The sequence below is a fragment of the Manis pentadactyla genome, chromosome 3 (assembly GCF_030020395.1).
Source record: "Manis pentadactyla isolate mManPen7 chromosome 3, mManPen7.hap1, whole genome shotgun sequence".
Classification (NCBI taxonomy): Eukaryota; Metazoa; Chordata; class Mammalia; order Pholidota; family Manidae; genus Manis; species Manis pentadactyla.
This window is the reverse complement of record NC_080021.1, coordinates 63491654-63635832: the sequence shown is the minus strand read 5'-3', so window position 1 is coordinate 63635832 and position 144179 is coordinate 63491654. Positions and strand designations below refer to the sequence as shown.

General features: G+C 37.2%; 1 protein-coding gene across 2 annotated transcripts; it reads right to left on the bottom strand.

Annotated features, from left to right (window-relative positions):
* Nucleotides 1-41214: 41214 nt before the first annotated feature.
* Nucleotides 41215-103086, bottom strand: UBE2W (ubiquitin conjugating enzyme E2 W). Of its 2 annotated transcripts, XM_036887525.2 has the most exons (7): nucleotides 102954-102997; nucleotides 88355-88447; nucleotides 70727-70818; nucleotides 65609-65711; nucleotides 58129-58284; nucleotides 54535-54610; nucleotides 41215-46635 (listed from the first exon to the last, which is right to left on the bottom strand). In XM_036887525.2, exons 3-7 carry the CDS (start codon nucleotides 70765-70767, stop codon nucleotides 46622-46624), a joined length of 390 nt encoding a protein of 129 aa, XP_036743420.1. In that variant the 5' UTR covers nucleotides 70768-70818; nucleotides 88355-88447; nucleotides 102954-102997; the 3' UTR covers nucleotides 41215-46621. The 2 variants fall into 2 exon arrangements, with proteins under 2 accessions (XP_036743420.1, XP_036743419.1); XM_036887524.2 differs by lacking the exon at nucleotides 88355-88447 and having other exon boundaries at nucleotides 102954-103086.
* Nucleotides 103087-144179: the final 41093 nt, after the last annotated feature.

The window sequence follows — 144179 nt, the reverse complement described above, 5'->3', positions numbered from 1 at the left end:
TTGTGCATTAGACATTTATGCATCCTTTGAAATAGAATTCACATGCATTGAGGCCTAATGCATTTAATTTACCCCTGAAAAGTAAATTAACTTATTTAATATCTGTTATCAACCTCTTATAGTCTATTATAAGAAGAACCTTCAAATTTCCCAGTAGAAACATTCCTCAATAGAACATATAATTGATGGTAAGATACAGGTTTATGGTGACTTTGTTAACAAAATGCCAGAGAATACATTTTTTTTTGAGAGGGCATCTTTCATATTTATTGATCAAATGGTTGTTAACAACAATAAAATTCTGTATAGGGGACTCAAGGCACAATCATTTATCAACCCCAAGCCTAATTCTCAACAGTCTCCAATCTTCTGAAGCATAACGAACAAGTTCTTACATGGTGAACAAGTTCTTACATAGTGAATAAGTTCTTACATGGTGAACAGTGCAAGGGCAGTCATCACAGAAACTTTCGGTTTTGATCACGCATCATGAACTATAAACAATCAAGTCAGATATGATTATTCGTTTGATTTTTATACTTGATTTATATGTGAATCCCACATTTCTCCCTTATTATTATTATTATTATTATTAATAAAATGCTGAAATGGTAGGTAGATGTAAGATAAAGGTAGAAAACATAATTTAGTGCTGTAAGAGGGCAAATGTAGATGATCAGGTCTGTGCCTATAGACTAAGTATTAATCCAAGCTAGACCAGGGCAATAAAACATCCACGTATGCAGAAGATTTCTCTCAGAACGGGGGGGTGAGGTTCTAAGCCTCACCTCTGTTGATCCCCAATTTCTCACCTGATGGCCCCCCTGCGACTGTGCCTGTCTTAGGTTGTTCCTCCCTTGAGGAATCTTACCCGTCTCTGGCTAACCAGTCATCTTCCGGGGCCATACAGGGAAATGTGAAGTTGGTAAGTGAGAGAGAAGCAATATTGTTTGAAAAGGTTAGCTTCTTACTTCTTTGCAGATTTATGTCCTGTGGCTTCTTTGCCCAGCATTTGTCTTGAGGTATCTTTACCACTTGGAAGAATTATGATACTCGGTAATTTTCTATATGAAGCACGAATTCTACTAAAGGGTTGTAATTAGGAAGGAAGAAGAAAAGCTATAGAAGTAGCAGGCGGAAGAAAACATGGGAAGATTGATTATTTCTTTGACATATCTTCTTGTAGAGTAACTTCAGCATGTATAGGTTTTAAACTACTAATTAAAATGCGTACACACATGAACATAATATGAATACAGCTACATAACAAAAGCAGACCTACAATTACTAGCTATATCCAGTGAAACCAAGAAAACCAGTTAGGTACCCTAGGCATTTGTGAAAACTTATCAATGATATGACGGATATTGTCTAACTGAATTTGAATAGCTTGAGAAAAATCAGAAATATTAAAACAACATATCCTGGGAACTGTTCACATCCCATATGTTCTTTTAACAGTAGATAGTCTATAGTCGCACGATTTTGGAGCACTGCAACTTGCACTTCTCCTAATTCCTGGTTGAGTTCCGACAGTATACACCCAGTCAAATTTGTTGTTTTACTGTATGCACAGGCCAGCTTAGATATCTCCTTCCTCATTCCAATGGCAAGTCCAGGAACAGGTGGGATGACTGCAGCTACAACTGCAACAGTGCCAGGATCTTTGTTGAAGTTTTTTGATGACCATCTTCTGGAATGACTCTTCCAGAGGATGTTGATGTTGGAAGTTCTTCTTCATATCGTATCTTAATTCGTTTTCTGGGTAGCCAAATTAGGCTTTGATCCTCTGTATAAACACAAACAAACCCTTTGCCCACACTTTGATATGACCTTTATATTATTGTGAAGAACCTATTGGATACCTACCACTTCAGCATTTTATTAAAAATAATAATAATAAAGAGAGAAATGTGGTATCCACATATAAATCAAGTATAAAAACCAAATGAGTATTCATATTTGAACTGACTGTTTAGAGTTCATAATGCATGAGCAAAACCGAAAGTTTCTGTGATGACTGCCCTTGTACTGTTCACTATGTAACTTATTCACTATGTAACTTATTCACTATGTAAGAATTTGTTTTCCATGTAAGAACTTGTTTGTTATGCCTCAGAAGATTGGAGACTGATGAAAATTAGGCTTGGGGTGGATTAATGATTGTGCATTGAGCACTGACTCCCCTATACAGAATTGTATTGTTGTTAACAACCATTTGATCAATAAATATGAGAGATGCCCTCACCAAAAAAAAAAAAAAAAAAAAAAAAGAGTGTCTTGTAGTTTTCAGCGTATAGGTCTTTCACTTCTTTGGTTAGTTTTATTCCTAGGTATTTTATTCTTTTTGATGCAATTGTGAATGGAGTTGTTTTCCTGATTTCTCTTTCTATTGATTCATAGTTAGTGAATAGGAAAGCCACAGATTTCTGTGCGTTAATTTTGTATACTGCAACTTTGCTGTGTTCCGATATCAGTTCTAGTAGTTTTGGAGTGGAGTCTTTAGGTTTTTATGTACAATATCATGTCATCTGCAAATAGTGACAGTTTGACTTCTTCTTTACCAATCTGGATTCCTTGTATTTCTTTGTTTTGTCTAATTTCTGGGGTTAGGACCTCCAGTACTATGTTAAATAACAGTGGGGAGAGTGGGCATCCCTGTCTTGTTCCCAATCTGAGAGGAAAAGCTTTCAGCTTCTTGCTGTTCAGTATGATGTTGGCTGTGGGTTTATCATATATGGCCTTTATTATGTTGAGGTACTTGACCTCTATACCCACTTTGTTGAGAGTTTTTATCATGAATGGATGTTGAATTTTGTCAAATGCTTTTTCAGCATCTATGGAGATGATCATGTGGTTTTTTTCTTTCTTTTTGTTGAGGTGGTAGATGATGTTGATGGATTTTTGAATGTTGTACCATCCTTGCATCCCTGGGATGAATCCCACTTGGTCATGGTGTATGATCCTTTTGATATATTTTTGAATTCGGTTTGCTAATATTTTATTGAGCATTTTTGCATCTACATTCATCAGGGATATTGGTCTGTAATTTTCTTTTTTGGTGGGGTCTTTGCCTGGTTTTGGTATTAGGGTGATGTTGGCTTCATAGAATGAGTTAGGGAGTATTCCCTCCTCTTCTATTTTTTGGAAAACTTTAAGGAGAATAGGTATTATGTCTTCTCTCTCTCTCTGATAAAATTCCTAGGTAAATCCATCTGGCCCAGGGGTTTTGTTCTTGGGTAGTTTTTTGATTGCAGTTTCAATTTCTTTGCTTGTAATTGGTTTGTTTAACTTTTGTATTTCCTCCTTGGTCAGTCTTGGAAGGTTGTATTTTTCTAGGAAGTTATCCATTTCTTCTAGGTTTTACAGCTTGTTAGCATATAGGTTTTTATAGTAGGCTTTAATAATTCTTTGTATTTCTGTGGAGTCTGTCGTGATTTTTCCATTCTCATTTCTGATTCTGTTGATGTGTGTTGATTCTCTTTTTCTCTTAATAAGTTTGGCTAGAGGCTTATCTATTTTATTTTCTCAAAACCAGCTCTTGGTTTCATTGATTTTTTTCTATTGTTTTATTCTTCTCAATTTTGTTTATTTCTTCTCTGATCTTTATTATGTCCCTCCTTCTGTTGACTTTAGGCCTCATTTGTTCTTCTTTTTCCAGTTTCAATAATTGTGATGTTAGACTATTCATTTGGGATTGTTCTTCCTTCTTTAAGTGTGCCTGGATCGCTATATACTTTCCTCTTAAGACTGCTTTTGCTGTGTCACACAGAAATTGGGGCTTTGTTTTGTTGTTGTCATTTGTTTCCATACATTCCTTGATCTCTATTTTAATTTGTTCATTGATCCATTGATTACTTACAAGCATGTTGTTAAACCTCCATGTGTTTGTGAGCCTTTTTGTTTTCTTTGTAGAATTTATTTCTAGTTTCATACCTTTGTGGTCTGAAAAGTTGGTAGGTAGAATTTCAATCTTTTGGAATTTACTGAGGCTCTTTTTGTCAGCTAGTATGTGGTCTATTATGGAGAATGTTCCATGTGCACTTGAGAAGAATGTATATCCTGTTGCTTTTGGATGTAGAGTTCTATAGATGTCTATTAGGTCCATCTGTTCTAGTGTGTTGTTCAGTGTGTCCGTGTCCTTACTTATTTTCTTCCCAGTGGATCTATCCTTTGGGGTGAGTGGCATGTTAAAGTCTCCTAAAATGAATGCATTGCATTCTATTTCCCCCTTTAGTTGTGTTAGTATTTGTTTCACGTATGCTGGTGCTCCTGTGTTGGGTGCATATATATTTAGAATGGTTATATCCTCTTGTTGGACTGAGCCCTTTATCAGTATGTAATGTCCTTCTTTATCTCTTGTTACTTTCTTTGTTTTGAAGTCTATTTTGTCTGATACTAGTACTGCAGCCCCTGCTTTCTTCTCTCTGTTGTTTGCTTGAAATGTTTTTCCATCCCTTGACTTTTAGTCTGTGCATGTCTTTGGTTTTGAGGTGTTTCTTGTAAGCAGCACATAGATGGGTCTTGCTTTTTTATCCATTCTGTTACTCTGTGTCTTTTGATTGGTGCATTCAGTCCATTTACATTTAGGGTGACTACTGAAAGATATGTACTTATTGCCATTGCAGCCTTTAGATTCGTGATTACCAAAGGTTCAAGGTTAGCTTCTTTAGTATCTTATTGCCTAAGTTAGGTAACTTATTGAGGTGTTATATACACTGTCTGGAGATTCTTTTCTTCTCTCCCTTCTTATTCCTCCTCCTGCATTCTTTATATGTTGGTTGTTTTATTCTGTGGTCTTTCGTGTTTCCTTTAACTGCTTTTACCGGGTAGTTCATTTTATTTTTTGCCTTTAGTTAGTATTTGGTTGGTCTGCTTTCTTTGCTGTGATTTTATTTTCTCTGGTGACATCTGTTTAGTCTTAGGAGTGCTCCCGTCTAGAACAGTCCCTCTAAAATACCCTGTAAAGGTGGTTTGTCGGAGGCAAATTCCCTCAACTTTTGCTTGTCTGGGAATTTTTTAATCCCACCATCATATTTAAATGATAATCGTGCTGGATACAGTATCCTTGGTTCAAGGTCCTTCTGTTTCATTGCATTAAATATATCATGCCATTCTCTTCTGGTCTATAAGGTTTCTGTTGAGAAGTCTGATGATAGCCTGGTGGGTTTTCCTTTATAAGTGACCTTTTTCTCTCTAGCTGCCCTTAAAACTCTTTCCTTGTCCTTGATCTTTGCCATTTTAATTATGTGTCTTGGTGTTGTCCTCCTTGGGTCCTTTCTGTTGGGAGTTCTGTGTATTTCGGTGGTCTATTCGATTATTTCCTCCCCCAGTTTGGGGAAGTTCTCAGCAATTATTTCTTCAAAGACACTTTCTAGCCCTTTTTCTCTCTGTTCTTCTTCTGGTACCCCTGTAATGTGGATATTGTTCCTTTTGGATTGGTCACACAGTTCTCTTAATATTGTTTCATTCCTAGAGATCCTTTTTTCTCTCTCTGCATCAGCTTCTATGCATTCCTGTTCTCTGGTTTGTATTTCATCAATGGCCTCTTGCATCTTATCCATTCTGCTTATAAATCCTTCCAGAGTTTGTTTCACTTCTGTAATCTCCTTCTGGACGTCTGTAATCTCCCTCCAGACTTCATCCCTTAGCTCTTGTGTATTTCTCTGCATCTCCGTCAGCATGTTTATGATTTTTATTTTGAATTCTTTTTCAGGAAGACTGGTTAGGTCTGTCTCCTTCTCAGGTGTTGTCTCTGTTATCTTTGTGTGCCTGAAAATTTTGTCTTTTCATGCAATAGAGATAGTTTGCAGAGCTGGCACGAGTGACGGCTGGAAGAACTTACCTTCTTTTTGGTTTGTGGCCTTCCTCTCCTGGGAGAACAGCGACCTCCAGTGGCTTGTGCTGTGCAGCTGCGTGCAGAAAGGGCTTCTGATTCTTGCCCAGCTGCTATGGAGTTTATCGCAGCTGTTGCTGTGGGCATGGCCTGCCTTGGACTGCTACTCTGATATGGTGGAGCCATGTTGGAGGTGGAATGGCCGGGAGGCTATTTATATCCGTGAGGGGCCTCCGTGCTCCCTGCTGCCCAGGGGGTTAGAGTGTCCAGAGTTCCCCAGATTCCCTGCTGGTGGACTAATTGTCCGAGGACCCTTCCATCTGGCTGTGGGGTCCCTTTCCCTTTAAGACTTCCAAAAAGCACTCGCTTTTCTTTGTCCCCAGGGTGCTGGCTGCAGGGACCCGCTCACAGGTCTTACTGTCCTGTTTCCCTATTATCCAGGATCCCACGCATGCACTGTGTCTGCGCTCTGGTGCGGATGGCTAGGGCTGGCTATTTAGCAGTCCTGGGCTCCCTCTCCCTCCCCATTCTGACTCCTCCCGCCTGGACCTGTGGTGTGGGGTGCTCGGTTCCCGCCGGGCCGGGGCTTGTATCTTACCCCCTTTGCAAGGCACTGGGTTCTCGCAGATGTGGATGTGGTCTGAATGTTGTCCTGTGTCTTCTGGTCTCTCTTTTAGGAAGAGTTGTCTTTGTTGTATTTTCAAAAATATATGTGGTTTTGGGAGGAGATTTCCGCTGCTCTACTCATGCCGCCATCTTGGCTCCCAGAGAATAGATTTTATTCTCTATAATGTTGAGTATGTCGAGTCCCAACAAATAAAAGGAAAAACATCAGCTTTCCATTACCATTCAAACATCCCTTAGTGAATATTAATTTTCTTTCAAATAGTGAAAAAAATGCACACAGAAGGTACAAAAAGCATAAGGGAAATGTGGGAATGTGGGAAATTTGGGACTGTAAATTGGTGCAGCCACTATGGAAAAGAGAATGGAAGTTCCTCAAAAAATTAAAAATAGGACTACTATCTGATCCAGCAAATCCACTTCTGGGCATATATCCACAGGAATTTAAAAAGATGTCTGCATCCCCACACTCACTGCAATATTAATTACAATAGCCAAGACATGGAAGCAACTTAGGTGTCCCATCACTGGATGAATGGATAACACACATACACATGCACACACACAAACATGGAATATTATTCAACCATAAAAAAAGAATGATATCTTACCATTTGAGACAGCATGATGGACCTTGAGGACATTATGCTAAGTGAAATAACTCAGAGAAAGATAGATAGATACCAAGAGAGTAGATCTTAAAAGTTCTCATCACAAGAAAAGAATTTGTAACTGTGTGTGGTGATGGATTAAGTAGACTTATTGTGTTGATCATTCTGCAATACATACAAATATTGAATCATATGAACACATCTGAAACTAATAGTGTTATCTATCAATTATAAATCAATACAGTGATATATATCTCAAACAAACAAAAAGCATAGGCATAAGCCACTGCAATCTAGAATCAGGACTGTCTCCAGCTGTTTCCCTAATGTGTCCTTTCCCACTTCCCAGATGATTTACATTTATATGTAACCTCACAGGTTAGAATATTTTAGATAAATACATGCACAAATTCAGATCTATTATCTGCTATCTTATCAACAGAAAATCCTATCATGCATGTTAGTTCCCCAATCCCATTCTCACTGTGCTGAGAAACTGTTCCCCTATTACATGTGGTCCTGATGGGGCTGTGCACTCCTGCCACAGGGGCAGTCAAGAGATCCAGGCCTGCCAAAGGTCCCCAAACTCCACCTCAGTGATGATTGAGGGGTGCTGCAGACATAAGATCCGAAAAGGAACAAGCAAATTCTGCTCTAAGATGGCTGTGCATACACTGGGAAAGAGATGCTTGTCTTCTTGGAGTTGCTAGGCTGGGAAGGACTAGTTGTCAGTGAGCTCCATGTCCACCACTGGAGAGAATTTGCCTGTAGAATAAAGCCAAGCAGAAGTGGGACAGGGGAGGAGAGCCTGGCTACCCTCTTTGAGCTTGCCTCCAGATATTGTACTATCTGGAAGTCAGTATAGCCTCTAGATTCTCCAGTTTCATGAACCAATAAATACAGTTTAGCTTAAGTTAGTTTTACTTGCAAACAAAAAATAGCCCTAATACAAGGCCCAGGTCCAGCTTGAAATACCAAGGAACAGGAAGGATGTTTTTGAACATTAGAAACAGTCCAACCTTAAATTTCTTGTTGATGACTGGAGGAATTTGTCAATGCCCCCCATACAATTCTGTCAACTAAAATTCCATTATTTATCCTAAATAGGAATTATATTTCCTCTTAATTTTTAGCTATTGGTTTAAGTTATTTCCCCTTTCTGCAAGAGAATTAAAATGTGTACATTTCACTGTATTTCCCTTACTGTATTCCCCCCAAGTACTTACACTCCTGATACTGAGTTATAGCTAAAAATCACTTTGCCTTATATCTTCCTGGACTGAGGTTTGAAAGAGAAATGACATTGCCCATAATTTAATAAATTTGGAAGTGAGTTAAAACAGTCATCTTCAAATCTGGCTCTGTGTCAGAATCATCCGGGGCAGCTTTATTCCCCTAAAGCATGAATTCTGGCTCCACTCCATATCTTACTGGAAAGAGACTGAGTTGAATTGATTTTATGCTCACCAATGCTACGTTGAACAAAGTCATAATTTTTTCTTAAAGAGACAGAGATATAAAACATTCTCTCTCTACTTTCTGTCACTGGCAGGCACATAGGAGCTCATAAAAGTGCCTCTTCAGTTGTGTGAAAAAAGGAAACAATTTGGCCAAAGTTGAGCTAAAGGTGTAATTTCTGGAACATAATGAGAATAATGGGAAATTCTGTTTGAACTTAAGTTCAAAACTTTTGTTAAAATCATTCATTTAGCAAACATTTACCGAATTCTTGACTGAGAGAAGGCAACAAGTCAGCAAATGGGTATAAAGAAGTAAAAGGAAGTAATTTTTACTTTAAGCTCAAAGTCAAGTAAATTTCCATGACTTAAGTCAAATTTCCAGGAGAATGGTTATTTTTGTTCCTGTTTAGCTGTATGCATTGACACTCAGTTCTTCTTATAAGTTCTACAGAAAGCAATGTTCTCCAAAAACTCTCTTCTGGTATAGATACTATATTCATGTCCAGGAATTCTCACTAAAGAATTTTAGAGTGACCTCTTGGATTAGGGCCATGGTCCCAGGACCTATGTGTTCCTCCTATTGGAGACAAAGCCCCATATAGAGGTCTCTGACTCAAGGGATTACATATCCTGGAAGATGGCACACATCTTTGCAGACCATTGCCTCCAAACTGACACCGCTTTCTCTCCAGAAGGGTAGCCTAATGTATTCTCAGGACAATTCTATCTGGATGGTGCAAGTAGTATAGCCAGTTGATGCCAGGTCATGGATCCACTTCCGAACTTCCCTTGCTGTGAAGTGGGCCTCCTGGTCAGATACTATGTTGTATGGAATCCATGCCTGTGGACCAGGCATTCCGTATGACCCCAGGTAGTGATGCTGGCCAGTGGACTTGGATGGCAGAAAAGGTAACCAACACCCAGAGTATGTGCTTTCCAGTGAGAACAAATTGCTTGCCCTTTGTTTGCTAGGGCTGCAGTAAAAAGGACCACAAACTGGGTAGCTTAAACAACAGCAATTTATTATTTCACAGCTCTGAAGCCTGGAAGTCTGAGACAGAGGTGTCTGCAGGGTTGGTTCCTTCTGAGGCTGGGGGAGGATCTGGTCCAAGCCCCTTTCCTGGGCTGGTAGATGGCCATCTTCATGTTCCCATGCTTCGGCTTCCTTCTTTGTGTTTGTGTGTCCAAATTTCCCCCTTTTACAAGGATATCAGTCATGTTGAATCAGAACTTAACCCAACGACCAAATTTTAAATTGATTACTTCTGTAAAGACCCTATCTCCACATCGGGCCACATTCTGAGATTTTGGGGGTTTGGACTTCAACATATGAATTTGGAAGGGACACAATTCAACCCTTTACACTCATCCAGAATAAAAGGGTTTCAATATAGTCATTTTTCCACAAATTGGATTGTTAGGTACTAAAGATACACACACACACACACACACACACACACATACACACACACACACACACACATATAAATATAAATAGAATGCTTATTTACTTCTATATTGTAGAGCTTTGTTCTGTAGTGCAATTCAGTTACTTGGAAAGAGTTTGATCCTGTTGAGACTTGCCTTTTAAGCTTTTTGATGTGGGCCTAGAGCAGTGTTTTATTTTAATTTTTCCTCACTACTTAAGTGATGCTCTTCTGCGTATTCCACCTATGTCCCATGAATTACATGATTTCCCACTCGGACCGGTGGGAACGCAAAGTCCTTCCAGCTTTTTGTGCTCTCAGCGAACTGCTCCTTTTGATGGTTCTTCGCCCAGCCCCAGTCTCTTCATATGCTGAAGACTTGCTTGCTGCCATCTGTGGGTCCCTGGAGCTCCCTCCCTACAATGGTCTCTACTCTCTATTATTTGTACCTAAGAATTCTAGTTACCCTGGGCCTCCTTTGACTTCCAGCTTTGTCTCAACTCAGGAAGATAGTTGGCCCCCACCTGGTTCCCTCTCCCTACGCAGCAGCTTGGAAACACTATCCAGGCAGGAAGCTGTGGTGACTGTGAGGCTTACATTTGCTTCTGTTCTTTCAGGGACAATTATCCCTCTTGGACTGACAGCAAATGTTTTGGAAAGTGTTATTTCATATATTTCATCTGGCTTTTTAGTTTCTTTCATCTCCATTTGTTATTTAAATTAGTCCTTGTTACTTCACTTTGGTTAGATAGTGAAGTTTGTAATTTTTTTTTTAATATCGTACTGTGACAAGGTGGTGGGGGGCAGTATCAGAGGCTTCCCCTTGGCCTCATCTAATATAATAGCTGTTAGACCCCACCTCCAGGCAGACTCAGTGTAAGATTTACTTCAACTGCCAAATATGTCAATCCCAGTTACACATTCCAGGTATGGGGGAGGAGCCACAGAATGAGGTCACAGACCCAGAGGGCCCCCTGTAAACTGCAAGTTGCCAAGAACCCTGGCTCCTCCATTTGTCACCTCTCTGACAAATCTGTCCTCTTTAGGGGAGCTATGACGACATTTCAGATCTCCTGTGTTCAAGAGCCCTAGAAATATCTAGGTATTCTCCTTTCCTCACGGTACAGCCATCTAAATAAAGAATGTTATGTTTATTTATTCCCCTTTGGGGAAGAGCTGGGGGAATCATCATAGTATATACTTGCCATGGTATGATTCCCACTTGTCCAACACTACATGGAATGGTTGTCTTTTTTTCCCTACATATATGTAGAACAATTACAGTATTGTACATAGCAGTAATAGTAGTGTAACTCCACTCAGGTTCCTGGACCCGATACCAGTGTGTGTAAGTATGTGGGAGGGGGTATTCCAGCACACACTAACACCAAGCAATTCTCTAACACCAGTAGGTATTCTCCTCTAGTGAACAAGACTGCCCTCCACCCCCCCCCCCCAGATGCTGGTTGCAAGCCCCAGGCAGTTACCTTTGTTTCTGACCTACCAGCTACAGACTGGGGGATCCAACAACCTCCCCCTTGGGTTGGATGAATTTCCAGCTCTCAGAACTCAGGAAAACACTTAAGTTTACTAGTTTAATAAAGGATACCATAAAAGATACAAGTTAACAGCCAGATGAAGAGAGACATAGGCAAGATGCCAAATAAAGGAGCTTCTGTCCTCATGGTGCTTGGGGCCTGGCTTGGTGGCACATGGAGGCATGCTGGTTCCCAAAGCAGAGAGGCTCTCACCGACCAAGAAGCAGGATCCAAAGGAGCAGAACAGGAAGTGGGGCGGGGAGAGAGAGAGAGAGAGAGAGAGCTCTTCTCTGGGGTTTTTGTGAGAGCTTCATTGCATAGTTATGAATGACTAAATTATTGGCCATTGGCTGACCCAGCCTCCGGCCCCTGCCCTTGGGTGGGGTCTAACGATCACTGATTAACATGACAAAACAACCCTTTCACCTTTAAGGCTCTGCAGTGTTTTCAGGAACTGTGGATGAAGACCAAATATACCTGGGAAATACATATTTGGTCATATGACCAAATATGTATTTCTTGCAACTCATTATATCACATATGGTATTGCAGGGTTCTTCCTCCCGGGGACTGGACCACCTCAAACAGTCAATGAGTCCTGGGTCTAAATATTGTTTCTTGACTGGAAACATTGCAAGGTTCATGTTATTTTATTGAGCTGACCACTCTCAGTCTCCTGTTCAACCATTCTTCCATTTGCTTATTTATTTTCAACAAATAAAAATTCTATATATTTAAGGTATACAACATGATGTTTTGATACATGTATACATTATGAAATGATTATCACAACCAAACTAATTAATATATGCATCACCTCTCATAGTTACCATTTGTGTGGGTGTGGTGTGGTAACAACACTTGGGATCCACTCTTGCAAATTTCAAGCACACAATACATTAATTATAGTTACCATGCTGTACATTGTCTACTCTTGCTTTCTTTTAATTATATATACTGAGCAGTACCCTCATTAGTTGCTTCTGTTTTGCCCCTTGGGATTGCTTTCCAACCTTCTCCAGAACTCTCTGCAACGCAAGCCCTCAGGTGTAAATCAAGTCCATCCAGTTATTGTAATAATTAAAACCTCTGGCTTCTAGCAGTAATGCACCATCACCTGTTTTATGTTGTTTTGTGGCTCCCTCAACCCCATTGCTAATAATGATCCAAATTTTGGAACGACCCCTCCTATGGCCAGCCCTAGCCAACAGAGGAGAGCCACCCCTGAACTTCTTAATGGCTTATCTCACTAGCACCTTGCGGTTGATGGTGATCAGTTGTCCTATGGGCCCTCTCATGGAATATAATCCTGTAGGGAGTCTTCTGACCTCACATAACATCCACTCCAGCATGCTCACTTGCTTGAGCTTTCTATTTTCTTTCTTCACCATACTCTATAGCAATGCAGACATTTCAGCTTAGCTTGGTTGAGCAGCCTCCAGATTTCTAGGATCCTTGGTAGGGAGTTTGCACCATGCCCTGGGAGACTTGCCAGGGTGTTGAATCCCATAGCCCAGGGGAATGTCTTCAAAGAATGAAATTCTCCCTTATCCAGTGTCATGCTCCAGCTCTCTTGTTCAAAATCCAGCCCCATAGATACTCCCCAGCTCTTGGAGGTATATGTTGGATTTCTGCAGCCTCTTTGGGAGTACAGTTCTTTTCTTGGGGAGTGATATCAGCAACATGGCGAAATAAGATGTCCTTTGTTCATGTCGCAAACTTAACAAAAATTTGGCATCTATCCACAGGCAAAAATGAGAGGTTGCTGCAAAGGGGCCTGGGAGGGATCTTGCCTACCTGTGCTTCAGAAAATAGGCATACAGATTTCAGTACCACTTGTGGACCCTTCAGTGTCCTGTGAATTGGCCTCAACCATGGTTTGGGAACCCCTAGAGAACACTGACTTAGTAACCCATGGATGAGAACTTCTGTGGAAGTCCTGCTTCCTAATGAAGTTCCAGCACACCATTGGAGCAAAAAAGGATAAGTCTGAATACAGTGGAAAGGGTAAGAGGAACAGTTTGACTTTACCTGCATCACCCTTCCCCAAAGGTGGCACAGCTCAGAGCCACCTGAGATATCTGCCTATGGTGTTTTCTGTGGGGGAAAGTGAGAGCGTGTGAGTGAATGCCTGACTTCTCCAGCTTTGTGGGATGCTGCCAAAAAGGCCGATTTCTCTCTCATTCCATTCACAGTACTGAACCATGAGCTACATGACTGGAGGGTAGGAAGAGTGGCAGACAGGGCTCTCAGAGGATATTAAAGGGACATGAATCGTACTGCATAGTGGACTCCATTAAGAAGCCTGACCATGAGCTGCTGGGGACACCTCACAATAATTTTCTAGTTATTGCAGACATGGAGATATGCAATTTACTAGACAAAAAATTCAAAACAGCTGTTTTAAAGAAGCTCAGTGAGCTACCAGAAAACACAGGAAGACAATTCAACAAAATTAGGAAAACTTTACAAGAAAAAAATGAAAATATTACAAAAATATAAAATCATAAAAAAAGAACTGAATAGAAATTCTGGAGCTGAAGAATACAGTGAAATAAATGAAAAGTACAATAAAGAGCATAAACAGTAGACTGGATCAAGCAGAAGAAAGTTAGAAGATAGGAACTTTGAAATTAGGCAGTCAGAGGGGAATAAAGAAAAAAATGAAAAAGAATGAAGAAAGCCTACATGATTTATAGAATACAAAAGAAAGAAACAATTTGTGAATTACTGGAATTCCAGAAGAAGAGGAGAGATATAATGGGTTAGAAAATTTATTTAAAGAAATAATGACTGTGAATTCCCCAAATCTGGGGAGAGATTTGTATATCAAGTTTATGAAATTATAGGACACGAAACTCAAGAAATTGTTTTCAAGACACATAATAATAAAACTGTCAAAAATAAAAGACAAAGAGAGAAGCTTAAAAAGCAGAAGAGAAAAAAATCTTGTAACTGACACATGACACCCGCCCTCTCGCCCTCCCCAGCCTTTAAGGCTATAAGCAGTTTTCTCAGCAGAAACCTTACAGGCCAGGAGAGACTGTAATGATATATTAAAAGTGCTGAAAGAAAAACTGCCAACCAAGAATATCCTTACAAGTTGTCCTTCAGAAGTGAAAGATAGTCATTCCCAGACAAATAAAATTCAGGAGGTTACCACCACTAGACTTGATTTACAAAATTGCTGAAGGTTCTTCAAGCTGAAATGAAAGGATACTAATTAGTAACATGAAGACATATGAAAATATACAATACATTGGTAAAGGTAAGAGATAGTCAAATTAAGAGTACTTCACACTATAATATGGTGGGTGGCATGTTAACCACTTAGCCCTAGGATAATGGTTAAAGGACCAGATTATTTATTTATTTTTATTAAGGTATAATTGATATACACTCTTATGAAGGCTTCACATGAAAAACATTGTGGTTACTACATTCACCCATATTATCAAGTCCCCCATACCCCATTGAAGTCACCGTCCACCAGAATAGTAAGACGCCACAGAGTCACTACTTGTCTTCTCTGTGCTATACTGCCTTCTCCATGACCCCCCAACATACCATGTGTACCAATCATAATACCCCTCAATCCCCTTCTCCCTCCCTCCCCACTCATCCTCTCCCACCTGTCCTCTTTGGTAACGACTAGTCCCTTCCTGGAGTCTGTAAGTCTGTTGCTGTTTTGTTCCTTCAGTTTTGCTTCGTATTCTCCACAAATGATGGAAATAATTTGGTACTTGTCTTTCTCTGCATGGCTTATTTCACTGAGCATAATACCCTCTAGCTCCTTCCATGTTGTTGCAAATGGTACAATTTGTTTTCTTCTCATGGCTGAATAGTATTCCATTGTGTATATGTACCACCTCTTCTTTATCCATTCATCTACTGAAGGACATTTAGGTTGCTTCCATATCTTGGGTATTGTAAATAGTGCTGCAATAAACATAGGGGTGTACATGTCTTTTTGAATCTGAGATCTTGTTTTTTTGGGGTAAATTTAAAGGACGACCAGATTATTAACAATAACTATAGCTACAATAATTTATTAAAGAATACAAAATATAAAAAAATAAATCCTGGGAATCACGGGAAGATGGCGGTGTGAGTAGTTCAGAGGAAATCTCCTCCCCAAAACATATATATTTAAGAAAATACAATAAATACAACTATTCATAAAAGAGACACCAGTGGATGCAGTACAACAGCCAGGATACATCTAGATCTGTGAGAACTCAGCATCACATGAAGGGGTAAGCTACAAGCCAAGGCCAGGCGGGACCTGAACGCTCCTACACCCCAAAACCTGGCGGGAAGAAAGGAGTTGGAACAGGGAGGGAGTGAAAGCCCAGGACTGCTAAACAACCAGCTCTAGAAATCCACACCTGGAACGCAGACACAAGGTGCACGGGTGCTGGATATTAGAGAAAAGGAAAAGCAAAACCTTTAGGCAGGTCCCCGCAACTGGTGCCCCTGAGACAAAAGAAAAGTGAGTGCTTTCTGCAAGTCTTAAAGAGACAGGGACCCCATAGCTGGAAGAAGTTGTCCCAGCAGCTGGGAATACCGGGAAAACTTGGGCGCCCTAAACTAAGGCAGTGCAGATCTGAAACCCCTCAAAGGACTAGGCAGCCTCCCAGTTCTTCCTCCAACTGGCACAGACCCTGACATACAGGCCCAGTAGGAGGAGAGTGGGAGTGTGCGCCGGGGGCGGAAGTGCTAGAAGGAACCGAGAGCAGCTCCGTGCGCCACAGGGCTAGCCCGCAGTGGCAAGACCGAACAGCCCAGGCGGGTTCAGGCGCACTGGCGACAGTGAAGCCAGAGCCCGGTAGAAGCCTGCGCGGAAAAGCCCCGCGTGCACCAGCAGTGGAGCCAGAGGGAGCAGGCGTGCTCCCAGGAGCCGACTGGAATCCCGGCCCAATGCACAGCTGCCCGGGCCAGACCCAAAGGCCGCTGCTGCCACACAGCTGCCCAGCATGGTTGCCAATTGCATGGAGGAGCACACCTGGCATGCCTGCCACTCCCCGCAGGGCTCCGCGCTGCTCTGACGGACACCCCGTCCACAGCAGCTTAGGAGATTAACCCAGTGGCTGCTCCAGGAGTGCAGGTAGCCATCACAGGCATCAGAGAAGGGCAAGGCATCCAGCAAGCAGGAAAGGACTTTCTTCTCTCAGCTGACACACACACAACCTGCCTACAGCCACTGCAGTCACCATGAAAAGGCAAAAAAATCTGGTCCAGCCCAAGTTAGTTACACCTGAGAAAGGATCTGCAGAGGCAGACCTAACCAGTCTCCCTGAAAAAGAATTCAAAATAAAAATCATAAACATGCTGACAGAGCTGCAGAGAAATACGCAAGAGCTAAGGGATGAAGTCAGGAGAGAGATTACAGATGTCCGGAGAGAGATTACAGAAGTGAAACACTCTGGAAGGATTTATAAGCAGAATGGATAAGATGCAAGAGGCCATTGATGGAATAGAAACCAGAGAACAGGAACGCATAGAAGCTGACATAGAGAGAGATAAAAGGATCTGCAGGAATGAAACAATATTAAGAGAACTGTGTGACCAATCCAAAAGGAACAATATCTGCATTATAGGGGTACCAGAGGAAGAAGAGAGAGAAAAAGGGATAGAAAGTGTCTTTGAAGAAATAATTGCTGAGAACTTCCCCAAACTGGGGGAGGAAATAGTTGCTCAGACTACAGAGGCAAACAGAACTCCCGAGAGACGGGATACAAAGAGGTCAACACCAAGACACATAACAATTAAAATGGCAAAGATCAAGGACAGAGACAGAGTATTAAAGGCAGCCAGAGAGAGTAAAAAGGTCACCTACAAAGGAAAACCCATCAGGCTATCATCAGACTTCTCAACAGAAACCTTACAGGCCAAAAGAGAATGGCATGATATATTTAATGCAATGAAACAGAAGGGCCTTGAACCAAGGATACTGTATCCAGCACGATTATCATTTAAATATGAAGGAGGGATTAAACAATTCCCAGACAAGCAAAAGTTGAGGGAACTTGCCTCCCACAAACCACCTCTACAGGGTATCTTAGAGGGACTGCTCTAGATGGGAGCACTCCTAAAAAGAGCACAGAACAAAACACCCAACATATGAAGAATGTTGGAGGAGGAAAAAGAAGGGAAAGAAATAATCATCAGACTGTGTTTATAACAGCTCAATAAGCGAGTGAGGTCAGACAGTAAGGTAGTAAATAAGCTAACCTTGAAACTGTGGTAACCACAAATCTAAAGCCTGCATTGGCAATAAGTACATATCTTTCAATAATCACCCTAAATGTAAATGGACTGATTGCACCAATCAAAAGACACAGAGTAATAGAATGGATAAAAAAGCAAGACCCATCTATATGCTGCTTACAAGAGACTCACCTCAAACCCAAAGACATGCACAGATTAAAAGTCAAGGGTTGGAGAAAGATATTTCATGCAAACAACAGGGAGAAAAAAGCAGGTGTTGCAATACTAGTATCAGACAAAATAGACTTCAAAATAAAGAAAGTAACAAGAGATAAAGAAGGACATTACATAATGATAAAGGGCTCAGTCCAACAAGAGGATATAACCATTAAAAACATATATGCACCCAATACAGGAGCACCGATATATGTGAAACAAATACTAACAGAATTAAAGGAGGAAATAGAATGCAATGCATTCATTATGGGAGACTTTAACACACCACTCACCCCAAAGGACAGATCCACCAGACAGAAAATAAGTAAGGACACAGAGGCACTGAACAACACACTAGAACAGATGGACCTAACAGACATCTATAGAACTCTACATCCAAAAGCAACAGGATACACATTCTTCTCAAGTGCACATGGAACATTCTCCAGAATAGAACACATACTAGGCCACAAAAAGAGCCTCAGCAAATTTCAAAAGATTGAAATCCTACCAACCAACTTCTCAGACCACAAAGGTATAAAACTAGAAATAAATTCTACAAAGAAAGCAAAAAGGCTCACAAACACATGGAGGCTTAACAACATGCTCCTAAATAATCAATGGATCAATAACCAAATTAAAATGGAGATCCAACAATATATGGAAACAAATGACAATAACACAAAGCCCCAACATCTGTGGGACACAGCAAAAGCAGTCTTAAGAGGAAAGTATATAGCAATCCAGGCATATTTAAAGAAGGGAGAACAATCCCAAATGAATAGTCTAATGTCACAATTATCGAAATTGGAAAAAGAAGAAAAAATGAGGCCTAAGGTCAGCAGACGGAGGGACATAATAAAGATCAGAGAAGAATAAAACAATAGAAAAAAATCAATGAAACCAAGAGCTGGTTCTTCGAGAAAATAAACAAAATAGATAAGCCTCTAGCCAGACTTATTAAGAGAAAAAGAGAGTCAACACACATCAACAGAATTAGAAACGAGAAAGGAAAAATCACGACAGACCCCACAGAAATACAAAGAATTATTAGAGAATACTATGAAAACCTATATGCTAACAAGCTGGAAAACCTAGGAGAAATGGACAAGTTCTTAGAAAAATACAACCTTCCAAGACTGACCCAGAAAGAAACAGAAAATCTAAACAGACCAACTACGAACAACGAAATTGAATCGGTAATCAAAAAACTACCCAAGAACAAAAGCCCCGGGCTGCCGGGAGCCATGCTACTCAAGCTGTGTAGCGAAGCTCAGGCTGGAAGAAGACCCCCATAAGGCAGGGGACTTCACAGCTGGCTCCCTATATTACCCACCTTGATTTTGTTATTCTCCATTATAGTATTGGCTTTGTTTTTGCTTGCATTGTTGCCAAAGACTAAGCTAACCTTTGCTAAGCAGCACGGAAAAGATGAGAACATAAACTTCCCAAAAGCTTTTCAGGACAGTGCTCCTGAAGAATAGAACATGCAGGGGCCAAATGGTGATTGTAGCATAAAGTACTGAAACCTGCTGTTAGTTAGTCAAACATTGACCACCCCATTTCCACTGAGAACGCCCCCCTTGTTTACAATGCTAGTGAAACTAGTGATGGAAAGTTTTCTGGAAATAGAGTTATGAGAGAATGTTGAATAGAATAACCCTGTTGACACTTAATTAATCATCTCATGTTTTCCTCCCTCTACTACTTCTATAGTTTGTTTTTCTTCTTTCCTAATTACGGCAATTTACCAGAATTTGTGCCTCATACGTGAAATTACCAAGTACCATAATTTTCCAGGAAGTAAACATACCTCAAAACAAGTGCTGCGCATAGAAGCCACGGAGCATAAATCTGCAAAGAAGTAAAAAACTAACATTTTCAAAGAACATTACTTCTCTCTCACTTGCCAGCTTTACATGTCCCTGTATGGCCCCGGAAGATGGCTGGTTAGCCAGAGACGGGTAAGATTCCTCAAGGGAGGAACAACCTAAGACAGGCACAGTCGCAGGGGGGCCATCAGGTGGGAAAAAGGGGGCCAACAGAGGTGAGGCTTAGAACCTCACCCCCCCAGTTTTGAGAGAAATCTTCTACACCTGTGGATGTTTTGTTGCCCTTGTTGAGCTTGGATTAAGACCTGGTCTGTAGCACAAACCTGATCATCTACACCTGCCTTCTTACAGTTCTAAATCATGCTTTCTATCTATATTTTCCATTTACCTACTACATTAACACTTTATTAGATTCACATATAAAGTATAAAAATCAAATGAATAATCATACATTATATTTGATGTGATTGTTTATAGTTTAAGGTTTGTAGTTAAAACAGAAACAGTTTCTATGATATGAATGCCCTTGCATTGTTCACCATGTAAGAACTTGTTTAGTCCCTGCAGTAGTGGAGTCATGGAGACCTGTGTAGCATATGTCAGGGAGATTTTAGTTTCCACACAGAAGAAAGAAAAATGTAGATAAGAAGAAGAAATTTAGTTTGCTGCCTACTGTGCCTTATAAAGGGGTATGAAGTGAAGATATAAGTTTATGATTTTAGATTGATTATAAATTTATTAAAGCCTCTAAGAATATTTTTGTGGGAAAGAATCCTAGCTAACTGTGGCACTAGGTGACCTGTATTTCACCCTGAGCTGATAGACTCCATAGTCGCTGCTACATACTGCACGCTCCTACGGTCACATGCACTACTTAGAAACTGTGTTGCACAGAAATGTAAAACACAATAGAGTACATGTTGATAGGAAAAGTTTCAGTCAAGGAACAGAAAAACAATCACCTGTCTAATGCTTGACCAACCATGAATAGATTAGAAAGTAAAAGAAGAAAAAAGCTTGCTTATACTTATTAACCAACTGCCTTATTAATTACTAATGCCTTATTAATACTAATTAGTCATCAGAATAATAAAAAATAATCATATCCTTGTGCAAAATGGTATAAATAAAGCTCTCATCGGCACTGTGTCAAGAGACCACCTCCATCTGACTCTGTGTCCTGTCTCTCCACACGCCAACTCTGTTGCATCCTTTTGGGCTTCACACCCCCCACCGCTGGAGCTGGACTCCACACCGGGCCAGATGGATTTACCTCGGAATTTTATCAGACATACAGAGAAGACATAACACCCATTCTCCTTAAGGTTTTCCAAAAAATAGAAGAGGAGGGAATACTCCAAAACTCATTCTATGAAGCCAACATCACCCTAATACCAAAACCAGGCAAAGACCCCCACCAAAAAAGAAAACTACAGACCAATATCCCTGATGAATGTAGATGCAAAAATACTCAACAAAATATTAGCAAACCGAATTCAAAAATACATCAAGAGGATCATACATCATGACCAAGTGGGATTCATCCCAGAGATGCAAGGATGGTACAACATTTGAAAATCCATCAACATCATCCACCACCTCAACAAAAAGGAGGACAAAAACCACATGATCATCTCCATAGATGCTGAAAAAGTATTCGACAAAATTCAACATCCATTCATGATAAAAACTCTCAACAAAACGGGCATAGAGGGCAAGTACCTCAACATAATAAAGGCCATATATGATAAACCCACAGCTAACATCATACTGAACAGCGAGAGGCTGAAAGCTTTTCCTCTGAGATCGGGAACAAGACAGGGATGCCCACTCTCCCCACTGTTATTCAACATGGTACTGGAGGTCCTCGCCACGGCAATCAGACAAAACAAAGAAATACAAGGAATCCAGATTGGTAAAGAAGAAGTCAAACTGTCACTATTTGCAGATGATATGATATTGTACATAAAAAACTCTAAAGACTCCACTACAAAACTACTAGAACTAATACCGGAATTCAGCAAAGTTGCAGGATACTAAATTAACACACAGAAATCTGTGGCTTTCCTATACACTAACAATGAACTAATAGAAAGAGAAATCAGGAAAACAATTCCATTCACAATAGCATCAAAAAGAATAAAATACCTAGGAATAAACCTAACCGAAGAAGTGAAAGACCTATACCCTGAAAACTATAAGACACTCTTAAGAGAAATTAAAGAGGTCACTAACAAATGGAAACTCATCCCATGCTCCTGGCTAGGAAGAATTAATACCGTCAAAATGGCCATCCTGCCCAAAGCAATATACAGATTCGATGCAATCCCTATCAAATTACCAACAGCATTCTTCAATGAAATGGAACAAATAGTTCAAAAATTCATATGGAACTGTCAAAGACCCCGAATAGCCAAAGCAATCCTGAGAAGTAACAATAAAGTGGGGGGGATCTCGCTCCCCAACTTCAAGCTCTACTACAAAGCCACAGTAATCAAGACAATTTGGTACTGACACAAGAACAGAGCCACAGACCAGTGGAACAGAATAGAGACTCCAGACATTAACCCAAACATATATGGCCAATTAATATTTGATAAAGGAGCCATGGACATACAATGGGGAAATGACAGTCTCTTCAACAGACGGTGCTGGCAAAACTGGACAGCTACATGTAAGAGAATGAAACTGGATCACTGTCTAACCCCATACAGAAAAGTAAACTCAAAATGGATCAAAGAGCTGAATGTAAGTCATGAAACCATAAAACTCTTAGAAAAAAACATAGGCAAAAATCATGGACATAAACATGAGTGACTTCTTCATGAACAAATCTCCCTGGGCAAGGGAAACAAAGGCAAAAATGAACAAGTGGGACTGTATCAAGCTGAAAAGCTTCTGTACAGCAAAGGACACCATCAATAGAACAAAAAGGTATCCTACAGTATGGGAGAACATATTCATAAATGACAGATCCGATAAAGGATTGACTTCCAAAATATATAAAGAACTCACATGCCTCAACAAACAAAAAGCAAATAATCCAATTAAAAAATGGGCAGAGGAGCTGAACAGACAGTTCTCTAAAGAAGAAATCCAGATGGCCAACAGGCACATGAAAAGATACTCCACATCGTTAATCATCAGAGAAATGCAAATTAAAGCCACAATGAGATATCACCTCACACCAGTAAGGATTGCCATCATCGAAAAGACAAACAACAACAAATGTTGGCGAGGTTGTGGAGAAAGGGGAACCCTCCTACACTGCTGGTGGGAATGTAAATCAGTTCAACCATTGTGGAAAGCAGTATGGAGGTTCCTCAGAATGCTCAAAATAGAAATAACATTTGATCCAGGAATTCCACTTCTAGGAATTTACCCTAAGAATGCAGCACTCCAGTTTGTAAAAGACAGATGCACCCCTATGTTTATCGCTGCACTGTTTACAATAGCCAAGATATGGAAGCAACCTAAATGTCCATCAGTAGACGAATGGATAAAGAAGATGTGGTACATATACACAATGGAATATTACTCAGCCATAAGAAAAAAACAAATCCTACCATTCGCAACAACATGGATGGAGCTAGAGGGTATTATGCTCAGTGAAATAAGCCAAGTGGAGAAGGACAAGTATCAAATGATTTCACTCATATGTGGAGTATAAGAACAAAGGAAAAGGGAGGAACAAAACAGCAGCAGAAGCACAGAACCCAAGAATGGACTAATAGTTACCAAAGGGAAAGGGACTGGGGAGGATTGGTGGGAAGGGAGGGATAAGTGCGGGGAAAAAGAAAGAGGGCATTACGATTAGCATGTATAGTACGTGGGGGGCACGGGGAGGGCTGCGTAACACAGAGAAGACAAGTAGTGATTTTATAGCATCTTACTACGCAGATGGACAGTGACTGTGAAGGGGTATGTGGGGGGGACTTGGTGAAGGGGGGAATCTAGTAAACATAATGTTCTTTCTGTAATTGTAGATTAATGATACCAAAATAAAAAAATGTATATAAACAAACAAACAAACAAAAAAGATTTAAAGCATACCTGAAAAACAAACAAACAAATCCTGACATTAAAATAGACAGAGACTTATGATAGGGTAGAGCACTTGTATGTGATCAATGTTAAGCTGTAATCTGCCTAAAATACACTGTTACATATAGAAGACATTTTACTTAAGCCATAGTAACCACAAGCAAAAAACCTACAGTATACTCACAAAAGATAAAAACAAGGGAATCAAAGCATACCACTACAGAAATCATCAATTCACAAAGGCAGTAAGAGAGAAAGGAACAAGAAACTATAAAAGAGCCAGAAAACAATTAAGATGACATTATTTCCTTACTCATCAATAATTACTATAAATGTAAATGAATTAAATTTTCCAATCAAAAGATATAGAGTGGCTGGGTGAATAACAAAAGAAGATCCAACTGCATGCTGCCTCAAGATGCTCACCTCAGCTTTACACATAAGCTCAAAGCAAAGAGATGGAAAAGGATATTCCATGCCAATGGAAACCAGAAGAGATAAGGGTAGCTTATATCAGACAAAATATACTATAACTCAAAAACTGTAACAAAAGACCAAAAAAAGTCATTATATAAAGACAAAGAGGTGAATTCATCAAGTGGATAAAATAATTGTAAATATATATGCACCCAACATCAGAGCACCTAAAATATATTAAGTAAATAATAAAAGATATATTTCTAACAGAAGGGAAATACACAGTAATACAATAAGAGTAGGGGACATTAGTATGCTACTTCCAACAATGCATAGACCATCCAGACAGAAAACCAATATGGAAATGTTGAACTTGAACCATACTTCAGACCAAATAGACCTAACAGATGTATATAGAACATTCAACTTAACAGCAGTAGAATACACATTTTTCTCAATTGCATAGGTACAATAAGTACTAACAAGTTTAATAAGAATATAATAATACAAAGTATCTTTTCTGACCACAATGGTATAAAACTAGAAATCAATGGACGAACACTGGAAGATTCATAAAAATGTGGAAATTAAACATTACACTCCTGAACAACCAGTGGATCACAGAAGAAATCAAAAGGGAAAATAAGAACTCTTGAAGCTTGCAAAAATGGAAATACAGCCTAACAAACTTTTTGGGATGCAGCAACAGCAATTCTAAGAGGGAAGTTAACAGTGATAAGCACATTCAGAAAAAAGATCTCAAATAAACAACTTAACTTTACACCTCAAGGAACTAGAAAAATAGGAACAAGTTAAGCCTGAGGTTAACAAAAGGAAGGAAATAATAAAGATTGGAGTAGAAGTAGAGACCACAGATGAGCTCAGTGAAGGTAAGAGTTGGTGTTTTGAAAAGATAAACAAAATTGACAAACTGTTTGCTAGACTAAGAAATGGAGAAGACTTAAAAATAACATCAGAAATTGAAGAGGAGATATTGCAAATGATACCACAAAATACAAGGGATCATAAGAGATTATTAACAATTATATGACAACAAATTGGATGAAGTAGAAGAAATTCCTAAAAACATACAACTTACAACTGAATTATGAAATTAAAAATCTGAGCAGATCAATAAAGAATAAGGAGACTGAATCAGTAATCAAAAATCTCCCAATTAAAAAAGGCCAGGACCAGATGTTTTCCTATGGTGAATTCTATGAAACATTTAAAAGAAGATTTAATGCCAATTTTTCTCAAACTCCTCCAAAATACTGAAGAGGAGGGAACACTCCCAAACTCATTTTATGAGGCCAGCATTATCCTGATAACAAAGCCAGAAAAAGACACAAGAAATAAAACTACAGGCCAGTATCACTGATGAATATAGATGTAAAAATTCTCAAGGAAATATCAGCAAGCCAAATTCAACAGCCCATGAAAAGGATCATAACACACCATGATCAAGTAGGATTCATACCTAGAGGGCAGTGATGATTCAACATACACAAATCAAGCAATGTAATACATTATATTAACAGAATGGAAGATAAAAATCATGATCATTTTGATAGATACAGAAAAAGCATTTGACAAAATTCAACACATTTTCATGATGAACTGGTGTGGGAGGAATGTATTTCAACATAATAAATGCCATATGTGACAAGACCACAGTATATATATTCAATGGTGAAAGGTTGAAAACTTTTCCTCTAAGATTAGGAAGAAGACAAGTGTGCCCACTTTCACCACTCCTATTCAACACAGTACTAGAAGACCCATAGACCAATGGAACCAAAGAGTCCAGATATTAACCCAAGCATATATAGTCAATTAATATACAATAAAGGAGCCATGGATATACAATGGGGAAAATGACAGCCTCTTCAACAACTGGTATTGGCAAAACTGGACAGCTACATGGAAGAGAATGAAACTGGATTACTGTCTGACTCTATACACAAAAGTAAACTCAAAAAATGGATCAAAAACCTGAATGTAAGTCATGAAACCGTAAAACTCTCAGGAGAAAAAGGGGCAAAACTCTCTTGAATATAAACATGAGCAACTTTTTCATGAACATATCTCCTTGGGCAAGGTAAACAAAAGCAAAAATAAACAAGTGGGACTATATCAAACTAAAAAGCTTCTGTACAGCAAAGGATAACATCAGTAGAACAAAAAGCCATCGAAAGTATGGGAGAATGTATTCATAAATGACATATCCAATAAGGGGTTGACATCCAAAATATATAAAGAGCTCACATGCATCAACAAACAAAAAGGAAATAATCTGATTAAAAAATGGGCAGAGGAGGTGAACAGACGATTATCCAAAGAAATTCAGATGGCCAACAGACACATGAAAAGATGCTCCTCATTGCTAATAATCAGACAAATGCAATTTAAAACCACAATGAAATATCACCTCACACCAGTTAGGATGGCTAACATCCAGATGACAAACAACAAACGCTGGCAAGGATGTGAAGAAAGGGAACCCTCCTACACTGCTGGTAGGAATGTAAACTAGTTCAGTCATTGTGGAAAGCAGTATGGAGGTTCCTCAAAAAACTCAAAATAGAAATACCATTTGATCCAGGAATTCCACTCCAAGGAATTTACCCAAAGAAAACAAAATCCCTGATTCAAAAAGACATATGCACCCCTATGTTTATCGCTGCACTATTTACAATAGCCAAGATATGGAAGCAACATAAATGTCCATCAGTAGATGAATGGATAAAGAAGAGGTGGTACATATACACAATGGACTATTATTCAGCCATGAGAAGAAAACAAATCATACCATTTGCAGCAACATGGATGGACCTAGAGGTTATTATGCTCAGTGAAATAAGCCAGGTGGAGAAAGACAAGTAGCAAATGATTTCACTCATTTGTGGAGTACAACAATGAAGCAAAACTCAAGGAACAAAACAGCAGGAGACTCATAGACTCTGAGAAGGGACTAGCAGTTACCAAAGGGAAGAGGCTGGGCAGCATGGGTGGGGAGGGAGGGAGAAGGAGATTAAGGGGCATCATGATTAAGACACATAATGTAGGTGGGTCATGGGGAAGGCAGTACAGCACAAAGAAGACAAGTACTGACTCTATAACATATTACTATTTATGCCCCAAATGTCCCTTAAGGGGGGGTCCTCAAAGTCAAGGAGACAGTGAATTATTAGGTCTCAAAACTCTATCTTATCACCTTAATAACATCCAGTACCAACTACGTTGATTAGGGTCATGAGGAAGCAGACACTGGAGTTATGAAGGCAAGGAATTTGTTGGGGGAGAAGGGTGTGTGTAGTACTTGTGAAAGATAAAGGAGGGCCAGGCTGGGAAAATCAAACCACAATCCAGTTCTGATACCAGTGAAGGGAAAGGGGAGAAAGCCAAGTTGGGAAGGGAGAGCATCAGACTAAAATGCAAACTGACAAGGTCTCAACCTAATGGGAAGTTCTAGAGAATTACCTATTAGAGCAGTCCCACACTGGGTAGAAATGGCCAGGTTCCCAGTATGCTTAGGTATTGGCTAGGGGCTGCATGGGAACAGTGTGGCCTTGGCTCTGAAACTGAGCAGATCCTGGAAGGTTAGGTTTTGAGGACACACCAGCTAACGCATTGCTTGCACCTGACCAGCAAGTTATTTCATTAAGGGAGATGGGAGCAGTACACCCTCCACAACCAGCCACACTCACCGTACAGTCACTCGAGATACATTTTTTTTTTGGACTGGAGTGTATACGTATCAACAGATCAGAAATCACATAACAATAAGCAGAATTCAGTGATCCAAACAGAAAACAAAGGAATGACCACTTTGGAATCAACATAAGCTCACCAAGAACAAGTTGCACCAGGATAACCAACATGATCTTTCTTTAATAAAGCTATATAGAAATATGACCTGAGTTATAATAGTTTCTGATGTTTGACAGAGAAATATTAGATAGTAGTTAAAATTTTTAAATAACACACTGAGCTGCAGACACTTAATAAGATGCTTTGGGCTCGTGACTTTAGCTTGCTTTTTAAACATTGAAACGATGCAGAAATGTTCAGAGGCAATATTGAAGTGGAGGGAGAGAGGATATCTGCATGATAGAATAAGAACAAAACACAAGGTTGGAGAGAATGGCAGAACTAACAAGATGACTGACATCTTATAGGAATAAGTGACATACTGTATTTGGAAACCACCCCGCATGCCCCCCAAAAGAGAAACCTACACAGATATAAGCAAAATGAAAGATATTTACCAGTCAGAATATGTGATGCGGCTAGCAAAAAAAAGTGAATTCAGTAAGATGTTATTAAAAGTAGTGTCTAAACCAGTGTTTTTCAAACTTGTTCTAAAACAGCAAACTTTCTCTTAACACAAACTCATGCAGAATATCAATATAAAATACATTCAAGTGTACCCCTGAGGTACCTCCAAGGAATTCCTAGAGCTCTGAGAAACAGCTTGAAAATCCCTGGCCTAAACCAGAAAGCAAATTCCATTCTCTTTTGTATATCAAACTATTTGGAGTAGTAAGGTCAATTCTGTTACCATATTTTAAAGCACTTTGAAAATCTTTGACTCTGCAAAAGAATGATGAAAGGATGTGAAAATGTATCATGTAAAAACCATGATGGAAATATTTTCCTGAAAAAGAAGTATGTTCTCGAAACATGTAGAAATTACTAGAGAAGGAACTAAATCTATTCTGTGTCCCCAGAAGGCAAAACTAGAAAAAAAAAAGAGAGAGAGATGGATTATGTGTATCAGTTTATGACTGCTGTTAACAAACTACCACAAACTGGATGGCTTAAAACAAGACATTTATTCTCTCACAGTTCTGGAGCTAGACTTCTGAGATCAGGGGTCAGTAGGATCATGAACTCTCCAAAGGTTCTAGGCAAGAATCATTCCTTGCCTCTTCCAGTTTCTTGTCATTCCCAGCAATCCTTAGTGTCCGTGGCTTATAGATGCATGACTCCATTGTTACATGGTATTTCTCTCCTCATGTGCCTGTCTGTGTCTTCTACTATTCTGGATTATGGTCTACCCAACTCCAGCATGACCTTACCTGAACTAAGTACATCTTCAATGACTCTACTTCCAAATATGTTCATGTTCTGAGGTACTAAGAGAACTTCAACATATCTTTTTTTGGGGAAACAATTAAACCCAGAAGAGAGAGTAATGGAAGTAGATTTCAGTTCAGAAGAAGTAACTTTCTAATAATACAGCTTACTCTTTTTGCAAAATAGAGTTTCTGAGTTAATTCCTGTCAGTGAAGGTGATCAGGTGTGATCACCTCAAAGATGTTGAGAAATATTTCATTGGTTAGGTTAATTGACTAGAAAATATTAAGTTCCTTCCCAGTCATTAGTCAACAGACAATAAGCTCATGAACTATGTAAAATTAGATCAAACTAAATACATCATTACCTTTGCCATATAAAAAATTTAGCTCACATATCCACTATATAAGCTACCATACTTGGTGCTATGGTGGAATACCAACATATCTCTTCCCCAAATCTGCTTCTCCTCCTTGTGTGTGAGCATGAGAGTCACTCTCAGTTGTCCAAGCCAAAAACATGGAGGCCTTTTAATGATAAGAATATTGACTTAGAGCCTGGGTTTTTGAGACAGTCAGACACAAGTTTAAATTCCTGCTCCACCACTATTAAACTGTGGTTTGGGGCAAGCTGATTATGGTTGAATTTGTCCACTCTGTTACTGCATTTCAGGCCATTGTCATCCTTTGTCTTTATTACTGACAGTCTCCTAATTCTAACTGAGGTATAATGTTCAATAAGATACAAATATTTAAAGTGTGCGATTTAGTGTTTTGATATACATATTCATCTATGAAACTAATCAAGAACATAATATCCATTACCTCCAAGTTTATTCCCACCACCCCATATCCATTCATCTTATTTTTGTCCCTATAACTAAGTTTCAGTCTCCAGAATTTTATATAAATAAAACCATACAGTATGTAGTCTTTTCCTTGAGTATTTTCAGTCAGCATAATAGAAATTTATCAATACTGTTGCATGTATCACTGTGTTCATTTCGTATTGCAGCTGTATTCCATTGCATGGATATACCAAATTTGTCTACCCACTCACCTATTAATGGATATTTGGGATGTTTCCAGTATGGGTATTTTACAAAGTTGATACAAGCATTTGTGTACAAGTGCTTGTATTTTTGTGTGGACATGTGCTCTCTTCTCTTGGGTAAAACCTAGGAGTGAAATGGCTGATTTGTATACTAGGTATATTTGACTTTTTAAGCTGCCACGAGACTGTTTTCCAAAGTGGTTATATAATTCTACATTGCCATCAGTAGTGCAGAAAAGTCCCTGCTGTTCCACAACCTTGCCAAAACTTGGTATGGTCAATGCAGTGGGTGTGCAGTGATATTTCATGGTTTCCATTGGTATTCTGCTAATGACTAATGAAGTTTAGCAGCTTTTCATGTGCTTATTTGCCATCTCTAGGTTTTCTTCAGTAATCAGTTCAAGTAAATAAAATTCATAAAACTTGTCCATTTTTAAAATGGGTTGCTTGCTTCATTACTGGATTTTAAGTTTAAAAAATATTCTAAATACAAGTTCTTTAGCAGAGATATATTTTTCAAAAACAGTCTTTTGCCCTTTCAGTTTATCTTTTGAAAAGCCTAAGTTTTACATTTTGATGAGTCCACTTCATAAATTTTAATGTGTAACAGTTAAGAAATCTGCCAAGCCTAAGATCTCAGTTTTTTTCCTATTTTATTCAAGTTTGTTTTTACTCTTTATCATAAATCATAATTAATGATTCATGTGGGTTAATTTTTATATATGGTGTGAGGTAAGGTTTTTATTTTGGCGAATTGCTTTCCAAATGCTCTGGTACCACTTGCTGAATGTATTCTTCTTTCCCCCTTTAAGGGCCTTGGCATCTTCTTTGAAAATCAATTTCTAGGTTTTCGCTTCTGTTTCACTGATGCATGTCTGTCAATATGCTAATACTTTATAATAAATCCAAGTCACCATCCTTTGTCTGATTACCAATAAAGCCTCATTTTTTTGCCCTCTTGCAGGTTTGTGACCCTTCCAACACTCTCCAGAATAAAGCCAAGGTAATTTTTCTCAAGTTCACATTTGATTCCCTCAGTTCCTATTGCACATGAGACAAAATCAACTCTATAAAGATGGCGGCATGAGTGGTGAGGCAGAGTCTTCCTCCTAAAACTGCATATAATATGAAAATATAATTAATACATCGAATCCTGAAAGAGCAACAGGAAAGAGAACGGCGCCAGACTGCATATACCTGGAGAAAAGAGCAGAACTCATGGAACAGGGTAACATACCAGTGCTGTGGCCCGCTGGGACCCAAGCCCTTCTTCCATCCCAGCTCGGCGGCAGGAGGAAGAGAAATGGAGTGGGGAGAGAGGGGAGGCCTGGGACTACTGCGTACCTAACTCCAGAGATCTGCTCTGGGAGCACAAACCTACATTTCATGATACTTTCATGATACTATCATGATTAGGGGATTGCAAAGCTAAGACGGGCAGAATTCCTGGAGAGACTGAGATTCCAGCCGCTTGTGGAAAGCAGGGATCCATGTCTGGCTGCTCTAGGACAAAAGAAAGGCGAGCAGTCTGAGAGACTTCCTAACAGGGAAGCCCTTAGCAAAAGGGCTGCTGAAGGGGCAAGGATTGCACAGAGCTTACTGCTCTCAAGAGAAAGGACAGGTAGACAAAATTCTCCAGGTGCAATCTGCCCAGCAGGTTGGGAGCTTTCATGATTTCCATGTGCTCCAGCTCCCTGGCTGGCTATACAGTTCCAAGGACCCCCTCCGTGATACGCAGCCTACTGCACCTTTCTCCTAGCCAGCCCCACCTGCCTCTCAAACTGGCAAAACCTACCCTGACATTAGGCCAGCCAGAGGGAAGATCTGTCTACAGCAACTACAAAAGCAAAGCACAGAGGCTTATACCTGTGTGCTCGGTGCACTGATTCAGGCACTGGAGACAGGCATAGAGTCGGGAAGCAGGAAACAGCTCTTTCCTCCCCACAGGCACCAATACCACTCTCCTGTGACCCCCGACATTGCTTCAGGGGCTGAGCAGCTCCAGAGAGTAGAGCTTCTGAACACTAGAGGGCACCATATACAAATATGAAACGCCAAAGGAACCTGGTTCAAAGTAAAATTAATATAACTCCTGAGAAAGATGACATGGAACTCATGAATCTTCCTGAAAGGGAGTTCAAAATGAAAATCATTAACATGCTCATGGAGGTACAGAAAGATATTCAAGAATTCAGGAATGAATTCTGGATGGAGATGCAATCACTGAAGAGCACAATGGAGGGTATTAAAAGCATATTAGATACGGTGAAGGAGACCATAAACAAAATAGAAACTAGAGAAGAGAAATATAAAGAAGCTGAGGCACAGAGAGAAAAAAGGATCTCTAAGAATGAAAGAATATTGAGACAACTGTGTGACCAATCCAAACAGAACAATATTCGCATTATATGGGTACCAGAATAAGAAGAGAGACAAAAAGGGATAGAAAGTGTCTTTGAGAAGGTAATTGCTGAAAACCTCCCCAATCTGGGGAAGGAGACAGTCTCTCAAACCAAGGAGATCCACAGATCTCCCAACACAAGGGACCCAAGGAAGACAACACCAAGACACCTAGTAATTAAAATGGCAAAGATCAAGGATAAGGACAGAGTACTAAAAGCAGCCAGAGACAGAAATAACATCACCTACAAAGGAAAGCCCATCAGCCTATCCTGTCATCAGACTTCTCAGCAGAAACCTTACAGGCCAGAAGGGAGTGGCATGATGTATTTAATGCAATGAAGCAGAAGGGCCTCAAACCTTTACTTTAAGATTATTTTACTCAAAATATTACTTTATTCAGGAAGATTAACATTTAAATTTGAAGGAGGGATTAAACAATTTCCAGATAAGCAAAAGCTGAGAGAATTTACCTCCCACAAATCATCGCTGCGGTGTATTTTGGAGGGACTGCTATAGATGGAAGTGTTCCTAAGGTTTAATAGCTATCACCAGAGGTAATAAAACCACAGTAAAGAAAGTAGAACAGCTAAATACTAAACAAATACAAAATTAAATTAACTATCCCCAAAGTCAATCAAGGGATAGACAAAGAGTACAGAATATGATACCTAATATATAAAGAATGGAGGAGGAAGAAAAAGGAGTAGAAAAAGAAAAGAACCTTTAGATTGTTGTTTGTAATAGCTTATTAAGTGAGTTAAGTTAGACTCTTAGATAGTAAGGAAGTTAACCTTGAACCTTCGGTAACCATGAATCTTAAAGCCTGCAATGGCAACAAGTACATACCTATCGATAATGACCGTAAACGTAAATGGACTGAATGCACCAATCAAAAGACATAGAGTCACTGAATGGATAAAAAAAAAAAAAGACCCACGTATATGCTGCCTACAAGAGACTCACTTTAAACCCAAAGACATACACAGACTAAAAGTGAAGGGATGAAAAGAGATATTTCATGCAACTAATAGAGAGAAAAAAGCAGGAGTTGCAGTATTTGTACCACACAAAATAGACTTCAAAAGAAAGAAAGGCACAAGAGGCAAAGAAGGACATTACATAATGATAAAGGGGACAATCCAACAAGAAGATATAACCATTATATATATCTATGCACCCAACACAGGAGCACCTATATATTTGAAACAAATACTAACTGAATTAAAAGGGGAAATAAAACGCAATGCCTTCATTCTAGGAGACTTCAACACTCCACTCACTCTGAAGGACAGATCAACCAGACAGAAAATAAGTATTACACACAGGCACTGAACAACACATTAGAACAGATGGACCTAATAGACATGTACAGAACTCTACATCCAAAAGCAGCAGAATACACATTCTTCTCAAGTGCAGATGGAATATTTTCAATAATAGATCATACACTAGGCCACAAGAAGAACCTCAGTAAATTCAAAAAGATTGAAATTGTACCAACCAGTTTCTCAGACCACAGAGGTATGAAACTAGAAATAAATTACGCAAAGAAAACAAAAAATCCCCCAAACACATGGAAGCTTCACAACATGTTCCTAAATAACCAATGGATTGATGACCAAATAAAAACAGAGAACAAGCAATATATGGAGACAAATGACAACAATAATTCAACACCACAAAATCTGTGGGACGCAGCCAAGGCTGTGCTAAGAGGAAAGTATATTACAATACAGGCCTACTTCAGGAAAGAAGAACAGTCCCATATAAACAGTCTAAACTCACAATTAATGAAAGAGAAGAACAAATGAAACCCAAAGTCAGTAGAAAGAGGGACACAATAAAGATTAGAGCATAAATAAATAAAATTGAGAAGAATAAAACAATAGAAAGAATCAATGAAAGCGAGAGCTGGTTCTTCGAGAAAAGAAACAAAATAGATAAATCCCTAGCCAGACTTATCAAGAAAAAAAGAGAGTCTACACACATAAAGAGAATCAGAAATGAGAAAGGAAAAGTCACTATGGATACCACAGAAATACAAAGAATTATGAGAGAGTACTATGAAACATTATATGCTAACAAACTGGATAACCTAGAAGAAATGGACAACTTTCTAGAAAAATACACCCTTCCAAGGCTGACCAAGGAAGAAACAGAAGATCTGAATAGACCAATTACCAGCAAAGAAATTGAACTGGTAATCAAAACACTACCTAAGAACAAAACACCTGAACCAGATGGCTTCACCGCTGACTTTTATCAAACATTTAGTGAAGACCTAATACCCATCCTCCTTAGTTTTCCAAAGAGTAGAAGAAGAGGGAATACCCCCAAACTCATTCTATGAGCCCAACATCACTCTAATACCAAAACCAGGCAGACACCACAAAAAAAGGAAATTACAGACCAATATCCCTGATGAACATAGATGCAAAAATATTAGCAAGCTGAATTCAAAAATACATCAAAAAGATCATCCATTATGATGAAGTAGGATTTATTCCAGGGATGCAAGTATGTACAACATTTGAAAATTCATCATCATCCAGCATATCAACAAAAAGGACAAAAACCACATGATCACCTCCAAGGATGCTGAAAAAGCATTTGACAAAATTCAGCATCCATTCATGATAAAAAATCTCAACAAAATGGGTATAGAGGGCAAGTACCTCAACATAATAAATGCCATATATGATAAACCCATAGCCAACATCATACTTAACAGCAAGAAGCTGAAAGCTTTTACTCCAAGATTGGGAACAAGACAAGGACGTCCACTTTCCCCACTTCTATTCAACAGAGTACTGGAGGTCCTAGCCCTGGCAATCAGACAACATGAAGAAATAAAGGGCATCAAGATTGGTAAGGAAGAAATCAAACTGTCCCTGTTTGCAGATGACATATTGTACATGAAAAACCCCAAAGATTCCACTACAAAACTACTAGATCTAATATCTAAATTCAGCAAAGTTGCGGGATACAAAATAAATACACAGAAATCTGTTCTATTTCTAGACACTAATGATGAACTAGCAGAGAGAGAAATCAGGAAAACAATTCCATTCACAATTGCATCAAAAAGAATAAAATACCTAGGAATAAACCTAACCAAGTAAGTGAAAGACCTATACTCTGAAAACTACAAGACATTCGTGAGAGAAATTAAAGAAGATACCAATAAATGGAAGCACATCCCATGCTCATGGATAGGAAGAAAAAATATTATCAAAATGGCCATCCTGCCTAAAGCAATCTATAGATTCAATGCAATTCCCATCAAAATACCAACAGCATTCTTCAACAAACTAGAGAAAATCGTTCTAAAATTCATATGGAACCACAAGACCTTGAATAGCCAAAACAATTCTGAGAAGGATGAAAAAAGCTGGGGGGATTATGCTCCCCAACTTCAAACTCTACTACAAAGCCACAGTAATCAAGGCAATTTGGTACTGGCACAAGAACACACCCATAGACCAATTGTACCGACTATAGAGAGCCCGAATATAAACCCAACCATATATGGTCAATTAATATATGATAAATGAGCAATGGACATACACTGGGGAAATGACAGCCACTTTAACAGCTGATGTTTGAAAAACTGGACAGCTATATGCAAGAGAATGAAACTATTTTATTGTTTAACCCCATATTCAAAAGCAAAGTCGAAATGCATTAAAGACTTGAATGTAAGTCATGAAACCATAAAACTCTTAGAAGACAACATAGGCAAAAATCTCCTGAATATAAGCATGAGCCACTTCTTCCTGATCGCATCTCCTAGAGTAAGGGAAACAAAAGCAAAAATGAACTCATGGGAATGCATCAAACTAAAAAGTTTCTGTATGGCAAAGGACACCATCAACAGAACAAAAAGGCATCCTGCAGTATGGGAGAATATATTTTTTGTAAATGGCATATCCGACAAGGAGTTAACATCCAAAATATATAAAGAACTTACATGCCTCAACACCCAAAAAGCAAATAACCTGATTAACAAATGGGCAGAGGATATGAAGAGACAGTTCTCCAAAGAAGAAATTCAGATGGCCAACAGACACATGAAAAGATGCTCCACATCACTAATTATCAGGGAAATGCAAACTAAAACCACAATGAGATATCACCTCACACCAGTAAGGATGGCCAGCATCGAAAAGACTAAGAACAACAAATGCTGTCGAGGATGCAGAGAAAGGGGAGCCCTCCTACACTGCTGGTGGGAATGTAAGCTAGTTCAACCATTGTGGACAGCAGTATGCAGGTTCCTCAAAAAACTAATATAGAAATAACATTTGACCCGGGAATCCCACTCCTTGGAATTTCCCCAAAGAATACAACTTCTCAGATTCAAAAAGACATATGCACCCCTATGTTTATCGCAGCACTTTTTACAATAGCCAAGATATGGAAGCAACCTAAGTGTCCATCAGTAGATGAAGAGATAAAGAAGATGTGGTATATATAGACAATGGAATACTATTCAGCCATAAGAAACAAATCCTACCATTTGCAACAACATGGATGGAGCTGGAGGACATTATGCTCAGTGAAATCAGGCAGGCAGAGAAAGACAAGTGCCAAATGATTTCCCTCATTTGTGGAGTATAACAAAGAAGAAAACTAAAGGAACAAAATAGCAGCAGACTCAGACTCCAAGAAGGAACTAGTGGTTACCAACGGGGAGGGGTGTGGGTAGGTGGGTGGGGAGGAAGAAGGGGATTGAGGGGTTATTATGTTTAGTACAAATGATGTGGGGTATCATGGGTAGAACAGTATAGCACAGAGAAGGCACATAGTGGATCTGTGGCACCTTGCTGCACTGATGGACAGTTACTGCAATGGGGTATGGGTGGGGACTTGATAATATAGATAAATGTAGTAACCACATTGTTTTTTCATGTGAAACCTTCATAAGAGTGTATATCAATAATACCTTAATGAAAAATTAAAAAAATAAAAATAAATAATAAATAAAAGCATGTTAAATACAAAAAAAAATCAACTCTATAATCTGACGTTTTATGTTGGTAGCTCTCATTTTTCCCTTACCTTATTTTTCCTCTTCCTTATCCAAATTCAATGCTCCACTGTTCTCTCTCTCCATGCTTTTACACTTGTTTTCTCAGATGCCCTCATCTTCACTCCCACGTTTGCCTGACAAATACAACTTCCCCTGCATTCTTTCAACTCCCTTAAACAGCTAATTTTTCCTGTCATGATGCTTAGAACTCTTGTGATTAGTCTTTCACACCAAGTAGCACATATTTCAATTTCCCATTTGTCTTTCCTACGAGATCCTAAGCTCCTTGGGACCCGGCAGACACTCAATATTTTAGAGTGTAAAGACGAACAAGACAAGTTCTTGTTTTTCAAAAGCACCCACCACGGTGTGGTACACAGAATACTAAGCTACATCAGATCATGTTGTCCCCACCCCACACCTCCACCACTTTTTAGGTCTGTTGTTTCTACTGGTTCTTCATCACGGTGTCCTTTCCTAGATATTGATAACCTTTGTGTATTGGTCACTGTATTTAAATAAATCACATATATATATATTCTGAGGCCTTAGAAGAAAATAGCTTCCTCCAGAGACAACATTCACTTCCTTCTGGTCACCTCCTAAGGACACTGCCAGGAAGAGACCTTACTTTTATCCAAGTTCAAAGTTTGACATATTCTGAACAACTCAAGGGTGCAAGTCTGAATCAGGCCTGTTTCTTCAGGTGACCTTTACTCTGGGGAGTGAGCTCTACTTGGTTCTGGCTTTAAATTCGCTTTGATGGATGGGATGCTTATGTAGTGATTCCGACGCTTCACTTTGGCCACATCCTGGGCTTTGTTTTGGGGGCAACCTTCCCTGTGATATTTCCCGCCTAGTGACTCAGTTTCTTAATTTCCTCCTAAATGATAAATGCCTTGAGGACAAAAGGAACTCTGAGTGCTAGACTCAAGTCTCTTATTTAGTAGAACCTGAAACAGCAATTTCAATCTTATCCCGACTCACAAGGCCTGGTATTCACTCGGCCTTAGGCTGCTGCTCCCCCACTGTATCATCCTTCTGGCTGACTGTCATACAAGCCTCTTCTTAGTGCTCTTGTATTTGTGACCTTTGTACTTGCTTAAAACCCACCTACAAAGCTTACAATTTTCAAGCCATTACAGTACCCTTTGCAAACAACTCATTTCTATGATTGTCAGAAACCGTCGCAATTATCTGCAACTCTCAGGGCTCATCACTTTTTATATTGCATTATTTTTCTATTTCCTATTTCCCTTATTACCTAGGCTATTTGAAGACATATGCTCTTATATCTGCGATTCTTCTTGGCCTAGGAGAGGTAGTCAGTACTTCCTTAATGTTCATTTTTAACCTTAATGAGTGTAAGGTTTACCTTTACAATCCCAGCACTCCTCAGACATATTTAGTTTAAAACAATGTTCTTAATTTGTAAATACATTCAGGACAAGCAATTTACTTCAGAGAGAAGGCAAAGATACAAGAAACAAAACCAATCTAGAAAGGTTTTTAATAAAAGAAAGCAAAACCCATCTAGAATGCTCAATAATGTACTTAAAAGCAACTTTTCCAACCTCTCCAGGATAGGAAGGGTAGGGTGTTCTGCTACATTTCACACAGATGGTGGTTAAGATGTATGTTTCAAAACTGCTAGTGCCTGAGTCAGTCTCTTCAAAAAAAACTAGGATAAAAATACAAGTACAATCGAGTTAATTCAACAAACATTTATTAAAAGAGTATATGATAGGTACTGTATGCTACACGCTGGGCACCAAACACAATTAGACATTGTCTTTATTGTTCAGGATATAAGAAACTGGTAGGGAGAGGGAAGGATGAAGGTAACCTTATATGTATACTTGAATTGGATCTTTCAGGTAGAAAAGCAGATAATGAAAATTCTAGAAATAGGGAAGAACATTAGCCAACTACAGGTGGTCTTGTTTTGCTACTACTTGTGGAACCTGGTGTGTGGACAGCTGAAAAGCAGCCTGGGAACAACAGGATCAGGCAGTAAAAGGCCTTATGTCACGGAGACTGGAAGAAGGGAGAAATCAGTTTTAAAGATAGGTTTAACAAGACTTAAGACACGGAAAATGTCAGAGAACTAGCAAATAGTATTTGATGTTACATTTGGACAGGAATGCCACTAATTATGATAGGAAAGATAAGAAATATGCTTTTTTGGAAGACTAGAGATAAAAACTTTTAAATGTGAAATTGGATATCTTTTCTACAGGAGATAGCTGTCCATATTAGGTTCTTGAAGGCAGGTATTTTCTGAGAAGGTATTTTCTACCTTAGTTTCTTATTTCAACTTTCCTTATTCAAGTATTTCTATACTCCAATAAAATGGAAAGGACACACAAGTACTCCCACTTATATACATACTTTGCCTTAAGCAAACATTAAAAAGAAATGTCATAAACAATTTAACACATTTGACTGACAGGGGTTCCCAACAGGACAGTTACAGAACCATTGTTGCCTTGGACAACATTATCTAAGCACAGAAAACTCTTAGCTATGTCATCTGACCCTTCAATTCACTTCATGTTTGATTTTGCTATGTGTTATGTTAAATGTGAAAAGTACTTAGGGATATAGGGAGGACTTCCACAGAATCATTTATCCACAGTAACTTCAACTGTGGAAGAAGTCCTGCCTTCTATGAGGTAGAAATTATTTTAAGGGTTTTAACAAAGGGAGAGAAGGCCATGAAAGTACAAAGAAAGGAGGTCTTGCATTTATCTAACCAGTGACTACCCTCAGTTGTTTAGGAAGAGCTTGTTGAGGTAAGATGGTTCTACAGTAGTATGGCTACCCCAATGAGATTAAGATGCTCCTGGGGCAGGTAAATCCCCTGTGCAAAGCTTAGGAACAGTAGAACATATTGATTATCTTCCTACCAGGAATAACTGAGATGTGGAGATATGCCCTCCTGTTATTTCCTTCTCTGTTTTCAAAGCTTCAGGAGTCACTCATTTAAGTTAGTTGATCTGTTTGTACACTCAGGAAAGCACCTATAAATTATTTGCAGTATGTCCATATTAACTGTACAACCTGAGGTTCTGGCAATACAAGACTCACAGTAACTCTAAGCAAGTACCTGGGTCTCCATTTCCAACTTTTCTGAAAATGCACAGTCTTTATTCAGGACTTAATGTAAAGCAGGAAGAACCTCTAAAATACACTACGCTGTACTACTAAGCAAAGATGACCTGTTACATAAGCAAACAAGTGGCTTTGGTGACTATCTTCTTTCTGTTCCACTCATTCTGGACATGGACATGCTACTATTTTCACAGACCTTTAAAGATTAGTCTTTTATAAAGAGGAACCATTATATAAATAAACTTCTACACTATTATAAATTACAAAGAGGTTTAATACCTATTCAATTTAGTATTCAAGTCTACAGAAAAAAGATCAATGACAACTGCTTTATTAAAAGTTACTGAAGGCCATAAAGCACACAATTTATATTCAACTAACAAAAGTTTGATACATGTATTAAAAAATATATAATATATAGATTTGTCTGCCTTAACATTTATATTCTATTTAAAAAGCAGTAGCTTTACATATTTTACAACTTGAATTTATAAAATATATACATCCCCCCTATACAAGTTCTCAAGCACAAACTTCCATTCCTATTAAAACAATGTACAATCTGTATTTCTGAATATTGAAACACAGTACTAACCAAAAATAACAAATCTATTTTAACTTGAACATGCACTTAATTCTTGGCTACTAGAAAACTGACCTAATAATCTATTTGAATAATTATTTTACCTCAAGCCAGACAATCAATTTGCACTTATGTTAGCAATCTGTGGTTAACTATGTAGAGACTTGCATTTTTATGGTACTGACACAATCTACCAAATTGCTTAGTCTTGTTTCAGGCTTTAAAATTAGAAAGGCAGGATTATTCAATCTTTCCATGTAGGAGGATATCTGACAAGTGATGTCACACCTAACAAGCCAAAGTCCAGTAAGTTTCAAAACCATGTTTTCGCTTTGAGAAAACAGCTTAAAATTACTGTAGGAGCAAACTTTTCTCAAAACCATGATAGTATAAGTGCCAAAAAGAGGTTAGGGACTGTTTCTCCTTTCCCAGTCAAGTGCACTCAACTTAAAAAACTGGAGTTCCTTAGTTATATTAAGATACACCAGCTTCTATTCAGGCATTCCTTCCACATGTTCAAAATGTCTTTAGATACTATAGTTTTATAAACCAAACCCTCTTCATAAAAAAAAGATATTAATGTAATCATTCCAAAGATTCACCACCAAATACAGGTCTCAGTACTAACAATTGGGAATTAAAATAACAAAAAACACCTCAATTATCAGGACCACAGTCAGAACGAGAACTTCAACTTGAAGGACAGAGATCTTTTTGAAATACTTATTTTGAGTCCATGGGCCTCTAATGATAATGATGTATATAAGCCTGTCTTTAAATTAATGCACAATTTATGCTGAGAAAGCAAAAGTCTCATACAAATAACTTTTTTTGGGGGGGGGAAACAGTTCCAAATCTCAAAATGGTCTAAAAACTTACTTGGCAAAACACTTTTACCAAAATAAATAATTTAATTATTTGGGTAATAATTTGGCTTTGGGAGAGTTACCATCCAAAAAGTGAACAAAATTCCCTCAATATTGGTATTTATGAATTAAATGATAGTCAACAGTTCATATATCAAGTAGTCAATTATTCAATACATTTAGCCATCTACTGATGAACTGAAATTAGGTATTAGATATATGTATTTATAGGAAGGAGTCTTATTAAAAAAAATTCTGATGTAATTTTAATGATTTTCCTCCTCTGGATGCCTTATACTCAAGAAAAGGAAAGGGAAGGAGAAGGGAGGAGGGAAGGCGGGAGGGAAGGCAGGAGGGAGAGAGGGAAAGGAAAATTCAGAGAAATCAGAAAGGGAAACTGCTGAAGGTTGATACACTGGACATCTGTGAGAGACAGAAAAATAAAAGAGGGAAAACAAACAAAACAAAGACTGCAATGAGGATTAGGGCCAGGTGGTGCAGATTAAAAGACCTCTTCTTCACATATCTTAATCATGTAAAGGCATTAGCATAACACAGAATAGTGCAGCAGCTGATTTGACAACAATGAATACTCAGAAATTAAACATATGGTTTAGCTTTTTGAAAACCAACTTACATACACAAATAAAAAATATTAAGCATTCAGCTAAAATTTATACAAAAACTAAATGAAAGTGAGATCGAGAATACAAGCAGCAGTAACCATAAAGGCTTAGAACTAGTGACATTGAATCCTTTATTAAAAAAAAGTTTTGAACACACAGTACCTCCTCTTCTCTTCTAATTTCAAGAAGAAGCTTTAACAAGTTTTAAATATCTCAATTCTCAAAAACAATACTTTTTAAAAAAATAAGACTTGATTACGAGAAACAAGTAATATGTAGTTACATACCATTTTTATATCACTACTCTTTTCCACTATTTGTCAATTCATCTTTGATGCAATCTGGGAACAATTAAGTAGTCACTAGATACCTGTTCTAGAATCAGAAGAAATTATTATCCACCACCGGAATCTAATGATATGTATTTTTGCATATATTTAAAATTTCAGAAAGGAAAAAGTAATAAACTATTCTACTTTATACCAAACATTTATATATGTAGTCAAAACAATGTGGGTTTAAGATCTTTCTCCAGATGAACTGTATATAAAAGCTATTTGTAGCATTTTCTTTTGGGGATTAAAAAATGCTTTCTTTCCCTGTTAAATGGAGGAATTTACACACTACATGTAAGTCCTTCAGCGGTGAATATTAAATTCCTTAAGAGAACAGCCATAAAATTTACTTTTAAAAATTTCTCTTAGAAATCTGAAAACCATTTCTCTTTACTCTGTGGCATTAGTACCTACTTGACATTTTTTTTTTTGAAAGGGCACCAAGTTCATGATCTACGCATGTAAAATAAGGAACTGAACATATCATGTTAACAGAATTTGGCAAACGAGAATGGCCCTCAAATAAATAAATAAATAAATAAATAAATAAAGGAGAGCGTACATATTGTCTAGATACGAAAGTATGATTCTGTAGGCCTGGGCAGCAGACAGGGCCCTAGAAAGGGAATGCAGGGCGGAGGGAAGTAGCGTGGTTGCTATGTACATTTTCTTGGTATTCTGGTTGTCATTCGACAACACATTACAAAGAACTATTATTTTTATTATTACAAAGCCATTAATTGCCCTCCCTAAAGCAATGACTCAGGTAAGTGTCTTATGACTTTTAATGTAACTTATATTTAAAATCAATTGAATCTAAGTACAGAAGAGTTTTCAATGATTTCTAAGTTCACGGGAGCAATGAATAAGGTTAGTTATCTGATTGCAAATTTTGAATGGCTGGTGTTCCTATATTTTAGGGATATTTCTTCTTACTTTCCTCTCTTTAAAAGCCATAAATGTATTGAAATTATCTGGTTTTCCTTTACTTTTCTCTGCTTCATTTTAATTTATTTTATGGTATCTCTAAGTAGAGAGAGAGAGGTATGTTAAAATACTGTTATTTGTATAAAAAAACTCAACTGAGGATATATACGATCTATTAATCTATAGTATAGCATTGTTAATCTTTGACCTGGTATATTAATTCCTTTGGTGAATAAATGTCACAGGTCATTTCTTTATAAAAGGATTTTAGTAAGAGGACCAGCAGTATGGAGAGAGAGCCCCCACCCACACCCCCAAAAATGATCAAGTCAATTTCAGTAGTTTAGAGCAGTTATGTAAAATATGAAAAATACATAATTTACAGCTGCAATTTTCATATTAAAAAGCAGTTAAAAACCAAGTAGTTCAAAGCATTCCAAAAAACATTTTCTTTCTTGGTTAAATAGGCCAACTAATAAGATCGATAATGACTATTGTGAGAACCTATGTGTATTTAGTCAAGATAGAACAAAAATATTTTTGATTTTTAAAAAGTGGTAGTTGCTAACTATCAGTATAAACAGTGTCCACAATTTGGTGGCTGGCCATAGTTTCAGTTTTTTTTTTTTTCTTCAAGTTATTTCCACAGCAGACATATTTTTGAAGTCTACCCACCCCTGAGTTCAACAATTATACTTTGAGTGTAAAATTACATGCCCTTAATTAACAACATGTACAAAGCTACAAAATGTCATCTATACAGAGATTAAAAACAAATTTTTAAATATTCTTGCCAATTATTGATTGGATGGTTTTACTGGGGTATGTATTTCAAACATTTCAGCCAACTGGCTTTTATTTTTAAGCCCAAATTGATTCATATATTCACTGCAGGATATGTCAAAAAGGGTGCAACAACAGGCATTAGTAAAAATAACATTGTAGTAGAAACAGATCTTGCATATGTGAAAAGATAATTTATAAAATACATTAATCATTTTTTAAAAAGAGAGCCTAGTTGCAGTATCATTAACTTATACGGTACTGAGAATTGGACCTTTCAACAACTTTTTTTCTATAGAAAAATTTTATCTAGCTGTAAGCAAAGTCCTTTAAACAATAAGAAAACAAATCCCTCCAGAAAAAACTATGGTTGTGTGAGACAAATAAGCAACCATACCATTTTACGGTGTACTTTTGCATAAACTTAAAAATAAAAATGTCCACACTCTTTTGTTAAAACATTAAGCCTCTGTCAAAAATGTATTTCTTTTTTAGGGTACAGGACTGAAAGACAAAGTGATACTTACAAGTAAAGAAAATTTACAGGAAAAAACAAGCGTTTTTCAATTAAAGTATTGTAACATTCAAACTTGACTGAAAACAACAAAAGAAACAAAATCGCAAACAAAAAATGTTCATGGATTTTCCAAACATAAATAAATGAAATAGTGTTTAGGCAGTAGGGCTCATGCTGATGGCTAGCAGAAAGTAACAGAGTGTAATCTACTTGGAATACTTGGAAAAACTGTTAATGTACAAATAACAAACCCAAATTATGGACTGCAGTAATTTAATCATCACTGCCATTTTTCTTATTTCCAAAACAAACCCTTGATTAAACCATTCATACCCTATATTACTCATACCTTTACTTCAGAGATTAAGGAACTATATACAACGAATGAATTTATTTCACCATAGGGATAACATATTGTACCTCTCTGCCAATGTTACTTGAAAACCTTCCACGTCAAAACAATTTGACAGCAGATATAAACAAATAAATACGCAATGATCTTTCATTACAGTCCTTTAAAGACGCATGTTAATTCATGCTGTTAAACCTTAAGATCACAGTGCATAGAATCCAAATATAAACAGTTGGGGTGACTTTCAAAGTAATGTTGGATCCCTCACTTTATTTATAATCCCACTATAACCAATAAGTTCATTTCATAGGTCCTGTCATGCATTAATCACTGGGTGGCAGGAATTAATGAAAATTTTTCCTGTTAGTACGTCCACTGCCGGCAATGAACGCTCCCAAACCGTCAAGGAAATCATTGTTATTGCACAATACATGAGGACCTAGAACTCTTCCAAAAGGTTAAAAAAATAAAAATAAAAAATGGAATTATATTTGACATTTCCTGACACCTGCATTAATACTGTATGACTAATAAAAAGCATGTCAGTTGCCTGGTCTGAACCAGCTATCAACATGCGCCCAGAATGCACACGAGTAAAAATGCAGAAAAAGGAAGTAGTCTTCATAGCCTATAGGTCACTTCCAGTCAAAGGTTAAAGTTCAAAGACTGAATGATCAAAGTGCTCATTTTCTCAGTAGGACTATCTTCTGCTAGGAGGATGTTAACAGTGGCATCAACAAGTATCATCTTCAAGAAAAGGAGAAAAAAGATAATTTAAAAAGTCAAGCACACATAAGTAAAACCTACAAGTTAGTCTAACACATAAATAATTTCAAGTAGCAAGAACAACAGTTTACATGTCTGACTTGCCTCCCCCAATCTCTGTAAATAAAAGTCCAATCTATATTCAATTAAATAGTAACAAATCAAATTTCATTCTTTCAGGGAAATGGTAGTTTACAGAAAATCTTAAAATATACATTATTAGTATGTCAAAATATTAAATTGGTACATATTAGCACATATTCAGGATTATCAGCCTTAAAAGAATTTTTTACAAGCAACAATTTAAAATTATTGAGATGAAGTAAACTCTTAACTCTAACATGCTATGTAACACAGAATGATACAAGTCATGTTTTTAGTCTGTGAAGGAAATAACTTCACAAGTGAGGAACAATCTCTAAATCAATCAGTCAATAGTTATTGCTAATTCTCTTTAGAAAAGTTTCAGCAAGTATAGGTACAAATGCAAAGGAAGTCATTAAAAATATCTCACAGAACTACTTAGTGATGCCTTCTGGTAGCCTTAGCACATTATATTTATGTTAACACATAGTTTTGGAGGGTGATGACTTTTCACAGAATTTATTTCACTAAAGATATCTGAATGATTTATTTTTAAGATTGGTTATTCTTCAGAAAGCTTTATAATGAAGAAAGACTAGTGGCAACTACCCAAGAGTTGTGAACACTAATGAGAAAATTCTAAAAAATTAGCCAAACTACTTTACAAACCATTATATGTTAGGATTGATATATTGCTAACTAAATTTCCATTCATAAAGACTCAATGAAAGCTAGAAACCAGTAAAACTGACTTCTTTGCTGTACAAACTAGTGTAATATTCCATGATCCTATGCCTTAAGGACAATAAAGGGTGAAAAATATTTTTAGAGTAATTGTTATTTAAATCATTAGAATCCTTTAAATAAATATATCTAAAGAAGAAAACAAGTGGATAGTTTAGAGCCGCTAGGTGTCACATGAAAATATCTTAAATTACTACGGAACTTGGAATAAAGAGGATATATTTGTTACGGACGCAGAACAAACTTAAAAATATGAAGAGGTTCCCTAAAACATCACTTTTCCAGTAGAGTATTTTATAGCATTAGAATCCTTGAAATTAATACTAAAATTAATTATGCTTAAATCTCTGCACTAAGAGACAGAGCTAATCTCTACCTAATATGTTAAATCACTATGGCTAAACTTTAGTATCATACCATGTAACAATTCAACTTGAACATAATGTTATCAAGATGGCCAGCAAGTTTTTACCTACAAAGACATATCATCTTTGACAGGTGGTACCACAGATGTATATTTATCAGGTTGTTCATTTGTAAGTTTTTCAGTACAGCATGGTGCTGTGGAATATGCTACCAACTGCCAAAATCATTAGTAGGAGAGCCAGGTGAAGCTAATCCACCTCAGTCCCCACCTTGAGCCAGATGTTAAAAGAATTTAGGGCTAATATGATACTACCTGCCTTGAATACTCTATCTTTGGAAAAATTAACTTAACAAAGTAAGTTCCGAAGATGGAGTCCAATTATCAAAAATCCAATGGCTCTTAGTATTCAAGAGTCTATGAGCAAATACTGAAGTATGGAGACAGGTGCAAGGCAAAGCCATGGCCACCTTTTCCCTAAACAAGAAGCCATCACTAAGAAGCAAAACACTCGTTTGTTAGCAGTGCAGTTTCCTAGCTAGGTGAAAAAGATTACTGGAAACTAGGAGTGACTTACAAAAAAAAGGTTGTTAGAGTAACCTCATCTTACATCAAGATAAATGTTAAGTCTATAAAAGTTGGTGAAAGAACATAACATAATATATTTAACCTACTGGCTATCTATGGCAAGATGATGGCCTGAAAAAAAATCTCATATTAACCATTTAAATTTTTTCTGGAACTGTAACAGAAGCCCCTACTAAAATTATACCTCATATATGATATACAAATTACCAGTTCTGAAGAGGTAATCCCTACCACCACTAACTTCACTGAGTTTCTGGGAAACGTGAGAGAGAGAACTATATTAGAACAAGGTCATTTAACTTCTCTCAGAGTATAAGAAGCATCACATTATATTGATAACCATCTCCCTGGCTATACCCGGGGACAGGAGAGACCAGAAGAAAAGGAACACAATAGGTCACTAGATATGAAGTGGAATGCTGCCTCCAAGGAAGGCAAAAGTAAATCTTAACAGTTAGGGCTGTCTCTCAAGAATTAAGGAATTATAGTTTTCATTTGATGAACCAATTCAAGAAAGATTTCAAAGTAGACAACAGAATTGCTATTCAGCAGGGGAAAAAAGGACAAAGACTGTTAAACTGAGTAAAAGTTTGGACTTAGGAATTTAGAAAGTAGTTTTGTTACCCTACAAGTTAGTACAAATAAAAAGGTTCACCACTAACATAGGTAAATCTGTGGACAGCTATAAGGCAGGGAGAAAAGGAGTTTAATACTAGTTTGAGAATTTTATATTCCTAACCCCTCAAAATTTTTGTAATTCTACAGAAAATGTTCCAGACGATGGAAAGAAAGTAGTTTACAGTTCCATTTCTAAAAATTTCCCTATTTCCCCCAAATCATCAGTTTATTGGGTATAACATCTAAATATTATAACAATTTACTACTTACAAGACTGGTTTTCTGGAGTCAACACACACAATAGCAGTGTTAAGTTATATTGTTCAATTCTCCATTACTTTCAGGAACCACAGCCCTGTACTCCAATCAGTAGAAAGCAATTATTTATGAAACTAAGTTTTGTATGTTTAATATTAATCCCAGGAAACAGATGATATTAACAATGAATCACATTATTAATGGATTCTATTTGGCTACCTCAGTGAAATTATTTTTTATGATAACATAAAAAGATATCTTTAATCTTTTTCAAGGACAACTTTGTCTATTTTATGATAAAGATCTTTGAGGCTCATTCATTCATGTGTGCACTGAACTGGACACAGATCTTTTTTCTAAGGAGGATTCTATCTCTGAATCATAGGTAAATTCCTCAGCCCCTCCGTATGCTGAGATGAGTTGTCTCTTCAAATACCTATTTTGGTTAGGTCCCTTTACTTTTTTCAACCCTATTCTCTCTGCTCAGTTGATTTTTCAAAGCACATGGGGGCCCCTCCCTGCCTTAATTGGACACACAGAATATTTTCATTCCAATGCAGATATGTCTTTACTCAAAGGAACAAAATTAAAACTATAAAAGAGTTCTGAAAAACATGTTGATAGTTAACTTCAGGTAAACACCAGTAAGGATGATGTATCCCCATATAAATGACATTTTACACCTTAGTAAGTTACTGTGTGCTAGGAAAGAACTTCAAAAGAAATGCAATATAAGGAATGATGTACACAAAGACAATAATCGTAGGGTAGCAGCAAATGGCCTAATTTTTAAGGTATACTAACTAACAATGTGGAAAATCACAAAGTTAAGCTGAGAGAGGCTTTTTTCAAGAACCCAACACTGGTATCTGGCAGCTCAATTTTGGTGTGTCTGCTGAGTCCTCCTTCCTCTTCTAAAACTAAGAGATGCACTGAATTTCAGATTTTCCATTAGTAGTGCCTCCATTCTACATCCAGGAAGACCCTCTGCAGAACACAGATATCACTATCATCTAAACCAACCTCTCGTCTCTGATTATATCTGATAAACACTCTGACCCACCTTGACCCAAGTATGTTGGTTAGCACCACCTAGAAGGACTGTGGAACTTGATACCTGAGGCCTACAGTATGGCTTGGTTTCTAGAAACTGAAATGTTAGGTGTTTCAGTGAGTTCACCCAATTCCAAGTAAGTCTTTACTGAGTCTCTCATCTTTTTGTTTAGCTTGAAGGTCACATCAGGACACTGATCTGACCTGGTAATCCTTTCAGAATTAGAAGATGTTAAGACAGAATAGGAGTCCATATTGGTACTTTGTTTTTACAATGAGAACATGATCAGTGAAGATCTTTTGGAACTGAAGCTTCGAAGCAGAAAAACACACACTGGAAAGCTCTAAAACAAAGCGGACTCATTCTGCTTTATGAATGAGTATGCCTACTTTTTTGATAAAGATTTTCCCAATTCAACTATAATGCCACAGTGGGCTATTTTTCATATTGCTTGTAATTGTTACTCTGAAATGTATGTAAAAAAGACAATATAGGCTACACAGAAATACTTTAGGTTTTTAAATGTGATGGAAAAGTTCAAGGAAGAATGGTCAACCACCTTTACGACAGAGCAGTTGCTCTATCATCTCAAAGTGCAACTAATACTATCCTCAATTTTGCATGAGGCTCACTTATGAACCAAAATTGGTGATTTAAGGGAGAATAAGGGAAAGGAATGATTCAGGAATACAGGATTCAAGCAGGAGCAGAAAACATATTAGGATAAGAATGATCACTATAAGTCAATGAACTTTTCAATTAAAGTATCGTAACATTTTAACTTGAGGATGTTTTAAACAGAATTATCTGCAAATGAAAAAACTGTACCTGCACCTGGGATGGGAAAATGGACTAGAATAGTCATGATTTAATTTAATGTGAATCTAGTGCCTTTAAAAAAATGGTTAATTTGTATTTGGGGGGAAAGAAGAGAAGGCATACTTTTAATCTGTTTATTGGGAAAATGAAATCTTACATAAACCCTGGACTATTTTATTTTACATTAAGAGGTTAATTTAGTCTGAAAACCTCTTTTCTTGGTACTTTTTGGCTAACCTGGAGATGATCCATCTTCAAACTATTAAAAGACTTTCTACTTCAGTTATTTAGAGTATGGATTTTTGAGTAACAGATAAAAACTTTGAAAAGTAACTTCTACTGTGATGTGTATTTTATTTTAAAGAACTTTTATATTTCTAATTTTACTATGTGGCTTTTCCCCATTTCTTATTCAAAAGCAGGCAATAAATTCTAGAAGTTTACTTAGATACCTAGACTCCTCATAAGTCCTTTTAACTGTATAAGGCAGCATTAGAGGCTTGAAAAATGATCTTTTTGAAATTTCCCTACCTGGGAGTTGGAAGGGAAAAATAGGTATACACCAGTTAACACTGGGGTGGGAATAAAGTGGTAGAGGGGGTTATACTTTCAAAATATATGTGGTTTAAAAACACTGTGGAAAAGACAATGGGAGAATTTTTCTATTATTAGCAAGGCTGAGTCTGAAATAGAATGACTACTATCTTAGGAACTTTGACACTTTAAAAAATGTTTGATTTAGTTGTGTTTGTCAATATTCTTGATTGACTGATCTTAATTTTTTTAATGAGTTAGGGAATTTACTATGGTAAGATAAAGGGGTAATATTTTAATTTTTTTGTTTTGAAAGGTTCTTTGTCAAGGCACAGAAGGAATAGGCAGGCAGCTTAGTGTTTAATCCAGACAAGAGAGTGTAAAAGAATGAGAAGTCAGCAATGTAAACTGAAGTAAAGGGCCATTTAATTAAAGTAGGATCTAGTTATAAGTTTTAGTGGACCTTTGGTGCTTAAAAAGAATCTCTTAAGCCTGATTACCAATGCATTTTTATTTGGAAATCTGTCCTTTTTATATCTAAGAATCCTTGAAAGAGTCTCAAGTGACAACCTTAATTATTTTTCAGCTAAGGATATCTTAAAAACTAAAACTAAATCAGCATTCTGGCACAGTAATAGTTTATTAGATTCCCAAAAAGAGGGAGTAATCAACAAGGCTTTGGTGAAAAAGTTCCCAAGAACAGATGTGTGTGTGTGCACGTGCACACTGTGGAAGGATGAGCTCGAGGCAAATCGCACATGTGGAGGCAACAACATGCAGGACAAGGATTAGAATGTATATTATAAATAATGTTCCACTGAACATTTCATGCATAAAACATTCCTTATAATAAAGATGATTTAAGGATGGGTTCTTATCAGTTTAGTAACTGAGACAAAAGGTCTGATCTTGAACTTTAAGTATGCAAACACTGCCAAACGGCTTCCTTAAAGGATTATATTAACTTGCTATATACTACCAGCAAGTATGAAAACACTGTTTTATTCTACCCTTTTCTCTCCTATAGCATTGCCCTCATTTTATAGTACTGTCAATTCAATAATAGTTTCAAAATATAAATTGATAATTATTTTATTGTGTTGAACTTTTTGGCAAATGCTTTCAATGTTCTTATTCTCAAGCAATTTTCATAAATGGTCTTTATTTTTAATAAGCTATAATTGTTTTTCACAATTTTATTTTGTAACTTTATCTTAACTGTCCTTGAGGTTTCTGGGTGCCTTTATAAAAGGTTGAAATTTTCATATAACTAAATGCTTAATTTCTGTGTGATTCCTTTTAATTTCAGAAGTTCTTCCTCTAAAGTTGATACCCAAGTTTTTAAATAATATTTTTTCTTTTTAAAAAGCCCTTATTTCAATCCAGAGGAAGTATTTTATACATGACATAAAAATGTAAATTTTTCTTTCCTAGGATTAGGAACTTTACTTAGGAAAATGACCAATTTTCTAACAAGATTACATATTAATTGTCCCCTTATTGTCACTGATTTGAGACACCTTATTTACCATACATTTAAATTTTATATATAAAAAAGTTTTGAAAAGAGTAATTCTATTTCAATATCTATTTTTGCATTAATATATTTTGGTGTGTGATACATCAGTTCTCTTTCCTTACCTCTTAGTTCAAAATCAAACTGTTCGCACCAGTTATTTTTTCAAAACGTTTCAAACACCCACCCCCATCACTACACTGGCTTTTTATTCAATTACATTAAACTATTATGTGTAACAAATATATATATTTTTTATAATACTGGTTTCTCATCAAAGTATCTCAATTTTTTTCATAGCTCTTTAAAGTTTTGGAATTTCTTCTGGGTCATTTATATTTCTCATTAACCAAAATATTTGTATTTCTGGGGCTCTCAGTCCTGGCATTTGTCTTTCACTGTGTTTTCTAATTTGTAACTACTACCACTGCAAGTGCTATCTAATGACTCTAGTCATCTTTTACCTCAACACAAGATAATTCTTGTAATTAGGGAAGTTTTTAGTTGACTCAACTGACAGAAGGTTTCACAACAGATAGAAGGGTAAGGAGAAAGGACATATTCCTATTAATTAGTTTTGCCAGCTCTAATTTCTTATAAGGTAATATTTTAAAAGAGGAAAACAAAAGAAATGCTCTTATATTTATAAAAATCACAGGGGGTGGTTTTTGTTCATTCAGCTCGAAACATACTTTGAGGAATATAAACTTTTTGTTTTTAATTTCAAATACCTCTTTGGGGAAGCAGTAAGATCAGTTTAGAAAAGATGCTAGCAGCTTTCAATTATAAAGCTAACATTATGCTCCCAACAAAAACAATAGAAATTTAAAATTAATGAGGGTATTGTATTCATGAAGCTATAACCACCAGAACCCCAATTTGTTTTGAGGAATAACTATTAGAATAGGAAGTGCTTTAATTAATGAGTCATCTCTAACAATAAGCACCAGTGCCCTCCCCAAGAACAGTGCCAGAACGAAATGAGTACACAAGGCATCAACCTTCTACTTCAAATAACAGGTTTTCCAACAGCTAGTTCTGATTTGATCTAACAATCAAGTTCTTTTTTGTAAAATGATAGAGTTAAAGCAGTTTTGTCTTTTACTTATATGATGGCTATAACTTCATGTGCCTCATTAAAAATTTAGTCTATCTTACCCATAAAGTATCTTAAAATTTTAAAGACACTTCTTATATTACAAAAATACAGTATCAATTATACATTCCCTTTTTCCCAAGTAGATATATAGTCTTTTAAACCAAAATGCTAAAGCAGTATCACTCTAAAATAAGACAGCTTACCATGATACCACCATTTTGTTTTCTTTGGATTCTTGTTACACGTTCGAACATAAAAAGAATTATCTGGTGGTCGTCTCTGAAACCAAAGAGTTTAAATAGGTAAGAAATTGTAAAATAGAAAAACCAAAGTGGGAGATAGTTGTAATAAAAGCTTTAGCAAAATTACTACAGAATTCATGGAAAACAGTATAAATGTGATGGCATAACTAAAAGAATATATATTCTAGGATATGTAGGTTCTTGACACTACATTAAAAAAAAAAAATTGGCATGTCTGTGTGGTTTGGGTTAGGTTCCAGTGAGATTACTAGAGAATGACTATCAACCAAAAATGACTGCATTAGGTTATAAAGAATTTTGGTTTCATTTATCTTATCTCTCTAGATATATCCATAATTATTTTTCTGAGCTGAATAAAACAGAAGAGTCTACCTGAGTAGATCTGTCTGAGAAATGATAGCAATTTAATAAACCTCCAAAGGATTATTTTCCTATGGGATCAAGGAATTTCATTTCCAGACACTACATAAGAGGAAAAAGGGGGGATTTATTGGCATTTCTGCTATACATATGCCCTGCTTACCACAGTGTTAGAAACACACAACAGCTCTGCAAGGTAACTATGTCAGGAATAGTGATGCTCACAACACTGTGGACAGATAATTGAAGAGGATTCTCTTGAAAAATGTTGGATACTGATCACACACAATATGTGGCTCTGAAAAATTTAGAAATGTGTTAAATTTATATTAAAGCCACTAAGGGCAGGTTGGTAGATAATATGATAGGTCTGATCAAAAAGCAATGGTGAGCAGGACTACTTAGATAGCAGGAAAGAAAATAGGCAGTCCAGACTGCACTTCTAGAACTCATGTACATAACTATGATCTTAGTTGAGCCTCGTGATGTCCTTCAGTTAATATTAATATTAATTTAACAAAAGGGAATATTAGAGCATAACATATTATGGATATCCCAAGATTATCCTTTTGATACAGTTCAAGAAAATTCCTGAAAAACTATCATGAAATAGATGTCTGACTACTTCAAAGAATAGATAATCTGCTGTTGTTTGTTCTGCAAAGTCATCACACCTGTAGTCATGTGGAAAACCATGAGTAACATATGCTACTACCATAACAATTTTATAAGCTCATATTTATCCATATATTTATTATAATTCAATCTTTAAAAAAATACTTAAGAAAAAATCCACTCATTCAATTTGTTTAAGTAAAGAATATAACCACATCGGTTAGTGATCAAGGAGATGTGGTTGTTAGAAAAATAAAACTATACAAAAAGATGGAATCCCAGAATTGTTTTAGGAATGGAATACAAACTGGAAACTCTAGACTATCTACTTTATAAGGGCACTGAGAATAAAGGGCTGAGGACTGAAAATTCAGTCACTGGTCTCAATATCAGAAATTAACTTTACTGAAATCTACTGACATAATGGATTTAAATGCCTTCAGTGTAGGGAACCATTCTTGATTGTGAGAAAGGAAACTGGAAGAAAAGAATTATGACTCAATTGAAGTCCTCAAATGCCTATAGTAAAAATTAAAAGTTTGTATTCAAAGAGAGTCAACTATTAAAGTGAAACTCATAAAACTATGTCTACCACAGTACAAAATTCACCTATTTAACAGAAGAACTTCTGGTGAGTATTTAAAAGACTTTTTAAAGCTTATTTGTAGCTAAATCCCCTCAATGCCAAACAAAGTTTCCTCTTCGTCTTTGTAACCTAGTACTTAGCACAGCAAAAATGGCACATAGTAGGTATTATCATAGGTTTGCTGAATTTTACCATATTTCACAGAACTAATGCTCCTAGAATTCTAACTTCCAGATTATCATCTTGGTTAAATATAACTTACAGTCTGTATTATGTAATATAGCTTATCAATTATTTAAATGGAATGATTAGTCATATACTATATGCAACAAACACTAGTAGCAGGTAACTAGAATGTGAGGGTAATAATAAAGGTTAGAAAAGTATGAAGGAGGTAGAGAATACAGTCACTTTCTAGTTTTTAATAGTAAATCATTACATTTAAATATTAACAGACACTAATATAATCATAAAACTCATGCAAGAGCTATGTGCAGACATCACTGGTGTTCATCTCTTAATTTTTCTTATTAAATCCTATAGTTATTGCCTCACCTTTCTATAGACATTACACATTAACGGACACAGAAGCCCTTTAACTGCAAACTGCTCTGCTCTGTATCAGAAAGTTTAAAACCTGTATGCTTGTGTTGGGGGTGAAGGTGGGGGAGAGGAGAAAATATGCAAGCAATAAATAAGTAACAATTGTTTCCAAAGCCCTTGGGGTTAACAAAAGTTCAAGTGTAGACTTAAAGTGGAACTTAGAAAAGCCAATAGCAAAAAAGAATGTGAAGTTATAAAGTGATACTAATATCAGATAACATATACCCTATTTCATCTAAGATGTACATTTTTCCTGCACATTTTAATATTCCTGAATGAGGATACATGTTTTTGAACTAAAGGGGTGTCATAGTTTAACAGCCAGAAGTTTTTTCTTCTCTTACATGGTATAATAAATTGCATATTAAAGACTGTTAATGTAATTTAAAAATTTTCAATTTAACGTATGGTTTCCCATGCTAATTTGAACAAAAACCTTACACCAAAAAACCTCTTAAGGAACTAACATTTCAAGAAACCACTTTGCAAACAGTGGTTTAGGGTGTTTCAGAGTTTAGATAATCTACCATTTAAAAAGGAAGTATCTTTGAAGTTCTCTAAACACTAATTTAAAATGACAATTTGATGTGGAGAACACAGGTAAAAAACCTGCTAAAATAAATAACCCCATAGCTTCTTAATTTGTAAGGTAAACTTGTTTCTCCTTTAAACACAATACGAAAGGGAAACCTTCCTAGAGAACAGAGGCTGTAAAAGGTACAAATATGTGAATATTGTGCTATACTAACCCTCCGGAAGGAATGATGAGGGTCAGAAATGCACAGAGGATTCAGATCCTTTTAAAGGGGAATCCTAAATTTAACTCACATGATTTTTCTTTCTGGACTTTCTCCCTTCTGCATCAGACATAGACTGTGGTCTAGTCAAGGAGAATAAGAGGAAAAGTCCTGAAATTCTACTGGTAATCTAGTTCTCCTCCTTTACCCTAATCATTATGAGAGGAAAGCTCTAGTTCTTGAAAATTCCCCAAATGAGGCAGATAGGGTTAGAACAAGCAGAGGGGAGAAAGGAGCTATGATGGTTGTCCCTGAGGCTTTCCACTGTGAAATGTAGAAACAAGAATTTCTTGTACACTTTTGCCTTGTGTACACTTATAGAAAAAAGTTTAGATTATTTAAGAACACCTGCAGAAATTTCCTGTAAGAAATTAAAACAATGTCTGATTTCTGTCTGGAATAAAAGATTATCAAAATAATTTTCCAATCTATTACTGAATATGACACTCCCTGCAATTTCCTAATAAAAAGCATTAAGTCCTTCCTTCCTTCAAATAAATCATATATGAAAATAGTTTCTCTACCTAAACTAAAAGAAGAGAGATTGTCTGGAATAATTCTGAAAAGTCCTACCTTTTCTTTGCAGCTGGAAAGCATGCTAATAATGCTAAGACAAACTGATTGGACTGAGAGCGCTGGGGACCAGTCTTCTGTTAGAATGGATAAACAGATATGACCATTGCTATAAACATGAGGATGAACGGGAATATTTTCACCAGTAAACATGACCTAAGAAAGAATAAAATGCCATTAACACTCAAATATTCTGTATTAGCACAAAATAAAATATTCTCTACATAACTTAATATTTTAAAAACAAAATTATAAACAAACAAAATCAGTGCCAGGAACAAGTTTATTCTCGACTCAGTAAATACTGGTTTCACTATATGAATGAACATGTAGTAGGAGAAAAACCAATTTTATCTATTTTGTAGTTCAACTATTTTTCACGAATTCCCTTTAAAAATTTCTAAATTACCATGCATTTTTAGAGTGAAAAAGAGTTACTTATGAGAATGGTTTTTCAAATTCTACTCATCCTCTCTGCATATGGAAATCATATACACTAAAATTCTGAACAAAAGTATTCAAATTCAAGATAATATAAATTACAGGTGGAAGGAAAACACTCCTACCCTTAATAAAGCTATCACTGGGGGGTGCTATTATATGCAAAAGGAATTGACTCCTATATATTCCATCTCCTCCAAACTCACATGTCCATTACAATGGGTACGAATCACTACTTATTAATCAATAAAATAACTCTCTGCCTGGGTAAAAAAGTAGGTTGAATGAAGTCTTCCAATTAGGTACTGTTTTTCTCTGCCTTTTCTTTTACTAAATCCTTCCAACTGGTTTTCCTTTCTCTATCTTGCCTCAGCACTGTTTTGAAAGGCAATAAACTATTATTTCCTTCCTTTGCCCTAAAAATTCAACAAATATCCCAAGAGTAGTGTTTCTAAAACACATCTACCTAATCATTCGAATAGGAAGGAGAGTAAACTCAAATATTCTGAGGAAACTGTAAGCGTGGATCAAAGTATGTCAAAGAAAGTAGAAATATTTTATTTATTTTGAATAGAAATTAATCCACAAATCTTTAAGTAAATCTTATACTTCAGTAAGATGTACTGTATTTATTCGGTTGCTTAGTAGTAATTTTAAAAATCAATTGAAAATCTGGCTAAAAATACAAATTCAAGAGCCCCACTCCCACATATTCTGATTCAGTAGGTATGACAGGATTTTTGTGAAGCTCATCAAACATGAACCAGCAGTTCCCAAACCAGACTTACAGTATCTCATCTCTGCAAACTGCCTCATACTTGAATACAGCAGAATACTGGTAAGGAGAAACTGTACCTTAAGTTACAACATAAACTGATGAGCTACTGCTCTAGGCATACCCTGTTTCCTTTACAGAGCAGAAAAAAGAGCCAGTGAAGTTGGCCAGAGTAAGGTATGCCATAGTTTAATATGTAATATGTTATAGGAAATTACCATAAGCTGGGTTTTTATTTTTAAGTATCTAGCTATGAATCTGATTCATTTATAATTTTTAAAATATTTACGTTTTAACAAAGCAGTCTTTCATGCAAGTAGGAGTCCTCTAATATTTCAAATATACTAACATATGGGATTCATTTCCTTGCCTGAAGTCAGTATGAGACAGCAAAAGGAATTTTTTCTCAAAGGAATGACTTAACATACTTGCATAGTTTTCTTCCTTTAATTTCTGGCCATCCACCCTCCATTCCCACTAAAAAGAGCTAAATTAAAGCTGAAAAACAAAAGCAAAGTCTCAAAAGGTAACTTGCCCTGCCTGACTGCTGACAATTGTCCCCAAAAGCCTACTTTGGCACAATTGTGTTCAAAGCCTACCATTTATCTCAATCATATGTATCAATGTTAGTGCCTTTTTTCTTCACTTTTTGCTAAAAAGGTGCTGCTCTGCAAAAGGAAATGGCTGCTTAAATGGTTCTGCAGTTCCACACTTTGAGTCTATCCATGATTATTTTTTAAATTACACTTTATTTTTTATAAATATAACTATAGTTTATTATATCCCATAATGTGTAGAGAGCTAGATTGGGAATTTACAGATTTCAAAGAATAAGTATCTGCTTCAGGGTATTCATTTTGTCACAAAATGCCATTTGAGCAGCTAGATATTTTCATTAGGAACATAAGCAATGCTTAAGAGCTCATTTTCTGACCATAATTTTTTGAAGGATTTTCTTTTCCAGTAAGGTTTCTTTTTAAGAAGTCAAGTAAAACAGTGCTCTGGAAGTACTAAAAAGTGAAGAATTGCCAAGTTATCTTCTTTTGCAAAAATTAACCAATGTATCAGAAACCATCAAGGAAAACACACAGCCAAACATAAAGATTACCACACATGCTTTGACTAGCCAATACACATAGCAGAAAGAAAGCAGTATTCTTCTTGGGTAGAAATTATTATAAACTAAATCACTTGGCCTCAGAGCCAAGATGTATGCATGAACCACAAGGAAATCAGGATAGAAGAGGAAAAAAACGTGATGAGCAGCAATAGAAGACACCACCAGCAGAAGCAGCAGACGGTCTATTTAGCAGAGAAGAGAGCCAGAAATCAACAAGACAGAAAAAGCTCTTAAGTCTGAGGGGACTGAAAGGTAACTCAGATCTCAATAACCCTTTAAAAAAGGGAGGTGGGGGGAGCTTTTTAACATGCAACATGCAGAGCAAATGCAGCCAGTCTGAAACTTTTAACCACCAAAAACAAGGGAACTAATTAGATGCACATATTATAGGTAACCCCTAGGGCCTAACCTGCCAGATACAGATTTTTTAGAAGTTTATCTAAAAACGGAAAGGCTGAGTTTACATGCCAAAGATGAATTCCTGAAGTGAAAAAACAAAACAAAACAAAACAACAAAATCTTTTTCAACATTTTATTCATGTAAAAGGCTGGTAAGCAGTTTCCACAGTTTTGATATAAACTCTACTACTAGAGTTCTCTGCATGTGACAGTAGAGTAATGGAGATGAATTTCTTCAAGATCATGCTCTTAACCATCCTCATTTATTTAATTTGGGGCACAAGCCAAAGGAAGAAATAGATATTTCAATTATTTTAATGTACCCAAGTAGGTTCTGAAAACTTAAGGAATGATTAAGGTTAAAAACGTTTTTGGGGGAGTCCCCCATAGCTGACAAAACTAAAACAGAAATGACAAAACAACTGAATAAAATTAATTTGAAACCAAAGGAAATAAATATGAAGTTTGCTAATTCATTTATTAAATTACTTATTTGTTAACAACTTACTCAGATTCAAACTAGTTAGGTAGATGAAATAGAGTCAGCAACCCAAGACTGTACACATTCCCCACTGCATAAACAAAACTGAATAAAATGGAATTGCAGAACAAGCTATTTTATGGGAAAAAAGTCAATTTTAGAAAAGGATCTTAGATCTAACATGTATGAACCACTTGAAGTTCTAAGTCTGCATTAGAAGCAGTGCTCAGAAGTCTCAAAATTTTCAAACATCTCCCTATCAGTACGGAAGGCATACTACTTACGACTCACTGGTTTCAGATTTCTGAAACTAGTTGTCTTGGTGTCAAGCTAGGCCAAACACAGTATATACAGTATGAGCAGTACAAAACAGGCTATAATTATAAAAGCCAGTCTACAATATGAATACCAAGATTTCTCCAGGGAAAATATGAGGGGATGTTTTCTCTGATTAAAGTGATAAGTAGTTGACAATACTTAATGGGCAACTACAAGAACTTAACATATAAGCAGAGAGTTTATAATAACAAATCAGATAGCTAATTATGAATAATGTATGTTATGAGAAGTCTAGCATAAGTGGTAAATACTTGACAAAAGTGACTGAATATTGGAATTTTAGCAGTTTTTGATTCAAACTTCCCCTTTTATTCTAATATGAATGAGCAGCATTAATATTAATAGTTTTCCTGGTCTTCCATAATTACGACTAACATACAGCTATAGATGTATTGCTGTACATTGCAAAGACAATTGCAAAGACAAAATTCCTGGATACAATGAAACTAAATCTGGGTTCCTTTGGATGGTAAACACTCTCTCTCCTTTATACATTGTGCTTTTCTAGTCTACCAGTCTTCTCTTTCACCCTCCCCTCTGTTTTACCGGCTTCAGTAACTGTTCTCCTTCTTATTAACAGGTGTCCTAACTGCTAGACAATTTTAAGCAGTAAGAACTGTTTATTATTTAAGACTCTGGAAAGCTTAACCACAGCACAGGAAGCAGCAGGGAGACTCTGACTGTCAATAAATGGAAGGATGAAGGCACTATGAAGACAGTGCACTGAGGATCTCTGCACTGAGGGAATTTTGAGCAATAAAACCATAGGGTCCACAATATGGGGGCAGGAACAGGAGGGGAAATAAGGACGAGGGGAAAGTGATTATTCTTTTGCCTCAGTGTTTCTTAAGACTTATAATCAAGGTAAGAATAATTTTAGCATCCCGCTCTTACCATCAATATGGTTTCAAGATTAAATAGACAACCCGCTTCCTCCTAAAAAATATTCCCCCTTCTATTTCTAACATGCCTGTATATTTTTTAAAATTGAGTTTAAAAGTTTAAAAATAAGTATAACTGGGCCCTTCACAAGGTAATATAGATGTGTTTCAGATTTGTTTCATTCAAACAGGAAGCTCTGACAGAGAAAGGGGATCTAAGATAGTGGATATTTGAAGGGAAGAGCTGCTTATGTGAGGGAGGAGGTAGAAAGGAAAAGAAGCAAAACAGTAAAGACACTAAACTTGAGGACGTCATAGTTTTGATGGAGACTGACCATACTTTCCAATTCTTCTGAGATAAACTTTCAATTCTTTCATATTACAAGACTCTCTTTGATGGACCCCCAAATACCCTTCCACTCTCATCTTGTGCTGTAGCCCTTCTTATGTCTATACGTAAAATGACAATAGCATTTTCTCGCAGATAGCTAGAAGAAGCCATGTCCTACCATGCCTGGCCTTACTTTTGACATAAACTCTTCTGGTTCTTTAACTCCCATGGAAAACTGGTTTTCCTTTGCCCCAGCATTCTATTCTAAATCTGTGATTGCTTTCTTTTTTGCTCCCAAAGCATATAATTCATCTTTTAATTTATTGTCTTTCAATTTCAATGTCTATGCAACAGTTGCATAAGCCAAAAAGTGTGGGGTCCTCCTTGACTCCTTTCCTTCATTCATATTCCACATCAATCTATCAACAAATCTTGTTGGCTCAACCTTTAAGGCTGGTCCAAAATATGGTAACCTTCCACATCTCTACTGCTACCCTCTGGTGCAAGTCACCATCGCCTCTCATCTGAATCACTGCAATAAGCTTATCTGGTCTCACTGTACCTGTGTGTCTCCGACAGTCAATCTGCCAAACAGCCAGATTTTTCCTTTTAATTTTAAGTAGGATCATGTCATTCCTGTTTCAGAATCTTTAAAGGCTTCCCATCTCATTCTGATTATAAGTCAAAATTCTTGCAATGGGCTATAAATGTCCTATTATACAATCTATAATGGACCCTTCAGCTCAAATTATCTCTCTGACCTATGTCCCACATTCCCCCTCTTGCTTATATAGACAGCACTCTAAGGACCCACTACACGGGCTCCAAATTCAGGACCTTTGCATTTTGTCTTCACCCGCTCTTTCCTTCACCTATTTCACACGGCTTACTGACTCACATCTTTTAGAATTCTCGCTCTAGTGTCACCTTCTCAGTGAAAGCTTTCCTTATCATTCTATCCAATTCTACAACACCCTCAACCCCTTTTTTCCTACTTGCTTTCACTATCTTTCACACTATATATATTTTAGTTACTGTTTATTATCTTTTTCTACAAAAATGCAAACTCCACATAAGCAGTATTTCTGTCATTTTGTTTACCACTGGATTGCCAACATCTATTACAGTGTGTGTCCTATGATATGTACTCAATATTTACAGAATGAATGAATAAATGTCTACCTAACCAAATACTAAACAGATTATAAGCTGTTTGAAGGCAGGCACAATGCCTTTTTAATTTTTGTACTCTTTCCCATCTCTAGTAAACAGAACATGTAACTGTGTTTTTGGCACACAACTCATGCTCAATACTATTTAAATTAACCAATCATATACCTGTATACTAGCTTACCAAAAGAGAATATATAAAGGAAGATATTTTATTTACTATATGGCTCATGGTAAGTATGCATTAGCAGAAACAAGATACGAAAAGGTGCCCCAATCTCTGCTCCTATATTAAATGAAAAGTTTTATTTGTTTCTGTTTGTTTTAAAGCAAAAGACTGGGCCAAACACCTCATTTTTCAAGCATTAATAGTCAGAAATGATGCTGATAAGCCAGAAGCCAACAACAGAAAGTAAAGATCATTTTCTGGAGAGAATTAAGACATTTGCCTTTGTTTTTTAATTTAGTCTACAGATGTCTCTTATAGAGGTCTAGAGGTCATGGCAACACACAGCTCTTTACTTTATTTTTATGAAAATGATAAAAGCCCCCAATCCTTAATTTTCTGCAAGTAGGAAGTTTAATTCTACACCTCAAAACAGTTATCTCTTTATCTACAGCACAATGTAATAACTGACTTCCTTTCATCTATGCTTCTACATGGCAGAAGAAGATTAAGCCATGTTTGTTATATTCTATTTTAAGTGGCAATAAAATATGATTTTTCTCAGAAATAGCATATTTTAGTGTGTAACAAATTGAATTTCAGGTATTTGGGAAATTTTATTATCTAGAACACCTCATTACCTAGCAATACTAGATAAAGCTGGCATTAAGTCTTACCACTAGTAACTATTGATTTGGCCACTAGTAACTCATTTACCCACCTCACCAAGCCAGAAATCTGGAAGTCATCCTAGAGTCTCCCTTCCTCTAACTTCAATCATTCACTACAATTAAACATCTCTCAAAAACATTCCTCTACCACAATCCCTTGTCCAAGTATTAAGCCATTAAGTAGTGACTATGCCTCAAATTATAATGATCAGATCTGGGGCTGGTATCTACATACTTAACATCTTGTTAAGGTTTTCATCATATATTCTTCCCTTACAGTACTAAAAGTCTGCAAAGACAGCATACCCGTGCAAAGCAGAGAAGTATTCCTTTTAATAAAGCACTGCCCCTTCAAAATGTCATTCTATCTCATCTAGGAAGAAGTGCCTCCCTCCAGTTACTCCAAAACGCTAGTTCTCCCACAGCCCAAGGACCTGGGTTAGCTTTCCTTCCTCTTTTCTGTTAACATCTATGGAGAACAAACTCTATTAAGTTCTTGTAAGTACAAAAGCAGCAAAGCCCTAATCTCAATAAAGTAAAGTAAAATGTTCATAAGATTCTATTCATAAGATTATATTACAAATCTATTCATATAGTTATAATGAATTTCTTTTGTAAGTTTTTAACTAAGTAAAAATACCACTAATTTATAGTATTTAACTATAATTTTTAAATATAATAAATTTTAAAAAAGTGAGGCAGTTACCTGAGGAGAGTCAAAAGGATATCGACTACTAAACTTAAATAGAAGTTGAAATTTTTCCCCTTCATACAAGGTACCTGGGGCACCTTCCATGTCTACAATCCACCTAGAATAGAAAGAAACAAATTAAAAACTTCACGTAAAAGGGATTGGGGTGAGAAGGAGAAAAGTACTTCTTCCTCTATGCCAGGCACTGGGCTAGGAGCCATTCAAGTGTAACAGCATAATTCATCTCCCAACAGTTACACAGTTGGTATTAATACCCCAGGCCCTATTCCCTCCTCTGACACCCAAGGGTTAAATAACTAGATCAAGGTTAGACAGCTAGCAAAGGACAGAGCCAAAGTTTAACCCAAATCTGAAAAACACAAACAAAATAAAAACCCAGCTCAGTTATGTTCACACCAAAGCCTGCACTCTTCCTACTCAATTTATGCTACCTTAATTTCCCAAAAGACTATTTCTATCATGACTGAAAATATTTTATTGACAACATCAAACTAATGAACTGCTTTTCTGATAGCAATTATTTTGGAAGCAATAGGGGAGGTAGGTATCAACAATGACTACAGAGAATTGTAGCTGTCACACTGGTTTTTGCATCCTACAAAAAAGACTAGATAGGAAAAAAGTAGATAACATGAGATCAGTCCATTTACTCTAACAGCTATTCAAGGCTCTATATAGCCATTTCTTGTCTCATTGTTTCTTTTATTTTTTTATTTTTTTAAATTTTGGTATCATTAATCTACAATTACATGAAGAACATTATGTTTACTAGGCTCCCCCCTTCACCAAGTCCCCCCCACATACCCCTTCACAGTCACTGTCCATCTGCATAGTAAGATGCTGTAAAATCACTACTTGTCTTCTCTGTGTTGCACAGCCCTCCCCATGCCCCCCACGCACTATACATGCTAATCGTAATGCCCTCTTTCTTTTTCCCCGCCCTTATCCCTCCCTTCCCACCCATCCTCTTCAGTCCCTTTCCCTTTGGTAACTGTTAGTCCATTCTTGAGTTTTGTGGTTCTGCTGCTGTTTTGTTCCTTCAGTTTTCCTTTGTTCTTATCTCATTATGTTTCAAAGGTTTAATGAAACACAGATAGATTCTATGGCATCTATGCAAGCTTACTTCGTTTCTCCATATATAACAATCATGAATATAAATGTTGATATTCTGCACAGTATCTCTTGCTCTTTAAAAAAAAAAGGGAGGGGAGTAAGAGGAATAGGCATTATGATGGCAAGGAAATTGAGCAGCTTTTAGAAGCAAAAGTGGACTGAAGTCATGAGTTCTTAATTATAGCACTGCCACTTAAAATTATTGTACACGTGGCCAATTCCTTTAATCTTATATGTGTCAGGTATAAACATTTATTATTTTAAATACAGGAAAACTAAAGCAAGTAAGACTAAGAATACAGTGTTGGAGTTCTATTCATCACTTTACATAATGGACTTTTTAAAAAATTTAAGTTCATTTATTTTTAATATCTATTTTACAAATGAAGTAAAATAATTAACATACCTACTCTCTGAAAGCAGGCAGCTAATGCATAAAGACCCTTAAGAGCATGGCTATTTATTTTCAGAATGTGTGCTGAATACCATACATGGTTATAAAAGACATGACCACAGACTGAGGGAGCAATATTTTACAGTGAAATTAGACACTTCCCCTTTAACTAGCAATGTGGTCATGAGGAAGCTGTTTTACCTCTGGCTTTAACTACTACAACTGTAAAATAGATTTTAACATAAATAAACAAAATTAAAAGAAAAAAGATAATCACTCAGAAGTACTGGAAAGATAAAACCTAGCATATTCCAGACATCAGAGCCAGTACACAGTGAATCAAACACAATGCATAAGTTGAATTTAAAAACAAAAACAAAAACTTACTCTTTACAAACTAAGTCCTTCCCAGCCATCAAAATCCCCTTTTATCATTCCCTGGACATACACTATGCAGAATGATATTCCACAGAAAAAATCAGAGGCCATCCTGGTGCCCTTTCATTCTGTTTATAAGGCAATTTTTAGGATACGATATACTATATAAATTTACATGTGATCCAAGCACAGCTTTTAAATATAGCTAAGCAAAGATCTCAGTAATCCTTCCAATATCTGGGTGAGACAGGTCAAAGAAAGCATACTTTTCAACATTGTGCAGGATAATTTTAAATAAACTTTTATTAATTAAAAAAGTAGTATGTGTTCACTACAGAAAATTTAGGGAAGTATAAATAAAACAAAAATCACCCAAAGATAATCACTGTTAAAAATTTTTTGGGTACATTTTCATTCTAGTCATTTTGCAGTTCCTGTATCAATGTAAATGAAGTCCACGAGAGTTGCATTATGTGCACACTTAAATTACATAAACTCAAACCATCAGTGTTTATGATTCCAACTGCAAGTACATGCACCAGGAGTAAGGATAAGATGGCTGAAGTCTCAGTTCTTCACTTCCTGTGAGTAGCTGCTGCTTGATGATTCTGTTTATAAAGGTATTTTCATGTATTCATGGCTCCTTATCAAATCAAAGAACAGGCAACTATTCCCCTCTGAAGGAAAAACTAGCTTTGTTGGATATATTAAGACAGGATCCATATCAATATAGCCTCTTTCAGGGGTTTTCAAAGGTAATTATGACTATACAAATTTCTGCCTTACATGCTGACTAGAGTAAAACTCAAGGAATGCCACTTCACTGTACTGTCTTGAGAAACCCATTTCTCTATAATTGACATTTACATTGTTTCCAAATTGTTCCTAGACATAGTAATGTTGTAATAAGTATATTAAGTTCTAAGTCAGTCTTTTTGTATCTCTTGTTACTTCTTTAGGATAGCATAGGGGTTTATTTATTAGGTCAAAATATATGATATTCCTATTTCTTAAGGACTTAATACATGCTACCAAACTATCATCCAGAAAGCTGAATGTGCTTTTATCATCTTCCTTACCCATACCCACATCCATATAATCTACTTGAACAACTATTTTAAGATCTGATTTTATAAGACTATTTTTATATCCTAGAAGATGGACTGAAGATAAGTTTTTTGTGATTCTTTACAATAAATTATTTTAAAAGAAAAATGATTGCCTGACAAACATCTCTAAAGGACAGGTTTATCTGTGACAGTGTCAATGCTGTTTATAATTTGTGGTATAACTACTTGATCATCTATATGCTTCTGTTTGTAAAAACATAAAAGATTCCTTTAACTTTTTATAAATCATTGTGTGGTTCCCAAAAAAGTGAAAGATGAAAAAGGAAGCAAAATTATTACCAATTTCCCTGGAAACTACAAGTCTAGCTGTTACAGGATATTCTGAAGTTAACAAAATGAGAGAGGAAAAAGATGAAAATGGAGCATAATCCATTTGTTTGGTTATACAGAAGAAAATGTCACTTACTAATTATATAGAACAAATGCCATACACTCGAGATGTGTTTCGTTTTCATATGTTGTTTCATACAAATGAAAAATCAACTGAGAGCCACAAAAAGACATGGAGAATCTTACCTTAAACTTACTAAGTAAGAGAAGCCAATCTGAAAAGATTACATATTATATGATTCCAACTATATGACATTACAGGAAGGGGAAACTATGGAGACAATAAAAAGATCAGTGGTTGCCAGGGGTTGGAATGGGATGAATAGGAAGAGCAAAAGGGATTGTTAGGGCAGTAGAAATATTCTTTATTATACCATAATGATGATAGATGCCATTACACATTTTCCCAAGTCCATAGAAAGTACAACACTGATAGTAAATTGTAATGTAAACTACAGACTCTGAGTGATTATGATATGTCAATGTAGGTTCATCAATAGTAACAAATGTATCACTCTGTTGGGGAATATTGGTAACAGGATAAGATGCATGTCTGAGAGTAGAGGGTATATAGGAAATCTCTGCACCTTCTGCTTGGTTTTGCACTGAACTTAAAAATGTTAATCAATTGAGAAAGCAATGTTTTAAAGAGATTGTTACAAAGCTAGAGATCTGTACTACACTTTTAAATATCAATATATCCAACCAAATGTCAATATATCAATTCTTCAGATTCCTGTTCTTAAAGCTTGACTCCTATTTTAAGTACTGACCTCAAATATAACCAAAATGGTTTCTTCTGGATAAGTATATCCATAAATTTTGGTCACTTTTACTCTCTAGACTTAGAATATCACTAAATATTTGAATTGTCCTATTTGTTCTGCAAGCTGGTTTATAGTAAACTTTTATCTTGTTGGTTCCTATCCCTTTTACATTTTTGAAGTTTTTTTTTTTAATGAGAGGGTCAATTATTTTAAAATGTCCCCCTATTTCAGAACATTTACCCTTGTCTAACAGAATTATTAAATCAAGGAAGTGATAAGGGTAGACTAGACTGGATTGTGAGATCTTAGGATGATATTCTTGTAAACATTTCAAATGCTCATTTTTAAGAAGAGACCTGTATCTCTCTGCTCTTTTTGGTATCATCTCTGATCTCTCTGTTCTTCTTGGTATCATCTCTGGGAAGAGACTTCTACTCCCCTCCCAAGGAAGGAGCTGAATTAGAACACTTCTGTGTCCTCCCACCTTTCACTTTTCATCCTCATGCAAAAATTTATCAGAAAAGATTGCTGAGAGCCTGACATTCCTTTAGCTACCTTCTGTACAGGAGGCAATGTGTTCAGGGCATAGCGATGAACACCTCTTCTCTGTTACTCTCTTCAAAGCCTTCAATGTGTTTATGGAAAATCTGATAAATAACCTCATTCTAAACTGCTCTACTGTAGATGGTCATTTCATAAACAAAATTAGACCGAAGTTTTAAAATGCTGCTTCATCAGCAGGAAATTAAAAAAATATATTACTAACCAAAGACAGGGTTTAAAAAAGGAAGTTTTACAAATTATATATTATATACAATGTGTACAATATTATTACATAAAATTGTGCACATAAATGCATAGATTAGATGTTTATTTCTTGGTGCAAGAAAATGGGACAAAATATGTAAATAATTCTGTTTTAAAAATAAGTATATAGTTATACATACTTTACATTGATAATAAAAGAAACACGTAAGTACTTTAAAAGTCAAATACTTACTGTGTAATTGAATTTTGAACACTCTTTTCATTTAAAGTCATTCCGGGAGGTGGGTCATTTTGCAAAGCCAACAGTTCTTTCTGCAGTCGTTTCTAGAAAAAGAGTATCAATAATAATTATACTTTTCTTTCCAACATATCCCTCTAGTTAATACAGTTTGAAATCCTTGATTAAATTCCTCCAGATGCACGTACCTTTTCATTTACAAGCTCTTTTAATCTTCTGTATATTTTACATGCCCAACTCTCAAATTTTAATTGCTATCTTAAAATTCACAATCTATTGTCAAAATATTTCTAAATATATTTGTGAACAATGATGCTGTAAAGTGCTTATGAAGAGCAGCCAGCTACCTACAAAACACAGCTTCTCTACTGAGGTCATAAGGTCTCAGCCTAGGTTAAAAGTGTGTAAAAAGTTTTAGTTGTGCATCCTTTACTGCCTTTCTATTATAAAAACCTAAGTTCTCTAAAATCCATAAAGAATGCAACATTTCAGACAGACAAACTTTTCAGAGGAACTACACAAGTAACCTTTCATACAAAAAGTCTTTTGAAAAAATTTAAATAATTGTAATTTATAATTTACAGTCCATATGTCTATTTTCTTAAATAGTTTCATCTGTACATATTTTAATCTTTCAACATGAGAATATAACGTCAGGGTTCAAGATATGTATTTTTTCACATTGTAGATGACCCAAAATGGCTATGTATTTTTGCATTTATACAGCTTTCTTTTATTATTCAACTCTTCCCTTGTTATCACTAGTGGACATTCTTTTCCAGTGTACAATAAACTCAAACAAAAACCATAGCAGCCCATAATTTATGGGTTTAAAAACCAAATAACCAATGTTATTAGAATTGCATGCAACATTATAAAGATTCTTAATGAGCATCTTTTCTTGGATTAAAGTAGACAAGCATGGACATCCTGGTCAGAACTCAACAATTCTCTGCTTAAAAGTCAGTGTCTGCTTTTTCTGGATAGTGAAATATTACTATCAATAAAGCAATGTTCCTAAATATTTTCAATTCATGACACCTTTAAATTTAAGTAAGTTTCACATCATCCAACGCCACTACAGATTAGAAAACTCCTCCTTTCTCTGTTGAAAATTGTAATAGAACTTTTAATAAATGGCTCTGTAAGTTGCTAAAAATGAAAACGTATCCTCAGATCTTGAGTATCGTAACTGCTAGTAACAATGAAAATATCTACTTAGAATTTCTGAACTCTTCTGCCTTCCAAAATGCAAAATAATTACAAATGAAAATTAGTTAAGTCTTAATTATCTAAAATAGAGAAATAAAGCTGCCTAAATAACTTGTTTTGAATAAAGAAAGAATATATCAGTGATAAATTTTTATGTTAAAACAGGTTTTCTTATTCTACTTAAAAATGAGGGTTCTGTGATCAAGGAAATTTTTAAGAACAACTGAGCTCAAGAAAGAAGTGATTTCTTCAATGCAGAACTCCTGAGGCTTCTGATATACTAACCTGCACAATGATTCTCCAAGGAGAGGAATATAACTTAAAGAGTTTTCCAAAAGCAATAGAACCCTTTTAGGGCAGAGCACCTTGGAAAAGTCTTGTTTCAATGACCACATTTTGGGAAACACTGCTATGGAAATCATGCAGATTTTGAGAACTTAAGTCTTAAGACAGGAGGACAACCCTTGCTATAGAATCAATGATATAAAGGAGGGTCAATATGCATAAACTACCAACTGAAACACACTGATATAAAGGCAAGCTAAGAAGTTTTATTGGTATAATTATCCCTAGGTCTCCTGAGTATAATGTAGGGTGAATTGAAAGAAGAAATGTTCTCCCCACCCTGATACTACTTCCTACATGTCCTCTTTTCTTTCTCTGCTGTTTCTCCCTCTCCAAGCCCATCTGTGTTACCCAACAAAATGGTTTACTATTTGGCGAATCCATCACATTATTCTGGTGTAACAAATCCCAGCTCTCCTCCAGTGCTGGCACTGATACTGGCTAACATTACTGCTTCATGTGCTCTTAAAATGTACTATACCACCTCAATGAAAGTAAGTGGAGAAATTAGGAACAATTTCTCCAAGTCCTCCTAACATGAAAAGCATGGCCCAGGTTCACAGACCACACTTTTTGTGTAACACAATGATAAACCATGGAGTTTCATCCCAATGATAGGATCTTTGCCTCTTCAGCCCCTCATCATTTTCATCAATGCCTATGCTTATTTATTAGTTCCAATTTTCCACTTTTACAGACAGATGAGGGTGATGTATAAAAAGTACCATTACGGTTGTTTTATAATGAATGTTAACTGTTTTAAGTTGAAGAATAACACATATATTGAAATGCTCCTAGTGAAAGAGGGCTCAGTATTTTAAATATCATCCTAAAAGCTCATTCAAATCTAAAACAATTCAGTTTCTAAACTCGTAAGTTTCTAAAAGTATTATCCCACTCTATTGTTATGTTGGAGCCAAGGAACAGAAAATTTAACTCATACTCTTGTTGTAAGTCAAAACCAGAAAAAAATATATCCTTTTTATATACAAACAATGGCAATAAATCAATAAACAAACTTGACAAGATTCCTGGCCCTGTAAAGTTTAAATTCTAGTAGGTGAAGAGACAGTCAATAAATAATAACAAAACAGTAAGCATATGGTATATTAAAACATGGTAATAAATGGAGCAAGTCAAGGGGACGGAGCATAAGGCCTCACACATCTTATAAAGCTTTACCTCAAGCTGACACCCTGAGAAACTACAGGCATACCTTGTTTTATTGTGCTTGACAGATACTGTGTTTTTTACAAATGAAAGGATCATGGCAACCCTGGGCACAGCAAATCTATTGGAACCATTTTCTCAACAGCATTTGCTCAGTTCATTTCTCTGTGTCACATTTTGGTAATTATTGCAGTTATCAAAACTTTTTCATTATTATATTTATTATGGTGACCTGTGATCAGTGATCTCTGATGTTATTATTGTAACTGTTTTGCAGTGCCACAAACCATGACCACTTAAGACAGCAAACTTAATGTGTGTGTTCTCACTGCTCTCTCAACTGGCTGTTTCTCAATCTCTCTCCTTCTCCTTGGGCCTCCCTATTCCCTGAGACACAATAATATTGAAATTAGACCAATTAATAAACCTATAATGGCCTCTAAATGTTCAAGTGAAAAGAAGAGTGGCACGTTTCTCACTTTAAAACAAAAGCTAGAAATGATTACATTTACTGAGGTAGGCATGTCAGAAGCCAAAACAGGCCACAAGCTAGGTCTTTTGTGCCAGTTAGCCAAGGTGTGAATGCAAAGGAAGTTCTTGAAGGAAGTTAAGAAGTGCTACTCTTCTGAACACATGAACAATAAGACACAGCCTCACTGATGAGACGGAGAAAGTGTTAATGGTCTCCACAGAAGATCAGATCAACCACATTCCCTTAAGCCAAAACCCTGATCCAGAACAAACCCTGACTGTTCAATTCTTTGAAAGCTGGGAAGTGAGAAATCTGTAGAAGAAAAGTTTAAAGCTAGCAAGGGTTAGTTTATGAGGTTCATAAGGAAAGAAGACATCTATCTCCCTAACATCAAAGTGCTGGAGAAGTTGCAGCAAGTTACCCAGAAGATCTAGCTAAGATAAGTAGTGGAGGTGGCTACAACATTGAAAACAATAGATTTTCAATGCAGATAAACAGCTTTCTCCTGGAAGATGCCAACTAGGACTTTTATAGTTAGGAAAAGTCAACATCTGGCATCAAAGCTTCCAAGGACAGGCTGACTTTCTTGTTAAGGGCTAGTGCAGCTGGTGACTTTATGTTGAAGCCAATGCTCATTTACCATTCCAAAAATCCTACGTCCTTTAAGAATTATGCTACTTTTATTTTGCCTGTGCTCTACACAGTAAATGAAGCAACAGAGACTGGATAACAGCCCATCTGTTTACAATATGGCTTAGTGAATATTTGAAACCCACTGTTGAGGCACACTGCTCAGAAAAAAAATTCAATATACTACTGCTATTATTAACAATGCACCTGATCACCCAACAGCTCTGATGGAGATGTACAATGATATTCACGTTGTTTGAATGCCTGCTCACACAACATCCATTCTGCAGCCTATGTACCAAAAAGTAATTTTGACTTACATGTCTTAGTACTTAATTTCGTAAGACTACAGCTGCCATATATAGTAATTTCTATGATTGATCTGGACAAAGCCAACTGAAAACATTCTGGGAAGGATTCACCATTCTAGAAGCCATTAAGGATATTTGATTTATGGGAAGAGGTCAAAATATCAACATTTATAGGAGTTGGGAAGTTGATCCAACCTCATGCAAGACTTCAGTGGAAGAAGTAACTGCAGCTGTGGCAAGAGAACTAGAATTAGGAGTGGAGCCTGAAGATGTAACAGTATTTCTGTGATGTCATGATAAAACCTGAGTGGCTAAAGAGTTACTTTTTATGGATGAACGAAGAGTGATTCTTGAGATGGAATCTACTCGTGCTGAAGATGCTGTGAAGACAGTTGAAATGACAATGGATTTAAACTACTACATAAACTTAAGTTGACAGAGCACTGTATGGTTTAGGAGGCCTGACTCAATTTTGAAAGTACTTCTACTGTGAGTCAAATATCATCCAATAGTATAGCATACCACAGAAAAATCATTTGTGAAAGGAAGAGTCAATGGATGCAGCATACTTCATTGCTGTCTTATTTTAAGAAATTGCCACAGCCATCTCAAACCTTCAGTAACAACTATCCTGACCAGTCAGCAGCCATGAACATTAATCAGGGTGAGACCCTCCACCAGCAAAAGGATCATGACTCAATGAAATGATGGTCAGCATTTTTTAGCAGTATTTTAAAATAAAGATATGTATATTTTAGACATGTTATTGCATGCTTAACATGAAAACATAGTATACATACTAAGATTATACTGTAAACATAACTTTTATATGAACTGGGCAACCCAAAAATTAATTTGATTCATTTTATTGCAATATTTGCTTTATTGTGGTATCTGGTTTTACTGTGGTGTCTGGAGCTGAATCCACAGTATCTCCATGGTATGTCTATACTCTAAAGCATGGTAACACTTCTTTAGGGTATAGAGAAATTCAAACAAGACACAGAAAAACATTTAAAATGTAGAGTTATGACAATGGTTGCTAATACAACTGCACATAATATGGCCAACAATGTTTTCTCCAATTTTATTTACTAATCATCCAAGGGTGAGAGGTTAATTAGAGGAGCATGATAGAAAAAATAAGACCATACACATTAATATCATTACATTATCTAGTAACCACTATTCTCCCCTCAACAATATTAAGCAATTGCAACAACAGCCATTTCTCTTTCAGGGTGAGATGCTAGGCAAAGCAATAATTTTACATTATTTTAAAATAAAGCAGATTCTGAAGGAACAAAACAGCAGCAGACTCACAGACTGCAAGAAGAGACTAGGGGTTACAAAAGGGGAGGGTGGGTGGGGAGGGAGGGAGAAGGGGATTGAGGGGTATTTTGATTGGTACACATGGTGTGTGGGGTGTCACAGGGAAGACAGTGTAGCACAGAGAAGACATGTAGTGACTCTGTGGCATCTTACTACACTGACGGACAGTGACTTCAATGGGATATGGGGGGAACTTAATAGAGGTGAATGGAGTAACCACAATGTTTTTCATGTGAAACTTCGTAAGAGTGTATATCAATGATACCTTAATAATAAAATAAAATAAAGCAGATTTTGATTTGTGCAAATTAAGGAAACATTTTACCTACTGAATTCTAGGTATGCTTCTACAAACCTTAGTTCCTAACAGTTATTATTGACATTCTTTCCACTTTTTGGTAATAGAAACCCTTTAAGAAATGGAAGTAATCATTCTAATTTTAAACTAACATTTTCAAAAATCAGATTAGGAATGCAAAAAGTGACAAAACTAAATGATTTCTTGTTCTAAAAAAGCCCAGAGCCTAAAAAGGAGAGACAATATGTAAATAATTTCTACAAGCTTTCAGGGTACCTTAGTGTCTGAAAAGAGGGAGTGGTCAGAGGAAAAAAAGCAGGACTGTGGTAAACTCGAAGCCAAAGGAAGAGTATGTTTCGAAGACTAAGCAGAATCTTATTTCCAATACAATGGCAGAGTAAATACTCTGAATAATTTTATAGAAAATCAAAACAAAACAAATGCAGGAATTCTGAAATAGAAGGATTGGGGTTGGATTTTGCCTTGGGGGTTTCTATCAAATCCAAGGGGACAAGGCCAAAAAGTAAGGAACCTGACAAGAGAACTACAAAAAACTATGACCCCTCAGTATAAGTGTAAGCACGATAAACGGCACAGATGGAGACAATGAAACTAGCCTATTCTGAACCTAGCAATGGGTAGTGAAGAAAAAATTCTTCCATGGAATGTCATAACCTCAAGCAGACACCCACGTGGGTTTGCAGTCGGAATTTCTGCTACCTGAGAATCTTAGGCAAAAATCTACTCAAAAGTGGTCTGGTAAATAATGCTTCAGGCAACTGGCAGAATAAAACAGAAATCTTGGAGGAATACAAGACTGTTCTTTGAGGCAACAATTTTGCTTCAGAATCTAGAAAGATACATTAAAAATTAAAAAGGACCAAATGAGAGATTCTTGAGAAGACAATAGCATGCAATACCTGATATGATTAAAAAATCTATCTTTTGCAACTCCATGCAATACCTGATATGATTAAAAAATCTATCTTCTGCAACTGAAAAAACACCAGATCCCCAATTAATTTAATTTATATTCTTGTAGCACTTACATAACTGTGAACAACTTAAACTCTAAGGCAGATATTGTGGTCTATTTATCTTTGTGTCCCTAGTATTGAAAACTGCTTAGCACAGATACTTAATTGAAGTATTGTTGATATACAATCTTATGTCGGTCTCAAATGTACAACACAGTGTGGTTCAACAGTTACCCATATTATTAAATCCTCACCTCCTCTAGTGTGGTTACTATCTGTCAACACTGAAAGATGTCACAGAGTCAATGACTATATTGGCCATGCCATACTACCATCCCCATGACCAACTTATATTGTGATTGTGAATTACTGTGCCCCTTTATCCCCCTCCCTCTCCCTGCCTCCATCCCTCTCCCTTGGTAACCTCTAGTCACTTCTCAGTGTCTATGAGTCTACTGCTATTTTGTTCCTTCTGTTTTTATATTCTACAAGTAAATGAAACCATATGGTATGTGTCTTTCTGGCTTATTTCACTGAGCATAATACCCTCTAAGTCCATCTATGTTGTTGCAAATAGCAGGATTTATTTTCTTCTTATGGCACATTTATGTTTTTTTGCCTTATTAATAAATGTCTAACAGAAATTAATAAGGATATTGACTGCTTCACTATTTGCAAGAGCAAACTCCAGAAACAATATATCAGTTAATTAAGTTATACAAATTCTGGAATGTGGAAATACTACGGAAATAATACGAAGAAAGAATGATGTGCAATTATGTGTATTTACAACAAAAGAACCCCAAAACATACTGAAATGAAGAAAAAGTCTAAAAAATACATCTAATCCCTTTATGTGAAAACAAAAGCAAGCAATTTGTTAAAACAAATGTTATGTAAATGTACACAATGGAAACCAGAAGGAAGCACATTCAACCACAGTTAACCACTGAACAACAAAGGTTTGAACTATGCGGGTCCACCTGCAGGTTTTTTTCAATAAATACACTGAAAAATTTTCTGGAGATCTGTGACAATCTGAAAAACATTTTCTTTTCTTTAGCTTACTATACAGTAGGAATATAGTATATACTACATATAAGATACACATTAATCAACTTTATGTTATCAGTAAGGCTTCTAGGCAACAGGTTATTAGGAGTTTTAGAAAATCAAAGTTGTATGTGGATTTTTGACTACACAGAGGACAGCGCCCCTAACCCTCACACTGTTCAAGGGTTAACTGTATTTTACAGTGGTTCCAGTCTACAGGTGGAAATGGAAGAGAAAGAAGACACCACTATTTGCACTATATACTTCTGTATCATACCTCTTTTACAACAAGAATCTAGAAGTGTATTTCTCGTATAAATAAAAACAAGATGTAAGGGCTCAATGGATGATGATAAAACATGTCCACATACAATTAAACAAATGTTCACAGCATAATTAATTAACAGCCAAAAGATGGAAGCAACCTCCACACTGATAATAATCAGAGAAATGCAAATAAAACCACAAAGAGATATCACCTCACACCAGTTAGGATGGCAAACATCCAAAAGACAAAAAGCAACAAATGTTGGCAAGGATGTGGAGAAAGGGGAACCCTCCTACACTACACAGCTGGCAGGAATGTAAATTAGTTCAACCATTGTGGAAAGCAGTATGGAGGTTCCTGAAAAAACTAAAAATAGAAATACCATTTCATCCAGGAATTCTACTCCTAGGAATTTACTTAAGAATTCAGGAGCCCAGTTTGAAAAAGACATAGGCACCCCTATGTTTATCGCTGCACCATTTCTAAGGAGAAAAAGGGGCATTATGATTAGGACACATAATATGGGGGGGGTTAGGACACATAATGTAGGGGGAGGCACGGGGGAAGGCAGTATAGCACAAAGACAAGTAGTGATTCTATAGCATCTTACTATGCTGATGGACAGTGACTGTAATGGGGTATGTGGTGGGGACTTGATAATGGGCAGAATCTATAGTAACCACAATGTTGCTCATGTAATTGTATATTAATGATCACCCCAAAAAATGATGGAAGCAACCCAAATGTCCATTAACTAATAAGTGGGTAAACAAAACATGTTACATCAATACGACGGAGTATTTTCTGGACATAAAAGAATGAAGTACTGATACATGCTGCAACATAGACAAACATCAAAAACATTACACTAAGTGAAAGCAGTCAGTCACAAAGGGCTACATAAAGGATGATACCATTTATATAAAATGTCTAGAATAGGCAAATCTGTAGATACAGAAAGCAGACTGGTGGCTGCCTGAGGTTAGGGAGTGGAATGATGGAGAGTGAGTTCTTAAGGGCACAAAGTTTCTTTTGGGGATGATGAAAACATTCTAAGATTATAAGGAAGGTTGCACAACTGGCTAAATATACTGAAAACCACTCCTTTGTACACTTTAAATGGCTGAATTTTATAGAATGCAAATTCTCTTTTTCTTAATAAGTCTGGCTAGGGGTTTATCTATTTTGTTTTTCTCAAGGGAGCAGCTTTTGGTTTCATTGATTTTTTTTCTATTGTTTTATTCTTCACAATTTTATTTCTTTCTTCTCTGATTTTTATTATGTCCCTCCTTCTACTGACTTTGGGCCTCATTTGTTTTTCCAGTTTCAATAATTGTGACTTTAGACTCTTCATTTGGGATTGTTCTTCCTTCTTTAAATAAACCTGGATTACTATATACTTTCCTCTTAGAAGTGCTTTCCCTGCATCCCACAGAAGTCGGGGTATTGTGCTGTTGTTGTCATTTATGTCCATATATTGCTTGATCTCTGCTTTAATTTGGTCATTGATCCATTGATTATTTAGGAGCATGTGATTTGAGCCTTTTTGTTTTCTTTGTAAAATTTATTTCTAGTTTTATACCTTTGAGATCTGAGAAGTTTGTTAGTAGAATTTTAATCTTTTTGAATTTACTGAGGCTCTTTTTGTGGCCTAATATGTAGTCTGTTCTGGAAAATATTCCATGAGCACTTGAGAAGAATGTGTATTCTGCTACTTTTGGGTGTACAGTTCTGTAGATGTCTGTTCAGGCCATGTGTTCTAGTGTGTTGTTCAATGCTTCTGTGTCTTTAGTTACTTTCTGTCTGGTTGATCTGTCCTTTGGAGTGAGTGGTGTGTTGAAGTCTCCTAAAATGAATGCATTGCATTCTATTTCCCATTTTAATTCTGTTAGTATTTGTTTCACATATGTAGGTGCTCCTGTGTTGGGTGCACAGATATTCATAATGGTTATATCTTCTTGTTGGATTGACCCCTTTCATCATTTTGTAATGTCCTTCATCTCTTGTGACTTTGTTTTGAAGTCTATTTTGTCTGATACAAGTACTGCAACTCCTGCCTTCCTCTCCCTATCAGGTGCATGAAATTATCTTTTTCCTTCCCTTCACTTTTAGTCTGTGTATATGTCTTTGGGTGTAAATTGAGTCTCTTGTAGGCAGCATATAGATGGTTCTTGTTTTTTTTAATCCATTCAGTGACTCTGTCTTTTGATTGGTGTATTCACACCATTTAAATATATGGTGATTATTGATAGGTATGTACTTATTGCCATTGCAGGCTTTAGATTCGTTGTTATCAAAGGTTCAAAGTTAACTTCCTTACTCTCTTAAGAATCTAATGTAACTCACTTAGTATGCTATTGCAAACACAATCTAAAGTTTTTTTATTTGTCCTCTTTTTTCTTTCTCCTCTCCTCCATTCTTTATATTTTTAGGTATCATATTCTGTACTCTTTATCTATCCCTTGACTGACTTTGGGGGTAGTTGATTTAATTTTGCATTTGCTTAGTAATTAATTGTTCTACTTTCTTTACTGTGGTTTTATTACCTGTGGTGACAGCTATTAAACCTTATGAACACTTCCCTCTATAGCAGTTCCTCCAACGTACACTGTAGAGACTGTTTGTGAGAGGTAAATTCCCTCAGCTTTTGCTTATTTGAAAATTGTTTAATCCCTCCTTTAAATGTAAATGATAATATTGCCGGATAAAGTGTTCTTGGTTCGAGGCCCTTCTACTTCATTGCATTAAATGTATCATGCCACTCCCTTCTGGCCTGTATGGTTTCTGGTGAGAAGTCTGAAGATAGCCTGATGGGTTTTCCTTTGTATACAGTGATCTTATTTCTCTCTCTGGCTGCTTTTAATAGTTTGTCGTTATCCTTGATCTTTGCCATTTTAATTTTTATATGTCTTGCTGTTGTCTTCCTTGGTCCCTTGTGTTGGGAGATCTGTGCACCTCCATGGCTTGAGAGCCTATCTCCTTCCCAAACTGTAAGTTTTCAGCAATTACCTCCTGAAAGACACTTTCTATCCCTTTTTCTCTCTCTTCTGCTTCTGGTACACCTATGATACCAATATTGTCCCGTTCAGATTGGTCACAGTTCTCTCAATATTCTTTCATTCTTACAGATTCTTTTTTCTCTCTGTTCCTCTGCTTCTTTGTATTTCTCTTCTCTAATTTCATTTATCTTCTCCTCCATTGTATCTAATCTGCTTTTAAAACCTTCCATTGTGTGTTTCATTTCTGATACGTGTTCCAAAGTGATTGGATCTCTGACCGGAATTCATTCCTGAGTTCTTGAATATTTTTCTGCACCTCCATAAGCATGTTAATGACTTTTATTTTGAAATCTCTTTCAGGAAGATTCAGAAGATTGGTTTTATTTGACTCTTTCTCTGGAGTATGTGGGGTTTTGCTTTGAAACAGGTTCATTCGTCGTTTCATATGGCACCCTCCAGTGCCCAGAAGCTCTACTGTGGAGCTACTCAGCCCCTGGAGAAAAGTTGGGGGTTGCAGGGGAGCAGTGTAGTTGCCTGAGGGAAGGAAACAGCTGTTTCCTGGTTCCTAGCTGCTATGCCTGTCTGCACTCCCAGAAACAGTAGGCCAAGTATACAGGTATAAGCCTCTATGCTTTGCATTTGTAGCTGCTGTACGCGGAGCTTCCCTCTGGCTCGCCTGATGCCATGGCAGGGTTTGCCGATTTGTGAGCCAGATGCGGGCTGACCGGGAGGAAGGTACAGAAGGCTGCATATCAGGTAGGGGACTTCAGAGCTTCGTTGCCAGCCAGGGGGCTGGAGCGCCTGAAGATCGTGAAAGTTCCCGACCTGCTGGGCAGAGTGCACTCTGACAGTTTTGTTTACTTTTCCTTTCTCCTGAGCAGTACACTCTGTGCAATCCTTGCCCCTTTAGCAGCCCTCTCACTGCTAGAAGTCTTTCGAACTACCCGCCTTTCTTTTGTCCTAGAGCACCCAGATATAGATCCACGATTTCCAGAAGTAGCTGGAATCTCAGTCTCTCCTGGTATTCTGCCTGTCTTAGCTTTCCAGCCCCCTAATCACCAGTGCATCATGCAATGTAGGTTTGTGCTCCCAGAGCAGATCTCTAGAGCTAGGTGTTCAGCAGTCCCAGGCCTCCACTCCCTCCCTGGTCCGTTTCTCTTCTTCCTGCTGGCGAGCTGGGGTGGGGGAAGGACTTGGTTCCAGCCAGGTCACAGCTTTGGTATGTTACCCTGTTCCATGAGGTCTCTTCTTTTCTCCAGGTGTATGCAGTCTGGTGCAACCTTCTTTCCTGTTCTCTTTCAGGATTAGTTGTAGTAATTATATGCAATTTAAGAGGAGGCCTCTGTCTCACCTCTCACGCTGCCATCTTTAATCCATCCAGTAGGAAATTTATTATTAACATCTCTCAAAATAATGGGCAGATCAAGCAAGTAATAAAAGGCTGCCAACTACTTTTGCTAGACTCCCTTGTCATCAGTTTGGCCATGGGAGATACTGGAAAAAAATCACAAAGTAGGAGAAAAATGCATTCCTCCTCTCCCTATTTTTCTGGTTCCGATAACACCTCCAACTGAAAGTATCTCCTGTGAAGTCAAGTGCAGGCAGGTATATATTCTGGAAAAATCATAAGTTGATCTCCTGAGTTATTGTTCAGTTGCAGGAATGTAGTTTTACCAGCAGCAGTAACCCAGGGTGCCACCAAGCAGCTTAGTAACAATTATAGACTCTCTGGCTCCAGCTGCAGGTAGTAGCAACCCCCAGATCTTTGGGTAACAACCACACTGTTCCTCTCCAGCCGCCTTCTCCCTTTTACAGTTCTAGTCCTAACCACTTCCTTGCAACCAATTAACTGCATTAAATCTCTTTCTCTTCCTGAAAAGAATCTAGAGTACTTAATAGTTCCCTACCTGCTCACTGGTCTATAGGGCATTTTTAAAACACTGCCACTAATAACTAGAGAAAAAAAATTATTTTAGCACTTATAGAAAACATTTATAAAAAATGACTAATGTCTAAGAACAACAAATGCTGGTGAGAACGTGGAGAAAGGGGAACCCTCTTTTCTTTATTTGATGTGAAAGACTATTTAAACGTGGGTTTTTATCTTTGTAAGGTATACGTCAGAATTTACCTTAGATTTGGCTAGGCTGGGCTATATCCAGATGTAACTATTAATAAGTCGCTCAGCATACAAAATGTTATAAAGCAAAAAACACGTTATATACTGGAAAATGGAGAGTTTGGCACATATCAAGCCTTAAATAAATACGCTGAATGTCTGGTATTGTCCTCAAAGCATAGAAAGTTTGGTTTGATCTACTCATCAAACTGCAGCTTTATCACAAGAGATAAGAATTAGGACTTAGGATAATAGGATTTGTCACTTATTTGTTCAAAAGATAAGCAGGTCATAAACCATAATAGTGTAATTAGGTGTTATAAAGGCTGTATTTAACTGGAAAACTCAATACCCGCTTCCCAGGAGTATATGACATATGCAACTTTGGATAAAGAATCTGGTATTTTAATACTCTTTGCATAATTAAATATCTACCTCAGATTGTTATGATTCAGACAGAACGAAATGTGCCAGCAGGTAAACAATATTTTTAGAAGTGTAAAGTTCCAAATAAATACTTAGGCAGTGTTAAAATTCATAGATGACAATAAAAAAGATGAGAAATGAAAGGAAATAAAAGATGATTATCCTAAAATTATGTTTTCCCCAGTCAACTTTATTAGAAAGCAAATGAAAATATGTATCACCTCCATTTGCTTTTGAGGAATATTTTTAAATAACAAACTTCAGTTTTTCCTCTCAGTTGAAATTTACAAAATTTATTCCAAGTGTTATCCAAAATTTATTGAAGTTCCCTTTTCAGCAAAAATGATAAATATGCAAAATAATGTAAACCAGCAATTTATTTCCAGCCAGTAACTAAAAGACAAAAAAAAAATCACACTGTTCCTATACTCAATCTCTGGTCCTTCACTTAAGTCCCAGAGAAAGGAGATTCTCTCCCCTTCTCAAAAATCCTCTCATCTCTCTGGACCTCATGCCTTATGAAGCCATCCAGAATCTTGTTCTCACAATTCATAATCTGGTTTTCAATAACTTCACTTTTTCCCATTCTGTAACCCCTTCTTTTCAGTCTTCAATTGGGTCTCTCCTTGTTTCAAAACAAAAAGTCATCTTTTATGTGCTTCTGTCCATTCCTTCCTTTTTTTTTCACGTTCCAACTCCTTGAACTCAGCCAATACCCCAGTGCCTCTACTTACCTTCTGATACATTCACTTAAGCTTCAATCCTGCAAGCTTCTCAAAGTTCAATGCCACTTGCTTATTAGATCGGAGGGTCTTACTTCACTGACTTATCACTCACAAATCTTTCATTTAAGAGCTTTTCCCTTTGATTTTGTTATACCAAACTTGCTCTTATTTCTGCTGTACTTCTTGTGATTTTACTTGCTAGCTTCTCATTTTAAAGGCACCCCTGCAAAGCAAAGTAGTTCTCTACCATTTTTGGTGAGCTCCTTTTGCATGACCAAATTCATTCACTGTCATCAAGTATTGGAAGAGCAAGAAAATACGGATTCTTTGATTTAGTAGCACCATTCTTGAAAACTAATCCTAAAGAATAACGTAAAATTGGGTGAGGGAAGCAGTCACATGCAGCTCATAATGGTAAAAAGGTTGTACAGAATGATGGTTAATCAGATCATGACATGCTGGTAGAACAAATACTGACGCTCAACTCTCTAATACCAAAAGGGGGCTTCAGGGCTTTTAGCTTTTAAGTTTTGTTACTTAAAAAGACTTTATAAGATTCTTTTAAAGCCATAAAACTAGGTGGATCTTAGTTGGACAGATCTTTCTTTCTTGTAGATTTAGCCAAAGGAACATAAATTTGATGATCTGTAACTCACTGAGCATTAGCATTGTTGTTACATTCTTCTAACAAATATACATACTTAAAGATATGCTGTGTTATTTCCCAGGCCCTGCCTGAGGCACCATGCTGAGCTGCTCTGTTCCTGCCAGCAGTGTGTGTGTATGTGCTGTTGGTCACGGTGGGGGGGGACTAGTGACCAGGACCTGATTGGAGAAGAAGGCCTCTGGCAGAGGTGTCAGGGCACAGGGAGACGGACCTGCAAGGTCACTAGAGCAGTGGCTTAGGTGTTAGTTATGTAATTAAAAAAAAAAAGGTGTGCTGTGTTATTGCAATTTTTACTGCTCTGGGTTCAACATTTTTCAGTGAACATAAAATCTAGTTTTGTAATGGAACTCAGATAAATAAAATGGATACTACAGATACTTTGAGAACATTTCTATTCAGTCTAGTAGAATTATCTGAAAGTATAAATTACAAATACTTGAATTTAGGGAGGGCATTTCATGAATTACAGGTACACCCTAAGTGACTATATTTCAGCAAATCACTACTCTTGACACCAACTCTGTTTGGGTTCCAGACCCAATCCCAATGTATTGTGGCAGGGGAGGTTCCAAGCAGGACACCAAGTAATTCTTGAACATGAGCAGATGTCTGAGAATTCAGCTCAATGCTGATGCTATCTGCCCAGAGAGAGTACCAGATCCCCAAGGGCTCAGCCCCCCAAGACTGACCTCCATACCCCCCATTCCAGAAGCCAGTCACAAGCCTGAGGCTGTTGCCTATGCTTCTGACCCACCATCTACAGACTGAAGGTTCTCACCAACCTCCTCCCCCGGCTTGATTAATTTGCTAGAACAGAGCACAGAACTCAGCAAAACACATTTACCAGTTTAGTAAAGGATACAAGCTAACAGCCAGATGAAAACATACATAGGGCAAGGTCCTGTATAAAGGACCTTCTTCTATCCTTGCCTGGCTCCGTAGCATGTGGAAGCATTTTGGGTTTCCCAGGCATGGAAGCTCTCCTTCCAACAGGGAAGGAGGATGCAAAAGAGCAAAACAGCTCTTACTGTGGGTTTTTGTGTGGGCTTGATTACAGTCATGACTAAGTCACTGGCCACTGGCTGATTCAACCTCTAGCACCTCTGCCATCTTCTTTCCCAGGGGTTGGGGGATGGAAGTTCCCACCCTCTAATCACATGGTTGGTGCTCTTGGCAACCACCCCAACACTTGGGTGGGGTCCCAGACTTCCACTAACATAACAAGATACCCATTTCACCTTTCTGGCTGAGGTGTTTTCTGGAACTGTGGAGAAAGACCAAATATATCTGAGAAATTTATTTTGGTCATCTGAAGAACAAAATACATTTTCTTATAAATTACTATATTGCAGTATTATAAACCCAGGCAAATTACTTAACCACTGGGACCATGTTTTCATTATTTAAAAAAAAATTAAATTATCTCTGAAGTTTCTTTTAGTTTCAAAATTCCAGAACCCACATTATACTACTTGTTTTCACAAGTTAAAGCCATATGCAGGTTCCTCACATACTGTTCAGTATAATTCAATCATACATACCTACAATTACCTTTCTGTAGTATTATGTGATGTATATACTCATTACAGTTTTAAGCATTTTATATTACCTTTTAAGACTTGTATGATGATGTATCTTTATCAAATGTGAGCAGTGTTTTTCTATATACACATATAGAAAAATAGGAAATTTACAACCAGGATTCTCACAGGGCTTTAATATCACCCATTGTATATACATAAAAGAGCCTGTTTGCATACTTATTGGAAGAAGGATGTTTACCAGGTGCTCTCAGCAGGCCCCGCCCCACCCATCAGTCTGGGAATACCCACTGAGGGGAGAGGTGGAGCGGAAACATACAAGTGCCTGGACATAACTGGTAAGGTCTCCACCAGTCACCAGAGGGACACGCCCAGAGTTCCTCCCGGTGCTAGTGGCCGGGAAGGTGGGGAGACAATGATGGAAGCAGGGAAGGGACAAGCTTAGGAGGCAGAGAGTAGCAGAGAAGAGAAGCCACACAGTCCCATGCTGAAGCAAGAGGAGGTGCTGCCAGAGCCACCAGTGGGGCCCCAGTGCAAGGGAGAAACAGCAGGAGATGGGACCACCAAGGAGGCAGTGCTGGGGGGCAGAGGCTGTAGCCAGCCTCCAGAATGCATTTGGGTTTGCTGCTTGTACATAGCTGGGAAGGATGGGAGTCCAGTGCTCCACCTACTGCCATGAGAATAAACAGGGCATAAGCCCCTTTTAACCCCCAACTTTCTATTGTCTTTATTTGGCCGTATTGAATTCAGAGTGAACTTCCCCAGAGTGGGGAACTCCCTTCTTTTGGAGCAACAATACATACCCCTACATACCTACAATGGTTTAAAACATGTTCCAAAAAACTAAATACAGTAGTTTGACTACATGCAAGAATACATTCCAAGACCCCAGTTGCCTGAAGCTGCAGAGGGTATCAAACGCTACATATACTATATTATTTTCCATATGTAACCTATGATTAAAAGTTTAATTTATAAATTAGGCACAGTAAGAGATTAACAATAATAGAATTATAATGTACTGTAATTAAAGTAATGTGGTCTCTCTCTCAAAATATCTTACTGTTCTGTCCTCACCCTTCTTTTTTTAATGATGGAAGATGATAAAAATGCCTATGTGGTGAGATGATAGGTCAGAAGGAGAATCATATGCTTCTGGATTGCATGTAACTGAAATCACAAAAAGCGAAACTGCAGATAAAGGGGGAATACTGTACAAAGCTGTTTTTAGTACAAAATTTTTTACTTAACCAAATGCACAAATTACCACTATGAAGCCAAAAAGGCTCATAACTTACATTATTGCTTTATATCTTATCTAAAGTAAATTTCCATTTTTAGTTAAAAATAATATTGAGGGAATCTACTCAATATAAACAATTTTCTTTCTTCCCCTTACCCCCTTAAAGTACACAAAATATTATACCCCTATGCATTTCAAAGCACTACTTAAAAAGATTTCCATTAGCAGAAATAAAATCTTAAAACTATGAATCTTAACATTTCTGGTTAGTCCCTTTGATAACCCAAATATGTGTTTCCGTCCTCACTGTGCTCAGTTGTGCTATCCTGTGATTTCAGGGATTCTTTCAATACTTTCTTTGGACAATATGAGGTGGAAACTTACTAATACTACTTAGAGTCACTAACTTAAGCAAGAAAAAAAAGAATCACATTTAATGCTTATAGGGACATTCTTTAACACAAAGAGCAAGGCAATATGCTGAGGACCTGGTGCTTAAGGTAGACAGATTATCTCATATGTGTGTGTATATATATATATATATATATATATATATATATACACACACACACATATGTAACTGTTCAACGTAAAAATACCAAAAACTAAATTTTTTCAGAATAGCTTCAATTTGTTTTATAAGAATAAAAATTTGTCACCATCAGGAAAAGAAACAAGACTTATATTTGAGTTCTTAAAAGTCTCTTCAAAGTTAAAGAATTACCAGCCAAATATGAATCTAGTTGAGAGACATATAATTAACAGGAAATTTACACTAATTAAAAAATACTATATATATACTTTCTCCCTATTCAACTCAGTTCTTTGGTTTCTTAATTGGGCCAATGGAGAAGCAGAAGCAAAAGATAAACATTAAGGACTCGGAGATAGAGCAAAAAAAAAAAAAAAAAAATCAATGTTTTCATCACTTCTGACCTATTTTGAAAAAAGTACTTGAGTCTCTATTTACTCAGAATTACTTCCAAAAGCATACAGTTCCCAATGAGTTAAGAGCCTAATAAAAGAGAAAGTACCTTTATAACAAATACAAGGCAGAACTTAGAAATCCTATGAAAGAGGCAAAACATGCTATGAGGGCACACAAGGTAAGTAAAAGCAGTAAAGCTGTGAGGACTGAGGCAAAGTTTGGTGGCTCCAAGATATCAGGTACAAAGTTCTAAAGAACTAAAATGGATTTTGGGCAAAATTTGAATTCAGAAAGACAGTACAAATAGTGAAAGGCCTAACTAAACCCGCTAGATAATTAAAAAAAAAAAAAAAAAACACTGAAAAGATGGGAAATTGTTAAAATGACCCAAACATCAAAATACTAAGTACTCCTAGCAAGTAAAGGATGTTGACAGAAGGTACACATTTGCAGTAAATGTCCACTTCAACCTAAAGACAGGGTAGATAGACTCAGGATGCAGAACCATTAACAACCTGGCTCAGTGATTTTAATGGACTGAAAAAAAATGTTCAGCACAGCCCTTACAAGGGAGATACAAGGGCTAGCAACAATAATGGTCTTAAGAAAGGGTTAAAAGACTAAAAACAAAAATAACATTCCAACAGCTATTCGTATTTTAATACAGGGCTCCTAAGATTATTTAAAACAACAAAACCAAGCTACTTGGGATTGTAATTATTCATATTCAACTCCAAAGATTCCTGATAGGAAATCTGTAAATCCAGATACACAATGGGCATTGTAGAATCATTCAGCTTTGTAACATACAGCCAGGAAGACCACAAGCAGTCACATCTTAATGTACTCTGTTCACTAACCCTCCTCCACAAAGAACTCAAGTAGCAGATTAGCAGATACTTTTTTTTGTAAAACAGCCACCAAACAAGAGATTTCACTAAAACTGATAAGGCAGTTAATATGTCTTGTACTCTGATACATACAGGAAATGGATGTTCTTTGATAGAACTATAATTATAGATAGCCAAAAACATATGTAAACATTTTTATAGTCTCAACTTTGGTTCTTAAAGGTCTTTTCAGAGGTTATCAACTTTAAAAGGTCTACCATCCTCTGAGCTCTAAATCTGGTCCAAGGAGATGTATTACATCTTACCCAATTCACGTAATTGCACACTTAAATATTCCCATTGTAGTGAAGAGGAGTTCTCGGCTGCACATTAGAATTACCAAGGAGCTGAGAAAAATTCCAATATCCATGATGCATGACAGATCAATTATATCAATCTCAAGGGATAGTTTGCTTTTTTTAAAGCTTCACAATGTGATTTCAATAGACGTTAACAGGTAAGTCAAGGAAAAAACTAGGGAAGGTTATTGATCTACAATAGGAAATGAAAAAAGACAAAACAAGGAACGTGGATATAGCAACAACATTATATTTTACCAATTTTAACTTGGCTTGAAGACATTTCAGACAAAGATAGACTGAAATTTAAATCAAAATAGTCACCTCTCATTATTTGCTGTAGTTATGTTCTATAAAGTCACAGTAAATACTGAATTAGCAAAAAGTGAACCACATTGTTCCTAGGGAAAATACAAGTTTAGGTTCCTGTGATCCTCTGGTCACACTCAACCACTCAATAAAAACTGGTTTTTGTATGCTTCTATTTAAAGACCCCTCAATATATATTGTTGATTAATTAACATACAACCCAAGGCCAATAGCACATCCCTGAACAAACTTACTTAACACATGCATTTTCTAAATAAGGCACATTACAGAGTATGTGCAGTTAGGAACATGGGATAGCATTCAGTAAGCATACTTGTGGGCCATTTTAAACTGAAATCACCAAAAGCACAAAAATGTGAAAAAAGTGACATTAAGTAGCCCAAGAAAAGGTCACAGTTTGACAGCTGAAATAAGGTAGAGCATGACCTTGTTTGACCTCGGCTGGGTACATGCACATTCAGTAACTCTTTCTCACAGCTTGCACATGTGTGCAAACCACCACAAAAGCACCATGAGTATCAATTTTAGGGTTCAACTAAATTTTACCAAGTAGGCAGATTCACAAATACAGAATCCATGAATAATGAGAATAGACTGGAGAAATATCACATGAAGGTAGCTCAAACTAACTGATATTGATATACAGAAATGAATGCTGTGAGGTTTCCCCTAAGCAACATCTACAGCAAAAATGGCACCAATATGCCATGGTATGTAATTTTCTCCACTAGAATCCTCTAATCCTAAGAATGCAATTTTGTCATATGAAGTCTATACACTAAAAAAAGGCATATATTCAATTTATTCAATAAATCTTTCTTAAATGTAACACAAAAGTAAACAAATTATATTTTATCAACTACCTCTAATCACAAAATGCCACAATGATTTAAAGAAAAAATATGATGGCTGAAGTAGAGGACTTCTAAAATGCCCGGTGGCTTAAAGTTTTTGTTAAGTCTAATTTTAAGCTGGTATGCCTATTTTAATTACAATAAAAGCTGATATATGAATATATAAATGTTCTCAGCAATAGTTATTAAGATTACAACTACAGGAGTAGGATACAATATGGCAGTGTGAGAGGTGGGACAGAGAATTCCTCCCAAAACCACATATGGTGTGAAAATACAGTTAATACAACTAGCCCTAAAACAGGAAGAGGAAAGAAGGCTGCACCGGACTGCATATAGACCTCACGAACAGAGCACAGAGCTCATGAAACAGGGTAACATACGAAAGCCTTGATCCGGTAGGACCCAAGCCCTTTGCCCACCTCAGCACACTGGCGGGAGGAAGAGAAACGAAGTGGGGAGGGAGTGGAAGCCTAAGACTGCTGAACACCCAGACCTGGAGGTCTGCTTTGGAGCACAGAACTACATTGTGTGGTGCTCTGGAGGTTGGTGGGGCTGCGGAGCTGGGACAGACGGAGTGCTTGAGAGACTGAGATTACGGCTGTTTGTGGAAGACGGAGATCCACACGGCCAGTCTGGGACAAAGGAGAGGCAGGCAGTCTGAGAGGTTTCCTAGCAGCTAGAGGGCTACTGAAGGGGCGGTGTTTGCATGGAGCTTGCTGCATGGGGGAGGGGAGATCTGGAAAAGGTTGTCTGGGTGAGATTTGCCCAGCTGGTTGGGAACTTTGAGGAACTTCAGGTGCTGCATCCCCCTGGCCGTCTACTCAGTTCTGAGGGCCCCCCCCACTGTGACACGCAGCTTGCTGCACCTTTCTCCTAGCCTGCCAACACCAGTTCACAAACCTGCGGTCACTGTGCTGGTGTCGGGCCAGCCAGAGGGAGGCCTCGCCTACAACAGCTAGAGATGCAAAGCAGAGAGGCTTACACCTGTGTGCTCGGTCCACTGGCTCTGATATTAGAAACAGGCACCACAGATGGGAATCAGGAAACAGATCTTTCCTCCTCCAAGGCATCAGCACCGCTTGCCTAGGACCCCCAACCTCACTCTAGGGGCTGAGCAGCTCCAGAGCCTAGAGCTTCTAGGCACTAGAGGGCAGCACACAGAATTATGAAACGTCAAAGGAACCTGGTTCAGATAAAAAAAAATCTCACAAAGCCCACAAAAAGGGCCAAATGAAACTGAACTCACCAAACATCCTGAAAGTTTAAAATAAAAATCATAAACAAAAAGAGGACACTAACAAATGGAAACTTATCCCATGCTCCTGGCTAGGAAGAATTAATATCGTCAAAATGGCCATCTTGCCCAAAGCAATATACAGATTCGATGCAATCCCTATCAAATTACCAACATCATTTTTCAATGAACTGGAACAAATAGTTCAAAAATTCATATGGAAACACCTAAGACCTCGAATAGCCAAAGCAATCCTGAGAAGGAAGAATAAAGTGGGGGGGATTTTGCTCCCCAACTTCAAGCTCTACTACAAAGCCACAGTAATCAAGACAATTTGGTACTGGCACAAGAACAGAGCCATAGACCAGTGGAACAGAATAGAGACTCCAGACATTAACCCAAACATATATGGCCAATTAATATTTGATAAAGGAGCCATGGACATACAATGGCGAAATGACAGTCTCTTCAACAGATGGTGCTGGCAAAACTGGACAGCTACATGTAAGAGAATGAAACTGGATCACTGTCTAACCCCATACACAAAAGTAAATTCAAAATGGATCAAAGACCTGAATGTAAGTCATGAAACTATAAAACTCTTACAAAAAAACATAGGCAAAAATCTCTTTGACATAAACATGAGCAAGTTCTTCATGAACATATCTCCCCGGGGCAAGGGAAACAAAAGCAAAAATGAGCAAGTTGGACTACATCAAACTAAAAAGTTTCTGTACAGCAAAGGACACCATCAGTAGAACAAAAAGACATCGTACAATATGGGAAAATATATTCATAAATGACATATCCAATAAGGAGTTGACATCCAAATTATATAAAGAGGTCATGCACCTCAACAAACAAAAAGCAAATAAGCCAATTAAAAAATGGGCAGAGGACCTGAACAGACACTTCTCCAAAGAAGAAATTCAGATGACCAACAGGCACACGAAAAGATGCTCCACATCTCTAGTCATCAGAGAAATGCAAATTAAAACCACAATGAGATATCACCTCACACCAGTAAGGATCGCCACAATTCAAAAGATAAAACAACCACAAATGTTGGCGAGGTTGCGGAGAAAGGGGAACCCTCCTACACTGCTGGTGGGAATGTAAACTAGTTCAAACACTGTGGAAAGCAGTATGAAGGTTCCTCAAAAAATTAAAAATAGAAATACCATTTGACCCAGGAATTCCACTCCTAGGAATGTACCCTAGGAATGCAGCAGCCCAGTTTGAAAACAACATATGCACCCCTATGTTTATTGCAGCACTGTTTACAATAGCCAAGGAATGGAAGCAACCTAAGTGTCCATCAGTAGATGAATGGATAAAGAAGATGTGGTACATATACACAATGGAGTATTATTCAGCCATAAGAAGAAAACAAATCCTACCACTTGCAACAACAGATGGAACTAAAGGGTATTATGCTCAGTGAAATAAGCCAGGCGGAGGAAGACAGGTATCAGATGATTTCACTCATCTGTGGAGTATAAGAACAAAACAAAAACTGAAGGAACAAAACAGCAGCAGACTCACAGAACCCAAGAATGGACTAACAGTTACCAAAGGTAAAGGGATTGGGGAGGATGGGTGGGACGGGAAGAGATAAGGGGGACCAAGGGGTATTATGATTAGGACACATAATGTAGGAGGGGGCACAGGGAAGGCAGTATTGCACAGAGAAGATAATAATGATTCTATAGCATTTTACTATGCTGATGGACAGTGACTGTAATGGGGTATGTGGGGGGGACTTGATAATAGGGGGAGTCTAGTAACCATAATGTTGTTCATGTAATTGTACATTAATGATACCAAATTTATATATATATATATGTAAGATTACAACTACATTTTTTAATGGCAGGATTGCAATATAAATTCTCATCTGGAAAAGTAACTGCTCCACTCATCTAGACAAATAACCTGAATCCAGTAGGATACCATCAAACCTGATGGACTCTTAGCTTGGATCTACATACCTTCAAAAAGAAAACAAGCTGCTATATGAATGCTATAAAACTATGTCTCACACCATATACAAAAGTTGACTCAAAATGAATCAAAGACCTGTATGTAAGAGCTTAAACTGCACTCTCAAAAGAAAACACTGGAGTAATAAAGCATACGTCCTTATGACCTTGGATTAGTTAATGATTTCTTAGATATGATACCCAAAGCACAAATGATGAAAAAGATAAACTGGACTTCATCAAAATTAAAACTTCTTCAAAGGACACCATCAAAAATATGCAAACACCGTTCACAGAATAGTTGAAAATATTTGTAAATCATATGTCTGATAAGGGGCTTCTATTCAGAATAAAGAACTCTTACAAGAGACAAATTAGTTTTTTAAATAGGCAAAGGACATGAACAGACACTTTTCCAAGGAATGTACCAACAAGCACTATATGCTCAACATCATTAGCCATTAAGGAAATGCAGATCAAAACCACAATGAGGTAGCACCTCACACCCACTAAAAATAGCTATAATTTTAAAAAATGAACAAATATTGACCAGAGTGTGTAGAGAATGGAAACTTTGCACAGTGCTGTTGGGAATGTAAAAAGGGGCAGCTGTCATGGAAAAAGTCTGGAAGTTTCTCAAAAAATTAAAGTTGCCAAATGACCCAGCAATTTCACTTCTAGGTATATTTACATATCTAAGACAAATTAAAACATGTCCAAGCAAAAACATGCACATGAATGTTCAAAACAGCACTATTCAAAAATCAGAAACAATCCAAATTGTCAAAGCAATCCAAATTGACACTTAACTGATAAATGGAAACAGAAAGAACCCAAATGTCAATCAACTGATGGATATATAAAATAGACTATTACTGTCCATAAAAAGGAATGAAGTACTGATACAAACTACAGCGTGGATGAACCTCAAAAATGTGCTAGGAAGCCCGTTAAAAAAGGCTACATATTGTGTGATTCCGTTTGTATGGAATGCCCAGAATAGGTAAACCCACAGAGAAAATGAAGGCTGGGGGAAAGTGGGGAGTGACTTGCTGATGCATAAGGGTTTTTTGGGGACTGATGAAAATGTTCCAGAGTTAGTGATTATGGCTGTGAAGACACTAAAAACCACTAATTGTACACTTTAATAAAAGGGTAAGTTTTATGGTGTGCTAATTACATTTCAGTAAAAAAAGGAAAAAAGTTGAATGTGCCATTTAAAACTGATATAGAAGGCTCAAAATTTTACATGGCTAATTTTCAAATTCTGAAGAGGATTGGCAAAGAATACATACTAATTAAAACTCATACTTCCCTCCTTCCTGTGGGGTGGAAATGGAAAAGACCTCTAATGACATGATAGTAAAGGAAATCTGCTTTTTTTCCATTGATAGCCAATGCAAGATGAGGAATCAGAAAAAATTTTAACTGAGTTATCTGATAGAGGTAGTTTAAAATGAGGCCTATTGCATTTTAAGATATAACTCACAAAGTTGTATCACAACTCTAAAGAACCATAACATGAGTAATTTGTAATTTCATCCCCTATGATTGTTTTATTATCCCTATTAGTGGCAAAGCTAGAATTCAAACTAAGTTTATCTGAATCCAAAAGCTGTGCTCATTTATTCCTTCAACATTTAGTGAAGGTCTACTACATACCAGGTGCTGGGTTATGTCTAAGAAAAATAGTAAATTAATTAATTAATATGCCAAGGCTATCAAGAATTTAGCAGGTAAGACAATTACAAGTGCCAGGTCTAGGAAGGCTATTTTATATTGGGTGGCCAAGGAAAGCTTCTCTGAGAAAACTGGGTCTGAGAGAAAAACGTGAGCTACCCAGTTATGTAGATAAGAGCAACCCAAGCTGAGGAAATAACAAGGGCAAAAGCCCTGAGGCAGAAACAACAATAGGCTGAAGAGAAATGAGTAGTGAAGGTGGGGAGAGATAACAAAATAGATGATGTAAGGCCTTTTAAACCATAACAGGGATTTTAGATTACATTCTGAGTAAAACAGGGAAGCCACAGGAGGAATGTGAGTGAAATGACATTCGACTTGTTTTGAAATGATCTAAATAATGGGTTGAGAAAAGACAGTGAAGAACAAGCGCAGAAGCAGGGGAACCAGTTACAAAGCTGTTGACAAAACTGAGATGAGGGAAGATGATCATCTGTATTAGGTAGTAATTCAGAAGAGCAGACAAACTGTTGGATTCTGGATATATTTTGAAGGTAGAGCTTGAGAGAATTTGCTTATGTTTTCACTTTGCAGTGGAATGAAACCAAGGTTTCTGGAAGAACATGGAAGAATGAAGTTGCCCTGGACCAACATGGGAAATACTACAGAAAGAACAGGTTTGAAGAAGGGAAATTTAAAAAAAAACAGCTTTATACATGTTTACCTGTTAATCTGCTTTTGTCTTAAACCACTCACTACAAATTGATTTTTGTGCAATATAACTGTTAAATAGTGGAAAACAACCTCAAACTAGGTATTCTGATTTCAGATCCTGTGTTTAAATGAAGTTTTACAAAAGCAACTGCATGAGCTTAGAGTTTTTCACAGAATAAAGTAACTCCAAGGTATGCACCGTTTGTTGGTAACTGAAAATCTGCATGCACAAATACAGGTTATCAAATGAAGAAATATTTAAAACACCGATAAACATGAACAAGTAGTATGTAGATAAAATTAATAATGAAACAGAGAGAAATGATATAAAGATGCAGTAAAATTCACCTAACAAATGTTCAATTTAGGTAAGTACTATGCAGAAATAGATTTCCACAGAGGCCAGATCCCTCCTACTTTTAAAAATCTTCTTGATGGTAAAGATTATTTTTGAACAGTAAAGATCTGCCCTTATAATTTTACTCAGTACACAAGAATATGCATAAACAACCTTTAAAAATGTTTTGATTCATAAAGTATAAGTAATATTTCTCATTTTTTTTTAGCTATAGAAACTATAAAAAGATGTTTAGGAAATGCTTACTTCTTCACTGAAAAGTTAGATGACTATTACAATGACTTCTCTACAATGCTGAACTTGTTAATATGTTCATTACCTACAACTTCACAGCATCAGATTTCAGAGCTTGGTTTCTAATCACAGCTTCACTACACAGTTGCTATGTAATTTTGAGTAAGTCACTTTCCAATAAATGATTACTTACCAAAAATCAATCTTTATTACAATGAAGTAGTATTATCTTACTTTCCCTTTTGCAAGGTTGGAGTAAGAATCCAGGGAGAAAGAATATGAAAATACTTAGAAAGACATTAAAGTTATGATGAACACATAAATCAAGAAAATAACCTAACTTTTTTTGGGGAAAAAAAATATAATGTAAATGTGAATTTTAAATTATTCCTTTAGAGATACTCAACTTTACTATCACAGAATTGCTTAACAGATTTCTCTAAAATAGAACTAAACTGAGGCAGAATTTGCTATTTAGGAATGTTTCTTGGAGTGTGAAGGAATGAACATTTATTGGAGTCACTATGTGCACGTTTAAGGAACAGAGAAAAAGCATTTTTCCAATTCTCATGGACCCTATTGCCCAAGGAAATCAAAGAGACCTAAAAAGTTAAATGAAAGACCCAAACACTTGAGGACAAAAATGAAGGCATCGAATAAAGCAGTAATTGAGTAACAGCAAAAAGAGAAGTACAATACTGACTGCTTTCAGAGTTAAGATGATTACCATAGCTTTATGGCTTTTCTTCACATGTTGTCTCCTATCTACTTCTGTTTATCATTCACAAAGAACACCTTCAATTCTATTTTTTGCTGTTGCCTTTTTTCCTGGTCCTTTAACAGCTCCCTGACAGCCCCATTCCTAGCTGGAGTATCCAGCTAACCTCAGACACTGTAATTCTAGTTATAATCCAGTTCCCAGTACTCAGACTCAGGATCAAGGATGACAGTCAATTTTCTAACTCTTGATTATGTTGTAACCCTTCAAAATGGCATCAACAAATAATCCCATAGAATGTGTTAAGGCAACACGACTACAGTGATAGTAATGTCTTAGCCCATATTCCACCTCTCTCAATCACTAGCAACAATTACTTGAGTAAAGAGCAATGTTGTGAATGATCCAAAATGATTTATTTCTAAGTCATGTTAAAATAAGCACACACTCATAATCCATCCCTACTAAATCTCAATCGCCATTTAACCAAAACAGTCAATATAGTCTAAGACCCAATTAGGTAAGAGTGAGGAAGAAAATGCAGAAAATCCACAAGAGTAATTTAATTAAGCATTTCTGTGCATTATATCATTGCTTTTAGAGTTGACAAATATCACTGTTATGTAGTGACTTTGTAAGATCTTAATATGTAGAGGAGTTCACATCTAAAATTAATAAATAAATATAGGTGGCCAAATCATAAAAACATACCAGATATACTTAAAAACTTCCAACATAATCCAAGTCTGAATGAACCATCTAAATTAAATTCTAAAATCAGACAATGTATCCAGGAAGCCAGGTTAGTTAATACTTAACTAACAGGAGAAGGAAAAAAAAGATTAAGTACAAAATGAAAAAAGAAACATTAACACAAAGAATATAATTTTGTGATTTAGGTAACAGAATACCCAATACTGCCTCACTTTTAAGAAATGTTTAGAATCACAGAAAAATTCATTTTAAAGTGCTTTTGAAGTTTGGGGATAGAAAGTTTGTACTAAATAATCAAAGTCCTAAACAGTTAAATTTAAAAATTTGCTACAAGCAACTTTCCACTTAATATTTTAAGATCTCTAGAATTATCAAAATTAAATGTAGATTGATTTCTTTACCCTAATTCCTGTCAATTTTGAGCCCCATTCTTTAAGAATGGCTCCTTAAAACATAATCTTGCCATAATCTTAGTGATTTATGACTTTGTTCTAGGAAGAAACAGTAGGAAAAAAAAATATGGAAAAGAACATCTCAAAGGGCTCACGTAAGTTTGAAGACAATCTTTAACTGCATACTGAAGAACAACTCTAGCAACATTACAGAGCAGAATTTCCCTGTCATTACAAGGTATGCCAGTAACACTGGTCCTCATTCCCAATGTTTCACCCGATCTGCCTGGTCAAGTGTTACAAGCCTCTGATACCTCACCCACCTTAGCGTGCAATTCAAAAATTATTTTCTATGGGTGCTATGACCTGGAAAGAGGTTGGGAGGCACTGGTAAGTACATTAAAGCAGTTAAAAACTCAACTTTAAAACACATACCAACAAGTAATTCAAATCCCACCCTCACTTATTATTGAGACTAAAAACTAATTTATTTCATTTTTATCAATTCAAGTAATCAAATTCCGTGTTACACTTGTAGAAACTGAGTATTTTAAAAATACAGTTTCTCTTACAGCTTAAGTAACCCTTCAGCAGCAGTAATATCCTGATGTAAGATAAAAAATCTATTTAAGATTTTTAAAGTAAGGACACAGTCTGGGCAGCATTCACCTATAGCATACTTTACCCTAAGCATTCTAAGTGAAATTCCAAAAATATCTGTTTCCTAGCCTCCCTCCCTGCATGTTTTGTCCACAGCACTTTCATCTTAAACTATAATACACAACCAAAGTAAGTATTTTGTTCTTGTCTGCCTCCCCCAACTACACTATTATATCCACAAAGGCAGCAATCTTGGTTCTTGTTCATTGCTGTTATTCCCAGCACCTTGATGAGTACCTGATACAAACTATCGCTCAAAAAATAATTGATGAATGAACAAGTTTCATAATCTGACTGCAGATGTTTGTGTAATTTAGTTGTTCTAAAAAGGATTAAGCTTTGCTATTAAGACTGTCAGGAAAAAATTTTGTTTACCGAAGACAAAGAATAACCACACAGTATTACTGTATTGTGTTTCAAAAAGTCTGATTTCTCTATTAACATATTCTTCAAAATACTATTGGGAAATCTGTATCAGATATTTTATAACTACAAATAAAAGATTTAGTTTTATTTTGATTAAAATAGTAAACACCTGTTTTCCATTCCTCTAATTATAAGACAAAGGAATAAAGGGTGATAAGACAGAGGTAGTATACTTGAGAAGCAGAAACATGCAGTATTGCACTGGTAAATATTTTTTCACCATATAAAACTCAAGATTATCAACATTTTAAGTTGTTCTGACTCGTTATTTTCTCTTAAAAACTTAACCCTGTCTTTTCCTTATATTTGAAGTCTAACTCTAACCAGCTAATTAGCTATCCCTATAATTATCTTGTCAAGTACAATCACAAGTATTGTGGATTTTAATTTTTAAGTCTTAAAACAGTTTTAACTGTAAAACAAATAATTTTAAATTAGTCATATTGCCCATCTACTGTTCAACTAGTGTTCTACAGTTCCTTTTTTGGCCTCAAATGACGAAACTTCTCTAACGTCTCTGGGGAGAATAGTATAATGTTTCCTGAAATTGTTTTTTTCCTGCACGGTTTCATGACATCTCTTAAATTGTATATAACTAGAAATGTTATATACATTTTTCCCTCTCTTCTGCAAGTCCAGAGGAAGAAAAAAGGTTAAAAAGAATATTGCAGTGAAAACATGCTGAAAGGGGATAACACAAAAGCACAGAAGTAAATATGAGCAAAGACGTATACAAAAAAGGAAGAAGATGCAGAAAAGAGAAGAGAGGAAAGAAAAACACTGCTATGGCTTAGAAAAAAGGGGGGAAATGAGGTGGGAGAGAGAGGGAGACTTGATTACGCTAGAAACAAAAGCACAAAATCCGAGAAACGTGGTCGCTTTCTCTAAGATGTTAAAACTCTAAAAAGCGCTCAGCTCACACTCCAAACCAAAGTTCTACCTTCTGTTGTTTTCATAAAAGCTAATCTTCAACTGTAAATTAAAGGCATACTACAGATAATGCTGAATCAATCTTTACAAAACTACAATTGTGGTTGCCATCTTTGCCTGAAAAAACCAAACTCCTTGGATTTGTAAAAAAAGGAGTATATTAAGTTGGAAAGCCAGCCACTCATTGCCAAGTCAGGTAGATATGACACGGGTCAATAAAACGCCTCCTACCAAACAAGGTTCCACTAAAGATCTAGGGGAGAAGGGCAAAGGGCTATCGGTTTACCGAGACCGCAAGGGTGGGGCACCGTGGGGAAAATATTTGAGGGTGAGTTATCCCAGGAGGCATAAGGAGGCTGGTGACTCGGATCTCTAAGAGACTGCATATTAGGCGGCGAGAGATGTTCACGTACTAAGGGGAGCTTCAGGGAGAGTGAGAAATGGGCTGAAGCACGAATGTTCGGTTAAGAGTGCGAAAGCCGATGGAGGAAGGTACCCACCCGGCCAAAGGATTAAGAGTCAAGAGAGAAAAGCCGAGGGGCTCAGCAGTCAGGGAAGCCGGGCGTGGGAGGCCTGAGCAGAAGCCGAGGAGCGCCTCTGCAACCAGCCGCCTTCTCCGGGGACGCTTTTTCAGCTCCCTCCACTCTCTACCCCTCTCTCAGCGTAGCCCCTGCCCCGGCGACTACAGCAAGAGCAGCTGTTTCCGCCCGGCCGGGAGCCGCGGAGGAAAAGGCATCCCTGGGGTGGAGGACAGGCAGGCCAGCGGAGACGGTCTGGGAGGTGATTCCGAGACCACCGCTGCCGAGCCAACGCCAAACTTCGCCCTTTCCTCCCCTTAGTCTTCTTTATTCCCCAACTTCCCGGCCGGCTGGTGTCCGCTTCGACCGACCGAAGCACCCCCACCCCCGCCCTTCTTCTTGCCGCCTCTCACCCCTCCCCAAACGCCCCGACGCTGGGAAGGACTGGCCACCAGGGCCGCTCCCGAGCCTGCCGGGGTGCCCCAGACTCCCAGACACTGCCCCCGACAAAACGCTCACATCCTCTCGGCAGCTCCCTCGCCCGCCCAGATGCTACAAACTCCTCTCACCTGCATTGACGCCATGATGGAACCATCCCCCCAAGGCCGGCGAGGCCAGAGACGCAGGGGGCGGAGTCGCCGTGCTCGCGTCACGCCGCGGGGGCCCAGCACCCCGGGCGCACGGGGCGGGGCCTCCGATGGGAAGGGGATGGCGCGAGGGGATTGGCTGGCACCCTGGGCATCCGGGAGGGTGGGGCGAGCGGGAGCGCTGTAGATGGCGCTTTCGGGACCCCTGCTCTCGTCCAGCTCTCCAGCGTCTGCGGCGATGCCCCCGGCTCTTCTGGTCGCTCAGGAGCCGCAGCTTCGGTTCTGACCTGGCCACGGTGGTTGTTTTTTTTCTGTCTAACCCCGAGATTCTGTTGATGTCCTGATCTGTAGGGTTTTTTTTCTTTTTCCAACCATATGTGTATGGTTTACAGATTTTCTCTTTCTGATGTCTTTCCCACACTGCTATGCCCATTTTCACACCCTTGGGGCGAGATAAAACTTCCCGTGGGGCTGCTTTCTGGTCTTCATGGAACTGGAAGACTTCTCATATTCCTTATTTGGAAAGAGACACAGATTTCCTTGTACATGGTATGAAAAGAGTAAACCCGCACTTTGATATTCTAAAAGGCAAGGGAGGATTTGTAGAGCTGAAACTTACCTGAAAGAGAAGAGAAGAATTTGAAGTTTTTCTTTTGTGTGCTATTGCCTCCTCCTTAACCCAGCCCCTTAATTTTAAACTTCATGTTTCAGTAATAGCTGTGGTTGTTATGACGTTGATATTTGATGAGAGATTTAACCCTAGACGTGAATTTTTAAAAATGTGCCAGTGTCCCGTTATAAGGTACATTTCACATTCATTCACATCCAGACCTCAGCCTGTTTCTTGGTGGGCAGTTGTGTGGTCATTTGACCTAGGGATGTATTTGTTGAGCGTACAGAATTTATCCTGGGAATGCACCACTTCTGCCAACATTTATCAGAAGCCACATTTTTAAAAGCTATTCCAGAACTGAAGATGTCATTGATTTACACGAGGAAAATGGAAGCCAAAGGTTTGCCCCTCATGTTCTGTCTTTTAAAAATTTAGGTAGCTAATATATTGAGTAGAAGGCTTTTACTTTACCAGAATAAAAGCTTAAAATCTATCATTTTATTAATTTGGAGTTCTTTTTAGAAATTTCTATAAGATTTAAATATAAGGGCAATGTGTAGGATATTGAACCTTCCATTCTTGGGTTTGATTATTATGTTGTCTGGTAAATTCTCTAATGTAAAATGTGTTCAAAAAGAAAAATATCTTCAAAATACACAATAATTCTATGATATAATATTAAACAAATTATTCTTCACCACTAGAGAGGAAGTCACACTAGTATATTTTTTTCTTCTCAGAATTCCACCCAATTGCCAGAAATGGTCCAGTTTCCCTATGTTGTACAAAGTGACTGTGTTCTTGAAGAATATTTGGAGGGTCTTGGCAACCAGGAATCAACTGGAAGTGTATCAGATGCCAGCCCAGTTGTGCTGTCAGCATTTCAACTGTGAGTAAAACCCATATATCCCAATGAAAGAGGAAAGCTTTTCTAGATACATTTTTTTCTGGAGATCTTTATCCCTATGGTCTTAGAAAATTGCCCCAGAAGATCAGGTTTTACTACCTAAGGTTCACTTTGTTTAAAAGCTGGTTCTTCCCAAGGTATAAGTGACATCAGATGATGTTACAAATAAAGCTGTCCCATGATAATATGCTATGTTGGAGCATGAAAAAGCAGAGTTGACAAGTCTTTGCTTGAGTCTGTGTCTCCACAGAGTGGTTTATTCTTAGTCTCCTACTGGCTGATCTCATCAAAAAAATGGAGGCAAGCATCAGCTTATTTATTGGATGTTGGAAAAGGCACCAAACTAGGAAGCCAATACTTGTAATCTTGTCCTACCTCTGTCATTAGCAAGCTTCGTCAAGGCTCTTAATCTCTCTGGGTTTATTTCTTTACCAAGAAAATGAGCAAGTCAGACTGCATAATTATTCAAGGTTTCTTTCAAATTCAAAATCAAAATTTAAAGTGATTTTGTCTAAAATACCATCTTAAAAAATTGAAGGTAAAATGCAGTGGGAATGATGTAATATTTGAGTTTAAAAATCACTTTTATAGATAAAATAATGAATGAACTTGGCTTCAGTGTAATTTATGTAGATACTGGTGTGGGGGGCTTTAGCTAATTTAAAGTTACCAACATAATCCAATTGAGCTATAAATGGAATTCCATCAAGTCACAAAAACTCCAAATCCACAATTTAGAGTGATACTTCAAGAAAAGCATATCTACAAAAGTATTGTTTTTTATAATTTTGAACCCAAACTAGTCATTTCACATGAATCTTCTAGTAACGGACAAGGAAAATTAACAAAGTAACAGATGGTTTATATGTGTGGCTTACTCAAACATGTAAAAAATAGTTGATTCACATATATTCCTTTGGGGGTGACAGAAGTATTCTAAAACTAGACCGTGGTGGGGGTTGGCCAACTGTGTTAATTTACTCAGAATTATTGAGTAATTATTATGGGTGACATATATGGTATGTTAATTATACCCTAATTAAGCTCTTAAAAAGAAGAGAAAGGCATTTCACTATTTTACCACAGTCATACCAGAAGGTCCTGTTTGGCCTTCAGATTGACTCTCCCATTAGTGGTGTATAAGACAGAAGTCTGGTCAGGTATCTCCCTGGTTTTGGATTTTTTCATCTGTAAAATGGGAAGAATGATTTCTTCAAAGTTTACCAGATGATTTATTTTCCTTGCCAAAAAAATTCCATAATTGTGTTATATTTCATGTGGCCCTCTTTTCACCTGCTCTTAAGGCCATCATTCCCAAACACATATTTATGTTTCTTCTGCTGCCTACAGGGATGACAGCCCTAGTGATTTTGTCCCAACCAGTCAGTTCTTTCCCATCCTATGTCCTTATCTCCTGCCTAGCTTTCCTATCCCTTTTTTGTGCCCCTTTTAGCCTGATCTCCACTTATGTTTTATAAAAGACACTAGACTTGGAATCAAAAGGCATAGATTTGAATCCTAACTTAGCTACTTCTTACTTCTGTGACCTGGAGTTGCTTATTTAAGCCTCTTTGAACCTTAGTTTTATCCCCTTAATAATAGGGATAAAAATACCAGCATATAGTTTGTGGTGGAGTCTAGATGAGGTCATGGATGTGAAGGAGCTTTATCAATTGCACAGCACCACAAGAATGAGAGGCAATACCTAGTTTGTCTTCTGAATTATCCTATGTTCTCTCTCCAGTGGGCAGATGAGATTTTGGCTTGAGATAGGAAGTGGGGTATATGGCAGTGACTGAGAAATGCCCAAGCCAAGAACCCTAAATTTCATAATACGTGAATATTGAAGAGTCTGGGCAGGCACCCTACTCTGAACTAAGCTTGCCGTAGATAAAGTTTCATGGTTGGGATGTTGCCTTTCCCCGCCCCACCCTGTGTCTTTCCACACGTGGTGTCCTCCCAGGCCTGCCCTTATAAATGACAATAATAACAGCTACTTTGGTCCGAATATTTGTGTCACGCAGGCACTTGTATTTCCTGTATTTTAATCTTTAAAAAAGTACTATGAGGTATATAAAACAATTCTTATTTTACACACAAGGAAACAGGCTTGGAGAAGCTAGGTAAATTGCCAAAGTCACCCAGCTTATGAATAGCAGTCAGAATTCTATCAGAATTCTATCTTGGAAAATCTAACTCCCTGACTCTACAAATTGAATTTTTTAATGAGTACATAGTATTATCTTTCCAAATTCATTCTCATAGTGACCCATATCAGTGAGGTTTTAAAATAAAATGACCTATAATCAAATTGATTCATTTTAAACTATGACACTTAATTGACAAGGTGGATTTTACATATTACCAAGCATGTTTGATGCCTCCAAATATACCTAATTGGTGAATTTTCAGACAGTTTGGCAAAATAAAAAAAAAATATGGCAATTTTGTCCGAAAATCATATAATGAGTGCCATGCACTGGGGATATAAGATGGATAGGATACAGTCCTTGAACTCATATTGCTTACAATCAGGAAAACAGATGAAAGAAAGGAGTTTGATAGACTGGAAAAAGCTACTTATTGACTGTGATGGGATCATAATGAGCTCCTGGCCTTGCTTAGTAGCTGAAGATGGCTTCTTAGAAGAGCTAGGACATGACCAGAGGTGAAAGGGAGTAGAACAGAGGCATTCCAAGTAGAGGAACCATGAACCTTGTAATTGGTGTCTATGGGGGATGACAACAGTTTGGTATTGGCCAACAGAAATTGATGGAAAGAGGAGGGAGACAAGAGGCAGGCAAGACTTGGTCATGGAAGGGAGGCTTTGTTGGCAATGAGGAAGTTGGACTTTATCTTAGAAACTATTTGGAAAATTTGAGTTATTTTCAAATGAAAAGTGGTGAGGCCAAATTTATATCTTGGAATGACTGCTCTGGTGGCTAAACAGATTTGACCAAGTAAGATCACAAAAGAAAAATCAGAACAGGAGGCTATTTAAGGGCCTGATAGATGGGTTGAGAGTTGGACTAGTGCATTAGAGAAAGGAAAGGAAGGACTCTAGAGATATTTAGGAAGGGAGCAGACAGAACAGATTTGTTGTATGTTTGGAACAACTAAAGAGTTGAGTGCCAGGACCCTGATTTGAAAATATAGGAGTTGGAAGAGACAGAGTGAATGAAATAGAGGGGAAAGAAAACATAATTCCATTTTGGACATGTTTAAAGAGTTTAAACTTTCTATAGGACATCTGTCATGCCTTTTTCTAGTGAAAGTTGTGAAATCTATCTCAGATGAATTCACTAGGAAATCCTGGGAACAGAGGCTCAGCCAATGTGGAGGTTCTTTTTCTGTCAGTGTCTGTGGTAAAGAAGACGTTCTCTAGTCTCCAGACTCATCTGTCCTACCAGCTCAGTAACCCTAGTGGATAGTTCTAGCAGCAAATACCTGGGAGGGGCTCTAACTGGCTTAAGTCTAATCAGTGCCATCTTTTAACTGATCAGTGATGAAAAAAGGTGAGATACCATGGTCAGACCTGGGATGACTCTTAAGCATGGGTAAGTGTGGGGTCAGCTCTACTCAAACCACACATAAGGAGACCTCCCATTAAAGGGAAGCTTCTTGTACTAGAATGAGGGGAAAGAAGATGAGAGATGCTAGAGAGACAAAAACTAGGGTCCACTATTACATTTAAAGGGAATATATTCAGCAGACAATCCTACATCAATTCCTTATGCTAGGAAAGGTTAGGTAGAGGCTTTCATTAATGGTATAATATTATGATAAGACATTAGATGTAATGTTATTGATTACAATAAACATTAGATGGCCTAAAATTTTTAATGACTGATAAGAGACTGTTCTTGTGACAGAGGGACTGGAGAAGTTCTGGTACGTTCCTGATTTCATCCAGGATAAGGAAAGAGCATGAAACAGGTTTGAAAAGACTGTGGGAAACAGCATACATGAAGGTCAGTTCATGCATAAAAATGATTACATTGGAAACCATGAAAATAAAGAGATTGCCCCAAGAGAGAGTTTAGGAGAGAGAAGAACATGATGCTGAGGTCAGAGGCTAGGGGAACACCATTTAAGAGGAGGAAAGTGGCCTACAAACCAAAAGAGTCTTGAGGAGTAAGTAATCTGTAATGCAAATTCATCTAAGGATTTGTAAAAAAAAAAAGAAAAACGCAACTGAAGTGGCAATGTGGAGTACATCAGTGATCCTCATCAGATTATATTTTGTTGGAATGTGTTATGGAATGAACTGATAAGGGAAGGTACAGAGACATCAGGAGACTTAGCTGAGAGGGAAAAGAGGGAGATAAGACTGAACTAGAGATAAATGCAAGATCGAGAGTAAGAAATTGTGTATCTTGTTTGTTTTCAGAAAGAGATTTGAGCATTTTCATAGTCTAAAGGGAATCAATACAGAGGGAGATACATGAAAATGTTAGGAGGTTGAAGAAGGAAGGCTATGTGGGTCATATATATTTGGTTTGACGTTAACGATGTCCCCTAATAATTTCTAAAATCATAATATCATAGGAGTGGGGAAATGTAATCCTAGAATATTATGTAGGGATACGAAATGACAAGATAAACATGGTACATCATCCTAGAGCATGATCAAGTAAGATTTGATCAAGTAAGATCACAAAAGAAAAATCAGAACAGGAGGCTATTTAAGGGCCTGATAGATGGGTTGGTAAGGCATTTAAAACAATGTTCTTTAGACTCCTTGTGATTCAAATGCCCAGTTAGGATTTCTTAAGTGGAAACTTAGAGAATCGCTGAGGTAAATATTAAATTTCATCCTTTTGCTAGCTTCTCTTACATAACTGGAAATTAAATGAAATAAAAAAGAATAAAGAGTTAAAAATTATTAGAGAAACCAACTTTGAAGGGGATCTTCTGGCCAGAGATAAGATAATTTGAACAATAAAACAAGTAAGGGCTATAATAAACTGAATTATTTACATTAATTTATCTATGTAATATATGTATTATATATACATATATATCTACATACCCATGCCTACACACAATCATATAATAAACTCCTAACAATACTAAAAAAACCTCATTGGTCACCTTTGGAGTTTGCTAGGTTACCAACTCATTGGGAAAAAAGGTGAAAGATTCATCTTTTTCTATCTTTCCTATATACACTGTATTTCAAGATAACCAAATCGTTGATAAACCAGAGTTCTTTATAGAAGAATTTCAGCTATTGCACATGGAAAGTAGGAAAAAACAAAGGAACAATAATTTGGCAAACCCTAGTAAAATAAAGGATCCTGGTACTAATCATCAATGGATGCTAAAACAATCAGATGAAAAGCTGAAGGGAACTTTATAATGGATGAATCATGCTGACACACCTGAACCAACTGATATCCAACCACTTTAATATCAGTAACCAATTTAGTATCAGTAAAAGTGGGACAGCCAGGTATTATGTACTTCTTGAGAATGGTACAATAGGAAGTAACATGAAGTGCTCTTACAAAAAAAATCTAATTGAGACTGTATATCTCACTATCAGTTTATAGGAAATAAGGGTGAGAGAGGTGCAAAATAGAGGAACTTGCTAAACCACATCATGAAGCTGCAAACATATAAAATCAGGTTATAGGAAATTCTACAGGCAAGTGACAGTTTCTTCAATAAATGGTATAAAAGGGAGGTGGAGAAAAACTCAACAGAATGAAAGAAGCATATTAAACAAATGTAGTTGTTAACCTTGTTTAGAACCCAATTCAAATAAATTATAAGAAGATATTTTTAAGATAATAGAAAAAAAATTAAACAGAGACTGTGTATTTTTAAGAATAGATTTTACAAAGTAGGAGAGGCTTTGGAAGATATAAAAGTATTAAATATATAGGTATAGTTGGTGGCTTCTAACAAAAAATGGAACAAAAATATTACATATTAAAAGATTTGTGGCATAATAAGAAAAATACATTTGTTCTTTGTCTGTGGTTCCTGACACAGAGCTCCTAAAGCCCTTGTCATTTTCAGAGTGATAGAGGTGATGGAGTGCTTTTTGTTCTAATATTATTCCATTGTACCTCCTGACTCAGAGCTCCTAAATCCCTTGGAATTTACTGGATGATAGGAGCATTAGTTGTTATGATATGGCAACTCGGAGCAGACCCCTAGATAGCTTCAGGATAGGAGCTAGTTGCTAAAATGACCAAGTTTTGATTGGAAGACTGGGACTTTCAGCCCAACCCCTCAATCCTCCAGCACTACAGATTGAGTTAATAATCTCTCATGCTTTCTTGATGTTTCCATAACCACCACCCCTCCCTACCCCACGCCTGCAAAAGACAGAGTTTTAAGAGTCTCCAGGTTTGGTGAACACATTCCTATGCTGGGAAGGTAATAGTTTAAAGAGACTGAACAAGTATCAGAACCAGAATCAGATATGGCAGGAATGTTGGGGTTATCAGAGTAGAAATTTTTAAAAACTCTTTAAATGCTAAGAGCTTTAACAGAAAAAGTATACAACATGCAAGAACAGATGAATAATTAAGCAGAGAGATGACAATTTTACAAAAGAATAAAAAGACATACAAAGATCAAAAAACACTGTGACAGAAATGAAGAATGATTTTGATAGGCCATTAGTAGATTGAATGTGGCTGAGGAGAGAATATCTGAGCTTGAGATTGTGACAATGGAAACTTACTTCGAAAACTGTAAAACAAAGTGAAAAAAGACTGAAACAAACAAAACAAAACAGAATAACCAAGAATTTTGGAACAACTACAAAAGGTGTAACACATAATAGGGTACCAGAAGAAGAAAGAAAGGAACAGAAGTGATATTGAAGCAATAATGACTAAGAAATTCTCCAAATTAATGTCAGATGCCAAACCGTAAATCCAGAAAACTTAGAGAACATAAAGCAGGATAAATGCCAAGAAGACTCAACTAGGTATAGCATATTGAAACTGAAGAAAATCAAAGATAAAAAAATCTTGAAAGGGGCCAGAAAGGGAAAAACATCTTACCTATAGAGGAGCAAAGAAAAGCACTATATCTGACTTCTCCTCAAAAACCACGCAAGCAAGAGAATGGAGTGAAATATTTAAAGTGTTGAGAGGAAAATCCCACCAACCTACAATTCTATACACTGTGAAATTATCCTTCAAAAGGGAAAGAGAAACAGACTTTCTCAAACAAACAAAAATTAAGGGAGTTAGTTGCCATTAGATCTGCCTGGCAAGAAATGTTAAAAGTTCTTCAGAGAAAAGCAAAATGATATAGATCAGATTTTTATTGTACCTATATAAAGGAAGAGCATCAGAGAAGTTATAAGTGGAGGTACATAAAAACTTTTATCTTGATTTTGATCTAAAAGATAACAGTTCAAAGTAATAGCAACAATGGATTCAGTCATGTATGTGCATATATATATATTTATATGTATACTTACATATAAGCAAAATGAATGACAGCAATGATACTAGGGGTGGGAGGGATGATGAATTAGGATTATTTTGTTATAAAGTACTTGCATTACTAATATAGTGGTGTAGTGTTAGTTGAAAGTGGGTTTACATTGTTATAAATGTACATTGCAAACTATACAGTAACCACTAAGAAACTTAAGAAAAGTGTATATATGTATCTATGTACACACACACAGATACATATATAGACACCACACACATACATAAGGGACAGAAAATGGAATCATTTAAAATCCTAAATTAAAGCTACAAAGAGCAGAAAACGTACGAGAGACAAAAATAGGAACAAAGAACAAGAGAACAAATAGAAAACTGAAAAATATGGTAAACACTTTCCAACTCTTAACAATTACTTTGAACATCAATGGTCCAAATACACTAATCAAAAGACAGAGACTATCAAGGTGGATAAAAACAGGATGTAACTATCTGTTATATACTAGAAATTTGCTTTAAGTAGACACATATATATTAAAGGGAAAGGAATAAAGAAAGATACATCATGTTAACACAAGTCAAAAGAAAGCAGGAATAGCTATATTAATTCAAACAGCCAACTTCAGAGCAAAAAAGTTATCAGGGATAAAGAGGGACATTACATAATGATAAAGGGTCAATACTCCAAGGGGACATATGTATGCTTGTAATGTGTATGCTCCTAAAAGCAGAGTGTCAAACTATGTGAGGCAAAAAATGATGGAACTGTAAGGAGAAATAAATGAATCCACTATTTTAGTTGGAGATTTCATACCTCCTATCAGAAATGGACAGATCCGGCATACAGAAAATCAATAAGGATATAATAAGGAACTCAACAGAACCCTTAGATTGTACAGTTAGTTAGATATGAGCAGGAAGGGAGAAAGAAGGACCACAGACCATCAAGTCTCCACCCAGTCTCTGCCCAGGTTCTGCCCATAAACCAACCTGTCTCCCTTAGACCAACCTCTTTTGTGGCTCAACACAAACTGATAAGCAAAAGATACAGATCACTGGGACCTTCCCAGTTTTGGAGCATATGCACTTAAGGAAGACCTTGTCAATAATGACCCTGAGGCCATAATAACACTATTATTATATCATTTACATTGCAGTTTTGGCCCCACCATGGGTCTTGCTTAGATGCTCATGAGAATAATGATGAACACAAATTTTCACAAAGAGGCTGAAGGGGAGGAAGCAAGATAGATCCAAAAGATGATGTCAGAATGACAAAATGGGAGGAGGGAACCAACTAACACCCCATAAATGATACAATGTTAAGACCCAGTGGGCTGCTACCCACCTTTGTGGTCAGCCTGCTCCTCTGTCTTAGGTATGTACTTTGCTTTGCTAAATAAAAATTCCTCTGTGGCTATAATCTCTGCTGGGTCTTTTCACTGAATTCTTTCCTTTGAGAAGACAAGAACTGAAGAATTTCACAATCCTCTGCCTGGTAACAGAACCATCAATCAACTGGATATAATCAGAATTTATAGACTATCTCATCCAACAGCAGCAGGATGCACATTCTTCTCAAATTCACATGGAACATTCATCAAGACAGACAGTGTTCTGGGCCATAAAACACACCTTAATAAATTTAAGAGTTCAGAAATCATACAATGTCTGATCTCAGACCAAAATGAAATTAAATTAGAAATCAACAACAGAAGGATGACTGGAAAAATCTAAAAATATTTGGAGACTAATCAACGCAGTTCTAAATGCATCGGTCAAAGAAGAAATAACAGGAGAAATTTTCAAAATAGTTTGAACTAAATGAAAATACAACTTACCGTATCTATGGGATGCAGTAAAAACAGTACTCAGAGAAATATAAAGCATCAAATGCATATATTAGAAAAGAAAGGTGGGAGGATAACAGGCATATGGCGTTGTGAGTAGTTCAGAGGAAATCTCCTCCCCAAAACATATATATTTATGAAAATACACTAAATACAACTATTCCTAAAAGAGACACCAATGGATGCAGTACAACAGCCAGGATACACCTACATCTGTGAGAACTCAACATCACACGATGGGGGTAAGATACAAGCTGCGGCCAGGTGGGACCCGAACTCTTCCCAGAACCTGGCAGAAAGAATGGAGTCAGAATGGGGAGGGAGTGAAAGTCCAGGACTGCTAAACAACCAGCTCTAGAAATCCACACCCGGAGCACAGACACAAGGTGCATGGGGTGCTGGATATTAGAGAAACAGAAAAGCAAAACCTGTGGGCAGATCCCAACAACTGGCACCACTGAGACAAAAGAAAAGCAAGTGCTTTCTGCAAGTCTTAAAGAGACAGGGACCACATAGCTGGACAAAGTCGTCCCAGCACACTTAGCCAGCAGCTGGAAATCCCGGGGAACCTTAGGTGCCCTAAACCCCGGGGAGGCAGCATAGTTCCGAAGCCCCTCATGGCACTAAGCAGCCTGCCAGTTATTCCCCCAACTGGCACGGACCCCGACACACCAGCCCAATAGCAGGAGAGTGGCAGTGCATGCTGGGGGCGGCGGTACCGGAAGGGACTGGGAGCACATTACGTGAGCCAATGGCACCAGAGGGGACCAGGAGAGGCTTGTGTGAGCCCGCAGCGGCAGCGACCGAACAGCCCATGTGTGGTTCGCGTCACCGGCGGCAGTGGAGCAAGAGGAGCCTGGTAGAGGCCCACATGGGAGAGCCCTGCGTGCACCTGCAGCAGAGCCAGAGGGAGCAGGCATGCTCCCAGCAGCAGACCGGAATCCCAGCCACATGCACAGCCGCCTGGGCCAGACCCAAAGGCTGCTGCTGTCACACAGCTGCCCGGCAGGGGCGCCGCTGTCATAGAGGAGCGCACCTGGCATGCCTGCCACTCCCTGCAGGGCTCTGCACTGCTCTGACAGAGAACCCACCCACAGCAGCTTAGGGGACTAACCCGGTGGCTGCTCCAGGAGTGCGGGTAACTGACACAGGCAGTGGAGAAGGGCAAGGCATCCAGCAAGCAGGAAAGGACTTTCTTCTCCCAGCTGACACACTCACAACCTGCCTACAGCCACCGCTATCACCATGAAAAGGCAAAAAAGTTTAGTCCAGTCCAAGATAGTTCAGACAACACCTGAGAGAGGATCTGCAGAGACAGACCTAACCAGTCTCCCTGAAAAAGAATTCAAAATAAAAATCATAAACATGCTGACAGAGCTGCAGAGATATATGCAAGAGCTAAGGGATGAAGTCTGGAGGGAGATTACAGATGTCAGGAGGGAGATTACAGAACTGTAACAAACTCTGGAAGGATTAATAAGCAGAATGGATAAGACAGAAGAGGCCATTGATTGAATAGAAACCAGAGAACAGGAACGCATAGAAGCTGACGCAGAGAGAGATAAAAGGATCTCCAGGAATGAAACAGTTTTAAGAGAACTGTGTGACCAATCCAAAAGGAACAATATCCGCATTATATGGGTACCAGAAGAAGAAGAGAGAGAAAAAGCAATAGAAAGTGTCTTTGAAGAAATCATTGCTGAGAACTTCCCCAAACTGCGGAAGGAAATGGTTGCTCAGACTACGGAGACACACAGAACTCCTGAGAGATGGGACCCAAAGAGGACAACGCCAAGACACATAATAATTAAAATAGCAAAGATCAAGGAAAACGACAGAGTATTAAAGGCAGCCAGAGAGAGAAAAAAGGTCACCTACAAAGGAAAACCCATCAGGCTATCATCAGACTTCTCAACAGAAACCTTACAGGCCAGAAGAGAATGGCATGATATATTTAATGCAATGAAACAGAAGGGCCTTGAGCCAAGGATACTGTATCCAGCACGATTATCATTTAAACATGAAAGAGGGATTAAACAATTCCCAGACAAGCAAAAGTTGAGGGAATTTACCTCCCACAAACCACCTCTACAGGGTATCTTAGAGGGACTGCTCTAGATGGGAGCACTCCTAAAAAGAGCAGAGAGCAAAACACCCAATATATGAAGAATGGAGGAGGAGGAATAAGAAGGGAGAGAAATAATCATCATACTGTGTTTATAATAGCTCAATAAGAGAGTTAAATTAGACAGTAAGGTAGTAAATAAGCTAACCTTGAACCTTTGGTAACCACGAATCAAAAGCGTGCAATGACTATAAGTACGTATCTTTCAATAATCACCCTAAATGTAAATGGACTGAATGGACCAATCAAAAAACACAGAGTCACTGAATGGATAAAAAAGCAAGACCCATCTATATGCTGCTTACAAGAGACTCACCTCAAACCCAAAGATATGCACAGATTAAAAGTCAAGGAATGGAAAAAGATGCTTCATGCAAACAACAGAGAGAAAAAAGCAGGTGTTGCAATACTAGTATCAGACAAAATAGACTTCAAAATAAAGAAAGTAACAAGAGATAAAGAAGGACATTACATAATGATAAGGGCTCAGTCCAACAAGAGGATATAACCATTATAAACATATATGCACCAATACAGGAGCACCAACATATATGAAACAAATACTAACAGAATTAAAGGAGGAAATAGAATGCAGTGCATTCATTTTAGGAGACCTCAACACTCCACTCACTCCAAAGGATAGATCCACCGGACAGAAAAAAAGTAAAGACACGGAGGCGCTGAGCAACACACTAGAACAGATGGACCTAATAGAATTCTATAGAAATCTATAGAATTCTACATCGAAAAGCAACAGGATACCCATTCTTCTCAAGTGCACATGGAACATTCTCCAGAATAGAACACATACTAGGCCACAAAAAGAACCTCTGTAAATTCCAAAAAATTGAAATCCAACCAACCAACTTTTCAGTCCACAAAGGTATAAAACTAGAAATAAATTGTACAAAGAAAGCAAAAAGGCTCACAAACACATGGAGGCTTAACAACATGCTCCTAAATAATCAATGGATCAATGACCAAATTAAAATGGAGATCCAGCAATGTATGGAAACAAATGACAACAACAACACAAAGCCCCAACTTCTGTGGGACGCAGCAAAAGCAGTCTTAGGAGGAAAGTATATATCAATCCAGGCATATTTAAAGAAGGAAGAACAAACCCAAATGAGTAGTCTAACCTCACAATTATTGAATTTGGAAAAAGAAGAAGAAATGAAGCCTAAGGTCAGCAGACAGAGGGACATAATAAAGATCAGAGAAGAAATAAATGAAATTGAGAAGAATAAAACAATAGAAAAATCAATGAAACCAAGAGTTGGTTCTTCAAGAAAATAAACAAAATGGATAAGCCTCTAGCCAGACTTATTAAGAGAAAAAGAGAGTCAAAACACATCAACAGAATCAGAAATGAGAAAGGAAAAATCACGACAGACCCCACAGAAATACAAAGAATTATAAGAGAATACTATGAAAACCTATGTGTTAAAAAGCTGGAAAAACTAGGAGAAATGGACAACTTCCTAGAAAAATACAACCTTCCAAGACTGACCCTGAAAGAAACAGATAATCTAAACAGACCAATTACAAGCAACGAAATTGAAGCAGTAATAAAAAAACTACCCAAGAACAAAACCCCCGGGCCTGATGGATTTACCTCAGAATTTTATCAGACATACAGGGAAGACATAATACCCATTCTCCTTAATGTTTTCCAAAAAATAGAAGAGGAGGGAATACTCCCAAACTCAATCTATGAAGCCAACATCACCCTAATACCAAAACCAGGCAAATACCCCACCAAAAAAGAAAACTACAGAACAATATCCCTGATGAACGTAGATGCAAAAATACTCAACAAAATATTAGCAAACCAAATTCAAAAATACCTCAAAACGATCATACACCATGACCAAGTGGGATTCATCCAAGGGACGCAAGGATGGTACAACATTCGAAAATCCATCAACATCATCCACCACATCAACAAAAAGAAGGACAAAAACCACATGATCATCTCGATAGATGCTGAAAAAGCATTTGACAAAATTCAACATCCATTCATGATAAAAACTCTCAACAAAATGGGCATAGAGGGCAAATACCTCAACATAATAAAGGCCATATATGATAAACCCACAGCTAACATCATACTGAACAGCGAGAGACTGAAAGCTTTTCCTCTGAGATCGGGAACAAGACAGGGATGCCCACTCTACCCACTGTTATTCAACGTAGTACTGGAGGTCCTAGCCATGGCAATCGGACAAAACAAAGAAATACAAGAAATACAGATTGGTAAAGAAGAAGTCAAACTGTCACTATTTGCAGATGACATGATATTGTACATAAAAAACCCTAAAGACTCCACTGCAAAACTACCAGAACTAATACCGGAATTCAGCAAAGTTGCAGGATACTAAATTAATACACAGAAATCTGTAGCTTTCCTATACAATAACAATGAACTAATAGAAAGAGAAATCAGGAAAACAATTCCATTCACAATAGCATCAAAAAGAATAAAATACCTAGGAATAAACAACCAAGGAAGTGAAAGACCTATACCCTGAAAACTGTAAGACACTCTTAAGAGAAATTAAAGAAGTCACTAACAAATGGAAACTCATCCCACGCTCCTGGCTAGGAAGAATTAATATCAACAAAATGGCCATCCTGCCCAAAGCAATATACAGATTTGATGCAATCCCTGTCAAAATACCAACAGCATTCTTCAATGAACTGGAACAAATAGTTCAAAAATTCATATGGAACTGCCAAAGACCCCGAATAGCCAACGCAATCCTGAGAAGGAAGAATAAAATGGGGGGGATCTCGCTCCCCAACTTCAAGCTCTACTACAAAGCCACAGTAATCAAGACAATTTGGTACTGGCACAAGAACAGAGCCACAGACCAGTGGAACAGAATAGAGACTCCAGACATTAACCCAAACATATATGGCCAATTAATATATGGTAAAGGAGCCATGGACATACAATGGGGGAATTACAGTCTCTTCAACAGATGGTGCTGGCAAAACTGGACAGCTACATGTAAGAGAATGAAACTGGTTCACTGTCTAACCCCATACACAAAAGTAAATTTGAAATGGATCAAAGAGCTGAATGTAAGTCATGAAACCATAAAACTTTTAGAAAGAAACATAGGCAATAATCTCATGGACATAAACTTGAGTGACTTCTTCATGAACATATCTCCCTGTGCAAGGGATACAAAAGCAAAAATGAACAAGTGGGACTATATCAAGCTGAAAAGCTTCTGTACAGCAAAGGACACCATCAATAGAACAAAAAGGTATCCTACATTATGGGAGAATATATTCATTAATGACAGATCTGATAAAGGGTTGACATCCAAAATATATAAATAGCTCACACACCTCAACAAACAAAAAGCAAATAATCCAATTAAAAAATGGGCAGAGGAGCTGAATAGACATTTCTCTAAAGAAGAAATTCAGATGGCCAACAGGCACATGATAAGATGCTCCACATCACTATTCATCAGAGAAATGCAAATTAAATCCACAATGAGATATCACCTCACACCAGTAAGGATCGCCATCATCGAAAAGACAAACAACAAGAAATGTTGGCGAGGTTGTGGAGAAAGGGGAACCCTCCTACACTGCTGGTGGGAATGTAAATTAGTTCAACCATTGTGGAAAACAATATGGAGGTTCCTCAGAATGCTCAAAATAGGAATACCATTTGACCCAGGAATTCCACTTCTAGGAATTTACCCTAAGAATGCACCCTTATGTTTATTGCTGCACTATTTACAATAGCCAAGATATGGAAGCAACCAAAATGTCCATCAGTATGTGAATGGATCAAGAAGATGTGGTACATATACACAATGGAATATTACTCAGCCATAAGAAAAAAATCCTACCATTCGCAACAACATGGATGGAGCTACAGGGTATTATGCTCAGTGAAATAAGCCAGGTGGAGAAATTCAAGTACCAAATGATTTCACTCATATGTGGAGTATAAGAACAAAGGAAAACTGAAGGAACAAAACAGCAGCAGAATCACAGAACCCAAGAATGGACTAACAGTTAACAAAGGGAAGGGACTGGGGAGGGTGGGTGGGAAGGGAGGGTTAAGGGCAGGGAAAAAGAAAGAGGGCATTACGATTAGCATATATAGTACGTGGGGGGCACGGGGAGGGCTGTGCAACACAGAGAAGAGAAGTAGTGATTTTACAGCATCTTACTATGCAGATGAACAGTGACTGTGAAGGTATATGTTGGGGGGACTTGGTGAAGGGGGGAGCCTAGTAAACATAATGTTTTTCATGTAATTGTAGATTAACGATACCAGAATAAATAAATAAGTAATTAAATAAATAGGTAGATAAATAAATAAATAAGTAAAAGAAAAAAGAAAAGAAAGGTATAAAATGAATTTAAGCTTTCACATTAGGAAAATAGAAAAAGAAGAGCAAATTTAATCCAAATTCAAACAGAAGGAAAGAAATGATTAAAACTAGAGCAGAAATATATGTAATTGAAAATAGGAAATCAACAAAATCAACAAAACCAAATCTGGTTCTTTGGTAAGATTAATAAACCCAATAGCCTTCAGCAAGGCTACCTAAGAATAAAAAGAAAAAAGATACAAATTAGTAATATCAGAAATGAAAGAGGGGACATCACTACAAATCCCAGGACTATAAAGAATAATTAATGAATATTATGAATAACTCTATGCCCATAAATTTGATAACCAAGATGAAATGGATTACTTTCTGTTAAGACACCATCTGCCAAACTCAAACGAGAAGTAATAGACATCTATTAAACTTATATTTATTAAAGAAACTGAATCAATAATTAATAACCTTCCAAAATAACACCATTCCCAGGTAGGTTCACTAATGAATTATACCAAATATTTAAGGAAGAAATTATACCAATTCTCTACAATTTTTTTCCAGTAGACAGAGGCAGAAGGAATATTTCCTAACTCATTCTATAAGGCCAGCATTACCGTAATATGTAAATAAGAGATAGACAGTGCAAGAAAAGAAAACTGTAGACCAATATCTCTCATGACAATAGATACAAATATATTCAACAAAATGTTAACATATCTAATAAAACAATGTATAAAAAGAGTTGAACACCATAACTGAGCAGGAATGCAAGTCTGTTAAACATTCAAAAATCAATTAATATAATCCATCATATCTACAGACTAAAGAAAAAACTCAAGAAATACCGAAAAAGCATTTGACAAAATTCAATACCCATTCATAATAAAGTCTCAGAAAGCTAGGAATAAAGGGGAAATTCCTTAACTTGATAAAAACTAGTTATAAAAACCTACAGCTGGGATTCAAGATGGCGGTGTGACAGGTGAGACAGAGAATTCCTCCCAAAACGACAGATAGTATGAAAATGTAGTTAATTGATACAACTAACCCTAAAACAACAACAATAAAAAAGGCTGAACCACACTGCACACAGACCCCAGAAACAGAGCAGACTTCACGAAACAGGGTAACATATGAAAGCCTTAATCAGGCAGGACACATGCCCTTCTGTGCCCACCCCAGCTCACTGGCAGGAGGAAGAGAAATGGAGTTGGGGAGGGGGTGGAAGCTTGGGACTACTGAACACCCAGCCCTGGAGGTCTGCTTTGGGTGCAGAAAGCTACACTGTATGGTGCTCTGGATGTTGGGGAGCTCAGAGAGGTGGAGTGCCTGAGAGACAGATTCCGGCCATTTGTGGAGGAGGGGATCTACACCTGGCCAATCTGGTAGAAGGGAAAGACAGGCAGTCTGAGAGGCTTCCCAGCAGCGAGAGGGCTGCTGAAGGAGCGGGGTTTGCATGGAGCATGCTGCATAGGGGAGGGGAGATCTGGAAAAGGTTGTCTGGGCGAGATCTGCCCAGTTGGTTGGGAACTTTGAGGAGCTTCAGGTGCTGCATCCCCCTGGCTGTCTATTCAGCTCTGAGGTCCCCCCACTGTGACACGCAGTGTCCTCCTAGCCTGCCAACACCAGTTCACAAACCTGCGCCCACTGTGCTGGCATCAGGCCAGCCAGAAGGAGGTCTCACCTACAACAGCTAGAGACACAAAGCACAGAGGCTTAAACCTGTGTGCTTGGCCCACTGACTCTGATACTGGAGACAGGCACCACAGGTGGGAATCAGGAAACAGATCTTTCCTCCCCCCAGGCACCTGCTCCGCTCCCCTATGACCCCCAACCTCACTTAGGGGCTGATGAGCTCCAGAGACTGTAGCTTCTGGACACTAGTGGGCACCACACAGAAACAGGAAACATCAAAAGAACATGGTTCAGACCAAATCTCACAAACCCCAGAAAAAGGGTAAAATGAAACTGAAGTCACCAATGTGTCTGAAAGAGAGTTCAAAATAAAAATCATAAACATGCTTATGGAGGTACATAAAAATATTCAAGAACTCAGGAAAGAATTTAAGTTGGAGATTAAATCATTATGAAATTCCATATCCGAAATGAAACAGACAATGGAGGGATTTAAAAGCAGATTAGATGTAGTAGAAGAGATGGTAAATGGACTAGAAATTAGAGAAGAGGAATACAAAGAAGCTGAGGCACAAAGAGAAAAAAGAATCTCTAAGAATGAAAGAATATTGAGAGAATTGTGTGATGAATCCAAACGGAACAATATTTGCATTATAGGGGTACCAGAAGAAGAAAAGAGAGAAATAGGGATACAAAGTGTCATTGAGGAGGTAATTGCTGAAAAATTCCCCAATCTGGGGAAGGAGATAGTGTCTCAAGCCATGGAGGTGCACAGACCTCCCAACACAAGGGACCCAAGGAAGACAACATCAAGACATATAATAATTAAAATGGCAAAGATCAAGGATAAAGAAAGCCTTTTAAGAGCAGCTAGAGAGAGAAAAAAGATCACGCATAAAGGAAAACCCATCAGGCTATCATCAGACTTCTCAACAGAAACCTTACAGGCCAGAAAGGAGTGGCATGATATATTTAATGCAATGAAGCAGAAGGGCCTTGAACCAAGAATACTCTACCTGGTAAGGTTATCATTTAAATTTGAAGGAAGGATTAAACAATTTTCAGATAAGCAAAAGCTGAGAGAATTTACCTCCCACAAACAATATCTACAGTGCATTTTGGAGGGACTCCTATAGATTGAAGTGTTCCTAAGGCTAAATAGATGTCACCCAAGGGATAGACAAAGATTACAGAATATGATTCATAACATACAAAGAAGGAGGAGGAAGAAAAAGGAGGAAAAAATAAGACAGAAAGAACCTTTAGGTTGTGTTTGTAATAGCACACAATGTGAGTTAAATTAGATTGTTAGATAGTAATGGAAGTACCGTTGAACCTTTGGTAACCACGAATCTAAAGCCTGCAATGGCAATAAGTACATACCTATTGATAATCACCTTAAATGTAAATGGTCTGAATACACCAATGAAAAGACATAGAGTCAATGAATGAATAAAAAACAAGACCCATCTATATGCTGCCTACAAGAGACTCACTACAAACCCAAAGACATACACACACTGAAAGTAGAGGGATGGAAAAAGATATTTCATGCAACTAACAGGGAGAAAAAAGCAGGTGTTACAGTACTTGTATCAGATAAAATAGACTTCAAAACAAAGAAAGTAAAGAGAAGAAGGAGGACATTACATAATGATAAAGGGGTCAGTCCAACAAGAGGATATAACTGTTATAAATATCTATGCACCCAACTCAGGATCACCTACATATGTGAACCAAATACTAACAGAAGTAAAGGGGGAAATAGAATGCAATGCATTCATTTTAGGAGACTTCAACACACCACTAACTCCAAAGGACAGATCAACCAGACAGAAAATAAGTAAAGAGACAGAAGCACTGAACAATCTATTAGAACAGATGGACCTAACGGACATCTACAGAACACTCCATCCAAAACCAACAGGATACATATTCTTCTCAAGTGCACATGGAACATTTTCAAGAATAGATCATATACTAGCCACAAAAAGAGCCTCAGTAAATACAAAAAGATTGAAATTGTACCAACCAGCTTCTCAGATCACAAAGGTATGAAACTAGAAATAAATTACACAAGGAAAATGAAAAAGCCCAGAAACACATGGAGGTTTAATAACATGGTCCTAAATAATCAATCGATCAATGACCAAATAAAAACAGAGATCAAGCAATATATGGAGACAAATGATAACAATGATTCAAAAACACAAAAATCTTTGGGACACAGTGAAGGCTGTGCTAAGAGGGAAATATATTGCAATACAGGCCTACCTCAGGAAAGAAGATCAATCCTAAACGAATAGGCTAAACTCACAATTAATGAAACTAGAAAAGTAAGAACAAAGGAGGCCCAAAGTCAGTAGAAGGAGGGACATCATAAAGATTAAAGCAGAAATAACTAAAATTGAGAAGAATAAAACAATAGAAAGCATTAATGAAAGCAGAAGCAGGTTCTTTGAGAAAATAAACAAAAGAGATAGACCCCTAGCCAGACTTATCAAGAAAAAAAGAATCTACACACATAAACAGAATAAGAAATGAGAAAGGAAATATCACTACAGACATGACAGAAATACAAAGAATTATGAGAGAACACTATGAAAAATTATATGCTAACAAACTCGATAACCTAGAAGAAATGGACAACTTTCTAGAAAAATACAACCTTCCAAGGCTGACCCAGAAAGAAACTGAAAATCAGAATAGACCAATTACCAGCAAAGAAATTGAATTGGAATAAAAAAACTGCCCAAGAACAAAACTCCTGGACCAGATGCTTTCACTGCTGAATTTTATCAAACATATAGTGAAGACCTAATACCCATCTTCCTTAAAGTTTTCCAAAAAGTAGAAGAGAAGGGTATACTCCCAAACTCATTCTGTGAGGCCAACATCACTCTAATATCAAACCAGGCAAAGACATCACAAAAACAGAAAATTACAGACCAATATCCATGAAGAACATAGATGCAAAAATACTCAACAAAATATTAGCAAACCGAATTCAAAAATACATCAACTGATCATCCAACATAATCAAGTGGGATTCATCCCAGGGATGCAAGGATGGTACAACATTCGAAAGTCCATCAGTATTATCCACTACATCAACAAAAAGAAGGACAAAAATGACATGATCATCTCCATAGATGCTGAAAAAGCATTTGACAAAATTCAACATTCATTCATTCATGATAAAAACTCTCAACAAAATGGGTATAGAGGGCAAGTACCTCAACTTAATAAAGACCATATATGACAAACCCACAGCCAACATTATACTTAACAGCGAGAAGCTGAAAGCTATTCCTTTAAGATCTGAAAGAAAACAAGGATGCCCACTCTCCCCACTTTTATTCAACATAGTACTGGAGGTCCTAGCCACGGCAATCAGACAAAACAAAGAAATAAAAGGCATCAAGATAGGCAAGGAAGAAGTCAAACTGTCCCTGTTTGCAGATGACATGATGTTGTACATAAAAAAACCCTAAAGAACCCACTCCAAAACTACTAGTCCTAATATCTGAATTCAGCAAAGTTGTGGGATACAAAATTAATACACAGAAATCTGTTGCTTTCCTATACAGTAATGATGAACTAGCAGAAAGAGAAATCAGGAAAACAATTCCATTCACAATAGCATCAAAAAGAATAAAATACTTAGGAATAAACTTAACCAATGAAGTGAAAGACCTATACACTGAAAACTATGGGACACTCTTAAGATAAATTAAAGAGGACACTAACAAATGGAAATTCATCCCATGCTCTTGGCTAGGAAGAATTAATATTGTCAAAATGGCCATCCTTCCTAAAGCAATCTACAGATTCAATGCAATCCCTATCAAAATACCAACAGCAGTCTTCAACAAACTAGAACAAATAGTTCTAAAATTCATGTGGAATGACAAAAGAACCCGAATAGCCAAAGCAATCCTGAGAAGGAACAATAAAGCAGGCGGAATTACATTCCCTTCCTTCAAACTATACTACAAAGACACAGTAATCAAGACAATTTGGTACTGGCACAAGAACAGATCCATAGACCAGTGGAACAGAATAGAGAGTCCAGATATAAACTCAAGCATATATGGTCAATTAATATATGATAAAGGAGCCATGGACATACAATGGGGAAATGAAAGCCTCTTCAATAGCTGGTGTTGGCAAAACTGGACAACTACATGTAAGAGACTGAAACTGGATTTCTGTCTAACGCCATACACAAAAGTAAACTCAAAATGGATCAAAGAACTGAATGTAAGTCATGAAACTATAAAACTCTTAGAAAAAAATATAGGCAAAAATCTCTTGGACATAAACATGAGCAACTTCTTCATGAACACATCTCCCCGGGCAAGAGAAACAAAAGCAAAAATGAACAAGTGGGACTACATCAAACTAAAAAGCTTCTGTACAGCAAAGGATACCATCAGTAGGACAAAAAGACATCCTACAGGATTGGAGAGTATACTCATAAATGACATATCTGATAAGGAGTTGACATCCAAATTATATAAAGAGCTCACACACTTCAACAAACAAAAAGCAAATAAGCCAATTAAAAAATGGGCAGAGGAGCTGAACAGATACTTCTCCAAAGAATAAATTCAGATGGCCAACAGGCACATGAAAAGATGCTCCACATTGCTAATCATCAGAGAAATGCAAATTAAAACCACAGTGAGATATTACCTCACACCAGTAAGGATCGCCACCATCCAAAAGAGAAACAACAACAAATGTTGGCAACATTGTGGAGAAAGGGGAACCCTCCTACACTGCTGGTGGGAATGTAAACTAGTTCAAACACTGTGGAAAACAGTATGGAGGTTCCTCAAAAAACTAAAAATAGAAATACCATTTGACCCAGGAATTCCACTCCTAGGAATGTACCCTAGGAATGCAGCAGCCCAGTTTGAAAAAGATATATGCACGCCTATATTTATCGCAGCACTGTTTACAATGGCCAAGAAATGGAAGCAACCTAAGTGTCCATCAGTAGATGAATGGATAAAGAAGATGTGGTACATATACACTATGGAATATTATTCAGTCATAAGAAGAAAACAAATCCTATCATTTGCAACAACATGGATGGAGCTAGAGGGTATTATGCTCAGTGAAAAAGCTAGGCAGAGAAAGGCAAGTATCAAATGATTTCACTTATCTGTGGAGTATAAGAACAGAGCAAAAACTGAAGGAACAAAACAGCAGCAGACTCACAGAACCGAAGAATGGACTAACAGTTACCAAGGGGAAAGGGACAGGGGAGGGTGGATGGGAAGAGAGGTATAAGGGAGAAAATGGGCATTACGATTACCACATGTAATGTAGGGGGGCTGGACTTGGGAATGGCAGTTTATACAGAGAAGACAAGTAATGATTCTATAGCATCTTACTACGCTGATGGACAGTGACTGTAATGGGTTATGGTGGGGGGACTTGATAATGGGGGGAGTCTGGTAACCGTAATGTTGTTCAAGTAATTGTACATTAATGATATCAAAATAATGAAATTAAAAAAAGAAAGAAAACTACAACTAACATTATACTTAATGGTGAGAAACTAGTTGCTTTCTCAGTAAGATCAGGAACAAGGCAAGGAATAAAGACTTCCTTTATACTGGAAGTCCTAGCTCATGCAGCCAGGCAAGAAAAGAAAATAAGAAGTACATAGATTTAAAAGGAAGAAACAAAACTCTTTCTTCACATATGATTTATGATTTTCTATGTAGACAACCCAAAAAAGTTTACCAAAAAAAAAAAAAAATGCCTGGAACTAATAAGTGATTCTATCAAAGTTGCAGGGTAGAAGAAGGTTAATAAATAAAAATTAATTGCTTTCCTATACACTAGCAGTGAGCAAATGAACTCAAAATTTAAAACACATTACCATTTATATTAACACCCCCCCCCAAAAGAAACATTGTGGTTACAACATTCACCCATATTATCAAGTCCTCTCCACTCCCCCTGCAGTCACTGTCCATCAGCGTAGTAAGATGTTATAGAGTCATAACTTGTCTTCTCCATTCTATACTACCTTCCTGTGACCTGCCTATATTTCGATTGTGAATTACAGTGCCCCTTAATTCCCTTCTCCCTCCCTCCCCAACCACCCTTCCCAACACCTTCCCTATGGTAACCGCCAGTCCCTTCTTGGAGTCTGTGATTCTGCTGCTGTTTTGTTCCTTCAGGTTTGCTTTGTTGTTATACTCCACAAATGAGTGAAATCATTTGGTACTTGTCTTTCTCCACCTGGCTTATTTCACTGAGCATAATACCCTCTAACTCCATCCTTGTCATTTCAAGTGATAGGATTTGTTTTCTTCTTATGGATGAATAGTATTCTATTGTGTATATGTAACACCTCTTCTTAATCTATTCATCTACTGATGAACACTTAGGTTGCTTCCATATCTTGGCTATTGTAAATAGTGCTGCAGTAAACATAGGGGTGCATATGTGTTTTTGAATCAGGGATCTTCTTTTCCTCACGTAAATCCCATAGATTACTTTTTGTAATGTTAGAACAATAGGTTGGCTTCAGACTGTGGTTGGTCTTGGAAACTATTTTGTATGTATTGGTAGTGACATCATGTTATCTGCTTCAGGAAGATAGTGCTGAAAGAAGAATGGAGGAATGACAGTGAGGGGCTTCACTTCGCTAATCCAAAACAACAGAAGAAAGAGTCTAGAAACAAATCCACACGTACACTGTAACCTCATTTACAGCAAAGGTGACTGCAGTACAATGGGAAAAGAATGATCTTTAGAGTTGATGATAATGGGTCAATTGGACATTAATGTGGAAAAAAAATCTTGACCTTTACCTATCATACATAAATATTTATTCTAGACAGATTGTAATTGTAAATGTGAAAGAGAACAGCTTCATGACCTGGGGGTAAACAAGATTTCTTACCACAGACAGTACTATAACAAAGGGGAAAAATTTGGATTATATTAAAATTAAGAACTTTTGTTCACAAAAATCCAACATTAAGAGAATGAAAGGCAAACAACACACTGATTTTCAATATATATAGCAAAAATGATTCACATATATAGAATATATAAAGAAGTCTTCTAAGTAAATAAGAGACAAGCAACTCAGTAGAACACTAGGAAAAAGGCACTTCACAAAAGACAATGTCTAAATGAATGCACTACTAGTACACCTCCACTAGGTTGGCTAAAATGAAAGTGTCATTGTTGACTAATAGTATTGATGTGGAATAACTGGAACTTTCACACACTGATGGTGAAAGCATATAATTTTTACAATTCCTTTGGGAAACCACTAGCTAGAAACTTGTAAAGCCAAACATAAGCATTTCCTGTGAATCTGCAATTTTTCCTCTCGGTATTTACACAAAATGTGCATATATGAGCACCAAAAACCACGTACAAAAATGTTCTTGCAGCATTATTTGCAACAGCTCAAAACCGGAAACAGCCTAAATGTCCACCAGTAGTAGATGGGACAAATACAGTGCTGCAGGGCCAGTATGTCTCAGAAAGTCGGAAAGAAAGGCACTAGCTCTGCCCCGAAGAGGAGCAACTCAAATCTTGTTGATTACTGAATTTAAAAGCAAATCCGAGTTCCCTACATGATTCATTTCTTTTTTAGTTCTCTTGTGATCCCCTCGAGGACTAATTATAAAGTTTAACCTCCACAAGGCCTAAATGAAATAGTGGGAGGGAGGGGGGAGGAGATTGTAAAAAAATAAAGGGAAAGTAGTTAACACATGTAGATATACACAGGGCATAGCAGGAAAGAACATAAAAGGTAGAGGTTGTAATTGTCATTTCTACAACTGGTTGTAAAGCTGAAGCAGGTTTTTATGATTCCTGTCTTCCACTGCCATCTTTCTTTGCTTTTGGCCGGTAAACCTGGCTGCAGTTCTTTACCCAGTAGTGACCTAAGTTTTTATTCCCGAGGGATCTGAGCTCCTAGAGATCCTGTTGTCATGGAGTTGCAGTAATCTTCCATTAACTTTGATGCTGGATCCAGGGAACCCCAGGGATCCATTTCTATTCTTAGTCTAATGCAATGACAGATGAGGCAAGAATTAGCCCAGAGGGTATCTTCAGGTGTAAGGAACTCTGCTTCTCTATACCTAGAAAATGGTGGCAGATTGATTTGGCTGCTGAGAATCATGAGGGATTGAAAATGATCTCTGTTTAACTTTTGGGGTTCCTACTCTTTTCTCAGTAAATATCCTATATTTTATCCCACCTTGGTTTTAGATAGTGGGTTTTCCCATATCCAGGATGGGGACTTCTATGATGTGCAACTAAAACAAGAGAAAACAAACCAAAACATCCCATGAATGTCCACTACCTTCTCTACTTCTTTATTCTAGAGTTCAGAATTTCTCAGTTGATACTTCTGGGATTTCCAATATTTATTCCTAAATTTATAAAAAGTTGCAACACTGGAAATTTCTAAGAAATGCCATATAGTGTATTGATAGCAAGTATTCTTTTTATTGAGGTATGATTTTTTTATTGAGGTATAATTGGCATGTGACATCATATTAGTTTGAAGTGTGTAACATGACTGGTCTTTATATTACAGAATGATCACTGCAATAAGTCTAGTTAACATCCATCACCATACATAGTTACAAAAAATTTTTTGCGATGTTAAATTTCAAAATAAATTCCTAGCAACTTTCAAATATGCAGTACATTACATCCCCAGAACTTATTTTACAACTACAAGTTTGTACCTTTTGACCCACCTCACTCATTTTGCCTACCTCCCACCAGCACCTCTGGCAACCATTAGTCTGTTTTCTGTATCCATTCTCTTCTTTAGATTCCACATTTGAGATCATACAACAGTATTTCTTTTCTGACTTATTTCACTTATCAAGATGTTTTTTTATGACTGAATAGTATTCCATTGTTTATATGTGCATCTCACATATTCTTTATCCATTCATTCATTGATAGACACTCAGATTGTTTGTATGTTGGCTGTTGTAAATAATGTTGCAAATGAACATGGAGGGTGCATATATCTTTTTGAGTTATGTTTTGTTTTCTTCAATTACCCAGAAGTGAGATTGCTGGATCATATGATAGTTCTATTTTTAATATTTTGAGGAACCTCCATACGGTTTCCAAAGTAGCTGTACCAACTTACATTCCCACCAGCAGTGCACAGGGTTCCCTTTTCCACATAATTGCCAAAACTTGTTAGCATGTCCTCATTTTTAATGAGAATGCCTCTGATAAATATCATTTGTGTGATAACTGTTGGCTTGATATTGTTTTAAGATAATGTACGAAATACTGTATTTCTAGTGCATTAGTTTAAAACCAGGAGTGGAAACAATGTTTTACCAAATGATTTTTAAACATCTTATTGAAATGATGCAGTTTCCTTTTATAAACTTACAGTAAATTTTACCCTTAAACCACCTTGCTTTCTTAGAATAAACCTGTTACAGTGTAACATTCATTGACTAGTCTGGATTTGATCTGCTAGTTTTGTTTTTTTATTTAGGATTGTTGCCTCTGTATGCCTATGAAATAGGCCTCTAGGATCTTTTAATTTGAGGCAAGGTAGGTATTCTCTTAACTATGAGGATACCAACTTGGAAATTCACCATAATTTGCTATGTATTAGAACAGTTTATTGTGGGAATCATGTTCCTTGAAAATTAAAAAAATAAACTGCTCTCAACCATAAAAATAATCTAGTCTTATACCTCTTCGGGAGAATCTTGACTACATTTTCTTCCATGGTTATTCTATTCAGATTTTGTCTGCTTAATTTTCATACTTTGTATTTCTCTAGAAAATCACTCAATTAAAAAATTTATTGGCATAGTGTATATAATTTAAATTTTTTCTATTTTTGGTGTATAACCTTTCTCATAAAAAATGGACATTGTATTCTTTGTGCATTTTTATTCTCATTTTTCTCTGTATGTCCCATGAGTTTTATTGTTCTGAACTAGTTCTTATTTTTACAAACATCATTCTCTCCCCTTTATTCCTATTTTCTATTGTTTCTGCTTTTTTGTTATTTCATCCTACTTTCCTTGGCATTTTCAAATGTTTTGAACTTAATGCTGTTTCATTGTTTCATATTTAATAAAGGCTATAAATTTGCTTGAGGTAGATAGCTGAACCTCACAACATGTTACTTTATCCTTTAAAGAGTAGTCTGTAATTCTAATTTTTCCTTTGGCTACTTATTTTGGTGTTTAGAAATTTCAATACGTACTTTGCAGTATGTATCTAGGAGTATAAATGCTGGTCACATGGTAATACGGTTGTACTTTTTGAAGAACTGCCAAACTGTTTTCTACAGCAGCTGCACTTTACATTCCCACCAGCATTGAGTTGTAAATTTTACATTTTGGCCAGTATTTGTTATTGCCCATCTTTTTGATTATAGCTCTCCTCACAGGTATGAATATCTTTTTGTGATTTAGTCATTTCCCTAGTGAGATTTTCATGTATTGTTGGTCATTTGTATATCTTCTTTGGAGAAATGTTTATTCAGACCACTGTTATTTTTCCTGGGAGAATACCAGAATCTCGATCAGCAATGATCTCCAAACCAGCTTTTCTGCTTTTCCACTCAGTAATCCTCCTGGCAAATGGTGGACTGGATGGTGTACAGACCTCTCCAGTTAAGCTCAGAAAAATCTTTCAACATTTACATATGGATAAAGACTTAGGACCCAGCAGAATATGATTGAGACACTACCTTTCACACCAATGAGTCTTGATTCAATTAAGCATTTATTGAACACCTACCATGTGTAAAGTGCCATACCAGGCACTGGGAGAGAAAAGATCAACACCCTTTCAAAAATGGAAGTAATCCCCTCCTTCACTTCTGCTGTTTTACAATCTAGTTTTTAAAACATATACATAAGGCAAATTGCCACTAAAAGAATGGTAACACAGTTCCATTTAAGAACAAATCACATAAACTGTGGTTTCAGTTTCACAAGCTTTTGGCCTTCTAAGACAGTACAGCCATTCTACCAGTTAATGAAACTCATACTCAGCTCTTTAGGAATAAGTTTTCATTGGATAGTACCTTCAGTATTTAAAGATAGGATGGTACTTTATCAGATATATTCTAATATTGCTCAGAACAGGAAAACTGTCTTTCCATATTTTGCCAAATAACAAAATTCTGGAAGCACAATATTTAAGCCCTGTTTACTTTGAGCAAAGTAACAGAGATAGTGTCTTGCACTCTAAGACAGCAATTTTATAAAACCCATTTGAATTACGATTTGATGCAGCCGTCTTACATTTGGTTTTGTGCCATGCTACCTTAGTCACGTTATTTCAGTATATATGTGTCTTCCTGACCCAGTCTGGGTACTCACCTTTATTCAGTAGGTTTAGATCAAAAACTTTTATTGATTATTGCAAAACATTTACAGAAAAAGCATTTCCTACCATTGAGACTATTCAAAAGAACATTTATTGTAAGCTCTAACGTCAGTTCCAGAACCATTCTGAGCAACAACAGCCCTACTAAGTTAAAGGTGATGTTCATTTGAAATGAAATGTTATATATATTTCAAAGCATTTATTTTGTAGGCACATCTCATGCATTGACTCCCTACCTCAATTCCACCATTTCAGTACTTTATATATTGTTTACACCAATACTATAACAAACATGACTTCCTTTTTTGGATATAGCAAATAGGTCACCCCTAATATCTCACTGCAAATTAGCTTGTGACCTTGGACAATCAAAAATTTTGTCTTGGATCCTCATTTAAACAAAAATCAACAACAAAAAGGAACGTATTGGCTGATTCAAATGACAACTGAATGGAGCTAAAAATATATTGCATTTTCAAAAACAGTTGAAGGGAATTATGGAAAGACAAAAATTGTCTTTGATGGTCTGCAGAAAATATTTTCCAATTCAAAATTATACTTGAGATGAGTGCAGAGCCTCTTGAAATTTTCCAGAGCACAAACAACTCTACTTTGACTTGAAAGTAAAATATATTTGGTAAGTCTGCATTAAAATTTAATATGCCTGTACTTAAAACCCTACTATGTATAAAAAAAATTCTAACAGTGGATCTGGGCCAGTTGGTATGCATAGGCAGATTTAATCACCAGCTTTACTTCATGCATGATATAAAAGAAAATGCTGGTTAAAAGATTTTAGATACTTCTGATTGAACAAAAAGTCATGAAATTTGGATTTTTATCCTAAATGGTCATCTTATGCATGCTTCTCTAAATAATAAGTAGATCCTATTATAAATAAAAGTCTTAGCATATATATGTAAATGTGACAGAACACTTTTATATTAAAAATGACTGTAAGCATGTATCAATATGAAGAGGGAAAAAATCTAACTCTGATACATCTGTGTCCCGTGTTGACAGTAATAATATAAACACAAAATTTACAGAACATTTGATGATTAAAACTAAGTTCTATCTCAAAGTAACTTGAAAATTTTCCCCCATAAAAAAACTTGGGGGAGGGGTGGAGACCAACTAGGGAATGTGGAGGAAGAAAATTGAATATTCTACAGGACATTGGAAAAAAAAAGTCTTGTTTTCAATTAGTGATACTTGAAGTAAATAAATTACATATGTACCTAATTCAGCATAAGTTACTAAATTAGAGTATGACTGAAAAAATGAGTTTTAGGTTGACCTAGTATGAAGCTGGCACATTAATTTCCCTTTACATCAGGTATAACCACAGCTAAAATTTGATCTTTACATAGCAAACAATAGAAAACTACAAGGATTCTAAACTCATTTAATGTATTTCATACTGATGTATAATATTTAACGCTTAATCAAAGGCAGCAAAACTGAAATTGAGTACTATTTAAGAGATGTAGCAAGAAAGCCATTTTCTTTCTCATTTATAATTCTAATCTGATCATCTGTAATGTTACAATCTTAGATTTAAGCAGTATCCAAAAATACAGTATTTTGTTCATTAAAAAAAAGTGGTAAACATCACCCTATTGATGTGCAACATGCTAATTTCCTAGATGTCAAATTAAGGCCCAGTTATTTGTCCAAGATCACATAGCTAATTAGCATAAGGTGTCAGACTTTTTAACTCCCAGTTTTGTGCTCTAATTACTGAAATACTTCTAGGCTAACAAATACTTGTTTAAACCAACAAACTATTATAATATTTAAGAGCTTAGCCTAACAGGAACGTAAAATTTTAGCACAAATATGACTGGCCTAGAATTAAACTAGGTTTATATATTACAAATAAAACACCATATATATAAAATCAATGGCATCTATTGATTTCCACATCTTAAATGTTTTATCAGACTTAGATAAAACCAATCAGAAACTCAAATTTGGATACATCCAAGCTTTGTATGAAATTTCCTCTATATAGACAGGAATTACTAGGGTTAGTTTAAACACTGTTCAATCTTTAATAACAGTAATTTTATGTTATTTCTTTGAATATTTGCACTATTTTGAAATAATTGATAAACTTAAAACAACTCACACTGACAGCTCCATACATTACAAGATGTTTCTAAATGTATTTCTCTTTTAACATGAGCTGAATTTACTGCTTATAATAAATTATATTTCTCAATACAACTAAGAGTCTTCAAAAGCATGGAGACTGCTATTTGTCAATAACTGCAAGAAAGGCAATCTAAAAGCATAATAACCTAGACAGTACAAAAATGAAATAAAAGATTTTGTACTAAGTTCTGTGCAGAAAAAAAATACTGGGGAGATTTGCATATAATCTGAAAAATGACCTACCTACCAAGAGTCAGAAAACTTATTTCAATGCTACATATAAAATTATCTCTTGAGGGGGGCGGAAGATGGCGGCGTGAGTAGAGCAGCGGAAATCTCCTCCCAAAACAGCATATATCTATGAAAATATAACAAAGACAACCCTTCCTAGAATAAAGACCAGAGGACACAGGACAATATCCAGACCACATCCGCACCTGAGAGAAACCAGCGCCTCGCGAAGGGGGTAAGATACAAGCCCCGGCCCCGCGGTAGCCGAGCGCCCCTCCCCCCAGCTCCCGGCGGGAGAAGAGCAGGCAGAGCGGGAGGGAGACGGAGCCCAGGACTGCCGAACACCCAGCCCCAGCCATCCGGGCCAGAGTGCAGGGCCCTCGATACTGGGAAAACAGGGCAGAAAGAACAGTGAGCAGGCACTGGAAGCTGGGCGACAGAGGACATAAGAAAAGCGCGCGACCATTTTTTTTTTTTGCTTTTTTGCTGCTTTGTTTTGGCGAGCGCTTTTTGGAAGTCTTAAAGGGACAGGGACCCCAATATTAGGGAAACAGGGCAGAAAGACCGGTGAGCAGAGGACTGAGGCTGGCACCGGAGAATAAAGAAAAACGAACGACCACCTTTTTTTTTTTAATTAAAAAAAAATTTTTTTTTTTAATTAAAAAAAATTTTTTTTCTTGTTTTTTTTGCGGTCGTTGTTTTGTTTTGGCGGGTGCTTTTTGGAAGTCTTAAAGGGGCAGGGCGGGCCACTTAATCCAGAGGTAGGGAATCCGGGATCTCTGGGCACCCTAACCCCTGGGCTGCAGGGAGCAGGGAGGCCCCTTACGGAGATAAATAGCCTCCCAGCAGCTCCTGCTCCAACGCGACTCCACCATTTTGGAGTAGCTGCCCGAGCCAGGCCACGCCCACAGCAACAGCGGAGATTAACTCCATAGCAGCCGGGCAGGAAGCAGAAACCCTGTCTGCGCGCAGCTGCGCAGCACAAACCACTAGAGGCCGCTGTTCTCCCAGGAGAGGAGGGCCACAAACCAACAAGAAAGGAAGTCCTTCCAGCCGTCACTCGTCCCAGTTCTGCAGACTATTCCTATCACCATGAAAAGGCAAAGCTACAGGCAGACAAAGATCACAGAGACAACACCAGAGAAGGAGACAGACCTAACCAGTCTTCCTGACAAAGAATTCAAAATAAGAATCATAAACATGCTGACAGAGATGCAGAGAAATACGCAAGAAAAATGGGATGAAGTCCGGAAAGAGATCACAGATGCCAGAAAGGAGATCGCAGAAATGAAACAAACTCTGGAAGGGTTTATAAGCAGAATGGATAGAATGCAAGAGGCCATTGATGGAATTGAAATCAGAGAACAGGAACGCATAGAAGCTGACATAGAGAGAGACAAAAGGATCTCCAGGAATGAAACAATATTAAGAGAACTGTGTGACCAATCTAAAAGGAGCAATATCCGTATTATAGGGGTCCCAGAAGAAGAAGAGAGAGGCAAAGAGATGGAAAGTATCTTAGAAGAAATAATTGCTGAAAACTTCCCCACACTGGGGGAGGAAGTAATCAAACAGACCACGGAAATACACAGAACCCCCAACAGAAAGGATCCAAGAAGGGCAACACCAAGACACATAATAATTAAAATGGCAAAGATCAAGGACAAGGAAAGAGTGTTAAAGGCAGCTAGAGAGAAAAAGGTCACCTATAAAGGGAAACCCATCAGGCTAACGTCAGATTTCTCAACAGAAACCCTACAGGCCAGAAGAGAATGGCATGATATATTTAATACAATGAAACAGAAGGGCCTTGAACCAAGGATACTGTATCCAGCACGACTATCATTCAAATATGACGGTGGGATTAAACAATTCCCAGACAAACAAAAGCTGAGGGAATTTGCTTTCCACAAACCACCTCTACAGAACATCTTACAGGGACTGCTCTAGATGGGAGCACTCCTAGAAAGAGCACAGCACAAAACACCCAACATATGAAGAATCGAGGAGGAGGAACAAGAAGGGAGAGAAGAAAAGAATCTCCAGACAGTGTATATAACAGCTCAATAAGCGAGCTAAGTTAGGCAGTAAGATACTAAAGAGGCTAACCTTGAACCTTTGGTAACCACGAATTTAAAGCCTGCAATGGCAATAAGTACATATCTTTCAATAGTCACCCTAAATGTTAATGGGTTGAATGCACCAATCAAAAGACACAGAGTAACAGAATGGATAAAAAAGCAAGACCCATCTATATGCTGCTTACAAGAAACTCACCTCAAACCCAAAGACATGTACAGACTAAAAGTCAAGGGATGGAAAAATATATTTCAAGCAAACAACAGTGAGAAGAAAGCAGGGGTTGCAGTACTAATATCAGACAAAATAGACTTCAAAACAAAGAAAGTAACAAGAGATAAAGAAGGACACTACATAATGATAAAGGGCTCAGTCAAACAAGAGGATATAACCATTCTAAATATATATGCACCCAACACAGGAGCACCAGCATATGTGAAACAAATACTAACAGAACTAAAGGGGGATATAGACTGCAATGCATTCATTCTAGGAGACTTCAACACACCACTCACCCCAAAGGATAGATCCACTGGGCAGAAAATAAGTAAGGACACGGAAGCACTGAACAACACAGTAGAGCAGATGGACCTAATAGACATCTATAGAACTCTACATCCAAAAGCAGCGGGATATACATTCTTCTCAAGTGCACATGGAACATTCTCCAGAATAGACCACATACTAGGCCACAAAAAGAGCCTCAGAAAATTCCAAAAGATTGAAATCCTACCAACCAACTTTTCAGACCACAAAGGCATAAAACTAGAAATAAACTGTACAAAGAAAGCAAAGAGGCTCACGAACACATGGAGGCTTAACAACATGCTCCTAAATAATCAATGGATCAATGACCAAATCAAAATGGAGATCCAGCAATATATGGAAACAAATGACAACAACAACACTAAGCCCCAACTTCTGTGGGACGCAGCAAAAGCAGTCTTAAGAGGAAAGTATATAGCAATCCAAGCATATTTAAAAAAGGAAGAGCAATCCCAAATGAATGGTCTAATGTCACAATTATCGAAATTGGAAAAAGAAGAACAGATGAGGCCTAAGGTCAGCAGAAGGAGGGACATAATAAAGATCAGAGAAGAAATAAATAAAATTGAGAAGAATAAAACAATAGCAAAAATCAATGAAACCAAGAGCTGGTTCTTTGAGAAAATAAACAAAATAGATAAGCCTCTAGCCAGACTTATTAAGAAGAAAAGAGAGTCAACACAAATCAACAGTATCAGAAACGAGAAAGGAAAAATCACGACGGACCCCACGGAAATGCAAAGAATTATTGGAGAATACTATGAAAACCTATATGCTAACAAGCTGGGAAACCTAGGAGAAATGGACAACTTCCTAGAAAAATATAACCTTCCAAGATTGACCCAGGAAGAAACAGAAAATCTAAACAGACCAATTACCAGCAACGAAATTGAAGAGGTAATCAAAAAACTACCAAAGAACAAAACCCCCGGGCCAGATGGATTTACCTCGGAATTTTATCAGACATACAGGGAAGACATAATACCCATTCTCCTTAAAGTTTTCCAAAAAATAGAGGAGGAGGGGATACTCCCAAACTCATTCTATGAAGCTAACATCACCCTAATACCAAAACCAGGCAAAGACCCCACCAAAAAAGAAAACTACAGACCAATATCCCTGATGAACGTAGATGCAAAAATACTCAACAAAATATTAGCAAACCGAATTCAAAAATACATCAAAAGGATCATACACCATGACCAAGTGGGATTCATTCCAGGGATGCAAGGATGGTACAACATTCGAAAGTCCATCAACATCATCCACCACATCAACAAAAAGAAAGACAAAAACCACATGATCATCTCCATAGATGCTGAAAAAGCATTTGACAAAGTTCAACATCCATTCATGTTAAAAACTCTCAGCAAAATGGGAATAGAGGGCAAGTACCTCAACATAATAAAGGCCATCTATGATAAACCCACAGCCAACATTATATTGAACAGCGAGAAGCTGAAAGCATTTCCTCTGAGATCGGGAACTAGACAGGGATGCCCACTCTCTCCACTGTTATTTAACATAGTACTGGAGGTCCTAGCCACGGCAATCAGACAAAATAAAGAAATACAAGGAATCCAGATTGGTAAAGAAGAAGTTAAACTGTCACTATTTGCAGATGACATGATACTGTACATAAAAAACCCTAAAGATTCCACCCCAAAACTACTAGAACTGATATCGGAATACAGCAAAGTTGCAGGATACAAAATCAACACACAGAAATCTGTGGCTTTCCTATATACTAACAATGAACCAACAGAGAGAGAAATCAGGAAAACAACTCCATTCACAATTGCATCAAAAAAAATAAAATACCTAGGAATAAACCTAACCAAAGAAGTGAAAGACTTATACTCTGAAAACTACAAGTCACTCTTAAGAGAAATTAAAGGGGACACTAACAGATGGAAACTCATCCCATGCTCGTGGCTAGGAAGAATTAATATCGTTAAAATGGCCATCCTGCCCAAAGCAATATACAGATTTGATGCAATCCCTATGAAACTACCAGCAACATTCTTCAATGAACTGGAACAAATAATTCAAAAATTCATATGGAAACACCAAAGACCCCGAATAGCCAAAGCAATCCTGAGAAAGAAGAATAAAGTAGGGGGGATCTCACTCCCCAACTTCAAGCTCTACTATAAAGCCATAGTAATCAAGACAATTTGGTACTGGCACAAGAGCAGAGCCACAGACCAATGGAACAGACTAGAGAATCCAGACATTAACCCAGACATATATGGTCAATTAATATTTGATAAAGGAGCCATGGACATACAATGGCGAAATGACAGTCTCTTCAACAGGTGGTGCTGGCAAAACTGGACAGCTACATGTAGGAGAATGAAACTGGACCATTGTCTAACCCCATATACAAAAGTAAACTCAAAATGGATCAAAGACCTGAATGTAAGCCATGAAACCATTAAACTCTTGGAAGAAAACATAGGCGAAAACCTCTTAGACATAAACATGAGTGACCTCTTCTTGAACATATCTCCCCGGGCAAGGAAAACAACAGCAAAAATGAGTAAGTGGGACTATATTAAGCTGAAAAGCTTCTGTACAGCAAAAGACACCATCAATAGAACAAGAAGGATCCCTACAGTATGGGAGAATATATTTGAAAATGACACATCCGATAAAGGCTTGACGTCCAGAATATATAAGGAGCTCTCACGCCTCAACAAACAAAAAACAAATAACCCAATTAAAAAATGGGCAGAGGAACTGAACAGACAGTTCTCCAAAAAAGAAATACAGATGGCCAACAGACACATGAAAAGATGCTCCACATCGCTAATTATCAGAGAAATGCAAATTAAAACTACAATGAGGTATCACCTCACACCAGTAAGGATGGCTGCCATCCAAAAGACAAACAACAACAAATGTTGGCGAGGCTGTGGAGAAAGGGGAACCCTCCTACACTGCTGGTGGGAATGTAAGTTAGTTCAACCATTGTGGAAAGCAGTATGGAGGTACATCAAAATGCTCAAAACAGACTTACCATTTGACCCAGGAATTGCACTCCTAGGAATTTACCCTAAGAATGCAGCAATCAAGTTTGAGAAAGACAGATGCACCCCTATGTTTATTGCAGCACTATTTACAATAGCCAAGAATTGGAAGCAACCTAAATGTCCATCAATAGATGAATGGATAAAGAAGATGTGGTACATATACACAATGGAATACTACTCAGCTATAAGAAAAGGGCAAATCCAATCATTTGCAGCAACATGGATGGAGCTGGAGGGTATTATGCTCAGTGAAACAAGCCAAGCGGAGAAAGAGAAATACCAAATGATTTCACTTATCTGTGGAATATAAGAACAAAGGAAAAACTGAAGGAACAAAACAGCAGCAGAATCACAGAACTCAAGAATGGACTAACAGGTACCAAAGGGAAAGGTACTGGGGAGGATGGGTGGGTAGGGAGGGATAAGGGGGGGAGAAGTAGGGGGGTATTAAGATTAACATGCATGGGGGGGTAGGAGAAAAGGGAGGGCTGTACAACACAGAGAAGGCAAGTAGTGATTCTACAACATTTTGCTATGCTGATGGACAGTGACTGTAAAGGGGTTTATAGGGGAGACCTGGTATAGGGGAGAGCCTAGTAAACATAATATTCGTCATGCAAGTGTAGATTAGTGATAGCAAAAAAAAAAAAAAAGGGCAGTTCCTGTGTGGTAACCTCCAACGAGTTCTACACAAGGGTATAAAGGGCATATAAAAGTGTAGGCAAAGGGTCTGTTTGTGTTTATACAGAGGATCAAAGCCTAATTGGGCTACCCCGAAAATGAACTAAGATACGATATGAAAAAGAACTTCCAACATCTGCACCCTCTGGAAGACTCATGCCAGAAGATGATCATCAAAAAACCCCAACAAAGATCCACGCACTGCTACAGCTGTAGATGCACTCATCCCACCAGTTCCTGGACCTGCCATGGGAATGAGGAAGGAGATATCTAAGGTGGCCTGTGCATACAGTAAAACAACAAAATTGGACTGGATCTATACTGTTGGAACTCAACCAAGAATTTGGAGAAGTGCAAATTGTAGCGCTCCAAAGTCTTACAACTACAAACTATTTATTGTTAAAAGAACATATGGCATGTGAACAGTCCCCAGGAATGGGTTGTTTTAATTTGTCTGATTTCTCTCAGACTGTTCAAGTTCATTTGGACAATATTCACCATATCATAGATAAGTTTTCACAAATGCCTAAGGTGCCTAACTGGTTTTCTTGGTTTCACTGCAGATGGCTGGTAATTACAGATATGCTTTGGTTATGTAACTATACTCCTATTATGTTAATGTGTGTGTGCAATTTAAGTAGTAGCTTAAAACCTATACATGCTGAAGTTACTCTACAAGAAGATATATCAAAGAAATCATCAATCTTCCCATGTTTTCTTCCGCCTGCTACTTCTATAGCTTTTCTTCTTCCTTCCTAATTACAACCCTTAAATAGAATTCGTGCCTCATATCAAATTTACCGAGTATCATAATTCTTCCAAGTGGTAAAGATACCTCAAGACAAATGCTGGGCATAGAAGCCACAGGGCATAAATATGCAAAGAAGTAAAAAGTTAACTTTTTCAAACAATAAGGCTTCTCTCTCACTTACCAACTTCACATTTCCCTGTATGGCCCCGGAAGATGACTGGTTAGCCAGAGACGGGTAAGATTCCTCAAGGGAGGAACAACCTAAGACAGGCACAGTCGCAGGGGGGCCATCAGGTGAGAAATTGGGGATCAACAGAGGTGAGGCTTAGAACCTCACCCCCCCGTTCTGAGAGAAATCTTCTGCATACGTGGATGTTTTATTGCCCTGGTCTAGCTTGGATTAACACATAATCTACAGGCACACACCTGATCATCTACATGTGCTCTCTTACAACACTAAACTATGTTTTCTACCTTTATCTTGTATCTACCTACCACTTCAGCATTTTATTAAAAATAATAATAATAAAGAGAGAAATGTGGTATCCACATATAAATCAAGTATAAAAACCAAATGAGTATTCATATTTGAACTGACTGTTTAGAGTTCATAATGCATGAGCAAAACCGAAAGTTTCTGTGATGACTGCCCTTGTACTGTTCACTATGTAACTTATTCATTATGTAAGAATTTGTTCTACATGTAAAAACTTGTTTGTTATGCCTCAGAAGATTGGAGACTGACAAAAATTAGGCTTGGGGTGGAATAATGATTGTGCATTGAGCATTGACTCCCCTATACAGAATTTTATTGTCGTTAACAACCATTTGATCAATAAATATGAGAGATGCCCTCACAAAAAAAAAAAAAAAAAAAAAAAAAAAAAGGACAGACTTCCAATGGTAAAATAAATTAGTAACCGGGATGTAAGGTATAGCATAAGGAATATAGTCAAGATATTGTAACAGCCTGGTAGGGTGATAGCTGGAACCTAGAATTATGTATATAAATGTTCTACCACTGTGTTGTACACTTGAAACTCATGTAATGTAATAGTGTGTGTCAACTACCCTTCAATAAAAAATAATTATTAAAAAAAAAAAAAAAAAAAAAAAAAAAAAAAAAAAAAAAAAATTATCTCTTAAATGTAACCAAATAAAAATTCCTGCTATTTAATTACATGGCAAGGTATCCTGAAGCAAATACTTCAATGAATTCTCAGAAAAAGAGAAGGCTAGAAAGATCAAACATCAAGTGTTCATCAAACCTTTCATTCAACAGAGCCTTTATTAACACATGAATATCATTTTTTGCCCCAAGATATACAGGTTTTCCTAATCTTTAGTTCTATTTAAATATTTTAAACTTAAGGTTACTTCTGGATCTTAACACACACAGTAACCTACTAAAATTGGTCA

What these genes read in the sequence shown, in the direction of transcription:
- UBE2W (XM_036887524.2), bottom strand. An exon ending in GTTCAAAATTCAATTACACA is followed by an intron (nt 65,712 to 70,726) that starts GTAAGTATTTGA and finishes TTTCTATTCTAG; the next exon opens with GTGGATTGTAGACATGGAAG. An exon ending in ATCCTTTTGACTCTCCTCAG is followed by an intron (nt 58,285 to 65,608) that starts GTAACTGCCTCA and finishes ATTCTTTCTTAG; the next exon opens with GTCATGTTTACTGGTGAAAA.